General features: G+C 35.4%; 3 protein-coding genes across 18 annotated transcripts in view; 2 read left to right on the forward strand and 1 right to left on the reverse strand.

The window, feature by feature from the left end:
- The first annotated feature begins 11,555 nt into the window (after positions 1-11,555).
- On the forward strand, positions 11,556-14,542 carry LOC100536965 (uncharacterized). Its single transcript, XM_021479754.3, has 3 exons — positions 11,556-11,586; positions 14,086-14,316; positions 14,398-14,542. The coding sequence occupies exons 2-3, from the start codon at positions 14,088-14,090 to the stop codon at positions 14,469-14,471; spliced, it is 303 nt and encodes a 100-aa protein (XP_021335429.2). The 5' UTR covers positions 11,556-11,586; positions 14,086-14,087; the 3' UTR covers positions 14,472-14,542.
- Positions 14,543-20,885: 6,343 nt separating this feature from the next.
- hap1 (huntingtin associated protein 1) lies at positions 20,886-110,689 on the reverse strand. Of its 16 annotated transcripts, XR_012387041.1 has the most exons (19): positions 110,591-110,689; positions 96,370-96,535; positions 72,784-73,116; positions 65,750-65,944; positions 46,190-46,266; positions 45,964-46,080; positions 42,853-42,944; positions 42,651-42,759; positions 40,980-41,058; positions 40,741-40,871; positions 38,888-38,962; positions 38,573-38,784; positions 35,832-36,047; positions 32,212-32,531; positions 30,468-30,662; positions 28,948-29,050; positions 26,429-26,478; positions 26,231-26,322; positions 20,886-22,512 (listed from the first exon to the last, which is right to left on the reverse strand). XR_012387041.1 is itself a non-coding variant. In XM_073916470.1 (18 exons), exons 7-17 carry the CDS (start codon positions 42,915-42,917, stop codon positions 26,445-26,447), a joined length of 1,539 nt encoding a protein of 512 aa, XP_073772571.1. In that variant the 5' UTR covers positions 42,918-42,944; positions 45,964-46,080; positions 46,190-46,266; positions 65,750-65,944; positions 72,784-73,116; positions 96,370-96,535; positions 110,591-110,689; the 3' UTR covers positions 20,886-22,512; positions 26,429-26,444. The 16 variants fall into 16 exon arrangements, 11 of the variants coding, with proteins under 11 accessions (XP_073772571.1, XP_073772572.1, XP_073772568.1 ...); XR_012387042.1 differs by lacking the exon at positions 96,370-96,535; XR_012387043.1 differs by lacking the exons at positions 96,370-96,535; positions 110,591-110,689 and adding an exon at positions 84,452-84,638.
- Positions 110,690-124,312: 13,623 nt separating this feature from the next.
- Positions 124,313-144,179, forward strand: part of jupa (junction plakoglobin a) — a 61,041-nt gene continuing 41,174 nt past the window's right edge. Inside the window, 1 exon segment of the mRNA NM_131177.1 lies at positions 124,313-124,398. The gene's annotated coding sequence lies outside the window, so the exon portion shown is untranslated.

Here is a 144,179-nt window from a genome sequence, read left to right on the forward strand (position 1 = left end):
AGTGAATAGGGACATTCGGAGGAAATCAATCAGGCTGTCAGCCTATTCTGACTGTCAGCCTATATTCTGTCAGAACTTGCAAGGTCATACAGCCAGGCCTATTCTGGAGAAAATATTTCTCTTAGTGGCGTCTTACTTGTTAATGCATGAACATGTATTCATTTTTGATGGGTTTCCAAAAAAAAATCTGTTGAGTGATGACCTCTATTTGTCTATAGTGTTATTCTGATTGGAAAAAAGAAAAGAAAATATACTAATAATCTGAAATAACAAATAATAAGTGTTTTATCTGCCAAGGTTTATGTGTGAGTTACGTTTTCTGATGGGAAACACCAATACACTCTCATTCACACACACACACACCCACACTATGGACAATTGAGCATACCCAGTTCACTTTTTAGCACTTGTCTTTGGACTTTCAATTGACCCAGGCTCAAACCAGCAACCTTCTTGCTGTGAGGCGACAGCGCTACCCACTGCACCATCACGCCGCCCAAAAAACATTTATTTATTCATTCATTTTCTTTTTGGCTAAGTCTCCTTATCAATCTGTGGTTGCCACAGTGGAATGAACCACCAACTTATCCAGCATATGTTTTACACAGTGGATGCCCTTCCAGTTGCAACCCAGTACTGGGAAACACCCATACACTCTCATTCTCACACACACACACACACACACACACACACACACACACACACACACACACACACACACACACACACACTACGGACAATTGAGCTTACCCAATTCACTTATAGCCCATGTCTTTGTACTTTCAACTCACCCAGGCTCAAACCAGCAGCCTTCTTGCTGTGAGGCGACAGCGCTACCCACTGCTCCACCACGCCGCCCAAAAAACATTCAGTGGAATGTAAATGTGTCTAAATATAGTCATACAGCATTTTCCAAGACATTTATTGCATATCTATTGAATTCACACTTGAAATTATCATTTAAAAGTGAAATGTTATTTGTCATCTTGTTTAGACTCACATTAAATAAACAGTGTGTATTTTGAAAGCCATTCTAAATCAAAGACAAATGGCATGTTAGCTGTATTTTAATGACACTCAGGTTCTTTGTAAACCCCACTTTCGATTGATATATCGACACAATTATTAAGTCGAAGTAGTTTTGAAAATGCGTTAGGCTACCTGTGAATGAATCATTCAATTTAACTGGTTCTTTTTAGTGAACTGCTCCGATATGTGGAAGCAATACACATTATCCAATACACAAAACCACTGCTAATGCGGTTTTCACTCTTGTTACAAAAACTGGTTGCAGCGGCGGTTCTTGGAAAACTGGTTTCTTTGGGATGCGTTCAATTTGAGAACCAATTAGCCTAATTGATAATAGGCCTAAGCTACTCCACAATTCATCCTGCCATAAAGCTTCCAAACACAAACTGTATATGACTGTCCGCTATGCCTGCCAATGCTGCCATACACATCAGCAATCACCAACTCTGAACCGAACTTGTTCTTTTGATTGATTCAATGCTGGTAGGATTGAGGGGGGTAAAGTATGAGGACTTGAGTGAGGGGTTCTTGCAAAACTTGTCATTTGACTCATGACTCGTTCAACCGGCTCATTAAGAAGAACCGGTTAAATGATTCATTCATGAACAGGTGTCCTGACAATTTATCCTACTCATCAGATACCAACACTGTATTTGAATGGTTTTGAGGGATTAGGTAGGTTACAGCAACACTACAGCTTTATATCACACTAATCCACGTTACAATTTATCTAGCAAAATCTGATGGGTAGCATATTGTCATCAAAATGTGCTACCTACTATTTGAATGATAAGGTAGGACAAAACGACAGAACACTGGGCCGCGAGGATTTATTTTCAAAACCACTTCGATTCAACATTAGTTTAAAACCCGGAAAGACCCAACTATATATAGAGTCTCAAAAATATTGTTGATGTTGTGCATGTTCTAATTTATGTTAAGGGAAATGGAGCCTAATATTGCAATGTTGGACCTTTGGGGTTGCAGAAATTGTAATTTTACTCACAGCCTGAACAAAAGTAAACAACACATAAGGTTTTTTTAACATGTAAAGGCTACTTTATGTAGGCCCACAACAGTAGCCCTATCTGTATGCAAATGATCACACAATAACAGAAATCAAGTCAGTTTATTTAAGAAAGTAAAATAGTTGGCCTATATAAAATGTTTATACTGTATTCATTAAAGGTGGTGAAATAAATGTTTATCTCAGTAGCCAATTTGTTACATTTTCCATGTTTATATTTAAATTATGTGTGACATCATTATGGAGGTGCATTCCGACTGGTGCATTCCATATAAGAAACACTGATGGTTTGTCAAGCTGAATAATCTTAAAGAAAATCAGTCCCAGACATACTGACATGTTTTAAAGACTTCACACATTCCACAATTGGCACAATAATGTCTGAGTAGTTCATTGTGTCCTTTAATTATGCTAATAGCACTAATGGTCCAACATTCCTGACCGTTATCTACTGTCCCTCAAGGCAGCAGACAGATGTTTGGGCAAACAAGGACCAGTTTAATATACTTTATAAATGAAAATCAAATGTGACTTTGCATTTATACTTATTCATTTTTAATTATTAAATTATTAGGTTTACAAAAACCTAATGAAAATTGTAAGCTCTTTAAAACCTGTGATTGGTGTAACAGCATCTTTCTAATTATAATAATAACATAATTTTGGTAATAATGCTTTTCCACATTAATGAGATAGGAAAGTAGATGAGAATTGTATGCAATGTAATGGTAGTTCTTATGTATAGCGGTAGCCTTTTTATGGTGCTTCAATAGCCTGTTTAACATGCATATTTACAAAATGTACACTGTAAAAAGGTTTTTTTTTTGTTTTTACCTGAAAATGGAAATGTTCATGCTGCCTTAAAATGTTTAACTCAGGTTAAAGTTGACAGGACTTGACAATACAAGTGTAATGGACGTCGTCTAAGTTTAGTTAACAGATAAGATATAATTGTTGTAATTAAGAATGATGCTGATAGGACTTTAACCTCTTAAATTCCAGTGCTATTTTGGGATTTCCACCTGGATTTTGCCTACCATAATTTAAAAGCTTCCCAAATCCACATGCAGAGGTGTAAATGCAAATATTTGGTATCATTTTGAAGTAAATCCCTTGACTTTTTATAAAACACTATTGAAAGTGTTCAAAATAACTGTATATGTTGTCTGTGTTATAATAAACACCTAAAAAAAGAGGTGCTTTTTTTTACATATATATAAACTCAAATTTGAAAGTGTACCTTTTAGGTTCTGTGTGGTCTAGGTTGCTGTAATTAATTTTGGTGGTTCCTGCACATGTCTGTAACCATAGGAAAAAAATTAAAATGTCTCTACCATAATCTATACAAAAGTTATTGTATTCCAACTGATAAGAGGTGCTATACAAGCCACAGAGATCGATCATTGTTTTCATATTTCACTATTCTTTTGTTTGATCAAACATAATTTACTGTGTTTGGACCACGTCAGACATATAAAAGGATTACTTATGCACATCACCTCAAAAACAGAAGAGAAATGGCCCAGAAAGGCACAGCATAAGGTAAGAGATGACAGCTGTCTATGCTATCTGGGGCTGCTTATTGATCATAAATGTATTGTTTTCCCTTCTGCGCCATGGAAACACCGCGATTCATTCGACAACTGTTTGATATGTGAATATAATTCAGTAAAAAGAATGCTAGAACCGTTTGAGCACTGGCAAGAGCTTTCATTTGAGCTATAACTTGTACATGTGTCATAAATGAACCATATTCAATTCAATTCAATTCAATTCAGCTTTATTTGTATAGCGCTTTTACAATGTAGATTGTGTCAAAGCAGCTTTCATAAATGGTCATAGTAACTGGATCAGGGTAGTTCAGTTTTTAGTGTTTAAGTTCAGTTCAGTTTAGCTCCGTTCAGTGTGGTTTGAAGTCATTATAGAGAGTCCAAACACTAAAGTGCAAATTCATTGATGAGTAGCTTTTCAGATCCTGAACCATGCAAGCCAGTAGCGACAGCGTAGAGGGAAAAAAAACTTCACCAATAAGAGAGTGAAGAAAAAAAAAACTTGAGAGAACCAGACTCAGTTCGGCATGACCATTTTAATTTCTCCGCTGGCCGAAAGTCTTGTGCAGAGCTGCAGTCTCGGCAGTGGAGGCTGAAAGCTGGCCTCAGCGAAGACTCGTCTGTCCCTGGAGCGTCACTGGAATCAGTCTCATACTCTCCACTCCCCCATGACCAACAGCGCAGCAGCAGCTCAGGATACGGCCTGGTCCCGGATATGGAAACCTTGGGATCACCTTGGGATATGAAAAATATGAAAATGAACCAATGTTCAATACCCAGCTCGGGTATCCAAAATACAGTAGAATAAAAACCAAAGTGATGCATATGTGCATAAAATATAGATTCTACACTTTCAAACGAAAATACTTAAGGGGGTCTAGTGCAATGCCATAGCCCTTTAAATCTTAAATCGAAAGTCAATGTACCAGGTCCGCGGAGTTTAATGTGCAATTCACACTCCCATTCTTATTAACACCCACACTCATACACTATGGCCAATTTTGTTTATTCAATTCACTTATATCACATGTTTTTGGGGGAAATTGGAGCACCTGGAGAAAACGTCAGCAAGTACAAATTTTACCAAAGAGACAGGTATATGCGAAGAACCTTAGACAAACACACCACAGCATTACAACAAGAAAATGGGGATCAATGTTTCCAGATATATTTGAATGTTTCCAGCCCAAACTCTCCAAAAACCTCCCAAACGCACAAAAAAAATGCCTAAAAATGATTGTGTACACACTTAGTTTTTGTTAAATATTTAACATAAAATGCCCCTAAACATCCAAACTAATCCCAAAAAAAAAAAAAAAAAAAGAATATTAAACTAATAAAATAATGGTCAACCCGCTTAAGCCTTTTTTTATGAGCACAATCAAATTCTAAACCTGCAGAAAGATGTTCATCATCTGTTATCATCCAAAAGTAAACAAATATAAAACTACAAAATCTATGTGTCATGGTTTTGCAGTGGGTAGCATTATCAGCTCACAGCAAGAAGGTCACTGGTTTGAGCCTTGGCTGGGTCAGTTGGCATTTCTGTGTAGAGTTTGAATGTTCTCCCTGTGTTTGCGTGGGTTTCCTCTGGGTTCTCTGGTTTCCCCAATGCAATCTTACAGCAATTCAGATATTTTCGATTTAGTGGCTAATTTGTATGAATTCGTATCTAATTCGTACAATTTAGTACGATTTGCTCATCACCCAATGACAGTTGGGGTTAGAGATGGGGTTAGGTGCCACGCCTTCTTTTTAAAATCGTACATTTTCGTAGGACTGAACTCATATAAATTTGTACGAATTAGCCACTAAATTGACAAATTGTAAAATACTTACGTCCTAAGACTTACAGTCCTAAGATGTGGGTAGAGGTGAATTGGGTAAGCTATTTTGGCCGTAGTGTATGTGTGTGAAAGAGACTAAGCCAAAAAACAAATGAATGAATGTACTTCAAAATGCATACAAATACTATTTTAAAGTGTATTTATTTCATTAAATATGTATTTGTTTTCATTAGCACATATTTGTTTTATTTAAAGCTCAGATGTTTGAAAAAGTGGTTTTTTAAAGTCTAATAAGTTTAACCAAGTAAAACTTAAATTGACAACATTTTCAATCGAGATAAGTTAACATAACTCAAAATATTAAGTTGTCATAACTAATTGGCACAATCATTTTTACAGTGTACCATCTAATAGCATTGCACGATTGAACAACTGGATCTGTTAGTTGTGAAAAAGTGACTTTAAGTGTCAATGCATTAATAAAAAAAATCAATAAATAAATATTTAACTGTTAAGATTTTGCTATCTTTTTGCTATACATTTGACTCAAAATGCATTTTAAAAACACATATTTGCTACAGACTACATCCCATGGTGTAAATGAAAATGCAGTTATACTTTTTCTAGGCCTAAATGCAATTAGTGCATTGCTGCAGACAACAGCAGATGTAAATGATATAACTTCATTTTCATTTTGCACTAAACTTTGCACATATGTCAGGGACAATGCAAATTTAAATAAAGAAATACTTTTCCACTTTACATATTGCATTGTTGCTTTCCATATTGAGCTGATGAGACTTGGCATAAGACAGTATGTCTGAATAATAAAATAATTGAATCCCTTGACTATAAAATATTGTTGTTCAAATTTTTATTTCAATTCCTGCAAATACAGTTGAAGTCAGAATTATTAGCCCCCTTTAATTTTTTTTCTTTTTTAAATATTTCCCAAATTATGTTTAACAAAACATGAAATTTTCACAGTATGTCCGATAATATTTTTTTATCAAAAAAATTAGCCCAAAAAATTAGGTCAAAATCATTAGCCCTTTAATCTATATATTTTTTCAATAGTCTATAACAAACCATCATTATACAATAACTTGCCTAATTACCCTGATCTGCCTAGTTAACCTAATTAACCTAGTTAAGTTTTTAAATGTCACTTTAAGCTGTCGAAAAGTGTCTTGAAAAATATCTAGTAAAATATTAATTATTCTCATCATGGCAAAGATAAAATAAATCAGTTATTAGAAATGAGTTATTAAAACTATTACGTTTAGAAATGTGCTGAAAAAAATCTCTCCCTTAAACAGAAAATTTGGAAACAATAAACAGGGAGGCTTATAATACAGAGAGACTAATAACTTAATGGACTTGTTAGAAATATAGAAATAGTTCAGTTTTAGCTCGGCAACATCAACATACTTTCATAACTTTTAGATCATATTGTTTAATCTTACAAAAAAGTAAAGATTTAGTAAATATGCATGTTAAACTCACACTTGACATTATTTTTAATAAAAAAAATAAATAAAAAAAATCAAGATGCCCAAAGTATTTTTTTTCTAATCCAATCATCTAATCAATGTGTTCAATCAAAGTATTCACATTATTTAAACAGTGTTTTTGTTACAAAATGTCATAATTACAAATGTATAAGTATAATAAAACAAACTATTTCTTTGATAAGTTGAAAGTAAATCCTATTTGATTTTTATTGATAAAATATACTGAACCGTTCCTGTTTTTCTGGTTTGTTTGTTCACCTAAACATCTGTCTGCTGGCTTGAGGAACAGGTGATAACGGTCAGGAATGTTGGACCATTAGTGCTATTAGCATAATTAAAGGACATGATAAACTACCCAGACAGTATTGTGTGTATTGTGGAATGTGTAAAGTCTTTGAAACATTTCAGTTCAATTGGTATTGATTTTCTTTAAGATTATTCAGCTTGACGAACCATCAGGGTTTCTTCATATATAGAACGCACCAGGCAGAATGCACCTCTATTATGACGTCACACCACACACAATTTAAAAATGAACATGCAGTATGGAGACTACTATAGCTGAACATTGGTTAAAGGTTATTTCATTACATTTTCTAAATACAGTGAACATTTGATATGACACCACCGGTCAAAAGTTTGGGGTCAGATGGATTTTAAAATTTTTAAAATAAGCTTAACCTGCTCACCAAGGCTGCATTTATTTCATCAGCATACAGTGCGAACTGTAAAACTATGAAATGTTATTGCACTATAAAATACCTTTTCAAAAGTAGTTTTAATCATCATTAATCATTTAATTTAATCATTTATTCCAGTAATTTTAAAGATTCATTTTGAGCTTCATTACTCCAGTCTTCATAGTCACATGATTCTTCAAATTCACTATAATATTTATTATTATTATTATTATTATTATTATTATTATTATTATTATTATTATTATTATTATTGTTATTATTATTAATGGTGATAGTAATAAAAGCAATTATGAATGGAGAAATAATTTCTTTTGAAAATATGCTGTAAAAAAATTTGACCTTAAAGTTACAGTAAATTATTGGCCAATAATTGCATTACTTTCACAGTAAAATATTGTGTGTAAATTCACAACAAAATGCTGTGAGCTACATTTTGTTACATTTAATTTCTGTGAAATTACAGCCATATAGTGTAATTTAGACAGTAAAGTCCTCAGCTAGCCATTCTGACGTTTACCATGACTTTGAAATTACTTGGGATGTTTCACAGCGTTTGGTTCTATGAATCAATTACTTTTGTTCCAGTTTTTTGTTTTTGGCTAAGCACAAAGCTAAGTTCATTAAAAATAATTTTACATTTTCATGTTAACTTTATAGAATTAAATAAAGATGCAGTGCACCTAAAAATGAAAATGTACTATGACATTCATGTCATTTCAAAACAGGATGGGTTATTTTTTGAAGATGTCTGAAATAAACTGTTGAATGAAATAAAAAGAGTTGGAATTCTTATAAATAACATGCAAAAGATATAATGTAGTAATTTTTTTAAATAATCATTTTTTAATCAATTTTAAAAAATTACAGTAACGTTGTGAAAATCTGGGATTTTCTTACAGTGTACATGCAATACGAAAGCAGTTACTGAAATTGTTAATAAACATTTAACAATTTAACATTTTGTTTTACATTTATTAAATGCCACCTTGATGAACAGAATCATTTTCAAAAAATAAAAAATAAATAAAAAAACGGCCCCCAAACTTTTGACCGGTAGTGTATAGAGAGTTATAATGAGAATTTTTATCTTTCTCTGTGTTCAATTTAAAGACAACTGTTACTTGCCATAAATGTGAAATTTATGAACCTACACACACAGGGCTGAGGAAAATTCTTATTTTAAAAGAAAACTTCAGATAGCAAAGAGGCTTTTTAATCTAAGTTTTTCATATTTTTTTTTACCTTTTCATAAAAATATGATTTGGATAATTATTGTTATTGTGCGATGATTTGCATGTAAATATGCTGTTATGGGTCTACATAAGCATTACCACCTGTAAAAAAAAAGCCTTATATGCTTTTTGGTTTTTTTAGACTTTCAGTAAAATCACTGTATTTCTGCTCCCCTAAAATGTTACAAAATTGCAAAATTTCCCTAAAAACTTTTGAAAAAGTGCAAAAAAAAAAATCAAAACAAAAATAAATTATTTCTTTATTAGGGGTCTCTAATAATTTGAAAAGAAATCTAAAAGATTTGACTTTTTACTGTATTTCTGTATTTGTGCCTTTCAGGGCTAAGGAATAAAAAGTGCACTATTTACTCATCTTCAAGTTGTTTTAATCCTGTATAAAACTTAAAGAAACTTTTTAAATTTAAGGTTTTTTTTTATGAACAAAAGAATCTGCCCAAACTTACTGTAAAAAGATGTTTTTTTTTTCATTCATTTTCTTGTCGACTTAGTCCCTTTATTAATCCGGGGTCGCCACAGCGGAATGAACTGCCAACTTATCCAGCAAGTTTTTACGCAGCGGATGCCCTTCCAGCTGCAACCCATCTCTGGGACACCTCCACACATTCACACACACACACACACACTCATACACTAAGGCCAATTTAGCTTACCCAATTCACCTGTAACATATGTCTTTGGACTGTGGGGGAAACCGGAGCATCCGGAGGAAACCCACGCGAAGGCAGGGAGAACATGCAAACTCCACACAGAAACGCCAACTGAGCCGAGGTTCAAACCAGCAACCCAGCGACCTTCTTGCTGTGAGGCGACAGCACTACCTACTGCACCACTGCCTCGCCCAGATGTTTTTTTTTCACCAATTTATTTTATTTTAGTTTGATTACTGACATCTGTCAAAATATGATTTCCACAGAATAAAGACAGAATGCAAATTTTTGTGGATCACTGAAAATATGTGCCCAGGACTACATTTTTGAGAATCAACAAATATTTACCCTGGACTACATCTTTTCGCAGTTTCTGTTTTTACAAATCCACTAGAGGGCGCCACAAACATTTTTAACAATCTTACATTATTGTAAGATTGTCAAAAGTAATCTTAAAATATATAATAAAAAATATATAAAGTAATACATAAATAATATAAATATGTAATAATAGGAGGGCAGCACGGTGGCGCAGTGGATTGCGCTGTCGCCTCACAGCAAGAAGATCGCTGGTTCGAGCCTCAGCTGAGTCAGTTGGCATTTCTGTGTGGAGTTTGCATGTTCTCCCCATGGTAGCATGGGTATCCTCCCAGTGATGGGTTTCAGCTGGAAGGGCATGCGCTGCCTAAAACATATGCTGTATACATTGGCGGTTCATTCCATTGAGGCAACATTGGATTATTGAAGAAACTAAACCAAACACTAAAAAATGAATGAAAATAATAATAGGTTATAGGGCATGTTTTCTAATATGTGCCATTTCGCATAAATCGATATTGACTGACCACCCACCCCCTTCCTAGAACTCAACCGATAGTGTTTTCAAAAGCAAACTAGAAGAGAAAAGCCATCATGGATGTGTGCTTCTATTGCAACCTCTTGCTGCTTTTATTAGGTTTTCTTTTACCCTGTTTCTGGAACCACCCTTTACCAAACTCGAACCCCAGTCTGCTCTACCTACCAAGCAAATCAGTCAGGCCTAGGCCTAGCAAAAGCCAACAGAGGTAAGCAGTCAATGGTAATGCCCCATAATTTTCATTTTCCACATAAAATATAGCCACATGTACCCATGAAAACAAATTTCTTGGTTCTCAAAAATGTACATAAGGACACATTTTACCGGTGCGCCTGTGTTTCCTACATCCCTTAATTTTTTTGTTGGAAATTTCTTATTTGTTATTACTATTATTGTTATTACTATTGAGATTCATTATGACATCAAAACAGGTGTATCACCTCAACGTTTTTAAACGTGTACACCCTCGCTGTCAAATAACAGGACAAAAAGGGATTTTTATATCACTGACCAATTACTACACCATTATGTTAAATAAATAAAAATGTGAAAAATAAAAGAGTTTAAATAAAAGAGGCAAAATATCAGAACCTAGCATTGTATGCTGTCATACAGTATACCTCAATATGCATGCCAAGACGAATGGACCGGCGGTGGTTTGTTGACTGCAAACTCACGTAATAGCACAGGACTATGATCATGGCTAAAATCTTTAGGTACATAAATTTAATGGTCCTGGGAGGAAGCAAGAGACTTTTCAATGGCAATAAAATCAAAAGCACTGTGTCACAGCCTTTCTCCTTCTGTCATTTTAATCAATAAAACAGTTCCAAAAAGTGTCACTTATTGATGGCACATCGTATAATATTACATTAGGACAATTGATTAAAGGAGCACTCGGATACTGACATGAAAAAAAAGAATCAATTACTAAATCTTTGCTTTCAGATAGTTAAGTGCCATACCTTGTCTGATCACTGGGGTTTTGTTATGTTTGCTAAGTTAAATTTTCATTAAAAAAAACTATTGAATTTCCCATATGATGACTATCTTTTGCTTGACGTAGTCTGTTTAATCACGCTCCTCCTTCATAACAACATTTACCAACTCCATTGATTAACATCTTTTTTATCTGGAAAATGACATATAAAAGGACAGACTGGTCATTTGGATTTTATTGTGACACTCAAAACAAAAACATTTGTGACTCTGCACTATTCAGGTACTGTACATTTTTTGTTATTTCTTTCTTAAAGAAAAAGAACACTTTTTTATTTAAGTGTGTATTAGTAAATAAGTATAATTTTATTACAAATAAGACAAAACTAGTTTACCTAGAAAATACGTCAAAGTGTACTTTCGTTCAACCGGTAAATCATCTGTATACCAGGTATTGGATAACTTACTTGGAAAAAGTAATTAAGTTATTAATTAATACTTATATCATTACAACTGCATTTATTTATTTTTTGAAACTGATTACTCAATAAGTAATTTAATTACTTGACTAAACACTAAATAGCCACATAAATCTCAACACATAATAGAAATTAAACTCTTAAATCTTTACATTTGGGTCAAACATGCCTTTTTAGCTCTGTTTTTTTTTTTAAATAACATTTACAATTTAAATAATATTTGCATCAAAAGTTTTCAAGTGAATGGCACCATATTTCATATCATATACCAACATAAATTTCTACAATTGCTTCTTAAACACGTTCAGTTGTGAAAAATATAAAACCCAAAATTAAATATGCAAAACGCCTAAATAAACAAAAAATATATATTTACAAGTGCATGGCTTCCCAGAATGTATACCTTATATTGTCATGAACTGTAAAGTAATTCTTTTTTTCTTACATGCAGATATCTTGAAAAATGATCTTTAGTTGAAGAATACAATTATTTAAAAATCTCTGGATTGATTTATACATAACTGTTAAATTTATTTATTTTAGTATAGTATAGTATAGTATAGTATAGTATAGTATAGTATAGTATAGTATAGTATAGTATAGTATAGGTAACTGTAATCAAAAGTTGTAAAACTGTACAATTAACTTTAAATAAAAAGTAATCCCTCACTCTACGTTTCAGTGGAAATGTAATATAATTACAGTAATTAGTTATCTTATTACTAATTACACCTAACACCTAAGAGTTCACATGTAGTGACAAAAAAGTTGTACAATCTAAGCCGCACAATCTAAGTTTATTATTTACACTAAATATATCAGTTTTAAAACTAAAAACTGGGCCAATTTGGTACTTATATTAGTTTAGTACATTTACTACTGACAAAATAGCACACAGTTCATATAGTATAGTATACAGTTCTACCTTTATACAGTAGCTTACTAAATACTTGAGCTTTAGTACACTCCATGAAATGAACTCTTCTTAGAAATATAGTGATGATCTTGCAGGATACAAGTAATAATTTAGGTTGTTTTTTTGGAACATCGACTAGAAGATCAACAGCTAACCCAGCATAAACTATGAGAAAACTATAATGTCAAATGTGTTTAAAAAAAAAAAAAACATCTTACCAAAGATTTCCACCAGAACTAAAACTGTCAATTTATTTGGATTGTATACTTTTAACATAATCTAACTAATAAACCTCATGTGATGGCTATTTGTTAGTTAAACATGAATGAGAACAATATTTATGTAATAATATGAACAAATCCAATATTCTAAATTAATAGAAACAGTATAATGGAAAACTTAGTAATAAACTCTATTTAAATTACATTAAAATTAGATTATTAATAAACTGTAAAACCCAAAAAGTTAAGGTAACCCAAACCATTTGAGGAAACCGATTGCAACAAACCATTTGGTCCCACTTTATATTAAGTGTCCTTAACTACGATGTACTTACATCAAAAAATAAATACAATGTACTTACTGTGTTTATAATGTATTTGAGAACACTTGTGGTGCTTTTGAGTTGGGATAGAGGTTGGGTTATGGACAGGTTTGGTGGCATGGGTAGGTTTAAGGGTGGGTTAAGGTGTAAGGGATGGTCAACAGTGTATTTACAAATGTAATTACAAAAGTTAATTACAGATGTAACTACATACATGTATTTAATCAAGCATAAGTACAGAGTAAATGCATGTATTTACACAATAAGTACATTTTAACAAACTATTAATTCCTGTGTAAGTACATATTAGTTAAGGCCACTTAATATAAAGTGGGACCAACCATTTTGCTGCCTCTCAGATTATCGAACGAATAAGTTCAAAAACTAATCCTAATTAGTACTGTGAAAATTCATTTGAGTAAAGGAAAAATTGAGCACAGTAAAACCCAATAAATGAAGAGAACTCAAACTAAGTGAGTACTGTAAAACCCAATAAGTTAAGGTAACTCAAACCATTTGAGGAAACCGAATGCTACAAACCATTTGAGTAAAAAAATAATAAAAATCTATATGAGTACTGTAAACTTACTCCATTAAATTAATGACGTATTTAATGAACTCATTACCTTCAACACTGAGTTCAAAACTTTTTTCAAATGAGTAGAAATAACTTTCACTCAATATTGAGTTAACTACACTCATTTCATTTCATTTGATAAAGTTGACTGGTGGTTTTGCAGTGTATAATAAACCAATTGCATTTTCCAACCATGCATTCATTTGAATTTAGTTATTCATCTCCTGTATGATGATTGTATTGACATTCGTGATTGTTCCTCACAGAAATGATGGCCAAATTCATTGTACTGACCATTGTAGCAATGCTGGTGGCAGCGTGTGCGGCTTCTCCTCTGTCTAAAGTCAAAGCTGTGAACACAAAGAGGTCAGCAGTTTCTCCAGAGAGCTCACCCAAGGCTCATCATGAGACCCCGCTGGCTCGAGTAAGGCGTTCAGTGGGGTTATCGGAGGATCAGCGCGAGCTCATGTCCCGTCAGCTCCTGCAGGCACTATCAGGTGTGTGTCTCTGAAGATAGAAACGGTCAAAGAAACGAAGAAGTCTCTCTCACACTTGCTGTTCTTTTTCATTTTTGGCAGAAATCATCCAACGAGAGGACTGCCTTTCAGATTATCAAGGCTGGGTAGATTTTGGGCGCCGGAGCTCAAACTGATTTTCACTAAACTATGTAAAAACACTGTACTGTGATACTCTGTACTTTAACATTAAATATATTTGCAAGTATAGATGCTTGTGTCGTCAGATTGCTAATTCATTTTTAAACAATGTACGATTGTGACATAAATACAGGGTAACCAATTTGATGTAATGGCCCTAAATTTCTCCATTTTACAGCACATTAAAAACACCTTGTAAAAGAGACACCCCTCCATTCAGTTTAAGTTGTTCCAATCACTTTCATGACCACAGGTGTAAGAACCCTGCAAACAAGCCTGTACCTATCCTGTATAAGCCCACACAGTACAGAGTACTCATGTGCTCATTGGCCTCTCAGTGCTAGTCCTGCAAGGGCAGCCCTCACTTAGCCCTCAATAAGCCCTCACTAGGCCCTAACCAGTGTTGGGGAGTAACTAGTTACATGTAACGGCTTTCCGTAATTTAATTACAAAATAAAAGTAACAGTAATTTGTTACAGTTACTGAAAAAAGTGTAATTAAATTACAGTTACTTATGAAAATGTTAAAGAAATCAAATGGGGTTACATCTAAATATGTTGAATGATTTCAATCTGTTGCTTTTCCTGTTTTTTATTTCCATGATGACTTCTGCTAGGACAATTTATTAAAGTGGTGCTATTCTGATGCTTTTAATTGGTTTTCTGGTTTGATTGGGGCGCACTACGTCTACCAGTTATGTTAATCCTTTCTGCCGCTTAAAGCATTAGGCTACTACAACCAGTCCAGGGGCCTCATGTATCAACGCTGCGTACGCACAAAAACTTTGCGTTTCAGGCTCAGAATCGCTCACGTTTGGATTTACTAACGATGAACTGAACGTGGGAATGTGCGCAGCTCCATGCCAGCTTTATGCCTGGCGTACGCACATTTTTTGTGCGTGTCTGTTTTATTTCCACTGGCGACTCCTAGAGGCAGTTGTGTTAAATTCCTCTCTACAAAGTGTCTGAGCCTTGCAATGGCAGCTGTATGAGATGGGTTCATCTAGCAGGTATATAAGGTTTCCATACCCTACAGTTGACCAGCTAAACATTAAAGCGCAATTTGCAGCGGTCGCCTGTTTTCCCAATGTAATCTGAGCTATCTACTGCGCGCACATTGCTATAAAGACACTATCTGAAGATGAATTTGCATACGTGAAACATTTCCATTCAATAAATGTGCAAATAAATTATGATGCACAAACTTATTAATGATTCCTACTTGTCTTTCTCGTGATAAATAGTGGGCAAAATCTGATATGTAGCGGGGGGAAAAAAACGAAAGAGTTCATCAGACGCTGGATTCGAACCGAGTTCATGCTCGAGCGTGTCAAAACATGTTAATATGTGTCTGAGCTGCGCCACTAAGACTATTAAGGATACTGCAACATTTTACAGATATAAACCACACTATTTCTTTTTTAAATTCACTCAGTGCGATGTTCAGACCCAACTGTGCTAACCGCATCAGCTAAACTCTCCCACTCTATTTTTTTCTTTTGTTGTTAATTCCGGAGAACAAATTTGCAAATAACACTGATTTTCGCTGATCTACCTCCGAAAGCAGCACCTTCAATTCACATTCTGTTTAAAGTTTCTCTTTTTGCTTGATTTTGCCTTTGCTTTTTCATTGGGTTTTGCCAAAGTAGAGACATTAGCATATTCATACGGGGAGGAGGCAGGGAGGGGTTTTGCACTCGTGCATGTTGCGCTTAGTTTCACGTTCATTCGGATGTACAAAGAATATGCGAGGGATTCGGCGTACGCAGTGTTTCATACATCTGAATTTTTTTCTGCGTACGCACATTTACAGCTTTGTGCGTAAGCAATGTTTTAGTATGATTTCCACGCAAGTCTTCGTACATGAGACCCCAGGCCTGGATTTTCTAATCAGGAGGACCGGGAGAATTCCCGGTGGGCTGGTCCGTCCAGAATCTGTTGCTCTCAGCAGTCACACTTTTTAAATTAATTTATTTATTTACTTGACTACAGCCTCCTTATTCATTTTTTTACCGCAGCTCTACGCAGCCTCATGAGCAGGATGCAGCCTGCAGGTTAATGATGGTACAACTCAGATGAGTCACCATTCATTGTACACCTGTTGTGGTACAATGGATAGCACGTTAAACCGGGTTCGATTCTCGTCTGAGTAATTTTTTTTTTTCTTCATTTTTATTGTTAAGACATATAATACTGTTAGGGTTGTTGAACATTTGAAGTTCCAAAGCAGCTGTTTTCTCAAAAAAAGACATGATAGTGTAATTAGAAGCTGAATTGGAAATGACCTTATTTTAATATAGTCAGTTGTAAACTGAGGTAGGCCGGTCTGAGGCTTGAAACTCCAGGGCTGAAAAGGAGTCCCACTCTGGCCCTGAACCAGTCTGATAGCTGCAAGTATTGACTCTACAAGTAGTGATGCTACTAGCTTAACTACATTTCTCAGTAGCGGGTCGGTAGCATTGCTACTTTATAAATCAAAAAGCTTTTTAGTAGCGAAGCTATTTTATTAGTGAAGTTACACTGTAAAAATATCAGTAATAAGTGAACCCATGGCTAAGGGCCTTACCTGGGCTAGCTCTGTTTAGATTTGGTGTGGGCTGGCTGTAGTCCACTGTGCCCACAATAAGCCAGCATGGGCTCTGCAGCATGTTTGCTGGAAAATCAATCACATAAGCACACAGACACTTCTACAAACATTTATTAAACAACGAGCCGCTCTTATGAGCTCCGTGAATTTAAGCATAGTACTGTGATCAGCTTCCACCTGTGTAATACGTCCATTTTCCTCACTACTAAATATTCTAAGGTCATCAGTTAGTGGCATTATAATAAAGTGAAACCAAGTGGGAATAACAGTAACTCAACCCTATGCATGCTGCACAGCTAGTGTGCCAAAGTAGCCAACTTTCTGCATGCAATAGCTGCAAACCTCCAAACCTTGTGTGGCCTTTATGTTAGCTCAGGAACTAACATGGAGAGCTTCATAAATGGGTTTCAGAAGCTGATTAGCTGCATCCCGACCTTTTATCACCAAGTTCAATGTAAAGCATGGGATGCTGTGACTACCAAGACTCTAGAGCAGATGAGTTCTCTGTAGTGATGAATCACTCTTCTCTGACTGGCAGTCTTATTGAGGAGTCTGGGTTTGGCTGTTGTCAGGGGAACAGTACTTGCCTGACTGCATTGTGCCAAGTGTAAAGTTAGGTGGATCATGGTATGGGGTTGTTTTTCAGAATTTGGGCTTGGCCTCTTAGTTCCAGTGAAAGGAACTGTTAATGCTTTAGCATACCATTTTTGGCAGTTTTAATGCTCACAACTTGAAAGGACAATCAGGGAATGACCTTTTCATGTTCCAACATGCATCAGGGCATACACATCTATAAGGGCATGGTGTGGAGGAACTGGACTGGACTGCACCTTCTGACCTCAACCTGATAGCAGACCTTTAGAACAAATTAGTACAGAGGCTATAGCCAGGCCATCTCAACCAACATCCTGAGCTTCTAGAAGAATTATCAAGAATGGTTAATTCTTATAAACACACTCCTAAACCGTGTAGAAAGCCTTTCCAGGAAAGTTGAAGCTGTTATAGTTGCAATGGCGGGCAATGCCGTATTAAAAGTTGTTATGGTATTATAAAGAAGTTCATGTTCATGGAAAGGCAGCTGTCCCAAATGTTTATTATTTTAATGTATTACTACTATTCATTTTACCAATAGATGGTGATGCAAGCTGCACATCAGCTGTAGAAATAGACATGGATGAGATCAGAGCTCTCTTATAATAAACAAACAAACAAACAAACAAACAAACAAACAGTTACTGGTTACAAGGCACATAGTATTTATTCATGTTAAATATGTACCTTAGTGTCTGAAAAGTATTTCAGATTGCATATTCCAACACACCTCTTTAATACAAGGTTACCACATTCAAACTGCACTCATACACGAATACAAAACTAAATGAATAAGGGTAACACTTTACAATAAGGTTCATTAGTTAATGCATTTGCTAACATGAACTAATCATGAACAACACATGTACAGCATTTATTAATCATAATTGAACATTTACTAATGCATTATTAACATTCAAGTCCATGCTTGTTAACATTAGTTAATGCACCATGAGTTAACATGAACTAACAATGAACACCTGTATTTTCATTAACTAACGCTAACTAACATGAACAAATACAGTAGTAGATGTATTGTTCATGGTTTTTTCATGTTAGCAAATGCATTAATTAACATTAACTAATGAACCTTATTGTAAAGTGTGACCTGAATAAGATACTAAAAATTAAATATACCGAAAACAATATTTTTTTATTATCAGCCTAATTGGTAATAATAATCTATTATCAGTTCTGAAGTACAACATAAAATGTTCAGCTCAGTTCGGTTCAGTACAGCTTACTTTTGGGAGATTTTCCACTGCGTTTCATACCTAGCACCTCATACTTTAATTAGTGCAACCTCAGGTGAGGCTCCAAGCCAGGCACGCCACTATCAAAATGTGATGTATATACACTGCTGATCAAAGATTGTTCTGAGAGAATAGTCACAACTAGAGACTTTGGATTTGCAACAAGAAACCAAACCAAAATATCTAAAGTTGCCATAGTATGAAAATCTGGATATACCTAGGCATCGCTGAATAATACAACATAACATACAGTAGGAGGTTGTACATTGAGTTATTCAGTTTAATTAAAAAGCTTCATTTTTCATGGCCACCTTTATCATTTTATTTTATTTTTTATATCCCAGTTTTGTAAATACATTTTTTCCTTACATATTTCGGTTTTAGTGAAGTTGATTTATAAACTAATTTTGAGAGGATCACATGTTTATGAATGATCACGGCTAATCCCACATTAGCCAATTCATGATTCACCAATAAGACGATTTCTAAGTCACTATAAATGACCAAAGTTCCATACCACAGTCATCTTCATTTAGATTAATCCCCCTTCCAGCCCTACTTCCCCGTTCTTTCCTAGATTGGGCATCCCAGTGGTTAGCACTGTTGCCCCACAGCAAGAACGTCACTGGTTCTAGTCCTTACTAGGCCAGTCAACGTTTATGCGTGGAGTTTACATTTTATTTATTTATTTCCTTTATTTAGCCAGGAGATCACATTGAGACAGTACTGTCTCTTCTTCCAGTGAGACCTGGTACATGTTCTCCCCGTGCTCGCGTGCTTGCCACCATCGGAAAAAACATGCACTAAATTTGATTGACTAATCTAAATCGGCACCGTAGTTGTACTAGTAAGTAGTTATCGCTTCATAGCAATCCCTAATTGGTCATTAGCTATGTTACATATTGAGTAACATTATTTAAACAACGCTAGTGTGTATTTTTTCCTGTGTGTGTTGTATCGTTTATGATCTGTCTCTTTCTCTCTCTCCACATGAGCGGAAATTAGGTGCAGCTGTGAGAGGGGCCGCGCCAGTTATAAAAGCACGCTGTTAGCACTGCTCATCGAGTTCTCTTCCTGTTTCCCCTCACTGTTGCGCGTGTGAGCAGATTGCTCTGAGATCTCTGTGTGGCAGTGATATCTTTCTGTCTGAAACCTTTTTCCAATAATACGACGATAACTTGCATTAGCGGTGGCTGATCGTTTATTTACTGTCTACAACCCTGTTTCAAAGTCATCTGGTGAGATACTCTGTTAAATACGGTACTAGGACGGTATTGTGTGTTAGCTGTGGCTAGGGAAGGCCCTTTTTCTTTTGTCGCGGTTTCTCCTGTTTAATGCATAGTTATAAAGGGTAGAATTGTATGTTTCATTTACGGAACTTTATTTTCGGTTTAGGTAAGAAATTTTATATTAGGTAGCGTACCTTGTTTTGTTTGTTGTTTTGGCCTTTTTGTTCCCTGGTTTTGATACTGATATATTTGTTTAATAAATCTGTTACCTCTTTTGACAACTTGGCCTGTGTGTTTGTGCTTGGAGAGCAGGAACGGGGACTCCGGGTGACCTCTTTTAATAGCAGTCATCCTTAACCTTATGTGCGTAGCGAGGTGCATCCGCAATGTAACAAGCTACAAAAAGCCAAATCTACCTGAGCTCAAACTCCCCTTTAGCCCTGCAAACGGGAGGGAGCCCCAGGCTCGAGGATCTCATGAGCTCAGGTCTCCTCTCTCCCGGGACAGCATGCCAAACAACACACTTTATAACCAATCATCTGTAAACTGTGAACTGACTTTGTGACTGAAGTTGTAACCAAAACCAGGGCTCTTTTTTCATTGTCCACCATTTTTGTGTGTAGTTTAGACATTTTACCAAAAAAAAAAAAAACGTTATCAAGATTGTGCTTTTATACACTCGTTCTACTATGTTTACAGTTGTAAAATGTAGTCTAAAACTATAAATCATGCACACACACACATGAAAAAATACACTTCGGTTTTTTATTGCCATGTAACACAATATCAGTGCCCAAAAAGGTGTGATACAGTGAATTCTGAGGCTTCAATTTATTGTGAGCCTAAACAGTGTCTTAACTTTGTTCTAATGTAAAAATACAACTTTTTCTCGACCTCACCCTCATTTAAATTAACAATTCTTTACATAATTCTTTACATTACCTTTTTTTACACAACTCATACATATTCTACAAAAGTGGTGACCAGGCATTGTGTCTTGTACTGAGTGGAATATTTCATTTACAGTATATTACTTGGGAAAACATGAAAACTGAGACCATGAGAACTGTAGACCAGGAAATAGCACACTTCATCACGCCGCTCTGAAGATCTCCAACGCATACAAGGCTTTCTCCACATACAAAAAAAAATATGATCATATTTCTGTTCACTTGGTTGACAGACACAAACGAACACAAGATGGTGAAAAAGCATGTTGAGTTCAATGGAAAATGCAACAAATAGTTCCTGTATCCAATTGTGTACAGTTTAATAAAAGCAAAACCACAACATTAACTTCATTACGGCATCCCTGATTCTGCCAGAACACAATCACATGTTACGCTCTTTACAATTAGGTGAAATGGTGTCTGTGACATTGAAATTGCACAACATGCAGTACATATAGGTGTATGTGCACGGTGTACCATCAAATGAGTTCTTGAATTAAAGCACAGTGAAAATAAAGCACAGCATATCTTCTATTCGCTCAACAAGTCTGTATAATGTCCACCAGCAGTCACCATAAATACAGCTCATTTTTACAGTGTTTAAACTGCAGGTACAGTACATAACCTCACATAATGTACTCTGCATTTATTAGAAAAAGGGATTTTAATGCCCCGAAAAGTGCTATTATGAACAAAGTGTTTGTCACGAAGCGGTACGCACTACTAACATCGATGCTTGGTCGGCAGAAAGCAAAAACAGAGGCCACATAGTGCATTTTCCTGTGGTGTTGCAACAAAATAACTTCATTACAATAAAAAAAACAGTGATTTCAAGACTGATGGTGACAAAGTTTCAACAAAAGATGTTAAAAGTGAACAAATATACAGCTATTGTCTTCTGGGCAGTGTTTAGAACACCCTATGATGGAAAAAAAATGTGTGTTTGACTTTGTAATGAATTCCATGCTTTGAGTTCCCAGTGCCACATTCATTCGACAGGAATTCTCCACCTACTTGATAAGTCACCGAACTGATATGGCTTTCGGAAAGTTTAGCTGCACGCCAAAACGATGCACAAAATGGCTCCTTTAATTGTCTCACGGGGGACTGTTATGCGGGTCTGCTCTTTCTTTTCGGACAGAATCCACCAATCCTCTTGCGACTACTTTGTAAAGGCCCAAGCTTCTGAGCTTTTCCACTAGATTGACACTAAAAATGTTCCCCATATGTTCGCTCCCATTAAAGCCCTGTTGTTTTTCCCGATGGAGAGGAGAGGTGGAGCTGGGGTTTGTTGTGGCTGAAATGCCGTGTTCTGACACCAGTTGGAGCAGGCCGAGGGTGGGGGGTTGATAGAGGTGTGATGTGGATGCTGATGGTGTCCTTATGTACTCACAGCTCCCACAAGCGGACACACTGCGGGACCGAACGCTAAAGAGAAAGCATAACAGATCAATGTCAGACGCTGAATTGGACGTTTTAGTTAGCCACACCAAACCACACCAAAGATGGAGCAGAAAATGAGTGTTAGTAGAAGCTTTTTCAGGTAGAGCTCCATGAGGTACAATTTCCACAAGTTAAGTTTGACGTCACCTGAAGCAGCTTTGGGATCCAAGTGCTCTATCAAACTCTATACGGAGTCTCAACAAATGGTAATAATTAACGTTTACAAAGCACTGTAATGCTTTCGAAAATCATGACAGCAATATACAATTGAAGTCAGAATTATTAGCCCCCTTTTGATTTTTTTTTTTCTTTTTTTTAGTATTTCCCAAATGATGTTTAACAGAGCAAGGAAAATTTCACAGTACATCTGATTTATAATTTTTCCTCTGGAGAAAGTCTTATTTGTTTTATTAATTATTTATTACTTTATTAATTGTTTTTAATTTTTTAAAAACCATTTTTGGGACAAAATTATTAGCCCCTTTAAGCTATTTTTTTTTTTCGATCGTCTACAGAACAAACCATCGTTATACAATAACTTGCCTAATTACCCTAACCTGCCTAGTTCACTTTATTAACCTAGTTAAGCCTTTAAATGTCACTTTAAGCTGTACAGAAGTGTCTTGAAAAATATCAAGTAAAATATTATTTACTGTCATCATGGCAAAGATAAAATAAATCAGTTATTAGAAATAGGTTTCTAAAACTATTATGCTTAGAAATGTGCTGAAACAATCTTCCCTCCATTAAACAGAAATTGGGGGAAAAAATAAACAGGGGTGCTAATAAGTCAGGGAGGTTAATAATTCTGACATCAACTGTATACAGCCATGCCTAATATCATGGTCAGAAAGTAATTTATTTTTTATAAATTGTTTAAATACTGAAGTCCAGAGGCTGTTGTGTACACCATGATGTTATTTTAAAAATCACTTCAATGTGTTACAGGACTAAAAAGGGGTCCAAAACGAATATCTTCTCAATTCAACCGAGTAGCACCTTGGAACCGGAAACAGTATTCCAGACGTCAGGACTTAACAAGCAGATAGCTGCTTTTCCACTGGATGGAACGGCTTAGCTCGGCTCAGTTAGGTTTAGTACAGCTTACTTTTGGAGGCTTTTCCACTGTGTTTTGATCCTAACAACTTTTACTCAGGTGAGGCTCCAAACCAGGCATGCCACTACCAAAACATGATGTATATACACTGCTGATCACAGATTGGTCTGAGATAATAGTCAAAACCAGCATCTTCAGATTTGCAACAAGACACCAATTAAAAATATCTAAAAGTGCCATAGTATGAAAATCTGGATTTTACCTAGGCATCCCTGAATAATAAGAGTTCAATTCATGGAAATTACATACCATGTGCCTCAAACACCATTGCTTTCTTGTTCTCAAGTAAATCCTTTGAGTGCAAAATACCAGTTAAAATTTGTCCAATTGGAACAAAACTGTTGCATTGCACATAGAATCATTATTATGCACGCCCCAGGCTGTGTCTGATTGTTCACAATGTTTGCTAGTGAGATTGCAACAATCAGAATCTTTCCCTTATCTTTAAATTTATCTAAGCATACATCAGATTTACTATGTATGCGGGACTCTTATTTTGAAAAGAAAATAGGAGACTAAAGCCTGCTGCACTGTGCCACGTCTTAACATTGTTTTCTATAATTTACAAACACAGAGATAGCTGTTAAATGGCTGCGCCAGTACTCTTATAGATTATTATTTATTTTTTAAAGAAATGCGTTGAGAGTTCAGGTCCATTGATTTACATTACATTTACATCATTTGGCATTTGGCAGACGGTCTAAAACAACTTACAATTGAGGAGAAAAGAGACAGTACCCACAGGAAGGGCTGATAAGCTCAGATGTGGAATGGCCTTCAAGGTTTATACAGTTTCTTTATATCTAGACATACTTGAAAAGCGCTATCTATATAGTTTACTTAGCTAACTATCTGTTAACAGTACATCTGAATGCAAAATGCAGGATATACGGATTATACATTTATTCAGCACCACCCAGAAGCATAAAGTCTGATTCTTTTGTTAGGTAATGTGTATATTGAGAAATATGCTGTGCATGTTTGTGATGAAGCAACAGACACATATAAACTGCTGAATATAAATGTTTAATGCATCATGTCATATCTCTTAGCTCATACTGTGAAAGGCCAATGATCTTAAAAATATCATCTGTTTATGAGGAGGTTGATAATAATTCCTGCCTCATTTTTCATATAGTTTATCCACAACACAACTCTGGAACAAAACTGTGGTACTCTTTCTAGAGAGCAGGTATTGACATAAGCCACAGAGCAACAGGGCAGAGGTTATTAATATTCACTACTGTTCCAAATACGGTCAAACTAGAGCTTTCATTCTAGAGGTAAATCCTTTGGTTATAAACGAGTATATCAAATCTGGAAAAATGTTTTAACTTAAGCTGCATAACTACTATGTAAATATCAAAGAAAAGTTATTGAACCAATGCACTTTACAGCATCTTTAATTACTCAGCAGCAGCAGACATTGCTTTATTGTTGGTTAGCACAATTCAACTTTCTTTTTTTTTACCACAGCAACAATAAGACACGTGAAATGGCAGCTTTCAGGATATCACAGCAGTAGAGGCGGCGCAATAACCCCACCTACTTTAAGCAGCACTAAACTGCAGTGGAAATTCAAACTGAGCTGAGCAAAACCAAACCAAAGTGAACTGGGCAGTACTATACAGCACAGTGGAAAAGCAGCTTATGTGATCATGCTTATGAATAACTGAACGTGAAGAAGATGAGACTTGAAGCTGGTCAACAAGTTCAATTGTTTTTAAAGGAAAGCTTGAATGTAAACATTCACAATATAGTGTGTTAGTCATTTGATTCATTCTCAAAACAAAACATTTCAGTCACGATAAATGTTTAAATTTGTTTTAATTATATAAAATCGGAGGGGGGGGGGGGGGGTCATCCTATAACCTATAACACTTGATAATATAAAACTGTTATTTGTCATTTGACTTTTCTTCTTCATCTGGAAACTTAAATGAAATGTACAGTTGGCTAGCTATTTCATTAATATTTTGATGAATAGTTCACCATACTATAGATTTTTTCCCCCAGGTGACATAAACATCAATATCATAAAGTTAAAACATGTATTAAAAACTAAATATTTCATTATAAACATTTTTTAAATAATATTTCTCCCTTTATTTCACGTCACAGGTGTTGAAAATGTAAAAAAACTAGTAAAACAAACTAGTAAAGATATTGATTTAAAAAACAAAGTTTAATTTTTGTACTTTTCATTTTTAAATAATTACTAAACTTTTTTTATTTAGCTTAATTTTTTTAAGAGTAATGTTTTATGAGTATTATACTGTGTTATTTTCTTGTTTATATCATAAATAATAATATTATAAAATAGTTAACAATTGATTTTAGGATATAACTTTTACTTATAATATTATGTAAATAATTTGCATTCATTTAACGATAATTTGACACTTAAAATACAATCGATGTTTTATTTACAAAATGAAAAAAAAATATTTATCTTAAAATTTTTTCATGTTATTGTTTTAGAGAATGACTTCAGTGATGTTCCCCAATAGAAATATACATATATTCCAGCAAAAAGTCAGTTTGTTAAACAGCTGTGCAATACGTGAAACATATTATCATTCATACCTAAACCTAGATCTCTACAGGAAAGAAGATTGAATTAGTTACAAAGCATCTCGGTGTTATGCTATGATGGTTTGCTTTCTCGTGAATGAATCCTGAGGTTAGAAAAAAAGAAAGTTAGGAGATGGCATTCACATTCACAATTTCATGGATGTCCCTGGTAAAGATATATAAAAGAATCATGCCTTTATTATGTCTTACTTTACAGAGGATGGATTTATAACTGAACAAAGAGCCGGTTCCAGCGCTTCCTGTTACAGATTGGAGGAGGGAAAATAAGAAAACTGAACTACTATAAATAAATATTTGTTTGTACATTTTTATGCAGATCTTTATGACATTCTGACATTTGACAAAAACACTTTTTACATATAAGCAGGGCTTGACATTAACTTTTTTGATCACCAGCCACTGTGGCTAATAATTTTTCAGCGTTACTAGCCACTCCCCATTTTCACTAGCCACAATTCTTTTGTTGGGAAAATTTATTTTATTTGCATAAATTTCACTTTGGCATTCTAAAATTGCTTGATTTAGTTTTTGAGTTATTTCCACATGCCTCCTCATTTATTACACATTTTTTGTGTGTGTTGTATATGAGCTTGCTCAACGAGCACGAGCAAATGGGTTGTGGTTTCATAGCGTTTCACTACAATTACATGACTTTTCAGGGCTCAAAATTAAGGGTTTACCTATTTTCTCTCTGGCCACACCAAAAATAAATAAATAACTAATTACTTCTCAGCTAAAAATTTTAACAAATTAAATAATAAAAACAATCAAAATATAGCTGTATACACGCATTTATTAATTAAAACCTTTTTTTTTTTCAATGACATTTTAAAAATAATGATTGTAAAATATCTAAATAAATGTTATTGTAAAGGATGTTAATGAATCCTTAAAAAAATAACTAAGCAAAAGAAAGCAGGTGAAAAATACTATGTGTGACATTGTGGGTATAATCACTTGTACACAGTTAACTTTAGGCCATTTAATAATCTGTTCAAAGAAACATTAAAGCGAAAGCGGCAACCACTGCTGCTTAAGACATTTTTTAATAATAATAATAATTTTAATAATTCCTTACATTTATATAGTGCTTTTAGTGCTGGGCACTTAAAGCGCTTTACACATAGAAGAGAATCTCCTCATCTACCATGAGTGTGCAGCATCCACCTGCATGACGTGATGGCAGCCATTTTTGGGCCAGACTGCACACCACACTGATTGGTGGAGAGGAGACAGAGTAATGAAGCCAATTGTGATATGTGGAGGGTTAGAATGCCATGATGTGGCCTTCTGGCCAGTGGCCCGGTTTAACCTGGATGCCGGGGTTAAACCCCTACTCTTTTTCGAAGGACATCCTGAGATTTTTAATGACCACAGAGTCAGGACCTCGATTCATTCAAAAGACGGCGCTCACTGAACAGTATAGATTCCCCGTCACAGACAGCAGGTTGGGCGCCCCCTGCAGGCCTCACTAACACCACTTCCGGCAGCAAGCTTTTCCATGTGGTCTCCCATCCAGGTACTGACCGGGCGCAGCCCTGCTTATCTTCAGTGGGTGACCATGTGAGAGCTGCAGAGAGCTAGCTGCCGGCTTAAAGAAAATCTGGAGCTCTTGAATCTGGGTGCACATTCCTTGTGCACCCACAGCAGAACTGTGGATGTACGAGCATCACCCTTTGTCCAGTCTATTTTAAATAAAAGCGATCACACAAGTTGCATTTGCAGGCATGGTTGCTTTGTGCAAGGAAATGAGAGCGTGCAAGCTTAATAAACACTCGAAGCTCGTCACCGAGTGAAGAAAGCCTGGGTCTCACCATGCACGTGATCATCCTCTCGGTATTCACTTGCTTCCTTTTGCTTGCGCGATCAGTTATTTTGTCAGTTATGCTGCTTCTCGATAAACTACAACTTAAAAACGACTTTCAACCAGCCAAAGTGGCTAGTAGGAGCAGCTCTTTAACCAGCCACAGCTGAAAGCTACCTGCATTTGGTGAGTTGGCTGGTGTTAATGTCAATGTCAAGCCTCCCAATGTTGACAGGTATGATAACAGAATATTGTCATCCATGTAAACATACAGATTGAAATATTTTAACTCTTTATAGGCCACTTAAATATATTATATTGTAATTAATGTCAAGGAAGATAGTTCCTTTAATCAAACACTTTTTTTTTCATTTAAAAGTTGAATTTCTTGCCTGAAGACAACAAATACACTTTCAGAGCATCCAGAAAAAAAAAAAAGAAAAAAAAAAGAATCGGTCATAAGTGTGACTGATGGGATTAAATGGGTTAAAAAGCAAAAAAGTTTGAGGTCCCACTTTATATTAGGGCCTTAAGTAATATGTACTCTAACTGAAATTAATAATTCGTTACAATGTTCTTATTGTGTAAATACAAGTTTTAACATTATATTTATGCTTGATTAAATACCTGCATGTAACTACATCTTTAACTAATTTCTGTAATTACAATAATAATTACATTATTGACCATACCTTACACCTTAACCCCCCCTTAAAACCACCCAGACCACTAAATAAGTCCCTAACCTTACCCATACCCCATCTCAAGAGCACCAGAAGAGTTTTGCAGTAAATTTATGAACACATTAAGTACATTGTATTCATCTATTTAATATAAAGTAGGACCAAGTTAAAACAAATAAATAAAAGTGAAAAAGTATCAATTTATGGCAATCCTGTCTTACCTGGTGGAGAAGGAGGAGAGGAGGGCGGAGGGATGGAGGATCTGACAGCTAGTGCTCGGGTGTGTGGGGGGAGGTTGAGGGATGTTGGGTCCAGATGAAGTGACTGTGTTAATTTGAGGAAACAAACACAAGCTAAAGCTTAGCAAAGCATGACAGTCACGTACAGCACTACACTAAAGACAGGGGGGATAAAGAATACTTACACTACCAATAAAAAGTGGGAATAATCGACATTTGGTCACACTTTACAACAAGGTTTAATTAATATTAGTTAATGAGTTTACCAGCATGAAATAAAAATGAACAATACTGTAGCCAGTGTTGAGGAAAGTTCCATTAAAAATGTCCATTCAGATTCTTCCATGTGTTGAAAATAATGAGAATATTTCCATCGCAAAAATGTAAGGCCTGCCATCTTCCTTTCTGTCTGTTTCAGCATTTTCTCTTTGCGTGTGGGATTCAACATATATTCATATTAATTTAGCAATTAATTTTTTAAGGTAACTCACATTACAATTAGAAAGTGAGTCAAATATTATTACTTAATTTTTAAAAGTGTTTAAAACTTTACTCGTTACTTAGAAAAGTAACATTATTGCATTACTTGTAATGTGTTACCTTCAACACTGTTTGTAGCATTTATTAATAATAGTTCATCATTTACTAATACATTATTAAAAATTCCCAATTTGAGCTTTTTAACATTAGGTAATGTACGATGAGTTAACAGGAATAACAACTGAAACTTTTCATTGAGTAAAATTAACAAAGATTAATAAATACTTTTACAAATATATTTATTCTTGTTTATGTCAGTAAATGCATTAACTAATGGAACCTTATTGTAAAGTGTTACACTGTATTGTATTTAAGTAGCAGAAATAGGTCTATTATACTCAGTAAGGCTGCACTAAAATGCAAATGCAAAAAACTCTAACATTACAGTAATACATTTTTAAAGTTACAGAATTCCTGATACAATCATTTCCATAATCAAAAATATTAAGAAAAAAAAAAACATTGAACAATGTCAATAAAAACAATCAAATGGATAGGTCACCCAAAAATGACAATTTACTCACTATTTACTCTCCTTTAAGTGATTCCAAACCTGTATGACTTTTTTTTCTGTTCAACAATAAAGAAGATATTTGGAAAAAGCTTAAAACTAACCATTGACTTCAACAGGATTGGAACAAGCAAAGGGTGAGTAAATGATGACAGAGATTTTTTTGGAGGGGTGAATTATTCCTATAATAATAATGAAGTAGCAATATTAATTGGGCAAAGAAATTTTTAAAAGATCATGTGACATTACTTGAGTATTACCTGTACAGTATGTTACAGTATATTACGGTAAAAGAGCTCTTTAAAATTGTAATAATATTCAAAAATTTTACAATTTTAAACCAATAAATGGTACAATAAAATAAAAATAAAAAAGACTTTTGACCAGTAAAGAGCATATATACTGCAACGGAAAATACAAATAAAATCAACAGAGTTGATTGTATTCTCACCAACAGTGCCGTGCCTGAGGTTAGGGAATTGGGACAGATCAGGCTCGTCCTCTTCTAGGTCATTGAGGCTGTAGACCTGCTGTAAGTCCACATCCAGCTCTCTGAAGTCTTTGGTGAGGACCCCCGGTCGTGGGAGAAGGATTCCCCCCAGATTGGGCTTTGCAAGCTGCTGCCACTGGTGCAGAGTCGCTGAGCCTGAGGATAAAAAAGATGAAGGATGATCTACTGATTCATAATAATACTTATAATACTTGATAATATCTATAAAATTAATAATAACAATAATGCAAAATATCTTTTATGATAATCACGTTTTACATTTTTATAGCAAAATTATTTTTGTATTTTCAGGGAGTCAGTTTAATGGCAGGTTCCTGATTGTATATGTTTGTTGTAAGATATACAGTGTCAACAAACAAATATTATTTTCACTATTTACAAATGCTGCAATATTTAGAGAAAAGATAGCTAGTTCACATTTTTGAAAAAAATAACATTTCATTGATTTTATAAAATGAATTAATCTATATTATTTTACAAATAATTACATGGCTGATTTATGTCTATCGAGCTAAAAATGTATTCTATACACACATTCTATACACATTCATACATTTTATTTTCTTGACGGCTTAGTCCCTTTATTAACCTGGGGTCGCCACAGAAGAATAAACCGTCAACTTATCCAGCTAGTTATTACGCAGCGGATGCCCTTCTAGCCGCAACCCATCTCTGGGAAACATCCACACACACATTCAAACACACACTCATACACTATGGACAATTTAGCCTACCTAATTCACGCAAAACCCACGCAAATGGAGGGAGAATATGCAAACTTCACACAGAAACGCCAACTGAACCGAGGCTCGAAGCAGCGACCCAGCGACCTACTTACTGTAAGGCGACAGTACTAACTACTGCGCCACTGCTTCGCCCTACTTTATAGTTATTGTATACATACATTCTATACAATATATTTTTTAGTTGGTCAGTTTACAGATCACTAAAATAAAATACTATGTTAAAAAATTATATAAGGGTATAATAAATTAAAATACTTAAAATGCTAAAAAAAATATGTTATTGGTGTTAAAAATGAAATAAAAAAATTAATAAATAAATAAATAAATAAATAAATAAATAAATAAATAAATAAATAAATAAATAAATAAAATAAAATATTAAATATTAAATATTAAATGTTTGACTACCCAAACTTCTAAAATTCCAAACTTTTTGAGAAAGATGTTAGTCCAATATCTTCCTTAGATAAAATACTTTCCAAACAGAAATGATCAAAGCTGCATGCATTTTGTCAAAAAAGATCTTAATATAAGATGAAGATAATTTTTAGGTAATTTTTTGTCTGACTGCTTATAATTTGAATTTTTTTGCCACTGAGTGCACCATAATAACGCACTACTGCTCTTCGGTCATCATGTGTTTGTGCCCTGACATGCACACTTTTCTTTATCCCAATGAACTTTGCTTCTTGTCTAAATACTACCATATCCTAATAATGGCAAAAAAAAAATTTACTCACATGGCATGTACCAAAAAAAGGTTACAAAATATACCTTTATTATTATTATTATTATTATTATTATTATTATCGTTTACCTTCAGATTCTTGTTTTATGTATTCTATTACATTTTTACACTTGTATTTAGATTTTGGTTTGATCTAGATGTTCCTCTTTCATGACATGAGTTCTATCTGTATGCGTGTGTATTCACTGACCCTCCAGTGGTTTGACAATCTGGAGTCGTTCGGGCAGATGTGAGCGAGAGGATCCTGTGCCAGAGGAATGTGTGGAGGTGCCAGAGTAGTTTGTTCCAGTAGACGCCGTGCTGCTATTAGGTGTGAGGAAGCCGCTGGATCCACCATCGCTGCCGCTGCTTCCGCTGAGCAGAGCGCGGAGCTTTCGTTCCCTTTCCACCTCGAAGAACGGACGCTCAGATGTGTGGCTTTCCTGACGCTCCGAGAGAGACCGCAGCGCTTCTTCTAGATCCTGTCCACCAGGAGTACCAGGCTGACCCAAACGCTTGGACTCCAACAACCTATGCAGATTATGACTTCTTAATATAAAGTTCATGAATCTTTAAAAAAAAGTTATTTTTTTATTATTAAATGCATTTTTTATTTCACCAAAATAAGTCAAATCTATGGAGCCCCTAAAGTGACTTGGAAAAAAAACTTTTGAATGCACAGACAATACTATGTCATGTGCACAGGATACATAATAATTGTGCACAACATAGGCATACATATCATACGCACACAACATACATACCATGTACACTTGACATAGACACATACATATTGTGTCTGCATGACATAGGTATCGCGTGCACATGACATAGACATACATATTGTGACCGCATGAAATGAGTATCAAGTGCACATGACATAGACATAACATATCGGGCACACACAACATATCATATTGCATGCATATGATATAGACAGATATTATGTAAGCATAACATATGCGTGTACACGATAAAAGTCTTTTTTTTTTTTTGGACGTCACCTTAGGGGCTCCATAGGAATCATATAGAATTCAATATATTTTTTTAGCCCTGACCTGAATAAGATGTCACATAAACATACAAAAGAGAAAATAAGGGTTGAATTTTGAAAGTTTCCATGCAATTGAGTCTTTCTTCTGTTTGTTTTTAGGGGTTAGTGACAATTGTTCATGAGTTACTTTGTCTTGAACAGTTAAACAGTTGCTGTTCTTCAAAATAACCCTTAAGGGGCAACCAATATTGTGGTGTTTCAGCATGCTTGTGTATTTAAACGCTTTTAAAAAATGACTACATTTTTGAGTTTCAACTTTTAAAGTTCACACGCTCACCGAAGTTAAAGATTTTAGGGGTCACCAAACTTGTTCCTGGAGGGCCAGTGTCCTGCAAAGTATAGCTCCAACCCTAAACACTCCTGAACAAGCTAATCAAAGTCTTATTAGGTATACTTGAAAACTTCCAAGCGGCTGTGTTGCGGCAAGTTGAAGCTAAACTCTGCCGGGACACTGGCACTCCAGGACCAAGTTTGATGATCCCTGCTTCTGAGGGCTTCTAAAAATACATTAAGAGTCAGATAATGAATACAGAATCATATAATTTGAACAGAATGAAGATATTTTGTTATTTGTTATTAAGAAATGCCCTACAGAAGATGTAATTAAATCTACCCCAGTCTTCAAAAAATGTTTTTACTTCCCACCTTAATGCAGCATTTTAAAATAACTAAAACATTTTTGAAGATTCTGTAAGCTCTATGTAAATGTTTGACCTTAACTTTGACTTTCGGCAGCCATATGCTTACTTAGTGCTCAAGAATGAATCGTCATCATTTCATGGATGTACACTAAATGGCTAGGGAATACCAATAGTGCACTGTGAGGGCCCTATCATAAGCCCAGCACAATGCGGCGCAAGGCGTGAAGCAATTGTTGTTTGCTAGTTTCAGCTTGGCGCAAGAATTGTTTTGACGTTTTGCACCACGCGGTTTAAATAGCAAATGCATTTTCGCTTATATGTGCGCCCATAGGCGTTCTGGTCTAAAAAAGGAGGTGCGTTTATGCTCATTGTTGGCGCGTTGCTATTTTGAGGAACTAAAATAATCTGTTCAATAGGCCAGCTTAGAGGAGTTTTAAAGTCCAGCGCAGAGAGCGTTAGTTGTGCGCCTCGCTTGCACATTGCTTAATATACACAAGATGTACAGCAATACGCAAATATCTTGACAAATGTTTTACAAATGTTTACAAATGGTTCAAATCTTTTTTAGTTTATTCATGACAGTTTGCTTTTGTATAATGTCATTAGTAATAGTAGCAGTAGTATTTATTAAGTGCATATGTTTATTTGTTTTATTAAAAACAAGCTTTGTCCACCTGTCAGGTTTTAGACCATATGGGGCACAGCATGTCTATTTGGATATAACTTAGTTTTTTTAACACACTTCGTTATTATTGTTCATTTATTTGTTTGCTGGAAATTAGAACTGAATTTAGAAATAGTCTTTGCGCATAATAAACCAAATTAATTATGTTGGCTTATGGATGTCTGTGCGTACAACACGTTTCACTATCCACGAGAGTGAAAGTGAAAGTAAAGAATAAGGCGGCTCATCTCTCATTCTCGTGCTGTAGATAGTCTGTTTAACTGTTTTCCATTTCCAGTTTTTCCACTTACAAAGTCCACCATGTAAATAGCAAATGCGCTTATGGCGCGACGCAACTGACTCTTAAAGAGAATGGGAGATGAGACTCTGATTGGTTTATTCTCAAAACACACCTATAACTCATTAAAAGATAAGCTTAACCCTGTTAGACCATGCGCCGTGGTGCAGAGCGGATTTTCCCGTTCTTAAAATAGCAAAAGTGGATTCTGACAAGCCCTTAATGCTTTTGCACCTTGCGCTTTGCACTTTGCGCCTGGATTGTCAAAATAGAGCCCTGAGTGTTTGCACGCTGAATGAATTTCCATGTCTGACCACAAGATGGTATCCACAGCGGAATACTATCAGTCTAAGTCGTTAAATTAATGAAGTGGTTTTCAATTAGAATATATATATATATATATATATATATATATATATATATATATATATATATATATATATATATAACAAAAGTAAACATTAGCTGATCAGATTAAAGTTATAAGGTTGATAGTCAGGCACACTCGCTCCTGTTAGTGTTATCAATCTGGCAATTTGCTTTAAGTTGTCTTCGGATGGGCTGGGTGAAAATAATCCTCACTATTATTGTGAATTTGGACTGCAATACTTAATTGATTTAATCCTGATTTGTCAGCTGCAACATTGTAAGGTATGTTATTTCAAGACAACAACCGCTAAATATCACAGGCTCATCCGGTAACTTTAAATCACCTTGTATGTCAGTGAATAAGCATATGTTCACATCCATATACCTACATCTACGTTCATAAATATCAGCTTGTCTCTCATGCCACTGTTTTTGACTGTTTGCCACCATCTTGTGATGGAATAATGCGCAGGTTATTGTATGATAAATCAGCTCCATTCAGCTGTTTTCATTCCTGTCAGCTTTGCATTTAAAGTATAATGCGCAGGTTATTGTATGATAAATCAGCTCCATTCAGCTGTTTTCATTCCTGTCAGTTTTGCATTTAAAGTATTCATAAACTATCACGGCTCAGAACGATGTTCTGATGCAACATTTTTATATTTTGTAGCAAAAAGCCATGTATCTGATAAGTGGAAGCCGATAAGCTTGTCAGGCTTTATTCTGCGATAACAACCTCCTGGATGTACTTAATTGTCAACAAAATCTTAATGAATAGCTGAAAATGTTTTTAATGGAGACTGACCCATGATCCTGCGAGTGTGTAGGAGGGGAGTTTTTATCCTCCATGATGATGCTTATGTTGTCTGGTTCATTATAGCTGGTCCGTGGTGTGCTGATTCGACTGGAGCGTAATGATGTAGGGCTTGAACCTGGAAGCTGAGGAGAGGGATTCTGAGAGCGCAGTCGAGACACCTGATTGGCCACCTTCACAGTCTCAAACACCCGCAGAGGATGAGTCCTGTACAGAACATTCAGCAGATGATCACGCCAAGGGTTTATAGAAACAATTAAATAAATTAAAAAAAAAAAAATATATATATATATATATATATATATATATATATATATATATATATATATATATATATATATATATATATAAATTAATATTTTTACTCAGTATTTGCTGTCTACTATTGATATATCTAAGCTCTTTGAATATACGTTACCATTCAAAGCTCTGTGGTCATTATTTATTGATTTTTTAAATTAATTAAAATAAGAAAGTATATAGAAATGAACACTGTTATTCAACAGATTCAGTTAATCCAAACTGACAACAGAAACTTTTACTGTAGTCAGTCTTGCACAAGTTTTAGGATATTTTGTAAATGGTGTTGTGTTAAAAGAAGGCTTATTTTTAATTTGCCATTTAAGTTGGTAAGAGAATGAAAATGCAGCTAATGTAACAAAAAAAATAACCCTAAATATTATCATTTTGAACTTTCTTCTCATCCAAAAAAATCTACAGAAATTTTAAGATAATTTCAACATTGTATACAGGGCTTGACGTTAACTTTTTTGATCACCAGCCACTTTGGCTAGCAGATTACCAACATTACTAGCCACTCACCATTTTCACTAGCCACAATTTTGTTGTTGTGAAATTATTTTTTTATCCATAAATTTTACTTTTGTTGTAAATTTTGTGTCATGTCCACAAGCATTTAACTTTATTGTGTGTTGTGTTTCACCTTGCTCAATAAGTATGAGCAGATGGGTTGAGGTTTCGTATTGTTTCACTACAACTAATTATTATTTCCCATGACTTTTCAGGGCTCAAAACTAAAGATTTAACAAATTTATCTTTGACCACACCAAAAATAAACAATTACTTTTTAGCTATACATTATAAATAATTTCAAAACAAGCTAAATATATCTGTATATATGCAGTTTTTATTCAACAAAACTTATCTTTAAAAAAATTTACATTTTAAAAAAAATTATTGTCATGTATCTAAAACTACGCATAGTCATGTCCTGGCTAAAGATCTCAGATCACCATTTAACTAAATGGGCAGTTAATCTCCTATTAAATCAATTTATATATATATATATATATATATATATATATATATATATATATATATATATATATATATATTTATATATATATATATATATATATATATATATATATATATATATATATATATATATATATATATATATATATATATATATATATATATATATATATATAATTAAACCATATTAACAAAAATATCTATAAGCAAAAGAAAGCAGGTGAAAAAAATACTGTGCGTGATAACAAAAGAATGATCATATTAACATTAGCCCTGTTAATAATCTGTTCAAAGAATGGTTAAAGCGAAAGCAGCAACTGCTGCTGCTCACAAAAAGACTTTTTTTTTATCTCAAGCTTTTGAAAGCAGCAGGACTATGGGTGCACGAGCATCACCTGTAGTCCAGTAAATTTCCAATTGCACCAGTTGAGTTTCCAGGCATTGTTGCTTGGCGGAAGGAAATGCAAGCATGCATACTTTATAAACAGTCGCGCGCATCACATTACCTGTCTGCCTGAGTGATACTCTTCTCATTCTCACCTGCTTTCTTTTGCTCTCGCGAACACAGTTATGTTTGTCAGTTGTGCTGCTTCTCGATTATAAAATTACATTTGCATGAATATTGGGCCATTTTTATTGTTGTACCCTACTTTTTAAGAAAACTACAATTTAAAAATTATTTCCAACCAGTCAAAGTGGCTAGAGGGAGCAACTGTCTTACCCGCCACTGCTGAAATCTCCCTGCATTTGGCTGGTATTATTGTCAAGCCCTAATTTTATATAATAACAATAAGAAGAAGAAGAACAGTAATAATAATTAAACATAACACAAATAGGCAAAATAATATAATATGTAGCATAATAAATTAACCAAATCAGCGTTTTTTATTTTTTTTAGAAAATCATATTTCACAAGATTAATGTATTTTATTTTATTTTTTATTTTTTTTCAGTAAAACCTTTGGTAAACTAGAGGTGTGACGAGATCTTGTGCCATTTATTATTATTATTATTATTATTATTATTATTATTATTAATTTATAATATATAGAATATTTTATGCAACTGCCTGTCAGTTGAATTTGTGGGAAAGCATTTTGCATTGTTTATATGTTTTTTTTTTCTGTATACAATTTATTAAAATAAAACTATTATTTCATAAAGCAGAAGCTGATTTCAAAATGCACCTTTTTAGTAAAATAAAAGGCTATTTTTTCAATATATATTAGCACTAAAGATTTCTTTAAAGTCTAAAAATCTCGTCTTGTTTTCATGAACCCAGTCTCGTGTCTTAGCTCGTCTAATGGGATATGTGTCTCTAGTAAGCACCCTTAATTTAATAATTAAGTAGACAAATCTAGATAAATGAAACCTTAAAATTAAAAAAAAAAAAAAAAACATTTAAATGTTCATGAAGTAACTGAACAGTAGCTGTATGTACTCAGGTGACTAACTTGTACTCAGTAGGTGCTGGACTGTCTAGGCCTTTCCGGAAGGTTCCTTCAATCTCAGCAGCAAGTGAATCCATTGGAAAGACAGCTGCCAGTGTGCTGTACCTCTGCACTGTGCTGTTAGGCAGACTCTTATTGCGCAGGTTTTTAATGTCCTCTCTGGCCTCGTGAAGCATGTCTTCACACTCCGAGTATCTCTCCTGCAGTTCCTTCAGCTGCCGCCAGAGAGAGAAACAACATCAATAACCAACACTAAGCACAAAACTGTTCATTCTTAATGTGAAACGCTGTTGGGAGACAAATTGTGCTGGATTTTACCTCTGTTTTAAGCTGCGACTGAGACTCACGAGAGGCATTCAGATGTTGCGTTAACTCCTCGTTCTCTGTGCTGAGCTGAATATGGATGGAAATGGTATGTATTTATGCAAATGTATTCTCGAAATTGCCACCTTGAAATTATGAGGTTCTATTTGCATACTGGACAGTTCTGAGATAATGCGTTTTACAGTTGTGCATTCCAATTAGAAATATTATGTCAGAAACAAGCCTCTTTTCTGCATAAAAATGACAAAGACATGAAAGGTAGTTGGAATATAAAGCTTCAAAATCCTCAAATTTTAAAATGTTGGCTATTTGACCTTTAAAGCCTTTATATCGTAAAATTAAATTGTACAATTATTAAGACTTATAAAAGAAAAACAGACAATGCTTCACATATATACTGCATATTTAAATTTACTAATAACTTAAAATGTCTAATAATCTTAACTTAAAATCTCACAAAACAACAAAAGCACCTCTAAATCATTGTGTTGAAGAACTCATTTTTCAAATGGTTGAGATGTTATTAAATGCATTTAAATTTCGAAGTGCTGATTCACTGAAAAAAATGAAAAATCTGCAAAATTGTTGCAAACAATTTATATGTGTTGTTGGCACCAGTGGCGTAGTAGCTGGTGAGTCAACACTTGGCACTGCAGTGCTCTCGAAACCCCCGTGTTCGATTACTGTCTCGAGGTCCTATGCCAGGGCTGGGCAATCTCGGTCCTGGAGGGCCGGTGTCCTGCACAGTTTAGCTCTAACCCTATTCAAACAGAACTCCCTATAGAGTTCAAGTGATCATGAAGACACTGATTAGTTTGGTCAGGTTTGACTAGTGTTGGAACAAAACAGGGACACCGGCCCTCGAGGATCAAGTTTGCCCATCCCTGTCCTATGCTGATCCTTTCCCTCTCTCTGCTCTCCACGATTTCCTGTAAATACTCTATATATACTCTATATATTCCTGTCAATACTCTATTTATACACATTGTTTAAAGTCAGACCAAATTATTTTTTACAACTAACTAATAATAAAAAAAGAAATAAGTAAATCCAAATGGTCATTTTTAAATCATTTTTGTCAGTGTTGGCTCACAATTAGAACTTTATAAAGTTTAAGTTTGATGGGTTCATTTAGATGAAACCTTTTAGCTTTCTAAATAAAATGATCTCAAACATGACATAAAATGTAAATCAATAAAATAGATAACTAAATTACTCTATTTTTTATATACAAATATGTGATCAGGCTGGATCACAAAAATGTCGTCCTAATGGTACTTTTTTTTCGAAAATAAAAAAGTTTACATTGATGTATGGTTTTAGATGGATAGAACAGATACAATTTGTCCTAGATACAACTATTGGAATATTTAGAATGAGGGTTCATCTAAATTCTGAGGAAATCACCTTTGAAACTGTCTAATTGTCTAAGTGCTTAATCAATGTTAAGTTTTAATGAATTTATGCTACAAAACATCTTCATGAAACTTGATCTTTACTTGATATTCCAATGATTTTTGGCATACATTTAAAGAAAATCTGTCAATTTAAAACATACAATGTATATAATATAATATAATATAATATAATATAATATAATATAATATAATATAATATAATATAATATAATAAAATATAATAAAATATAATATAATATAATATAATATAATATAATATAATATAATATAATATAATATAATATAATATAATATAATATAATATAATATAATATAGGATTCGTTGTGTTCACAATAGTCAGATAGAACCTTCTAACTCCAAAATGTGAAGAAATGGTGTAATAAAGAAATAAGAGTCTCTCTGTTTGTGTTGGTGTTAGCATGTCTCACCACTTTGTAGCGCTGCTCCAGATCAACAATCTGTCCCAGTAGAGCACTAATCTCCTCTTGTTGTCTTAAGGAATCTTCCACCTTACGCGCCAATTCCTCTGACAGAGACACGACCTGCTTATTCGCTGACGCTGATCAGACAAAGAGGATAAGGAAAGTTTAGTTAGTTAGCTATTTTATAGAAATTCTTTTTGGAGATTCCGAATGACGCTCTTCAGCATTGTGGGTAATTTACTCACTGAGTTCATCCACGCACACCATCATCAGCCTTTGCTCTTGTTCTTCATAATTGCTGGTCTCGAATGTTAATTCATCTGCCTAAAAAAAAAGGATGGGTGTAAAAACACATAAGGGAGAGTGGGAAGGAAAGAACAATTTTTCATAAAAACCTACTTTTAAAAGATGTTTCAGACTGATATATATATATATTTGCTGTGGTCACTAACTCATAAGTGTGGTCTATCAATATTGGGTGGTTTTTTGAAGAAATGTAGAACTTCAAAATAATTTCACTTTAAACATAAATTGCACATTGTTACTTTTGACCCCATCAGTAGGGACAAAAGTAACACAACAATATTTATAAGAATGACTTGCACAATCTTGTTTATTTTAAATATACAATAATGCAATATACAAATATATATGTATATATGACCTTCTTATTGTTATCTGCATAAATATTAAACTGCATTTTTAAATTTCAGCTTCATCAGATGTTTCAAAAGCAATGCAACAATGCACAATGTTAAAATTGTCTACAATTTTCTTGAATATTATTAGCATTATGTATTATTTTTATAAAACATATTAAGCAATACACTGAAAACCTTTATTGTTGAAGCGAAAAATAAGGTATGCCTATTAGCAGTGGGACATAAAAAACAGTCTTTTGTCCGCAGAGGAACTTTTGCCATTTAAATCTGATTTACTTTTAAATTGAAAAACGTAGAGATTTCAAGAGGATTTGTTATTGTGCTAAATAACTCGTAGATAGATCATTAGAGTGACACATGAAAATAGAAACACAACTTGTAATGAGAAAAAACTGAAATTCAGAGCTAACTGCAGAACACGGTGCCGAAATCAAGTGATATTTGTCAGGTCCATCAAGGGTTGCATGCTGAATCTGCTGTTGAGGAAAATCTCTTTGTTACCTTCATCCCTGCTCTCCCCTACTTATTTTTTTTATATGCATATTTTTTAGATTATGTAGTGTTTGGTGTGTTAAGTTACAAAGTAATTAGTTAATGTATTCAAATCTGCTGAAAAACTAAAGTAAGGTATTACTTTTTATTTTGGGTAATTAATTACAGTTATTTGCTATAAATATTTTATATAAATCAAACCGTATTGTATAAATTTGTATTCGAGTTTTATTATACAAATATATTTTGCAGAATAATTCTGTATTTCAACTAGAGAAAGTTATATTCAATAAGACAACTGCACATGCTTAAGAAAAAATAATCGAGTGACAAATAAGCTCATGAATTTATACAATTGTTATTCAGATATTTTGCATGATAATTACCTTTTTCAACTAAAGGAGGTTACATTTATCTCACAATTGCACATGCTTAGTAGCAATGACTTGAGTAAGAAATTAATGATAATATGGCATGTAGTTTGTGTTATGATATATACATTATTTAATCTTAATTGCTTTTTTTAAATAAACTAAAGACCACGATTGACTCAAATTTCAGCAATCAAATCAGTTTTTAATTTCTATTTTCTATGCGTTGAGATATATAGTAATTTTAAGTACTGCGAAGTCAGCTAAGTAATTTTTGAAGTAATTAGAAAAGCAATTTCTAATTGCACACTTTTAATGATGTAATTACTAATTAATTACTTTTTTAAAGTAACTAACCCATCACTGACTGTATGTATGAATGCAAACACACCTCTGTGCGCAGCTTGAAGTTCTCCTCTTCCAGACCTTTCAGTTTCTGCTGCAGGAAGTCATAATTGATGTAGTTGCTGAGAGATGACGACGAATCGTTCCTTATAAGCCTGACAGTGGAGAAAACAGTTATCAGTATATGGCAGAACAATGTTGTCGATCACATAGACACATAGGTGTGTGTGTCTGTGTGTTAGACTTACAGTGTTTCTGTGGCGTGCTCTATATCTTCAGTGCTGGCATAAAAGTGCAGGAGATCATCTCTCATGGAGAGCTCATGGCGCAGCTGGGCAATCTGTGAGAACAGACTCACGATCAGCCTTAAAGTCTATTTTAATGCATCATATCAAATCTACTTATGAAACATGCCAGATATTTGAACTCAAATGCTGCTTTAAATGACACAACACTAACACAAGGGTTTGAACTAGGGAAGTTAATGATTGCAAAATGATAGATTAATTGTTGATAACCCCTTTAATTGATAAATATTTAGGCATAGACATCATTAAAGGATAAACAGATATAAAGTTATGCAATGCCCAGTGAGACAAACATCCTCACTAATGATATAGTCAAGTCATGAGTGTGCAGTTTATATTTGCTTATCGAGACTCTCTTGACGTTGAGTGTTTGGGATGGATAAAGCCCTGCTGTGTTGTTATGCAAAAATCTTCATTATATCCAGGGCTTGACATTAACTTTTTGATCACCAGCCACAGTGGCTAGTAGTTTTCAAATGTTATTAGCCACTCTGCATTTTTACTATGCACTCTTCATTTTCACAATTTTGGTGTTGGTGAAATATTTTTTATATGCATAAAAATGACTTCTTTCATTCATTCATTCATTTTCTTGTCGGCTTAGTCCCTTTATTAATCCGGGGTCACCACAGCGGAATAGACCGCTAACTTATTCAGCATTTTTTTTTACCTTAGGGTGCCCTTCCAGCTGCAACCCATCTCCATCCACACACACACACACACACACACACACTCATACAATACGGACAATTTAGCCTCCCCAATTCACCTGTACAATTCTCCGCGCGAACACAGGGAGAACATGCAAACTCCACACAGAAATGCAGAGGCTCGAACCAGCTATCTTCTTGCTTTGAGGTGACAGCACTACTTACTGCGCCACTGTGTCGCCCTAAATATGAATTTGACAAGCTAAAATGACTTGGTTTAGATTTAGTTTTGTCCCCTCATTCATTTCACGTTATGTGTGTCGTGTATGAGCAAATGGGTCATGGTTTCATAGTGTTATACAACAAACAGTTTTTATTTCACATGACTTTTCAGAACTCAAAATTATGGATTTACCAAATTTAGTTTAGACTACACCAAACAATAATTATTTCTTAGCCACATATTTTAAATGCATCAAAACAAGCTAAATATAGCTGTATACTAATAATTTTTATTTAACAAAACATTTCTTTAAAAAACAAAAACAAAGGAAAACAATTGACTTTTAAAACTAATTATTGTCATGTATCACTAAATACATGTGCTAAAGATCTCTCAGATCACCTTAATTGCCCATAAATGGAGAGCGAATCTCATGTTAAAGCAATTTTGTTGTAAAAAAGTGAAAATTAAACCATATAAACAAAAATAACTGCACGCAAAAGAAAGCAGGTGAAAAACATACTGCATGTGATGATGAAAGGATGACCACACGCACATGGTTAGGGCCAATTAATAATCTGTTCAAAGTGAAAGCAACCGGTGCTGCTTACAAAAAGACATATTTTGAGCTCTTGAAAGCAGCAAGACTGTGGGTGCCTGAGCATAACTTTTTGTCTGGTCTATATGATAGACAACCAATCACAGTTGCATTCAAGGCACGTCAGTTGCACATCATGTCATTTAGGCCGCATTTACACTGCACTGTTCAAGTGACTCACGTCCGATTTTTTTCTTCCATGTGGCACAGATCGGATATGGCCCATGTATGTGTAAGCAAGAACAAATCACATGAATTCCGATTTACTCAAATCAGATTCTGGCCTTGTTCATATGTGGAAATTTATCTGATATGAATCGGATCTGTGCCCTCGTGTCGGCAATGTAAGCAGGCAGATCAGATTTTCACCTGTCAATGAGAGTCGCGCATCATTAAAAACCATAGCGACATCAAGTCTGACACTTTCAGTTCAGAAGTTCAGCAGAAATATTTCTGGTTTGATGTTGAATGTCTATTTAATATACTGAGTTGTCATAGAATTATTATTAAGAAAAGAGATGCCATATTTTATACAGATAAAAAAAGATATAGATAAGAATCTCCTGTTTATGTTAAATCTGCTGATATTATTGGGCAAGTTTCATACACAAGTGTAAATGGTCCGAGAGGAAGCCTAACATCTTCCATTTTATGGCTGATTCAACCATTTATTTTGAAACTCTTAAAGGACTTAGAAGTCGTAAAGCAACCAGAACTGTGAATATACTTAAAAAGCTAAACTCCTTTTCTCTATGGTAAATGTTATGTTTACCAGCTCTTGTTCTTTATTTGTTTTATTTTTCTTTCTCTCCTTATTTTTTTTTTATATATATATATACTTTGTTTACACGGTATGCTAAAATGTGTAAGACTTGTTATGCATTTGACTGGAAATGTTCAGTCAATACAATAAAAAAAAAACTTCAGCAGAGTCCCAAACTCTAAATCTCATACACGAGGACTAAAACAGCTTCTATATAGTCATATAGCACAGGTATTTAAGCATGTTCATGCCATGGACATTACATTAAGATGCCAAAAGGTTTATAAAAAAAAAAAAAAAAAAAAAAAAAGCCTATATATTAAAAGAAGATGGACTGAGAACCTTTCTGTCATAAACTAGTAAACAGTCTGTCAAAAGCTGCAAACAGATTAGGAATATAGAAGAGCACTCTTTAATTATCAGCTGTTAGTCAGCGCCCACTCTTTTTTTTTTCTGGTCATTTGCCGTGTAAATGCAGACGATCGGATACGAGTCACTTTTAAAAGATGATGTAAGCAGGTCATCAAAAAAAATCAGATACAGTCACAAAATCGGAACTGACCATCAAGATCTGCAGTGTAAATGCAGCCTAAGTGTCAAACCCAAAACTAATGGAGCCGTTTGTGCCAGGCTAGGTAGAAAGGTTTTGTAATAATGTAAAATATGCACACACAAAAAAAGTGCTTCCCCTCCCACCCCATAATAAGCATAATAAGACCCCTTTAACATTTAATTAATTACAATAAATGGTTTTACTTTTATGGTTTTACTTGTATTTTTTAATTGTTAAATCTATCTACAGTATAACAATTCAGACCTCTTCCTTGGTACTCTCCAGCTGTTCATCCAGTAGTTTGTTGTGTTCAGTCAGGGTTTTATTCTTCTTTAGCAACGACTGGCCAATCCGGGCTGCCAATTCCAGATCTCGCTCTTTCTGTAGTGAAACACATGCAGTTGTGGGACTTTTATCATCTCATGAATGGAGCTTCTATGATCATTTGCACCAAAATCTGAGACTGTAAAAAAGATATGGGCTCTCTCACCTCTTCCAGCAGATGTGTAACCGCCTCAATGTCATGATATGCCTTTGTGATTTGACCAACTCTCTCTGAACACAGCACTGCAGAGAACAAAAAAAAACACATAAAAGAATGAGAAAAAGCAGAATAGGGCTGGCTCACGGGCTCATAATGAAAGACAAAAAACTAAATACAATAAAAGTATTGTGCTAGATAAAGTCACTGTAACCGTCAAAACACATCTGGTGTTCAAATACATCAAAAAGAGATGTAAAAGTCTCTGCATACAGCACTGCAGAGTCAATGTGACCCAGTCGAGACGAGACGTCTAGTCTGTGCAGACAAAAACAAGAGCCTCTCAATCTGATCCATATTAAGAGTTAATTCTCTCACATTCATCCCTAATGATCAAAACCTATTAGGCCTGCATCTTGTGATTTCCAGCTAGGGACGTTTCATTAGAGGTGCTATATGCAAGAGTTTGGCTCTTCTAAAGCATAAAAATACCATAATATGTTTGCAGATATTTAAGAAACATGCTAAGTGTACATTCTTGTTTATCAGAAAATCAATGCTAAAGTCAGAAATTCTGCTTTGAAAATGTGCATTACGTGTTGAAACTTCTGTGTTTGTTTTAATTCTTTTAACCTGCCCAATGCCAGTTTAGCCAATTATATTTTTAGCACCCCAGGTTGCCTTGGTGGAAAACTGTATTTGATTCATTCAGTCAGAAAGGCTCTCGAAGCATGTGCCCGTGACTGAAATGCGACCTCTGGTGGACGGTAGCAGACTCCGATATGAGACACAGATTCAGAGTTCCACATGAGGTGGTTATTATTTAGCAAATAATATAAATATTACAAACGTAAACATTAGGTGAGCAGGTTACATTATAACCCTGTGTCTTAGCTGTACGCTACTTGATGAGATTTGCAGTGATAAGCAATTTGGCTGTTTGCGCCAGACAGCCATTAAGAAGCACAGAATATGCACTCACTCACAAAATGGCATTGTAAAATGTAAAATGGCATTCAAACTCACATTATTAGCATTTAGCACTGAATAAAGCACATGAGGTGTACCTGAAGTGATCATGTGATGAAGTTTTATTTTTGTTCAGCTGCAAAAAAAATAGAGATCGTTTCTAAAATATAAATACCAGTACTGGTTAGGACAAAAACTCCCTTTCATATGAAAATATCCCTTCTATCATGTGTCATTGCTTTTATTTAGAACATGATTTAAAGTAGCCCTAAATCAGCATCCAGCATCCTGTTGGTCCTCAATCTGGCAACCTGCACTTGCAAGTGTTTTGATCCAGAAATACAATACCTAGTTCAACCACTAGGTGTCAAACTAACATACTGCACCTTTAAATATATATCATAATATAATTATAAGTATTACATTGTGCAACATGCATTAAAACTATATAAAATTATCATAAAATTACAGTTACTACTGTATTAAATATAAAAATGTAAATTCAAATATGAATTAAAAAATATTAAAATTCAGCAAATGTCTTGTTTTATAAATGTGTGGAAAAAAACAATAATACCTTATTTTTCAGATCAGATTACAGGGTGTATGTTTCATTTTCTTAAAAAAAAAGTTCATAAACTAATATAAAAATTACATTTTTAAAAATAAAAATTAAATAAAATACTAAATGACATTTGGTTTTATGTTGTAGTATGTCACTTATGAAATATATCCATAAATAATGTACATTAAGGAACACAACGACATTGATTGGACCACCAAGGCATGCAACAACAACACTTGGGTACCTATTTTAAATATAAAAACTGCAAACTTTTTATTTCATTTTATCTTTCCCCTTATAAATACAATATCTTTTTGCTGTCTTTTTTCAGGACAGGTATTTCCACTCGGTCGGTTCTTGTTTTTCCTTGAGGCATAATCAAATTTCAACTGGAATGAGGCGTGTTTGAGTTTGCTAAAATAAGAGCTTGGCAGCGTTTTCTTGCTCTGCGAATGGCAACTCAGCAGAAGCTACAGTAATAAAGCTTTAACCTTCAACACCAGAGGCACACAAATGCACTGCAAAAAACAGGCGATAGCAAGTCAAATTAAAAAGACCTGATAAAGTTGCTGACGACAGGAAAAAAAAAAAAACTTAATGCAAATTCCCAAATGAAACTGAGCATATCATTGCACGCTATTTAGATAACAAAATAAATAAGCCATTATTAACATTTCAAAGAACAAATCATAAACATCAGAAAGACAAAAAATATTAAATAAACAAGGGTATACCCAGACCTAATTTACTCAGAATCAGAATGCAGATGATGGGTTTTTGGCAGATATTTAGAAACTTAAACTGTCATTTTTCTCACACAAATCTTGAAGCAAAAGCAGATTGTATATAGAGTAATCATTAGTGTCAGTATGTGTCCTGGGTCAGTGATCTTGTCGCTGCTAAATCTGCTCACCTGGCCTAAAAGGAGTGTGATTTACGTCAATGACAGAATTAGGGACATTAAGACAGCAGTCCATACTACTAATACTGGACTGAGCTTCTGTGGGCAGGATAAACTGACTGGACAGATTAAAGTGAATTAGCCTTCAGGAACAGGCAATGAATGTTGTATCCTTTAATGTATACCTGACAGAAAAAAAACTATTAAAAGGTTTTTAAGTTCTGTTCTTAAAATTCTATGCAAATTTTTATAAATAAATTACCTTGACATTGAAAGAGTAGTTGTACTAAACAAATATTATCTTCAGAATGTTTTTACATTATTAATGTGCTTAAGTTGATATTATTTATACTTTATAATATAATTATGCTTGTCTTTTCCACTGTAATATTGCATTAAAATCTAAAAATATAGTTTAAAAAAAAACTAAATTTACATTATGCTAATTTTAAAAATTATAAAACTAATGCCAGTTAATTTAGCTCACTTTAATAAAAATGACTGTTCAGTATTTATCCAGCTACATTCTATATTTTAGAGATGCAAATCAACTGAAAACCTCACTCGGTCAGTCTAGAACCTCATATATTTCCATCATAATGAGAAACAAGGACAAAATCACACTACACAAAAACACTGTAATCACAATGAGAACCTCAGAAAAATTCAGTTACAGATGAAAGTCTGAATTTACTGCCATGCTCTGCATATTCAGCGCTCTCATGAATAAAGTCAAACAAACACTGTAAAAAATGTAGGGTCCCACACAATTAATTTATGATGTTCCAAAACAAATTAATTAGGCTAACTAACAAATTTAAGTGTAGAAAACTATCAAGTTGTCCCCAAAAAAATCTCAATAACTGTCTTGTTTGAGCTCATTTTATAAAAGTCCTTTCTTGAGTGTATCTGTATTTTTCCCTAATATATTCCGTATTTTAAAGATGCAATCAACAAGGTCAAAAACACCTCACTCTGGCAAAATCACACTGTACAAAAGCCACATGTTTAAGGTGAAATAACACTGAGAATCTCAAAAAAGCTCAAGTAAATTCCTTTATAATGTTTATAATGACAATTTACTGACATGCTATGCATATTTAATACACTCTACGACTAATAAAGTGTAAATATCTGCAGCTTATCCTATTATCCTCCTATATGTCAATTAGAAATGCAATCCACAGGGTCAAAAAAAAAACTCAGTCAGTCAGTCCAGAACCTTATGTGTTTCTATCATAATGAGAAAATCACAATGTACAAAAACATCATACAATATGCTTAAGGTGAAATAACATTTAGAAGTTCAGAAATGTCACATAAATTCTTCTGCAGCTGATAAGGACTATTGCCAACATGCTCTGCGTAATAGCGCTCTCATAAATAAAGTCAGCAGTTTATCCTAACATATTCTGTAGTCTAGAGATCCAGTCAAAACTACTTAACTCGATTCCTCAGACAATATCCCACTGTACAAAAACACCAAAGATGAAACAAGGCTGAAACCTCAGTAAAAGACAAGCACGTTCCTTTGCAGATGATAATGAGAATTTATTGAAATGCTGTGCTTATTCAATATCATCTAATAAATTAATAAAGTCAAAAATATGTGCAGCTTATCCTATTATATACTGCAAATGTATGTCTATTAGAGATGCAACCCACAAGGTCAAAAACACGTCAGATCGTCAGTCCAGAACCTCATGCGTTTCCATCACAATGAGAAAAATCACACTATACAAAAACACCAAGGACTTCAGAAAAGTCACATAAATTCCTTTGTAGCCGATAATGACTATTTTCCGACATGTTCTGCATAATTAACGCTCTCATAAATAAAGTCAGCAGTTTGTCCTAATATATTCTGTATTCTAGAGATGCAATCAGCAAGATTAAAAATACATGACTTGATCAGACAAAATCCCACTGTACAAAAATACCACGTTAAAGGTAAAACAAGACAGAAACCTTAGAAAAAGACAAGCACATTCCTTTGCAGATGATAATAAGAATTTATTGACACACTGAGCTTATTAGAAATCATCTAACAAATCAATAGTTAAAAGTATATGCAGCTTATCCTATTATACACCTAATGTACAGTATGTCTATTAGAGATGCATTCCACAAGGTCAAAACACTTCGCATGTTCAGAACCCCATGTGCTTTAAGCATTATAAAAACAAGGACAAAACAATGTCACAACATCTTTTAAGGTTTAACAACACTGACAACCTCAAAAAAATGCCAAATAAATTCCTTCACAGACATTAAATGCCCTTTTTAACCACTAAAGTGAGTCTCTCCTCACTGCCTCCCAGCATGTGATCTCTCCTATGAATAAGTCACGCTAGTCTCCTCTTCTTTAGGCATTACCTTGCACCAGTTCCCTGCACAGTCCCTCTGTGTCAGGTTGTTCTTCGTCCTCTGGTTCTTCATCGTCCTCATCATGACTGGTGCTGCTGTCTTTCTCACTCTCGTCCATCCCCAAACTGCTCCACTCCTCCATTTCCACACTCATGCTCTGCTATGATCTCTGTCTGCTCTGCAATGCGGTCCGTCTGGAGTCTCTCTTTTTCTCTCTCCCTCCCTCTCTACAGTCTGTGCCAGGCTGATTTATGCTACTGCTAGTCACTATAGCTGTCCACTAAGCGTTCTGCTCACTGATGTACTTCTGTTTCATGCTGAAGTTGTAGCTGATTGTGTGTCACTGCAGCTCAGACTTACCTGGCTGCACTGAGCCCCAGGAAGAGATCAACTCTTAAAGGAGGGGAGGACAGCTGAGGGCATTTGTAATGACGGATGAAGGGCCAGCTGATTTATGTGTGTTTGAAGATTTTTTTTATTGATTGATGTTGTGTGTTAAAATATTGAATGTTGTTATTTAATGAGAAATGCTACATGTTTTTTTTAAAAACAGCTTAATGTTTTGTGCAGATGGTGAACTCCCCCTGATTGAACTCTTCATGGTATCTTCCAGATTAATGTCATAATACTGCTGCAACACAACAGATGGATCCTCCCACACTCACAGGATCACATAAGTGATGTCAATGTTTACTAAAACCAGAACTATTCATAAAAACAGCATTCTATGAGGGAGGAAAAATAAAAATGGTTTGATTTTAGAAGAAAAATAAACATAAAATCTTAAGCAAAAAATTTAAATGTTGTCTTAAAGTGAATGGCTGAAATAAATGAAAACATTAAAATTATTAAAACTGAAATAAACAAAAAAATACTAGCATTAATTCATTTATTAATTATAGTCTTAAATAAAATGAAAAGTATCATTAAAATAAAAATGTGATTTTGCCGGACAGTTACCATTCAGAAATAAAAGTACAAAAGTTGTCACTGAGTCAAGACCCTTTCAAATGGTAACTTTACAAGGGTGTAAAGAGTGTGCAAAAGTTTTGACCATGTGCACTTGTCCAATTCAACTGTATTCAGAGGTAGTTGAAAACACATTTGACTGGATTGAGAGCTGCCTAAAAAGTGATGTAGAGAATGATAGAATGAGAGACTGAAACTTACAGTTGCAATCAGAATTATTAGCCCCCTGAATTATTATCCCGTTTACTTTTTCCCCCAATTTCTTTTTAACGAAGAGATTTTTTTCAACTGATTTCCAAACATAATAGTTTTAATAACTCATTTCGAATAACTGTTTTATTTTATCTTTGCCATGATGACAGTAAATAATAATTTGATATTTTTCAAGACACTTCTATACAGCTTAAAGTGACATTTAAAGGCTTAAGTAGGTTAATTAAGTTAACAAGGCAGGTAAGGGTAATCAGGCAAGTTATTGTATAACGATGGTTTGTTCTGTAGACAGTTCTGTTGTTTTTTTTTTTATTAAAAACTGCTTTTATTCTAGCTGAAATAAAACAAAAAAGACTTTCTCCAGAAGAAAAATATATTATCAGACGTTCTGTGAAAACTTCCCTGCTCTGTTAGACATCATTTGGTAAATATTTAAAAAAATAAGAAAAAAAATCATGGGGGTTTTAATAATTCTGATTGCAACTGTAAGTGGCCAAAAGAGATGAATCTGAATTCAAGTTTAGGAAACGTGATGCATTTTGGCAGACCATTTCTTACTCATTATCTTCAAACATGCTAAAAAAAACTGGGCCAACATTTCTGTCTAGCCAAATACTGAAAGGGGTCTATAAAATATTGAACTACAGCCATATCAATTTTTCATTTTTGGACAACGGATTGCAGGTGACGCAACCACATGCAGAACACCCGAAAATTTTACATACAAAACGCTGACTTTTTACCAGTGAGAGCTCAAAAAGACAAAAATTATAGAGAGGAATCAGTTTGTTATATCTACCACAAGTTCATTTGTATTCAATAAATCTGGTTCATACAGTACAAACGTATGTTCAAGTTTAAGCAATACAACCCAAACCATTTCCTTAATGACAGCAAAAAAAATCTTTAGCAGACATTTTCTAATTCATACATTCATTTTCTTTTTGTCTTAGTCCCTTTATTCATCAGGGGTCGCCAAAGTGGAAAAAACCGCCAACTTGTCCTGCATATATTATATGCAACGGAGGTCCTTCCAGCCACTACCCAGTACTGGGAAACACTTATACACTCTTACATTCACACACATGCACTACGACCAATTTAGCTTATTCAGTTGATATATAGCGCATGTCTTTGGACTTGTGGGAGAAACCGGAGCACCCGGAGGAAACACACACAGAATGGGGTGAACATGCAAACTCCACACAGAAATGCCAACTGACCTAGCTGGGGCTCAAACCAGCAATCTTTTTGCTGTAGGGTGACAGCGCTACTTCCTGCACCACTGTGTCACCTACATTTCCTAATTTTGCCAGAAAATTATGCTGGGTTTTACACCAAATGCAGAGCACTGCGTCACTCTCTCTTGTTTACTCACAGGATGTTTGCTCGCACAAATTTTTAGCTGGGGTTCAATTATTTGAACTTGTGTGTGGTAGACGTGATTGAGCCAAATTCCCAGGTCACAGCTGCGGGCTCACTGCAGACTCTGTGTGAATAGCCCACACTAATCCCTTGAAGTCCTGGTTTGGGCTAGCCCGTTCTGCCCGTTCTGCAGGCTGTGCCAGCGCATGGCCCTTGAGAGTTTAATTAATGGCTAAACATTAGCCCATTACTGTTGGCTCTGCATGGGCAGCCCTCAACTACCCCCGTGGAAGCCCTCACAGGCTCACATTTGCCCTGCAGGCAATACTTTGAAACCTGAAAATTGGAAATTGAAGATTAAAATGGTCCCTCTCCTTTTTGTGTGCATGAAAGACTTGTATATGAGTGACTCTGTCTCATTAGAGACAGTTTTACCATGATGTCAGTCCATTTTATTCCTGTGTTCAGTATGTTTAAGAACAGTATGGAGAAAGACCAATCACCTGAAAGGTAGCAGGGAACAGTATACAGAGATCAGCATGGCCGAAACAAGAGGCCTACTAACAGCTTACAAACAAAGTTTCCTATGTATATATTGTGGCAAGCTCACCGTTGCAACGTCACCATGGTCACGGATCCACACCAATTCTCACATCATCAGCACTAATCAAGCCCAGCTGAGATCCATCAAGAGACACAGATATAAGCAGCGCCCAACCCAGATACTGTGAGCTTCATTTCACTCAAATGACTAATGTCTAATATCTGTGGCTCTTTCCTCCCACAGTGGACTCAAGCAGCTGACAAACTTAGCTCTCGCTTCCACCTGCATGGCCTCACTCTTTCCCCCTGAACACCTATATTCTTCCCGGCCAGAAGACAGAGGCTGTTTCTCAATATGCGTTCTTCAGCGGTCGTGCGTCCTCGTGTTCTCGTGCAACGTCATCATCAGCTGCCCAAGTTCAGCTCCAATACTCAAGACCGCAAGTACGGAGGACGTGTGAATCTTCCCGGATGTGATCTTAATATCGAGGATGCACCGATGCAAACTTGAGCACCGAACTCGCTCTGGAAGTCCCAGAAGTCATTGCGACTGGAGGTGGGAAGCGCTGCATTTTATTTAGATTTATTATTAAAGTTCAGAGATTTAACTTATTTACCTCAGGAGTTTCCCTAAATGAAACGGTGAAAGTAAACATTACCATGAACATTTTAATAAAGGAATAAACACATTAGGGTGTTTGTTTGCTGAAATTCATATTAAAATTTGTTTTATTCATATTGTGCAACATAGATTTATAATGTTTTTATGCAAAGTATATATTTTGAAAAGGGGAAAAACAATAAATCGTTGTATGAAGGCTGTAATGTTTAAATAATTTACCATTTAAAACATGTGGAGGTCATGTGACCATCAGGAAGAACGCAACATCTCAATTCTCAAAGGACGCGTTCTCTGCCCTCGCGGTCTGCTGAGTTCGTTCTTCCGAGGACACCTGGCAAGACCGGTCTCCACAAGAACACAAGTCCGTTCTCTGTGTTCTTGGAATGGAGAAACAGCCAGAGCTATCTCTCCTCTACACCCACTGACCACAATTGTAAATAAATCAAGTTTATAAGTGTGTAAATACAACCACTGCTTGAGTGTTTTCTCTCTCTCGCCACAATACTTTGGGACTTTTACAGCATACCTTGATTTTTGGATAGTTTTTAAGATATGGCACATTGAACTGTATGCATTCAACTGACTTTTTTCTTGTTTTATTGTTGTTTATGGATACACATTTCTTAATACAGTCATTTTTGTGTCATTCTTTTAACGCTTCCAAACCTCTCACACAAGGAAAATCTGACTAACATTAAACTTTGTTACTGGTTGCTAAGGCTGAACTCTAGATAGAACAACGTCACTGAATTAACATCAAATCAGGCAAAAGGTTGAAACTTTTTGAAATTATGTTGAATTCAGCTTTGCACCCTCAAATGTTTTTTCAATAATATAACCAGATTCAAAAGCGTAGATACTTTAAGTTAATGAGTTGTTTACTGTAAATAACATAGAATCCCTGTGTGGGCCTAGTGAGGGCTTCCTAGGGGTTAGGTGAGGGCTGCCTATCTGGGGCCAGCTTTAAGGAGCCAACATTTTGCCACTGAGCAAACTCTTAATGTACCTGCACTGGCAATGCTTATGCTTGCCCTAAGTGGGCTCATTAAGGATCAACACAGGCTCGTTTGCAGGATGTCTATTCTATTTTACCTATCTATTAAAAGCGTTTGCTTTTACTTTCTAACTGCACCAAGGGCCACTGCAGCTTCCTCTATATAATGCAAATTATGCAGGTTATAAAGAAGTGTGGGCTTCCCAGTGAGGTGAGTGTCATTCATTATTGTCTTTTCATGTGCACTACATTATATTTTTGAATGTCAGTAAAATCTATATAGTTATAATCAGGGTTTGACATTAACTGTTTTGATCACCAGCCCATGTGGCTAGTAGTTTTCCACGGTTACTAACCACTCACCATTATCACTAGCCTCAATTTTGTTGTTGGGAAAATATATTTTGTATGAATAAATTTACTCTAACATTGCAGAAAACACATTATGTTTACCAATCACCTGAACAATAACCGTAACCTGCTTCTTTTAAAAGAATAAAAATGGAGTAAAAATTGTACTTAAATGAAGAGGCACCAGTTCCAGCTGCCACAAAAAGGCAATGGACACAGAATAAAATAGGTTGCTCAGGTCAAAAAGACAGAGAATAAAGGATAACAGCAACAAACATTTTAAAAGAAAGAGGAGGAGACTCTGTTGAACTCATAAAATGCACAGACATACGTTTAACATATATCTACCTCAAGGACAGGTCTTGCAGTTTTTTTTATTTATTTATTTATTTTTATTTTTTTTTGCATCTAACCAAACAGATTTTTAATAAATGAAAAAAAAGTATAGAAATGAAACGTAAAAGTGTACAGCTTGCTTGTTTGCATAAATGCATAATTTGAATGGTTTAGTGTAATGGTTGATTTTTATAATTGCCTATAATCTATTTGTATACTTTATGTATTTATTTTCTTATTTTTTGTTTGTTTGTTGTAATGTTTATCTGTTAGAACTCATATTGTATTGCTACCAAAAACAAGTGACACCATTTCTTTCATTCCAATTACAACAAATAATTCCTGCAAGTCCTGCAGGAATTATAAAATCCTGCAGGATTTGTCACTTGCTTGGATCCATTGTAAAAACCTGTAGGAAATTCCTGCACATATTGTCAATGTGTCTTACAGGATTTTTGAATTCCTGCAGGACAGCAGCTTTTCTGAAGGGAAAAAAAAAAGAATCCTTCAGGATTCCTGCAAAAAGTACTGCATGATTCTAAAACCTGTAGGAATTGCCTGCACATATTGTCAATTTGTCCTGCAGGATTTCATAATTCCTACAGGATACCAGCAGGTTCCTGCAGAAAAAAAATGAAAATCCTGCAGGATTCCTGTAGGCTATTTTTGTAAGGGTTTGGCATACTAAAATTACTTAATTTCGATTTTGTGTTCTTTCCACTTGCCTCCTCATTCATTTAACTGTTGTTTTGTTTATGAGTTTACTCAATGAGCATGAGCAAATGAGTTGTGCTTTCATAAAAAAAAGTGTCGCATTGCAATTAGTTTTCTTTCACAGGACTTTTCAGGGCTCAACACAATAAGGATTTGCTAATTTTGTTTTCTCTGGCAACACCAAACTAATTATTTCATTGCCACAGATTTTAAATAATGTGTCAAAACAAGCAAAATACTGCTGTATACATACACTTTATATTTAACAATACAGCTGACATTTAAAAAATAGATATTCTCACACATCTAAAACTATGCACAGTGGTCTGTTCTGGCTCAAGATCCCAGATCCCCAGTTAACTATGCATACAACAACATATTGAAGCAATATTATTGTAAAGGATGATTATTAAACTAAATTAACAAAAATAAAAGCAAGCAAAAGAAAGAGGGTAAAAAACTATCCATGCGCGTTAATGAAAGGTTGATGCCGTGCACACAGTTAATATTAGGCCAATTAATAATCTGTTCAAAGAATGGTTAAAGCGAAAGTGACAACTGCTGCTGCTTACAAAGAATCTTGAGCCCTTGAAACACTGTGGGTGCATGAGCATCGCACTAGTTTTGTTTCCAGGCACGGTTGCTTTGAGTGAGAAAATGGCACAGGAGCTTTTAAACACTCGCGTGCATCCAATCATTTGTGCACGCGAAACTAAAGCCCATGTTAGTGAGTAAGGAAGGCCTGTCTCACTATGCACGTGATCCTCTCATTCGGTCTTCACCTGTTTTCTTTTCTTTGCGCAAAAAGCTGTTTTTGTCAGTCATGCTGCTTCTTGATTCTAGGATCAGATTTGTACGCATATAGATAAACGGTCATAAACAGTCTAAATTGTAGTGACGACGAACCAGCACTGGCAATTTAAAAATGAGTTTCAGCCAGCCAGAGTGGCTAATGAGAGTGGCTGTCTAACCCGCCACAACTGAAATCAAGCTGCATTTGGTGGGTTGGTGGGTGTTAATGTAAAGCCCTGGTTATAATAATATTCTTGTCATTCAATGTGTTTTTGGTCATGATTAGGCCCAGACTGCGGACATTTTTTGCTATTACTGCAGAGAATTTTGTAAAAAAAATATCTGCAGATTTATGAGGAATTATTTTAGGAGTATCGTAACTAAAAACTTAATATATGATACCAAAAAAACAATACATTTTTAACTTTTATTTAATATTTACAATGGAAATCCATCTAGATCCAGTTATTTGGTAAACAAAGCAAGTCTCTTATACATTATATCTACAAAAAGACAGAAAATTTTACTTTACAAACTCCACTGAGAATAAATCAAATGAACACTTTCATATTAGTCAATATTATTACCGAAATTAATAAAAAAAATAAATAGACTCAATGATGGGCTAAAAATGTGCGGAAATCTGCAGATTTTAGCGCGTGCAGTTTCTGTGTGGGTCTAGTCATGATCAATGCATTGTCACTATGAATCTTTCCACAAAATTGGACCTGATGCAGAAACAGAACTGCTGCTTCAGCTCTGCTCTTGCTCTGTATATACTTCTGCATGCTGTATGAAAGCCGCCATTCTCACTGGCACATTGTGAGCGCAGTAAAGTGAACATTTCAGTTGGTTCATATTGACCTTATTCTAAAATGCGGAAGTGCGCCTGTTTTCGCGATTGTCTTAGAACTTCCGATTCAGTCGCCTATGGGAGAAATGACTAGGAATAATAAACAGCACAAAACGGTCAAACTACTTGCTCTACAAACAAATGTTTGCATGACTATACAGACCAAGTAGAATAATATAATAAGAAAATATCAAATTGCAACATCAAGCAGCGTAATGAGCAGTTGTTAACGTCAAAAAATAAATGGAAGTGAATGAGACCGGAAGTCTCAAGCCAAAAAGATTCAAATGGCAGCGCCCACTCGTCGGCGGAGAATAAGGTGAATAGAAGATTAGTCTCAAAGCTCATGCATTTTACTTTCATATGAATGAACTGAAAATGCTCCCTCTATAGTCCTCACAATGCACCAGTGGAAATGCATTGAAATCTGTTAACATGGACATTAAAAATAAAAGTGATCCGGATATGGAGTGAAAAAGAGTTAAGATTACTTTTTAACCTCAGAATGGAAGGCAGCTAAATAAGACTCATAAATGGCAAGTTCATATTTTACCCCAAATTTTAAAAATTTGTCTGGCAGAGTACAAAGATAACCATAGCAAAATGACTAATAAAAAAAACAGCTAACAAACTTAAACAGAATTAAGTTTGAAGTTCACATTATTAGCTATTTAAGCTAGAACTAACAGCTGTGTTTGGGCTACTGCCCACGTAAAGAGATCAGTGCAGGTATGAGAACACGTTTCCATACCAAGAGGATTAGAACTAAAGTAGCACCACCGTAAGCCCATCAGAGCAGCCTCAGAACAATCTATTTCCTTTGCCCCCATTTTAAAACAGTGAAATAAACATTGGCTGATCACACTGCAGTCTAAAAGGTTGGGGTCAGCAAGATTTAAAATGCTCTTCACATCAGGACTGCATATGTTTGATTTAAAAACTCTTGAACTGAATTAAAAGAGTACTACATTTAATAAGTATTTTGTTATGCGAGGCAGTGGCGCAGTAGGTAGTGCTTTCGCCTCACAGCAAGAAGGTTGCTGCGTCGCTGGTTCGAACCTTGGCTCAGTTGGCGTTTCTGTGTGGAGTTTGCATGTTCTCCCTGCCTTCATGTGGGTTTCCTCCGGTTTCTCCCACAGTCCAAAGACATGTGGTACAAGTGAATTGGGTAGGCTAAATTGTCTGTATAGTGTGTGTGTGGATGTTTCCCAGAGATGGGTTGCGGCTGTAAGGGCATCTGCTGTGTTCATTCTCCTGTGGTGACCCCGGATTAATAAAGGGACTAAGCCGAAAAGAAAATGAATGAATGAATGTTATGCATTAAAACTTTTAACTTTGTTATGGCAAGGCAGAATTTTTAGCCACTACAGCCTTTAGTTACACATAGTGCTTCAATAGTCATTATTATATGATTAATTAGCATTATAATCTTGAAAACAGATATGCTACTTAATACAGTATATTGAAATTCAGAAAATGTTGTTGCTTTAGTATTCTTTGATTACTATAAACATTAAAAACAGCATTTGCTTAACATATAACAACTGTTTAACTCAAAAGAGTCTCCACTGTCTTTTTTGTTGAATGTAATATCTCATCGACTTAATAAAGATATTCATTTAATCTAAATGTTGCTTATTTTTGTGGTCAGTAACTCCTCAAACTCAGAGTGTATCTGTGTCTCATACAGTTAGTCCCAAAACAAACTTAAAGACTAATCTTTTTCTTTTAAAATCTCAATAACATCTGTCAAAATCTAAAAAAAATGCAGTGAGCTAAGTTTAGAGGATGTCCTGGTGTAACGTCAGTGCTGTTGACTGTCTGCCAGGCTGCAGAAAGAAGCCACTGAGAACAGCAGAATGTCTCATTATCCTTAAGCAGTAAGGAGTTAATCCTCTTGATGGCATTTGCATCTGCGCTCCAAGAGGACTGGATTACAGTACTGCTCACTGGCACGGTCAGCAGTAGCAGCAGGAGCTCTAAAGCATGAATCTGGTACAGTGAAGTTTTCCCAAATTAAATAGCCAGGTTGTGTTTGTCATTGTACTAAAGGCAATAAATACTGGCTCAATTCTTTGTGAAATAGATTTACTGAAGTGTTATAATAACATTCGTCAGCAATGACAGCCTCAGTTTCCAGTTCTTAACAACATGAAAAGGCACCCAGTCTGCTTTTCTCCTGCTGTAGCCCACCTGTTTCAAGGTTTGTTCATAGATGTTCTTCTACATACAGTTACAAGTGTTTGTTTGTGTTATTCAAGCCTTTCAATCAGCTCAAAATATAGTCTGGCTATTCTTCTCTGTCATCATCATTGTATTTTTGCCCACATAACTTGATATTTAAAATTTTTCAGACCACTATCATTGTTGCATGTGAAAACACCTATACACCAGATTTAACTGCTCAGAGGTGCGTTTCCAAAAACCATTGTTAGCCAACTAAGGTCGCAGGTTGTGTCGTTACAAACACAGTCCGTTGATATTGCATTTCCCAAATTCGCCGTTCCAACAAACATTTGCAAACTGCGTGTTTTCAAATGTCAAATTGTAAAAGTAGACTTAAAAAATAAATAAACAATATCCTACTTAATAATATTAATAATCATCATCATCATCCTAATTATTAATATTATGATTAAAGAATGATTTTTTTCATTTCCTAATTAACAATTAATATTAAATAATTTTTTTTAATAAATCGCCTCATTATTTATTTATATGATTTATATTACATTAGAATATGTGGCAGCCCTTGTAAGTGATTTTATGTTAATTTAGAATAGACTATGTAATGTTCTCAATAATATTTGTAAAGGAAACATTGGTCCTATATGTGCCATTTACATATATTTCAATTAATATGGAAAGCGAGTGCATGTTTTTACCCAAACTAATATTGGAATTTTTTTTATGTGAGTGTGTGTAAAACAATATAATTTGCACAAAGAAATGATGAGGTTCTTTTCTAAAGAAGTTGTTACCACCCCGTTTAGAGCATCATTATGGGCATTACGATATAACTAACATGGTTCAAACGTGGAGAAACTACAGGTTTTGGTAAACATTCGTCACTACATCGCTCTTTTCCAAAACTATGCATTGTTCTATGATAGTTTGTACTATCACAAGATTTACGTCGTTGTTTGGGAAACGCACCCCAGGACACTTCACCTGTAACCAACAACCATACCATGTTCAAAGTCACTAAATAACCATTCTGGGTTGTTTGATTGATGCTTGGTCGACAGCAGCAGATTTTCTTGAATATGACTGCATTCTACTTTGCCTACTTATGACTCATTCTAGAATTGCAGGTACATTTCAAGTATTTTCTATTCATTTCTCTCAAAATGCAATGGCATTGAGTATAATGAAATTGGTATTGATAAATTAATAACTGGATTAATTTATATGTAAATTAATGCAAAATGCTTAATTTTGTCCGGATATTTGATCATGCTAACTGCTGTTTTAATTATTGTTAAACTATGTAAACCTCTAACAGTTGACAATAACAGAGTTGACATTTTTCACCATTTTGTGCTTTAGCTTTAGATACGCATGGAATGTCTAAAACATTTTCATTATATTACATACTGTATATCATGATTTATAAAGTAACAGAGTTAACAAAAATAAATTTACTATTGCTGCATCCTAAACATTTTGTTCAAATGAATCAAAGACATCACTTGAAGCAAGTACATTTTTATCAGTGCTTAACAGATAGTTATGTTTTATAATAATAGATGTAACAGAGCTGACCAGAACATGGGACAGACAGAAATGTCATTTTTATTACTGAAATTTGTGTGATGTTTCATGCAATTATTCATTTAACTTAGCAAAGTAAACTAATAAATGAAACAGAATTATTTTAAGATAATTGAGGATAAATATGATTCAAAAGGGAGTGACATTAAAAATTAGGTATATTGGGAGTCTATATAGAGTCTGTAGGCACCTATGATGGAAATCTACTTTTGTAAGCTGTTTGGACAGAACTGTCTGTATGTATAGTGTGTTTACTGTCATATTGGAGTGATGTAAACACAAGTCTATTTTTTAAAAAATTCCTGCTGTTAAAATAGGACCTAAATCCCAGTGATTATGAGGCCCACCACAACATGACGTAGGAGTGCAGTTTTCCTCGCCCACCGAATTTATTTATAGGCACCATGTTTCTATAATTATTTGTACACATGTCCACAGAACATGTTTTTTTTTTTTTTAATAGAAATTAAATTATCTGTTCCAACCCTCTGTAATATTTATAAGTAAGTAAAACGTTTTTAAAACCGAGCATGTTTCTAATGAAGACAGTAAAATCGCTATCTAACTCTTAACCGCTGTAATTACCATGGCCGCATAGTGTTAGTAAAGCGCATATATTGCAAACGGCATGTGTGTAAGACTCATCATTTCAGAAAGGCTTGAATAAAGTCCACCACAAAAACATGAAATGAACTTACTTGGTATTTTTTACTAATGTGTAATACTAAATGGTATTTCAGCTTTATCAGAGCCTGTCTCTGTGCTGTTTATCTGCTGTAACACATGATGAGAAGCAGACATGCACGTTGAAACGGTGGGCTACAAAAACAACTACACTGTATTCAGACACCAAAATGGACAAATTCTGTAGGCTATAATACATAATCTGATGGGTATTTTGAGCTGAAACTTTATAGACACATTCTGTGTTCGACAAAATGTTTCAGTCAATGTCATTCTCGCTCGAGCAAAAGTCAAAGCAAAGCTGTATTGGTCATTCACTATCATATGAGAAGCACTTCTCACAAAACTGATGTTTTATACACATAAATGCTTTTTTATAAATGTTTATTACTAAACTTTCTATGAACAAGATTTGATTATAGCTGCATTATAGATTTGATTATAGCTGCAGATCAGTGCGAAACGGCCTACCGTAACGTCTGCGATTATATGAAATAAATAAATAAAAGCAACATATATGAACACATACAGACCCTCATACTGTGTTCACACCAGATGTGGAAGAAGCGTCAAGAGTGAGTGATTTATATATTAAGTCAATGCAAACGGCGAATAGACATCCTGCGTCGCGATACGCGCGAATGACACAGCGCAATTTGCACGAATAGCGCAGAGTGAATGACGCAAAAGGCGCGGTGCAAATGGCGCAATAAAGCGCAAATGGCGCAGTGCGAACTGAACGTTTTGCGCGATTGACGCTCGAGTTCATGCGTTAACCAATCAGGAGCTTGCTCTTGTGGGGGCGGAATTGTGACGTAGCGCCTGTTGTTGGTGTCCCGGGGAAAATCCTCCAGCCGACACTGGCAACAGTTCATCAAACTGGGCTTGGCTCAGTCAGAAGCACCACTGAAAGCCTCCATCATACAGGTTAAGTTTCTGGAGGAGTTTATGAGCTTACAGAGCTGCATGCCCCTCTGAAAGGATCTAGTGGACTGAGACACGGCCCTAAACATATCGACACTGTTTTTCAGCCTCCATAAAGCACATAAACACAGTTGATTTCTCAATAAAATGCATGTTAGCCATTTAGCAACAAAGCTAGAGTCAACGGGCAGACAGAAGCCCTGCTCATCACACGAATCGCCGTCTGTTCTGAAGTGAATTTGACGGCGAATGAAGCAAACTCAATGTTCAAGTGGCTATTTATGTGCTAATACTTCAAATACCGTTCCGCGTCTGGTGTGAACACAGCATTAAAGTTTCTGATTTGTTACCAATTACAGAAAAAACTACACACAGCCTACATTTAATCCTTATTTGGGTTCAAAAACAACATGCAACATATAGCCTACAACCAGTGCAAACCTCTCATCTGTATCTTTAATCTTCTCCAGCACATGTAACCTCTGTTAGAAAGTAATTCCGTCATTTATTTTCTTTTCGGCTCGCAGAACGAACCGCCAACTTATCCAGCACGTTTTTACGCAGTGGATGCCATTCCAGCCACAACGCATCACTGGGAAACACCCATACACACTCATACACTATGGACAATTTAGCCTACCCAATTCACCTGTACCGCATGTCTTTGGACTTGTGGGGGAAACCGGAGCACTCGGAAGAAAACCCACGCAAACGCAAGGAGAACATGCCAACTCCACACAGAAATAATTACGTCATTCCCAGTTCATAATAGTCCAAAAGGCGATGATAATAGTTATACATGGCAGTTTGTTCATGTTTTAGGTTGGTGAAAGAATCATTCGCTCATTCGTTTTTTCAGGCTTCTCCTTTGTTTTTTCGCGCTTGACTCACGTTTGTTTCTGAAAGGATCGGATGTCAGAAGCACTTCAATAATCATCTTATTATCATCAGCTGAAGAAGTTCTTTATTTCAAATATAGACACATGCAAGAGCGATCGCAAGCTCCCTCGTCCAAAGTAAAGTCCCGCGTGTGTTTTATAACAGACATGTGCCCATACAGGAGGATCTAGCGAGACTTGGTGGTGTTTCAGTAGTGAACAGCTGTTCCTGTTAGTGAACTCCAATAATGTCAAGCTACAAACCAAACCGTCTGAGAGGGGTCTGGATGCAGACCTGGTGCAGTGCAATCTGAGCTGCATCCAATGCTTTTTAACGCGCTCATCTAACACCACCCCTAACCCTACCCATCACAGTGATGTAACTCACTCCATTTGAGTGCATTGTGTCTGACATTGCATCGCTAAGTGATGCAGTCTCAGCTTGCATCATAAAGGCTGCATCCAGATAGTATTGAACCGTCTTCAGATCAATGTGTTTCAACAGTTTTAATTGTTTTTATGGAGTTTTACATTTCCTTGTATTTATACTGTTTTATTTTTTTTAACAAAATTATCTAAAAAGGGGGCAATAAAGGGCAAAAGAAAGGTTTTGCAAATAAATAAAGCTTTAAAATGAGCATTTTCTCAAGACAATCAGTATGAGCCTGTAAAGATTTTTTAGGGAAGCAGGTGGGCTTCGAAGTGAAAAAAGTTGAGAACCCCTGGCATAAATAGTAAGGAAGGTGTAGACTCACAGAAGTACTTGAGTGTTTCGTCGGTCTGCTCGTGTGTGAGTCCCAGAGCGGCCTCTGGTGGCAGCAGAGGTGTGTGCAGCCAGTCATCATGCTCGTACCCAAACACATGGTCTGCCCGCAGAGTGTATTTGGGTAATTCTTCAGTCAGCAAACTGACAATCTCCACCTCTGGTAGATCCACACTGGAGCACAGGTCTGTGTGTGATAAACAAAAAGTGAAGAATTAACTTTCACTGCTCTAAATGTGCAATTAATAGTTCGATCTAAAAATGCAGAATGACTTATAATATATAAATAAACCTGTGATGAAGGTTTAACATAAATCGGGGAAGAAATAAACAAGCGGTCTAAAAATTCAGGGGGGCTAATAATTTTGACTTCAACTGTAATTGTGCTGTTACACAACTGTAAACAAGAAAACATAAAAGGCTGTACAAACAATTAATAATTATGTTGTGTAAACTACTGCTAGCTTTTAAAATATGTCTATGGGATTTAATCAAACGGCTGGTTGCAAACCTTTTCTGTCAAACACAAAATAAGCTAGTTTGAAAAATGTTGGAAACTGACAAACACTAGCACTCAAATAAGGAATTATATTGAAGCCTGCTGGTTTCCAACGGTGTTTAAAATATTTTATGTTTAACAGGCTTTAAAACATTTCAAATGAAAGACAGATTTAAAACTCATATTTAAGTAAGTGTTGAATGCTATAACTAAAGCTACAGCATGCATTATGAGCTTTCAAAATAGACCATGATTAGAAAACAGCACACAAGCTGGTCCTTCCTTTGGTTTGTTCCACCTTTCCTGCCTTTGTCTGCTTTGTGCTCTGATATGACGGTAACACAACAAACTCATATCAGTGAATTGCAGGTGGTGTAAACAATGTTGTACTAACCTCACTTAGCACATTTAAGCTGCTTATAATACAAAAATGGATTTCCTTTACAAACAATTGATGTTTGGGGAAGACTAGGCATTACAACTACATTTAAAATAGTCAGGATATGTTGAGATAAGCATTCAAGCATACGCTCTAAAAGTGCTGGGTTGTTTCACAATGTTGGGTCAGATATGGACAGGCCCAGCTGTTGGGTTAAAAATTTAATTTAGTTTTCACAAATTAAATTAAAATTAACGCAATTTTGGATTTGTCCATATTTGACCTAATGTTGGGTTATGACAAGAGTGTATTACTCTAACTAGTATAGTATATATACTACTGTATAATATACATGAGGGCTGTCACAGTGGCGCAGCGGGTAGCACGATCACCTCACAGCAAAAAGGGCGCTGGTTCGAGCCTCAGCTGGGTCAGTCCAATAATATCCAGCTGCAGGCCCGCAGAACTACACATGTTTTAGGCACACACAATCTGGCACACACAATCTAAGCAAACCATATGTGGTTACAACGGATGTAAATGTTCTTAACGTCTTCTTGGACATCGTCGTCGTTATTTTTTGATATATATGGTTAATAAATACAAATACTGTGATCGAGACGGGCGAATGGGGAGCGTTGTTTCCGATCGCCATTCAACATAATAGACTGAACAGTTTTCTATCAGTCATCATAGATGATCATTATTATCTGACAGAGTCAATATGGCAGATACTCGTTTGCTGGCCTTGCTAAAAGATCTAAACTGGACAGGTTTAATCGATATAATGGAATTATTTATAATAGGCAACAATAAATTGTACATGTAATCAAATCTTTTTACATGTAATAAATGTATAACACTATATTAATATTTTACTCAAGCGTTTTAATAGCGTGTTTTTGCTTAATTTTAACTTTTTAATTAATGATTTCCCACATTAAATACTGTAGTAGTTTATAGTAAGCAATATATTGTTTTTAAACCAAAATTTAGCAATGGAAACAAATTAACCATTAATAATTAATTAAAAACCAAGTATATATATATGTATATATAATAACTATATTATATATTGTTTAAATGATTGACCATAGTAATTAATTTTAATGTGACACATTATTGTTTGCTTTTTATATTTTACAACAAATTGATTTTAACCAAGTATGATTATATTAATATCCTGAATTAGTTTATTAATCCTACAATTAGACAGTCTATAATGTTTTCTTTATGAGGACAGGTGAATAAAGACATAAGTGTCTTTAACCAATTATTTTTACTTACATAATTTAAGTTCAGAGACTGCTGAAATGTTAATATGATTGTTACAATATAATAATAATGACTGAAATGGGAAACCATGTTTGTGAAATTCAATAGGTGGCGATAATGCTCCTAAGGAGTTAGTTAGTTATCATATATGTTTTGCCTAAATCGTGTGTGGTAGATTGTGTGTTCTGCGGTTCTGCAGCTGGATATATCTCGGGTCAGTTGGCATTTCGGTGTGGAGTTTGCATGTTCTCCCGGTATTTGTGTGTTTTTCCTCGGGGTGCTCAGGTTTCCCTCACAGTCCAGGCATGCCCTATAGGTGAATAGCGTAAACTAAAGTGCCAGTAGCGTATGTGTGTGTATGAGTGTGTATGGATGTTTCCCAGTGATGGGTTGCAGCTGGAAGGGCATCCGCTGCGTAAAACATTTGCTGGAACAGTTGGGGGTTCATTAACAAACTAAACGGAAAAAGAATGAATGAATGAATAATACACATGCATCTACTTTGTGCTACAGTTTAACCCCAATATGCAAATTTGCAATGTACATAGACAGTAAATGCAGAAGAGCTACTCAAAAGAGCGCACATACCGTACACAACATTGTATCATACAATAAATGTGATGAATGACCTAGAGAGGTTTATTACATATCATTCTGCAAGAGTTATGCTACTTTTTAACTTTATGACACTAAACTGAATAAAAAAAAAAACGATAACTAAATGTCACATGAAGTATATCAAGGTCATGTAACAATAACGTAGCATACCATTGTACATGTTACTATACTGTAACATGTAGAATTGCATAAAGCAAAGGTTTTCATTTTAGATCTATTGCTACAATGGTAGATTACTAAAATAGTTTAAATTTGCTATGTGATAATAGTAAAGAAGAAGAATATTCGGATTGTAGACATAAACTAAACTACACGAGAAAGACAAAAGAATACATTTAAAATGAACTGTTGCTTTTGGGGTGGGTAATATTTTTAAATATAAAACAAAATGCTGTAATTACAGTAATATTGGGCAAAATTACTTCTTAAATGAGCAAATAATTTATATTTTAATATATTTAAAAACATAATTTATTCCTGTGGTGGTAATTTAAATGAATTCTAAATGATCATGTAAAAGACATTCAGTTTAGATGTAACGACCGGGGGAGTGACAGAGACAACTGGAGGTAAGATCCACAATGCAGGTTTATTCAGCGTCAGGCAAGCAATGATCAAACAGGTGCAAACGGGTATATTCAGGCAGTCCATAATCGTAGTCAGTATAACAGGCAACAGGTCGTAAGGCAGGCGGCTAAACAGGATAACAGGGAATACAAGGCTAGGATCTAAACACGGATAAACAAGAGAGGGAGAAACGCGTTGTAATGTCACTTATAGTTAACAGCAAACAAGACTCGGCAAACTGGATGAGTAAATGAGTGGCTTATGAAGGGTTTCTAATGAGTCTCTGAAAGTCCTCAGGTGATGCGAATGTAATCAGTCTAGATGAGTGAGCAGGCGTGAGTGTCTGGAGAGCATTTATGAATATGTAGTCCAGGGGAAGGCGGAAGTGTTCGTGTGAGAACCAGCGATCTCTGGAGAGCGATCGCTGGTTAGGTGACACTAGAGCCCTGCATTTGAGCCTAAGCCCATCAGAGGGCCCGACTTTTTTATGCCCCTTGAGCTGGGCTTCAGGCCAGTTTTCACGTCATGGCTAGCAAGCATATCGAGCTTCAAGCCTGCTTTAGAAAAAAAAAATTTCAAAAGTTTAATGAGATCTAATGCGTGCAGTCCGGAAGTGCCTGTTATGCCTTGTGCAAAGAGGTTTCCAGCCACGTGCAATGGTAAAGAAATATTACCAATAGTGAACTTAAAACGCTAGAGAAAAGGCAAGTTTTCAAATAGTGACAACTTTAAATGATGAGCCTACTGGTTATATACAATGCACAAATTGTAAGTTGAGTAAACTCACTGTGAACCACATACTACCTATATATACAAATAACTTACACTTACATTTAAAAAACTAATAAAAAAACTCCAAACACTCCTCTAAATTATTCTGATAAAAAATAACATAAACTTTCTATCTAAAACAAATCTGGTCTATTTTAATGGCTGTAACAGTATAAGCTGTTTGGCGGAAAAAAGACGGCTTCGGGTCGGACTCGGGTTAAACATTTTTATAAGCTCTTGGACAAGGGCAGAGCTACAGGCTGTGTGTCTCAGGCCAGGGCCGGGCTAGAGCTTAGATTTAAGGCTCATGCGGGGCTCTAATTTAGTCTATAATTTAGAAACCTTTTGAATAATTTAATGAACAGACAACTCGATTTTAAAAACAAGTGTTTTGTAACATCAAGCATGAATTCAAAGGTATAGTTCGCCTGAATATAAAAGTTTTATCAATATTTTCTCACAATCAAATAGTTCTAAACCTTTTCTGTTAAACACAAAAGAAGACATTTTGAAAAATGTTGGAAACTAAAACATTGGCACCCAACGTAGGTAAAAAGAAGTATATGAAAGTCTGCTGGTTTCCAGCAATGTTTAAAATATACTTTTAAAATATCGCAATATCTTAAATGATAAATAAATATTAAATATTGTGAATAATTTTTTTGTGAAATATCCCTTTAAAATATATGTGACCTGGAAGTTGCTGAGACATTTATTCAAGTATTTTGATGTGCGTCCAACTAAAGATCTGCAAAGGACAAAATTTTGAATCCCGCTCCTGCGGTTTTTGTCCGAACTCGACCACCCCCGCTTATGTTCAGCATTCGTTGTTCCACTGCCTAACCAGCCCCGTTTTCTACCCGCCGCGCTCATTCCCGCAAAGAATCCAGACAGCCTTTAAAGGGTCACGAAACACCAAAACACATTTTTTGAGCTGTTGACAGTCGTATATGTGTCCCACACTGCTAAAAACACTATTAGGACACCTATATTTCACTAAAAAGTGTAAATTGGTTGTTTTTGCGTTATTTCAAGCAAATTCGTACTTCCGGTTTGAAACGAATTTTTGAAGCTGCGTCACGGTCATGACATAATAGCGTTGTATTCCAGCGTGCAGACTGGGCGTCTGTGCCAGAGTGAGTCTTATTACGTCTTACAGTGTGTTGCATTAATGCATGAGTAAGGCTTGGTTCAAACCAATCAGCGCGCTCTATTGTGCAACTTCATTAATATTCATTACTGTCAGAGTGTAGACGGCAGAGACGCCACGTTGTGTTGGCAAAACAAGCGTGAAGTGTTGCTTTTATTGTTTGCTGCCGTTAAGTTTTGTTTTCATTTTCTCTCTGTGAGAGCGCAGATTCACACGTCACACGTGGATTAACAGTGTACGCGACAACAATAACTTACGTGTCTAAGGAGGATTATTGTTTACCTGAGAGCTGTTCTCATCTGCAAACGCTGAGATCTGGATTCGCTTGTAGTCTCCTCTAAATAAAGACGCGACTCTAGTTGCTGTGGATTGTCCTGTCTTTACAGATTTGGTAAGTGAGCGACCAGTGCTCTTTGTTTATTCAGTTCGTATTTTATTTGTATCAAACAAACTATTGCACCAGTGTAAACAAGTTAGCACTAACAGTTACAACCAAACTATTACCTCGTGTTGGATTTTGTGACCGGAATAACACAAGCGGGTTTTTGACGCTACCTGCCGTGTGCATCTAAGTTTCCGGGAAATGCTGAGTTTTTTTTTTTCTCTCATTCGCCGTGCGGTATCAAACATTGCATAAAAAATACACGCTTAGAGCAGATCCTCGAATCAAATATCTCGTTTGTCGGGAGGGACATGAATGAATTCCCTGAATGAAAGAGCCAAACTGCAGTTAAAGTCCACCATTTAATAATTTGGCAAATAATTCGACAACAGATGTCCATGTAAACACAGTCACATTGTCCGCTGTGGTTGTGTGTTTTGACTCTGAAATTCAGCACGCCCAAATAGACACTCCCACACCAAGCCTCTTTTCTTCCTCCGACACTCCCCCCTAAACATAGCTGGACACACCCACTTTTCTGACTTTTTCCAAAGTAGAGATGTGAAAACACCCTGCTGAAACGAGGGGGTTTCATGGCCCTTTAACAAGCTGTCTGTATGAACACACACACTCACACACACAACACCAAGCAAGTGACACAGACCGCATCACGCTCTCTCTCATTCACACACATACACACACACACAGCATTAAGATCTCTCCCTCATTCACACACATACACACACAGAGACAGCAAAAACAAGCTAAACCCAGCATCAAGCTCTCTCATTCACACACATACATTCGAGTGCTCACTTGCTCGGGAGTTGGGAGTGATATTGTTAGACCGCCTGCTCCCGTTCAAAATACACCAGTTACCGACCGCTTCCGCGCTTTATTCGGAAATGTATTCCCGCGCAGCAAGAAATCTGGTCGTGTCGGGAATGCAGACCTCTACTTCCAACTGAAACAGAATATTGATTAGGAGGTGGGGCTTTCTTTTTGTGCATCATTCCCTCATAGTAAACTAACAGTAAGAGGGGCGTGGTTAAAAATGTTGTGGCTAAAGCATAAAAATGACATCAGCGAAGAAGGACCATCACTCCAAACACAGAAGCAAATGGTCAGATTTTAATTGTAGATTTCTAAAACAATGTTTTTTCAGTGCATAAACCTGAACAGATTAATTGTTCACCTGACGAATAACAATGTGCGTTAGAAAAAAAGAATTGTATATTGTAATTTTACACAGACTTTAATGTGTCCAAAAATTATGACCTTACAGGGCATAGTATAGTCTGCTAAAAATAAATCAGCATGGATGACCCAACAACTAACAGTCACCACTTTGCAAAAGTGAGCAGCAACAAAAGCTCTTACTGTACCTGTGAGAGTTGAGACATCATGAAAACCCAGTGCAGGCACGGGATCCTTCGTCACGTTCCCATTATTGAGGCAAATCTCCTGGGCGAGGGTCCCGCATCCCTCTCCCTGCTCTCCATGGAGGCCGAGTGGCCCTGGGGACTCCAGGAGGGCTGAAAGGGGCACGAGGGAGGAGAAGAGGCAGAATCGATGGAATAAGACAGTGTGATAGGCCTACTGGAGTTCAGGATGAAGACAGGTGCTTAAGGCCTTCAAAAGATGTGCTGCCACCAACTGGATCAAAGACCAGCTGACAAATATGCAGATAGAATCCACAGCACATGTCCTTATGTGACCTGGTGGAAACAGAAAGAGAGAGATGTACAAACTGACAGATTCTTATGTTATTGTTAGTATAGTGATGAAATACATCTATAAGCATTTTTTATATGAAATCTGTTAATTAGACTGTTTAAAATAAATACATAAAAAATGTTTGGCAAGTTTTAAATTACAGAAGAAGTTAGAATTAAACTTTTGAACAAATAATAATGACCTTTTAAATAGTTTAAACTCTAATAAGGCAAAGAATCCTGAAAAATACTCAAAAAATCCTAAATAAATTACATATTTAAAAGATTCCTTTGGATATATCCAAATGATAAAATTACATGAAAATAGTTTTTGCTATCATTTTCCACCCAGAGTTCACCCAAAACTAATATTTAACTCACTACACTGTAAAAAAATATTGTGGTGATTGTGTTATAACAACTTAATATTTTGAGTTATGCTAACTTTTCTGGATTGAATGTGTTGACATAAGTTAAATATCAAAGTTTTACTTGGCTGAACTTATTACACTTAAAAAAGAGTACTGAAGAGTACTAAATGTAATGAAAAAAAAAAAAATAATAATATATATATATATATATATATATATATATATATATATATATATATATATATATATATATATATATATATATATTATTATTATTTTTTTTTTTATGTAGTACCTTTACTTAAACCTATATCTGTTTACTTTTGGATAAAACTGCAGGTTTATAAAGTCTGCAGAAAGTTCTGCAAGTTTAGTATTTGATTATGCTGGTATAAAAGGCTTAAGCAGGTTAGAAAATCTGGGCAGGTTTGGAATCAGTTAGGATATTTTGAATGTGCATTTTATGTTTAATATTAACAAAAAACCAAGTGTGTGTAGCTAAAGTGTATTTCAGGTGTTTTTAGTGCTTTGGGAGGATTTTGAATAGTTTGAAAACATTAAAATTTATCTGACAACACTGACTACCGTTTTCTCATTGTAATGCTGTGGTGCGTGTTTGTCTGAGGTTCTTCTCAGATACCTGCACCTGTGGTGAAATTTGTATTTGCAGACTACAAAAACCTCCTTTTAGTATTAAATAAAACACAGTCCATAAAATGAACATGGTCCACGGTGGCTAAGTGATTAGCACTGTCACCTCAGCAAGAAGGTCACTGGTTTGAGTCCGGGCTAAGCCAAGAGGCATTTCTGTGTGGAATTTGCATGTTTATGTGGGTTTGCTCTGGTTTCCCTCAAAGACATGTGGTATAAGTGAACTGAATAAACAAAATTGGATGTAATGTGCATGAACGAGAGAGTCAACTTCAATATTTAAGTGAACTAAACTTAAACCACATCCATCCATGTATTGTCAAGTCCTGTCAACTTTAACTGGTTTAACACACTTAAACTGATTTATGACAGCTTCTTTTTTTAAATGAAATAAACGTAACATTTTAAGACAGCAAGGACACTTACTTTATTTAAGTTGAAACAACAAAAACATTTTTTATAGTGTATGTACAATAATCACCCTCAGTGGTTCCAAACTTTTTGAGTTTCTCATAAAGACATTGTTTTGAAAAATGTTAGAAACCTGTAACCACTGACTTTCATATGGTACAAAAGAACAAATACAACTACAGTCAATGGTTACAGGTTTTCAGTATTTTTCTAAATATTTTTTGTGTGTGTTCAAGAGAAGAGAGAATCTCAAACAGGTTTGTGACAAGTGAATAAGGATTAAATGAAGATAATTTTCAGTTTTTGCTGAACTATCCCTTCAAAAGGCTACCTTAACTATGAAGTTTAAGCGATAGTTCGCCTGAAACTAAAAAATCAGTCATCAATTACTCATCCTTTACTTTTTCCATACATGTTTGACTTTCTTTCCTCTGCTAAACACAAAAAGAGGTCATTTAAAATGTCATAGAATCCGTAACAATGACTTCCATCCCAGCAGACACGATGATGTCAAAACGACATATAGAATTGACTACCTTGAGGTCAAAATGACATCACATCGACATCTAACATTGGCATCAAAAACATGTAAAGTCCTGTAATGATTTTAAACTCATTTTTCGATGCCAATGTTCAATATCAACCTGATTCTGTTTTGACATCAATAACTTTTACATCCAATGTCTAGGGATATAAAACTCAAAACTCAAAAAATTATTGCTGAATGATAATTGTATTGTTGTAATAATATTCATTATTTTCTTAACTTCCAGCCGCAGAAGTGTCTCTTCTAGACTTGACCGTTTTGTTTTTGTTTGTTTTTTAAGCTGTTTTCAAAATATCTTCTTTAAGAAATTTAGAAACTTATAAAGGATTGGAACTCCTTGAGGGTAAGTAAATAGTAAGTAAATTGGCATTTTTTGGTGAACTATCCCTTTAAATTATGTGGGAAAAAACAAGAATCAAAAAAGAGCAAGAATCTTGGGGACACAGATCATGTTCACTGAAAGCAGGCCACTGACTGTATTGTGCCACTGATGTGAAACTGGATATGTCATCATGTAACTACAGCAGTGTTACTCTCAGCTTGATGTCTTTCAGTAAAAATGTCTATCAGATCAGATGTAGTATCAAATTACATGAAACACTGTTCAATAATTTAGACAGTGGTGCATCAAATCATTTGAGACTTTTGAGGCTTGATCTGATCTGAAGCAAAGACCCCAAAAGTGAGAATGTACCATGTTTAATCAGATCGTTTGATAAAATGTGTTTTTCTTTCTTTTTTTTGACAATATAAGGTAATCCTAAAATAAGCCTGGCTCACTCAATAACTGGCTCACTGACATTAATGTTTTATTCTACAAGATTAAATGAATTAGTGTTTGTTTGTTTGTTTGTTTGTTTGTTTGTTTGTTTGTTTGTTTGTTTGCTTGTTTGTTTGTTTGTTTGTTTGTTTGTTTGTTTGTTTGTTTTAATGGATATGCACCTGAAATAAAATCTGCATGCAGTTACATGCTCCAAATGTTTTTATATTTGAATTCACAATATTAAATGCATTAGTAACAATTTTTGTGAATAATTAATCTTTATTTTTTATTAACTGTAAATTAAATTAATGACAATTTTTATCTGCCACCTTTCTGAAAAAAACTGTATAAAAGGACAAGAACATGAATAATAAACACTCTTTGTTCTCCATTTATTTATTTATTTATTTATTTATTTATTTGTTTGTTTGTTTTCTGAATGTTTAAATGATTAAAACAAGGTCTGAAATTTGGTCTGAATTAAATACATAGGCTTAGTCCCTTTATTAATCCGGGGTCGCCACAGCGAAATGAACCACCAACTTATCAAGCAAGTTTTTACGCAGTGGATGCCCTTCCAGCCACAACCCATCTCTGGGAAACATCCACACACACATTCACACACAAACGCATACACCGCATGTCTTTGGACTGTGGGGGAAACCGGAGCACCCGGAGGAAACCCACGCGAGCGCAGGGAGAACATGCAAACTCCTCACAGAAAGAACACAGTTTAAATCAGCCCTAAATTAGTCAATAAGCTAGATGGTCAGGAACACTGCTGTTGGTGTCGTAAATCTGGCAACCTGCACTTGAGTGTGTTTTTAACCAGGTGTGCACAAGTTCAACCACTGGGTGTCAAACTTAGGCCGTACTCACACTAGGTACAGTTGCCTCGAACCGGGCCAAAGCACGCTTGTCCCCCCTCCCGTCTCCCCCGACGGCCCGCGCTCACATCATATTGGGCCTCGGCACGCTTACGTCATCGCTGCTGCTCTGTTCAGTGAGAAACGCTCTCTATGGCAAGCCTTTTTAGCATTTAAATCTTTGTTCTGACTCCATAAATATATTTAGAGATATCTCTAATTATATTTTGACTAGTCATAATTATAATTCCACTACTCAGAATGACAATTAGAGATATCTGCAATTACAATTGTACTAGTACGAAATCAGATTGGAGATATCTGCAAATATATTATGACTAGTCATATTCCTCCATTGACTTCCATTGAAAAATATTTGCAGATATCTCTAAATGAGTTTTGATTAGTCACAATTGTAATTAGAGATATCTCCAAATGAATTTTGACTAGTAACAAGATATCTTTAATTCATCATACTTAGAGATATTTACAAATATATTTGAAGATATCTCTAATTAATTTACTAATAGTCGAATTACAGTTGTAGATATCTCCAAATGAATTTTGACTAGTCAAAATTCATTTGGAGATATCTCTAATTACAATTGTGACTAGTCAAAACTTATTCAGAGATATCTGCAAATATTTTTCAATGGAAGTTAATGGAGGAATATGACTAGTCAGTCATAATTTATTTGCAGATATCTCCAATCTGAGTAGTCGAATTATAATTATGACAAGTCAAAATATAATTAGAGATATCTCTACATATATTTATGGATAGTCAGAACAAGGTTTAAATGCTAAAACGGCTTGCCATACGCTTTCAGTAGCACAGTGGAGATTTCTCTAGTTATATCCTTTCAGTCGTTTGTTATGCAGTGACATGCAGTCAAATATTTCGCCAAACAGTCCTTAGGGATGCGGTGACACGCAGTCAGATATTTTACCGGACAGATCCGCCACTTTTGGCACTCATAAACAATCATAAAGCCCTCGTGCTGCAGGAATGAGGAGGTCTGCTGAAGGCGCGCAGCTGACGTGTAGTGAGGGGTTTGCGTCTTTAATAAACTACGGCAGTTTGCGTTCACTGAACAGTAAGAATGATTAATAAATCCATATGAAACAGCCCCTTAAAAGTCACGTATCGTTTTCAGTTTCGGGCTTTGGCGCGTCTTGCACTCACACACAAGCGTACCGCGCCAAAGCCCAAGTGATCCGCGCTCAGGCACACCTCTTCCAACCGGGCCAGGGCCGGTCAAGTGAACTGTGCTTGAGCCTGATTCAGCGCACTTACACTTCTCAAACGATCCGGGAAACGGGCCTGGGCACGGTATGGATGGCATAGTGTGAGTAGGCCCTTACATGCTGCACCTTTAAACACAATCGTGCCAATCAGCTCAAGTCTTGTTAGATTGATTTATTTAATGCATTATACCTTAGTGATTGTTTCAAAGAACAGAATAATAAAACTAGTAAACTCATACCTTATAGTTTACTTTTTAAATCCTAGTAATCATGATGTAGCAAATATTATTATCTAAGATTCCCATAATTTATAGAGTTGTCAGAAGTTTAGTCACGGTGATGCCATTAGTTTATTGTTTTGTGATGTAATTAAATGATAGCCTACATTTTAATAGCTTTTAATTGTGTAGATTCTATTGAGTAGTTGAATAGGAACAAAACATGAAACTGATTTACTTTTGTTGCCCACAGAGCCAATTTACTTCTGAAATAGTCCAAACAACAATGTGTTTTTGCTTTGCTACTTCCATGGCTGTCCTAAATAAACGTCAGCATCACAGCAACACATTAGTCAAACTTTGCATTGCAAAACTAATTTGGCCACTATATTTGTGATTGCTTTTGAATACTGACCGAGTTCTAAAGTCACTGTCACTTTTAGCTAGAGATTGTAGACTCAAGGTGACTGTACACAACACTAAACTGCCAGCCAAACTCCTGCTGGAGGTGCCTACGTGTGTCCTTTCACATACCCTCTAGTGCTCTTCTAGAATCACAGAACAACAGAGGCCAATAGAGAGAGAGAGAGAGTGATAAAACAAGAGAAAGTGAGAGACGGGAGGACAAAGAAAGTCTTTTTTCAGCCTATCAGGACGGACATACTTGAATTACGGCTTAACTTTGGGGGAGGGGCAAGTTCAATGTTCAGAAAGCATGTGTGAACCGGCCGTTTCCTAGGAGAACTGAGGACTGTGAACGTGCGGCTTGGTCACATGATGCATCTGTCAGTGGGATTTTATGGGTTCATGCAAACACGTACACATGGACGTCTGTATGCATGGATACAGTGATCCTGCTTTGATGAACGCTACTTGTTTTTTGAAGTTTTGAGCATTGCCAGAGTTTGTTTGCATGCGTATGCAGTGGCTGAATCCAATCCTTATAAATCACAAAGTAACAACAGCACAAAGAGCACATTATCATGAATTTCCTAAGGCACAATGACTTAGTCCTAAGGTAAACAATTAAGTATAACCTATTTACTTTTCTTGGCTTTTACTTCTCACTCTGCAGACAACACATTAAGTATAAGCCCCAAACACATTTTATTATTTTATTAAAAATATAATAATACTGTTAGTCCTGTGTATTCCACAAAAGTTTGTCCTAATAAACACTGTCAAGGTTACTGAAGTTGCTAAACTCTTACTATTTGACGTCTTCTGACCTTTAGGAAATGTACGCATATGAGTTTTTTAACAGCCAATACTGATGTCAATATCTTGAGGTGACTCACTACATGTATTCAAGTACTGTACTGACATATATTTAAGTACTATATATTTATATATATATATATATATATATATATATATATATATATATATATATATATATATATATATATATATATATATATATATATATATTAGGGGTGTCAGCGGGAAAAAACAGGCTTGTTGAAGTGCTTGTTAAACTGCAGAAGCAGGAGACCCGTCGACAGAACTTAAATCCTCTCCTCTTTCAATAAAGTCGCCGGTGTGTAAGCATTTTGGATTTACAGTGAGTTATGTTGACAAAGTTTGTGTGGTCGACAAAAAAAAAACACAGTTTTGCAAGCTCTGCTATGTACGTATTACGCAAGGTTCGTCAGATAGACAACACCGCCATCGCGATCCTCCGCCCGCCCCCGTTGCAAATCCGCTCGCGAAAAGTACACACTCAGGCCCTGTTTACACTGTCTTTGTTTTTAAATGGCATTTTAGAACGACAACGATTTGACATCCACAGTGGTGTGTAGCATTTCTGAGCAGCCCTTCTTTCTCTCTACCTCCGACACACACAGACACAGACGCACACACACAGCCATGTGTTCGAGACAGCAGGTCCAGGCAGTCAGAGGATCAGTAGCCTGCTTCAATCTTTCACTCACTTGTACTTTGTCATTTTAGCGAACACCTCAGACACTGTTGGCTGGCTCCTGTTGGTTGTGCGTCTTTTTTTACAGACGCCATTATAACGACACAGATCACTGCCTATTCACAAGTCCCGCAGAAAAAGTGATTGACAGGTGGTAATTATGTGTGTAACTTGCCTTTATTCATTTACTGTATGATTTGTTTAATGGTAAAACAAAGACCATGCAGCTCAGGTAGTTTAAACGGTAGGCTACAAATAATTAATTGGTCATTAATTAATTAATTATTCATAATCGAAAATCGAATCGAATCATGCCTTTAGAATCGAAAATGTAATCGAATCGAGGATTTATATATACAGTTGAAGTCAGAATTATTAGCCCCCTTTTGATTTTTGATAATATTTTTTGATAATATTTTTTCTTTTTCTTCTTCTTCTTCTTCTTCTTCTTCTTCGTTTTATTTCAGCTAGAATAAAAGCAGTTTTGAATTTTTGGGACAAAATTATTAGCCCCTTTAAGCTAATTTTTTTTTTTCCCGATAGTCTACAGAACAAACCATCGTTATAGAATAACTTGCCTAATTACCATAACCTGACTAGTTCACCTTATTAACCTAGTTAAGCCTTAAAATGTCACTTTAAGCTGTATAGAAGTGTCTTGAAAAATATCAAGTAAAATATTATTTACTGTCAGCATGGAAAAGATAAAATAAATCAGTTATTAGAAATAGGTTTTTAAAACTATTATGCTTAGAAATGTGCTGAAACAATCTTCCCTCCATTAAACAGAAATTGGGGAAAAAAATAAACAGGGGCGCGAATAATTCGGGGGGGGGGGTTAATAATTCTGACTTCAAATGTGTGTGTATATATATATATATAATGAGTACACTCCTTTTTAAACCGATATATTTATTTTGTCACCAAACATCTTTTTTGAAAGACAATACAATTAAATTTATGCTATTTTTTTTCGTTTGCTTTCTTGATTTTTCCTTTTTTTCAATAACATATAAATGTGGGTGTGCTAGTTTTTGGACTGTTATTATTATTATTATTAATATAGATTTTTCTTCAGTACTAACTAATCTAATGTATTTGCACAAATATAATGTTGTATAGCTTCCTAATAAAAATATGAATGTATATGGAATATCAGAAATATGAAAAATATGGGTGTACTTATATATGATATATATACAGGAATCATAGAGTGAAATTAAATACCTTTTTGGACTTTTTTAAATACTCATTCCATAAAGTGCATCTGGAAAGTATTCATAGCACTTTTCTTTTTCCACATTCCTTTATGTTACAGACTTATTTCAAAATGGAATAAACTCATTTATTTACCCAACATTCTACACACAATTCTCCATAATGTCCATGTGAAAAAAAGTTTTTGAAATTGTTGCAAATTTATAAAAAAACTAAACCTGAAAAATCACATGTACAGAAGTATTGACAGCCTTTGCCGTGAAGATCTAAATTGAGCTCAGATTGATTCTGTTTCCACTAATCATTCTTGAGATGTTTCAGCAGCTTATTTGGAGTTCACCTGTGGTAAATTCAGTTGATTGGACATAATTTGAAAAGGCACACACCTGTCTATATAAGGTTTCAGGGTTGATAGTGCATGTCATAGACACACACCAAGCATGAAGACAAAGGAATCGTCTGTAGACCTCTGAGACAGGATTGTCTCGAGGCACGAGGCGGGGGAAGGTTACAGAAACACTTCTGCTGCTCTGAAAGTTCCAAGGAGCACAGCGACCTTCATTATCTGTAAGTGGAAGATGTTTGGAACCACCAGGACTCTTCCTAGAGCTGGCTGGCCTAAGCTAAGTGATTGGGGCAGATGGGCCTTAGTCAGGGAGCTGATCAATAACCTGATGGTCACTCTGTCTGAGCTTCAGCATTCTTCTATGGAGAGAGGAAAACCTTACAGAAGGACAACAATCTGTGCAGCAATCCACTATTCAGGGCTTTATGGTAGAGTGGCCAGACAAAAGCCACTGCCAGCCTGTAATTTGCCAAAAGGCATCTGAGGGACTCTCAGACATTAAGAAACAAAATTCTCTAGTCTGTTGAGACTAAAATTGAGCTCTTTGTAGTGAATACCAGGAGTTATGTTTGGAGAAAACCAGGCAGCGCTCATCACCAGGCTAATACCATCCCCACAGTGAAGAATGGTGGTGGCAGCATCATGCTGTGGGGATGTTATTCAGCAACAGGAACTGGAAGACTAGTCAGGATAGAGGGAAAGATGAATACAGTAATGTACATAGACATTCTAAATGAAAACCTACTCCAGAGTGATCTTGACCTCAGATTGGGGAGATGGTTTATCTTTCAGCAGGACAATGACCCAAAGCACACTGCCAAAATATCAATGGAGTGGCTTCACAACAACTCGATGAATGTCCTTGAGTGGCCCAGCCAGAGCCCAGACCTAAATCCCATTGAACATCTCTGGAGAGATCTGAAAATGGCTGTACACCGTCGCTTCTCGTCCAACCTAATAACCTACTTGAGAAGTACTGCAAAGAAGAAAGGGCAAAAATTCCCAAACACAGGTATGCTAAGCTTGTGGCATCATATTCAAAAAGATTTGGAGGCTGTAATTGCATCAACAAAGTATTGAGCAAAGGTTGTCAATTCTTCTGTACATTTGATTTTTCAGTTTTTTTATTTTCAATAAGTTTGCAACAATTTCAAAAAATCTTTTTTCAAATTGTCATTATTTGGTATTGTGCGTAGAATTTTAAGGGAAATAAATGAATTTAATCCATTTTGAAATAAGGCTGTAACTTAAAAAAAATGTGGAAAAAGTAAAGCGCTATGAATACTTTCCGGATGCACTGTACATTTTATATTCACAGATTTAATTGAGGCAAATCTTAGCATACAACCATACATTGCATAATCAAAAATTATATAAAATAAATGCCCTGCAAAGTAACACATTTTGTTTTATTTTTTGCAAGTAAAGTAAAGAATCACTCTTGCAGTGTGTGTGTGTGTGTGTGTGTGTGTGTGTGTGCGTGTGTGTGTGTGTGTGTGTGTGTGTGTGTGTGTGTGTGTGTGTGTGTGTGTCTTATTTTATTTTATATTATTTTATTACTTTTATATTTAAAAAATTCTTTTTAAAAAAATTTACAACTTTAAGCCTATATTAATTTAGAGAGAAACAAACGCAAAATAACATACTTTTACACTACATTGTTTAAAAAGTAACTTTTAAACTTTTAGTTCATAAACTTTAATAATAGTAATGCAGTAATTAGTAATGCAATTTAATCACAGCAAATAAGGCACAAACAACAAACAAATAAATACAAACAAAAATAAAACAACAAATGATGATAATAGAATGAAGGATGCTAAAATTAATCGAATATTTCACCAAAAAAATTAAATTACCTCATTATTTATTCTCCTCATGTGATTTTAAACCTTTATGAGTTTCTTTTTCTGATGAAAACAAAAGAAGATCTTTTAAAAAAAAATGCAGAAATATTACTATGGAAGTCAACGTGTGACAGGTACCAACATACTTCAAAATATCTTCTTTTGTGTTTAACAGAACAATGAAACTCATATTGGGTATACACTAGTCAAAGGTGAGTCAACGAGGACATGACATTTCCTTTTTGGGAGAGCTATCCCTTTAATAATAATACTAAAACAATTAAGATCACTCTAGGTGCCCTGCTATCAGTATAGTTGCATATTCTATTATAGATAACCTATTTAAATCTTCTAAAATCATCCAAATGTTGTAATATGACAAATGGAAGCCTCTGCTAAAGAGAGATTTTTAAAAAATCGACAATCGCATGTATATTTTGCATTAACAAGGTTATTAAAATAGATTTGGAATTTCAAATGGTGGAAAACTACCTAACAGCGAGAAATGAGAATCTCAAAATAGTCAAACGTCAACAAATTAACGAGCTGATATCTCAGTCTATCCATATCTAAGATAGTCAAAATAAAAAGATTAAACTCTCTAGAAAATCACACTCAATTGAGTCATCAATAGGGAGAAGGAAAAAGCACAACAAGGAACCATCAACTCAATTTCTGTACAATACTTTCAGATACAAGACTTATTTACTGTAATGTGCCTCAGTCAGAAGGGCTGATTGCAGGCAATAAACTATGACAGTTCAGACTAACAAAGGTGTGTCAGATATAAAAGAGCACGAAAAGTCAACTGCAATTAAAATCAGATTAAATAACAATTTTGGAGCAAATGTCCTTCAAGAACTACACTTTAGCCATCCTCCAACATGCAAACATGCAGAAAATGGAAAATCCAGGAGGAATTGAATATTACCTTCTACTTGATGATCCAAAACCTTTAAATGAAAACTGCTCATTTCATTTTTTAAAACTGTCTTATGATATGTCTTGTGATGTCAGCTCGCAGCAGCAAGATCTAAAAGAGATCTGAGAAGAACTCTGTCTCTGGCCCACAGGTGACAGATAAGTTTCTCCTATCACAGCTGTATCTGATCATGTGTGCCCGACAATACAAACAGTCCCCATTGCCTACGAGCTGTCCTGCACACGCTCTCTTTCGCATTAAAGGTCAGTCAAATCATAAATGTACAAGCAAACATGTGCTGATCTGAATTAGTAAGATTATGAACTCAACACACAGTATAAAGACAACTTTTACCGTGGAATATTCAGTTGAAATCAGCAATGTGGAAATGTGTGTTACACTTTTTTAGTATGATTATTAATATTTATAACTTCATTTATTCATTCGTTTTCCTTTGGCTTTGTCCCTTTATTTATGAGAGGTCGCCACAGCAGAGTAAACCGCCAATTCATCCAGCATATGTTTTACACAGCAGATGCCTTTCCAGCTGCAACCCAGTGCTGGGAAACACCCAAATACACTTATTCTCTCACACACACTGCAGCTCACTTAGCTTATTCAATTCACCTTTACCGTATGTCTTCGGACTGTGGGGAAAACTGGAGCACCAGGATTCAAACCAGCAACCTTATTGTTGTGAGTAATCAGTGCAACATAGGCTCATTCTAGAAACATAGCCCTATATACATTTCTGGAGATCGCAAGTTATGTAACCAGGGCTACGTATGGCTGCATTTCATCTTAAAAACGAATGCTATGGGGTGGTATGATGCCGTTCCTTTTCACGCTTACCAGCTGACAGATTATCTACGTATGGACGGCTTTACCGCTGTTACCAGTTTGTCGGGTAGCTTGACACGTTCGTTGGTGGACTTGAGATGCAGAGAGGAGTTGACCGCAACAACGAGCTTCGAGTCCAGTAAAGAACGGTTCCAGAAAGCAGACAAAAATAAAAAATAAAATAAAATAAACAAGTAAATAACAAGGTGAGAATGTGGTCAAATCTTAAAGCTTGGTAAAAATCAGGGAATCTTTCTTTTTCTGGATTGACGTCAGTCGTTGCTTTTTAAAATGCCATTGGTAGGGTTTAGGGAAGGATGGTTGGGGGAGCCTCTGGTGGATTTACGTGAGAACAGCAGGCGCGAATGTCACTCGCCAGAGAAATTGAGATCTCAAAAAGCGTACAGCGGCCTCTGATGTATTTGCGAAATCAAAAACTTCAAAAATGTCACTCCTGGGATGTATTTTGCTTTCTCCAAAAATGTATAAAGTGGTATGTAATCAGAATTAACCTGGGTTGCATCAGTGCCAGCCACTAAACCATCGTGTCAGCTGTTATTCAGAACTTAGTGGTGGCAAATCAACACAATTTAGCTTTAAAAAAAAAAAAAACATGACTTCACTGTAAAAAAAAATCCTTAATTTTACGATTTATTTCTGCCAAAATAAATTGTAAAATAACAGCCATTAAATTACAGAAATTTACTGTAAAATAACAGGTTGAATTACTGAAATTTAAATTTAAGTAAATTTCTATAATTTAATGTCTGTTATTTTAAAGTAAATTTCTGTAATTTAACAGCAGTTATTTTATGTTTTTTTTCCAGCATCCCATTTTCACAGTGTAGTCTAATCTGTTTTATTTTGTGGTACCACATATTAAGGAACATTATGTAATCTTTGTCTCTAGAGGGCGTATGTTCACAACAAACAAAGACATAGTTTGATGATGCTGTGTGTGACTGAGTGTGAAATCATGGGAGTCGTCATTTTCATAACATGCTAAGGGATTCCTTTAAAAAATCGTGTTCATGGATGAGCTAAAGTTTTCAAAATGTATTGTTATGGTATTGTAAAGGAGTAAGTAAGTAACGTCTAAGTAAAATGAGACTGTTAAAGAAATTATGGCACAAAAGCAGCAGAACTTTTATTATGCCACAGTCAACCGCTTCCTGTTCTTCATTTTGTGATCACATGTTGAAGAAGTAGCCCTATTAAATACTTTTTAATTTTTTTGTTATAATTAGGGGTGCAATGATTATTGATTTTGGTTGCACGATTATAGTCTGACAAATAATCATGCACGATTATTATGCATTTATTAATTTCAAAACACTACTAGTTTAGAAAATCATGTTGAAACTTCTTATATTTTAAAGTGTTTTTTGTTGCTGCTCAGTAACCAATTCATACAGCACAAAATATTATTAACCATTTATTTTGGATTTGAATATAAATAAATAAAACGTTTTTATCTTTTAAACAAGTAATAGTTCACTACTGTTAATAAATAAAAAAAAAACAATAAATAAATAAATAAATCTAATCTAAATCTAAGATACATACAGTATGATAGTATATTTCCCTTTTAAAGAAATGTAGTCAAAGGCTACTGCAGACCTCTTGTCTGCCACTTTTGATCTACTACTTACAAAATTCTTTATTAATTTTTGTATTTTTCTTCTCTTTGAAGTAGAAGTGTGTATATTTCCATACAAAGTATGAAGCAGATCGGTCAGTTCTGTCGCGTGACTCATGGTGCACTTGCACCATTCTTTTAACCAGGTGTTTTACACAGCGGATGCTCTTTCAACAGCAACCTATCACTGGGAAACACCCATACACTCTCATCCACATACATACTGTACACTACAGACTTTGGACTGTGGTGGAAACCGGAAATCTACACTAACAAGGGAAGAACATGCAAACTCCACACAGAAATGCCAACTGACCTAGCTGGGGCTTGAACCAGTGACCTTCTTGCTGTGAGGCATTTGTGCTACCTACTGCGCCACAGAGACAACCAACGATTAATTAACCGTGACAAATTAAAGAGCGGTTAATAGTAAAATCGGTTAATCGTTGCATCCCTAGTTGTACAGCTGCTCACTTTAACATATTAAAGTGTCTTTGATGTTTCCCTGTTTTCTATAAATCCAAACAGAAAATCAAGGGTGTTTTATGTCATTAGCATGGCAACAAAGGACACGGTCTGGGTCACTAATTAAAATTGCTTTTTTAATTAAAAATACAATTCTCTGATGTAATTTATTTTATTTTTTTTACATAACCAAATAAAAAAATGGGCCATTTATGCCTTTAGGCACCAGTGCAGAGGGAATTTACCCTGTAAATGGCTGTATTTATGCGCTGCTTATGTTTTAAATGTGTACAGTATGTTGGTGGGCACTGAATTAGTGGTTATTATAAATAAAAAAATAAAAATAAATAGTCAAATGCAGTGAATAAAAGAAGGCCATTTGTAGAGGTATAAGAAGCACAAAATACCATTAATGATGAATGTCTTATGGTGGGGAAATAAGTGATCCATTCTGGGTTGTCCAGGTATCTGATGGCTCATCTGACAGCAATCCAGAGCCTCCGAAAATCTGGATGCTTTAGCCTACTTGTGAATGTTCAAACTTTAATGGTATTGTTTTTTTATTTAATCCAGGCGTTACCAATCTCGGTCCTGGAGGGCCTGTGTCCCTGCAGGGTTTAGCTCCAACTTGCCTCAATACAACTGCCAAATAGTTTCAAGTATACCCAGTAAGATCTAATTAGCTTGTTCAGGTGTGTTTGATTAGGGTTGGAGCTAAAGTCTGCAAGACACCGGCCCTCCAGGAACAAGTTTGGTGACCCCTGATTTAAACTTTCAATTGTAAAACTAAACCAGTAATAATTAACAAGGTGACGCTGTGCTCTTGAATTGATTGTACATCATATGCAGTGTGGTAAATTATTGTTCATTATTGTCTATAGGCTATATAAGTGATTTATATTAGATGGGATATCTTAATATATTACTTATTTTATTGCATTATGATATTACAATTTACTTGCATCTAATATTTATTGTCAGTGCAGACTTATGTAATGTTTTAGTAGAGAAAGCTAAAATGCTGTGCAAACGCTGATTTCCACAGAGCTTCTACTGTTTCTGTATTAAAGCTTCCAAAAGACAGGACACAAAGAAAGAAGTGCTTACAATTTTCTTCTCTTATGTTCCAGAGAATTATAAAAAACATATAGCTAGCATTTGACATAGAACAGCTTCCAGAATCTCTTCCAGTTCAGTGCTGAATTTGGCTAAAAACTCCTCAAAGAAGGAACAGCTCCAATCATAATAGAAAAAGCTGTGGATTGTGAGTCACAACCTGTAAGTATTTTTATTTGTTAAAATTGATTTATTACATGCGTAGTTTCTAGTGTTAGCGGTATGTTGTAGCAAGGACGAAAACAACATCCACAATCTTCAGCAGTGCTGCAGTCTCTCTATGCTGACACTTTCCCTGCATTTTACATCTCAAAGAAACAAACTTGCAAAAGATTTGTGAACGTTTCAAATTACCTACACGTGCTTATTCCAAATATATGTCAAGACACTTGTCAGATTTTATTTTAGAAAGCAGGCGTGAGGTTCCGCTGTGTCCTGTGTGTCATTTTCTATCTGATTGAGGCTCAAACTGATATGGCTAACAGTTACTCTGACTGACTGTTTACACAGCGCAAAAGCGTGTGCTTGTAGGGGTGTGTCGCTTTTCCTGGTGAGGTGGAGCCAATCCGTGAATCACAGCACGTTATGTTAGCTGACAAATCAGAGCCTCTTGAGGGTGGGCCTTTCGAGGAAACTAAGAAATATGATTTTCATTTTCATGTTAGCTGAGTAGCTGTATATAATCAAAGTAAGATATATGGAAAAATAAGCATGACTACACATTGCTTTGCATCTTATAAACACAACCAAACCTAAAGAGTCATGACACACCAAAACACATTTTTGAGCTGTTGACAGTTGTATATGTGTCCCACGCTGCTAAAAACATTATGAGGACACAGATATTTCACAAAAAAGTGAAAATTGGTTGTTTTTGCATTATTTCAAGCAAATTCGTTCTTCCGGTTTGAAACTAATTTTTGAAGCTGCGTCATGCCAATTAGGTCCTTGTGCGTATTCCAGTGTGTAGACTGGCTGTCTGTACCTGGTAGTACATTTTGACGTCTCTGAGTGTGCTGCATTCATTCATGAGAAAGGCTTGGTTCAAACCAATCAGCGAGCTCTATTGTGTATGCTGTGCAACTTCATTAATATGCATGATAGCTTTCGAAGACGTGTTTTTACCTGTTACAGTGTTCAGATGGCAGAGAGACGCCACGTTATGTTGCCAAAACAAGTGTGAGAAGAAAAATTGTTTGAAGATACGGGTCGTCAGTATATAATTTAAAGTATATAAAAAATAAAGTTTATAATTTGCTGCAGTGAAGGTTTTGTTTTCATTTTCCCGCTATGAGAGCACAGCCGGATTCACGGGTGGATTACAGTGCACGAGACGCACAACAAAAATACGAGGAACATTTTTACCCGAGAGCTTTTGTCGTCTGGATATGGTGAAATCCGGATTTGCCGCTCGTCTCCTTTTAATGAAGACGCGGTTACAGCTGGTGTTGATTGTCCAGTCTCTACAGATTTGGGGAGCGTTCAGTGGTCTTTGTTTGTTTATTCAGATGGCAAAGTTAGTTTGTATCGTCAGCAGTACTCTTTCAGTGTTTAAAGACGGACCTTAGCCAAATGATTTCTAAGTTACTAAAGTTTAGAGTACGTTAACATAACTACAATATTATAGACTGAAAGATCCGCTGTAACTGCTGCTCTCCGAGTGTAAACATGTAAACACTGTTGTGTAGGATTTTCACCGCATTTTGTGACAGAATAGTCTATACACACATGGCTTTCTGACGCTACCTACCGAGTGCATCTAAGTTACCAAGAAATGTTGAGGTTTTTTTTCTCTTATTCGCCGTGCGGTATTAAACATTCCATTAAAAATACATGCTTCCAGCAATTTCTCGAATCAAAAATGTAATTTGTCACGAGGGGCATGAATGAAATGTTCTTGAATGAAAGAGCCAAACTGCAGTTAAAGTCCACCATTTAATAATTTAGCAAATAATTCGACAACTGATGTCCATGTGAACACAGTTACTGTCTTTCTGCCCTGCACTGCAAAAAATGCTTTTCTTGCTTAGATTTTTTGTCTTGTTTCTAGTCTAAATATCTAAAATTTCTTACATCAAGAAGCATTTTTTAGACAAGCAAAACATATTGCCTTGTTTTGAGAAATAATATGCCAATATTAAGTCAGTTTTTCCTTAAAACAAGCAAAATAAGCTGCCAATGGGGTAAGCAAATTAATCTTGTTTTTTCTTTTGACGTAAGATTATTTTGCTTACCCCATTGGCAGATTATTTTGCTTGTTTTAAGGAAAATTTAAGGACTTAATATTGGCATAATATTTCTCAAAACAAGACAATATGTTTTGCTTGTTTAGAAAATTCTTCTTGATTTAGGAATTTTTAGATATTGGACTAGAATGGACTAGAAACAAGACAAAAAAATCTAAGTAAGAAAAGCATTTTTTTGCAGTGTGCATATGTGTGTTTGTTTTGCCACTGTAAAAATCAGCGTGTGCCCAAACTGAAACTCCCATTTTTATGCAAATTTTTTTGCACCTTCCCTCTTTCCCTCCTCCAAACTAGAGGTGTGAAAACACCCTGCTAAAACAGGAGGGTTTCGTGGCCCTTTAAAAATACACTCTGGACCGCCCCTTAAAAATAAGCTGAAAGAACATAATTGTTGAGTGTTTTGAGGACAACTTAATTGTTTTATCTTCAATCAACTTAAATTTATAAAAATGATTAGGTTAACTTCAACTATTTGTGTTAGGACAACATGAAGGAACTGTGTGGAAACCAGCATCTTTTACAGTGTTGGAGCAGAATTCCCCTTAAATATTTATGTCACTTTTTCCATACATTAGCTGGTGATGATGTCTGCTAAACTGTGAAGCTTATTTAAATTTATTTGTTACCAGATTATAAAGAAGATACAGTTAAGATTTTTGATAAACTGATCGTTTTAAAGTTTGGGACAGTTAAACTGACTTAAATGTAAAAGAAAAACTAATACATTTTTCAAGAGACTTCAGCAATACAACAAGTGCATTAATTAAATGTAAATCCAAAACTGAAAGCTGACAGTCATTGTAAAGTTTATTGGCTTAAACCCGAAGAGTGACTTTCCACACAGTACAAGACTATGGCTTACGTAATGAATATGACATCAGCTCTATCTGTCAAGCCTCTCCCTTTCTCTCACAGGTGGTTTTTTCAGGTTTATACCACAGCGTAAATCATACTTCACAAAGGGTGAACTGGGTCCGTGTTATACATTAACCCAATAGCATGAATAATAAAAAACTTCCTAACTGCTGAACGGATGCACTTTGTCTGCACATGAAATGTTGTAAATAAAGAGATATTAGTTTATATTTTCCCCTTAAAAATAAGGAAGTGAAATGAGACACTGCAATGTGGAGATGACAACATCATACAGTGGCAAGAAAAAGCAAACATCGTTTAATCTGGGAGGGACTTGTGTTTAGAGGTCAAGGTTATCATGCTCATGTTTCAAGTCGTGACATCACTGCTTATAAAGACGATTTACTACAATGTCCCCACTTTTACAGCAGCCTACATAAATAGAATAAGTAAATGAAAAAATTGAAAAAGTTGAAGCCTATAGCTTTGTAATCCCATGTCGATAAAAAAGTAAAAGAAACAGAACAATCCATAAAATCCTCTATCCTCTTTAAATAATAAATGAACCCACTAAAATGAATATCAAATCATACACTATACCAAAAGTCAAAAGTAAAAGATTTAAAAGTAAGATTTTTTTTCTCACAATGACTGTATTTATGTGATTAATACATTATTTTAATATTTTTTAAAGTTTTTAATATCTGTTGTTACTTCAGTTTTCAGACTCACATGAATTTTTACTGTTATTTAAAAACTTTTACTACTATTAACCTTATTCTTCACGTACAACTGGGCGCAGCCATTTGAATCTTTTGGCTCGAGACTTCTGGTCCAATTCACTTCCATTAATTTTTAGTGGAAAAAACTGTTAATGTTGCAAATTGATGTTTTCTTATTATATTACTCTGCTTTATCTGTATAGTCATGAACACTTGTTTGTAGAGCAAGGAGTTTGACTGTTTTCTGTGTTTTTTTTACTCCTAGTCATTTCGCCCAAAGGCAACTAAATCGGAAATTCTAAAACGAATTCCAAAAACGAGTGCACTTCCGCATTGAATAGTAAGTTCAATCAATTAGAAATCTTTCTAATATACCATTTAGATTCTCAAGAAACATTTATGTATCATGTATTTATTTCCCTTCAGCCTAATCCCTTACTTATCAGGGTTTGCAACAGTGGAATGAACCGCCAACTATTCTGGCATATTTTCTATGTAGCGGGTGCCCTTCCGGCAAAAACCAAGTACAAGGAAACACCCAAACACTCTCTCAATCTCACACACAATCATACACTATGGCAAATTTAGTTCATTCAATTCACCCAGCAGAAACCCACACCAACACGGGGACAACATGCAAACTCCACACAGAAATGACAACTGGCCCAGCCGGAACTCAAACCCGCAATCTTTTTGCAGTGAGGTAACAGTGGTAACCACTGAGCCATCGTGCCGCACACATTTATGAAAGTATACAAGTATGTATATATTCATTCATTTGTTTTGTCTTTTTGGCTTAGTCCCTTTATTAATTAGAGGTCGCCACAGCGGAATGAACTGTTGACTTATCCAGCAAGTTTTACACAGCGGATACCCTTCCAACTGCAACCCATCACTGGGAAACATCTACACCCCATACACTATGGTCAGTTTTAGCATACCCATATCTCCCATACCTCATGTTTTTGGACTTGGCGAAACCGAAGCACCCGAAGGAAACCCATGCCAAGACGGGGACAACATGCAAACTCCACATAGAAAAGCCAACTGGCTCAGTCGGGACTCAAACCAGCAATCTTCTTGCTGTGAGGCAACAGTGCTAACCACTGAGCCACCATGCTGCACACATTTATGTACGTATATAAGTATATATATATATAGTATATGCAATTAATATTTATATTTTATATTTATGTATAACTTTATTTAGATAACAGGATTCAGGATTTTTTTTTTTCAGGATTCCTCAATAAAAGGAAAGTTCAAAAGAACATAATTGGTTTTAGATTTTAATCTTTTGTAACAAACAATGCCAAGGTTTTCACACCCAATGCTTCAGTTCATTTCAAAACTTACTCAACCCCCAGACTTTTAAAAGGTAGTGTATATATTTTCAGTAATCACAACAAACAGCTTGTCACACTACACAAATGCTTCATTCAACTACCAGAGATATGACACATTATATATGACACAAAATGGCCTACTGTATATTCATAGGAATTCACGCATACATAAGACACACAGCAGATCACCATTTGACTCCAAAGAAGTACATTCATCTAATCCTTTTACCAAACATCAGAGCTCACAGAAACTGTCAATGCCTCTTTACTCTTTTCATCTTCTTGATGAAATGTCTTCTTGAATGTCAAGATTATTCACTGGCACAAACTAATAATTCACAATACTTATTCTGACTTGAAAGAAAAAAAAGTCATTATTTACTCATGTTATACCAAAACTGTATGACAATTAATTTTCTATGTCACATACAATGAAAATAAAATGAATAGTTTACACAAAAATAAAAAATCTGTCATCACTTACTCAAGCCTATATGAATCTCGTTCTTTTTTTAGAAAAGAGATTTGAAAAAGCTTGAACCTATTGACTTCCATTTGTTTTTCCAACTACTGAAGTCAATGGTTAAAGATTTTCAGCTTTCTTCAGAAAATCTTCTTTTGTGTTCAACAGAAGAAAGAAACTAATTTTAGCAACCATTTAAACAAAAGTGAATAATACGTACATTTTTGGGTGAACTATCACTTTAAATTAAATTGGCACTAATACTATTTAGCTTTGTCTGAATATCTTATATTGTAAAAATAAAACTGTAAAAAAAAAAGACAAAACTTCTACACACAAAAGCCCATTCTAATAATTCCTTCAGAAAAAATACATCTGATATTTTCTGTTTTATTAGACATGTTGTTTTAACCACCTTCAGTACACAATAGGCAATACTGTATCATAAGTCCTAATATAACAACGAGCAAATCCCTAAAAAATACTGCTATATTACAGTATCTGGCATTCTCTGAAGTCCTTAAAGAGATAGTTCACCCAAAACTGAAAAATCTGTCATCATTTACTCACCCTTTACTTGTTTCAAATCAGTTTGATTTAAACACAAAAGAAGATACTTTGAAAATAGCTGGAAACAACAAATGACTTACATAGTATTTGTCTTTCCTACAATCGAAATGAGGATTTCAGCTTTCCCCAAAAATTTCTTCTTTTGTTCTCAACAGAAGCAAGAAACTAATCAACCCAGGCTCATTCTGAAAACGTACCACTATATACATTTCTAGAGAGCACCACATACGTCCCAGGAGCTACATTTTTTTGCAGTTTTTGTTTATGCGAATCCACCAGAGGCCAGTGTGTATGCTTTTTTAGGTCTCAAATTTCTCTTGCGAGTGCCATTCATGCCTGCTGTTCTGTCATATATCCACCAGAGGCCGCTGTTGTCCGACTGATGAATGACTGACTGATCGATCGACTGGCCCACCCCACCTCCTTCCCTAAACCCAACCAATAGTGTTTTAAAAAGCACAGATTGACCCGTCCACCCACTTCCCTAAACCCAACCACCAAATTTAAAAAGCAATTCAAAAAAAAGAAAAGCCCTCGTCTGATTTTTACCACATTTTACCACATTCTAACCCTGTTATTTACTTGTTTATTTTATTTTTGGCTTCTGTTTTTGTCTTACCCTCTTTCTGGAAGCACTCTTCACCAAACTCAAACCCCATCGTCATGGACATCTCCTCTCTGCATCTCTAGCCCACCAACATACAGTGTGAGCTAACTGGACAAACTGGTAACAGCAGGAAAGCCGTCCATACAGAGGTAAGCAGTCAGCTGGTAAGCGCGAAAAGGAAAGGCGTCATAATACCCCTAATCTTTAGTTTTAAAAATGAAATGCAACTATACATACTTCCGGCTACATAATTCACGATCTCCAGAAATATATATAGGGCTACGTTTTCAGAATGAGCCTATGTTGAAACTAATTTAGACTTGCAATGATTTGAATGTGAGTAAATCATGAATGTAAGTTCATTTTTACGTGAACTGTCTCTTTAAATGCTGCATTGAATAACATTGAATTATTAGGAACGATGGTTTTGTTTAATTAAAACACAAAAACTCAACAGTGCCTAAATGGCCTGTAAACAAACCGATAACCTATCAGATTACACTTCAAGACTGATATCAGTTAAACAGCAGATGACAACACACTCACTTCCTCACTCTTCTCTATTAAAGGCACAGTACATCCCCCAAAAAATAAATGTACTCTCTATTCACTCACCCTCAAGTGGTTCTACCTTTAAGAGTTTTATTCCTCTGTTGAACCCAAATAAAGATAATTTATAGAATGCTGAAACCCTGTAACCATTGATTTATTAATGAAAAACAAATACTATGGAAGTCAACGGTTACAATATTCCAGCTTTCTTCAAAATATCTTCTTTTGTGTATAGCAGAAATAACAAACTAATTAACAACCACAAAATGAGTAAATGATGACAGAGTTGTCGTTTCTAGATGAACGATCCCTTTAAAGCCTTACAATACAATAAAATAGCTGCACATCAAAACACACTGTGCCAAATACACCATGTCCATTTATCAGTCTCCATAAACATCTAACACAGCAGCAGCTTAAAACACAAATGAGGGTCCCGTAATAGGACATAAAACAGCTGAGAGCTACAACTGCGAGACACATAAAAGAGCTCTAGATCTACTCACAGCAACTGATAGACGATCTCTGCATTGACTGAAATCAGAGTAGCCAGTCGAGAGGTCACACAGAGGAGTCTCTGTCCTTCTTCAAACTGTCCTATACACCTGCTCAGATGGCCCTGTCTTGTGTTTGTTTCTCTCTATGAATTGTCCGGTGCACTGAGAAGACTTTCTGAAAGGAGAGATAGGGAGGGTGGAGTAACAGGAGTGGGTGGGAGCAGAGAGAGAGAGAGAGAGAGAGAGTCAGTCTGGCACTCTGCAGCTCATACAGCTAAAAGCAGTTTCACCGCTGTCAGCATCCATTTAATCAAATGGCTTTGATCAGTTTATGGAAACAGTGGGATTTACTGATTAATGGAACCTAACCATTGATTTCACACTCATGAATGGGCTTGCATTTAACTTTGGGATGCATATTAAGGTTATTCAATAAATTGCTAATAATTTGATAATAACTAAATGATGTATCTGTCACACTATTTTAGGGTACATTTCCTGCTATTAGCAAACCAAACTAAGCCTTTTAGCTCAATAAAGTACTGATTTAGTTATTAATAGTTAGAAAGCTAATTTGGCTTTGGTGTTGGATTAGGGATGTAGAATAAGGTCATACTTTATAAGTACTAATAAACAGCCAATATCTTAATAACAAGCAGGTAGTAAGCCAGAAGTTAACAGTGAGAATTGGTACTTAAACAGACTAAAGATTACACAAAACATGTCACTCATATAGATTTAAATAGGGGAAACGGTCAACATGGCGAATGAAGCCCCGCCTTCTACTACAGAAGCCAATCAGCGATCGCAAAAGACTGACGATTCTCCGGGTGAGGGGCTCAGGACAACCAGGGGTTTCTGCTAATTTTGTGTGCTTGGAACATTTAAAAATGAAACTCAGCTTTTGCTGGTGATTCCTAATATGAAATTAATCGTAAACTTGCCAAGCAATTATGGAGAATTTGATGTTTCCCTATTTAGACAGAATGCCTGTGCATACTGCCTGAGAGGCATTTCAAAGATCGCATAGTGAAATGCCTTTAAGCGACTTAGATTTAAACTAAAGTTTTTGCAAATTTCAATGCATACAGCTAAACACAATGTATTTTGTACTTACACTAAGGGACTCAAATCTGTCACAGATTTACCATAGGAAGCCGTGGATGAACTTTTTGCATGTGAGTGCAATTTAAAAAATGATTAGTTAGCTTATTTAAATTAAGTAAAGATGTTGTATTCAATTTTAAAAACAAATGAACCATAAGTCAGCGCCAGTGGTGTAGTGGTTAGGGTGTTGACATGCACTCTGGTGCTCACGGTGACCTGAGTTTGATTCCCGCCTTGTGGTCTTATTCCGATCCTCCCCTGCTTTCCTGTCAATTCTCTCTACTTTTCAATCCAATAAAGGCAACCCAGGCTTATTCTGGAAACGAAGTCCCACAGAGGTTTCTGGAGACTGCGAAATACGTCCTGGGAGGAACATATTTGTGCAGTTTTTGTTTTGTCAAACCCTTTTTCGCATCACGAACGCCTCTCGCGGGCACAAACTGTTCTCGCGTTAAGCCACTGAAAGTCGCTGTCGAACGACCGTCTGTCCGACTGACTGAATGATTGACTGGGCGACCGGCCAATCAGCCGACCCACCCTCCTCCTGCTTCTTCCCTAAACCAAACCGGTTTTACCGATTGTCCGCCTGCCCGCTCGCCCACTCGCTTCCCTAAACCCAAGCAACGATTTACTAAAGCCTTCCAGAAAAAGAAAAGCCCTCGTCTGATTTTGACTGCGTTTTCGGACTTCACCACATTCTCGCCCTGTTATGAACTCGTTCACTTTATTTTTTGGATCCCGTTTTTGTCTTACCTGATTTCTGGAACCGCTCTTTCCCAGACTCGTTACCGTCGCCTCCGGGTCTCTGCTCCGCCGATGGTCACAACGAGCTAGCCAGACAAACTACTTGCGGCGGGAAAGCCCTCCACACGGAGGTGAGCTGTCAGCCGGCGAGCGCGAAATGAAGCAACGTCACACCACAGAAATCGCGGTCTCCAAAAACGTCCGCAGGACTACGTTTTCAGATGTAGCTTGGGTTGAATAAAGGTGAAAACCCAGAGAAAATAATTATATAAAAAAACAACAACCATAATTATAAAAATGAACATAAATCAACTTCCAAGTTACAATGGGTTTACTCTGTGTTTACTTTGTGTGTGTTGAGTGTACTAGTTTTAGTGGTTTATGAGGACGTTTTTATATATAATAATAATAATAATAATAATAATGTTCAAACTACTTATTTAAAATGAGTTGAATCAGGACAATTATTGAGGGTTTTTTAGGACAACTTAATTGTTTTGTGTTCAATTCACTTGACATTTTAAAAACAACTAAGTTAACTTAATCGATTAGTGTTGGGTTCGATATTGATAAACTATAAATCAATACATATTTGTTGCACTTTGTATTTAGTATGATTAAGCAAGCAAATTTTGAATAGTATGTTAGCTAAATCTAGATGATCCTTTTTGTTAGTTTTTGTTTCTCTTTTATATATCTTTCTGTTATATATCTTTTTAAATTGTATATCTAGTAAACACAGCAATTTTGTGGTTGTGTATATTTTAGAAAAATTGAGTATGATTGTAAAAGGCTGCATTTCGGTGTGCAAAAAATGAAAACAACTGTATTTAAATATAGAAATTGTTGTAAAAATGTTTCAAATTAAATTTGGATATAGTATGGCTACACATTTGAAGTCAACAGTTTACATATACCTTGCAGAATCTGTAGAATGTTGATTATTTTACCAAAATAAGAGGAATCATACAAATTGCATGTTATTTTTTGTTTAAAACTGATCTGATTAAGATATTTCACACAATATTTCAAAGGTTTCACTAAGGTATGTAAACGGATGACGCGGTAGCGCCGTACATAATGCTTTCACCTCACAGCAAGAAGGTTGCTGGTTCAAGCCTCTGGGGTCAGTTTGTATTTCTGTGTAGAGTTTGCATGTTCTCCCCACGTTCGTGTGGGTTTTCTCCGGGTGCTCCGGTTTCCCCCACAAGTACACAGACATGCGGTGCAGGTTAATTGGGTAAGCTAAATTGTCCATAGTGTATGTGTCTGAATGAGTGTTTGGGTGTTTCCCAGAGATGAGTTGCAGCTGGAAAGGCATCCTCTGCGTAAAACATATGCTGGATAAGTTGGCGGTTCATTCCGCTGTGGCGACCCCAAATTAACAACGGGGACTAAGCCGAAAAGAAAATAAATGATTGAATGAAAGTTATAAAAATATAATATTATTTGATAAGTAATTTTATTTGTTATAACAAAAATTTGTTTAAAATAAACTTTTCTCTTTTTTCTGTTTCCAAAAAAATTGTACAGCCATAAGCCATGCATTTAGAGTGTATGCATATACTGTAACACAGAAGAATCCTTACAATCTATATGATAACATACTTACACAACAGAGATAGTGAAGTTCTTAACTGAACACATGGACCACGGTCACAATCAATGTTTTTTTTTTTTGAAGCATGAACGTGCCACAAGTGAATGAACCCCCAGCTGTCATAAAACAGCATGTTACTACACCTAACATCAAAAGCAACAATAAAACTGTGCAAATATAACTGGACAGTGAAAAATGGTAAATGTCACAAAAGCCTGATCAACAGCAAAAAATATCTGAAAGTTGAGTATTTTTGCTTAATTTTATTACGTTAAAATTTCCTTCTATTAAATTGTAAGCATGACAAACAATTTCCAAGAAAAGTATACTTGTAAGCTTAAGCCTTAATTTCTACAATCTTGAACTGAAAGAATTGACTTTTTAATTTTTATTCTTGTTTCAAATTCCAGTCTTAAATTATGAAAATCTGGCAAAAATTAAAAAAAAGGATAATGTATACTATTTACCAAACAGAAACCAACAGTTACAGAAACATAAAGAACTGGTGTGTGTGTGTGTATATATATATATATATATATATATATATATATATATATATATATATATATATATATATATATATATRTGTRTATATATATATATATATATATATATATATATATATATATATATATATATATATATATATATATATATATATATATATATATATATATATATATATATATATATATATATATATATATACACACACACACACACACACACACCGGGTAAAATAAGCATTGTACTCTCCATGTCACCATTTTTCTCAGAAAACATATTTCTAAAGATGCTGATGACTTGAAATTGTATTAGTAAGGAAATGAAGTTATGTGTAATAAATAAAAATATTTTCTTAAAATAATGACTTAACATCTCATAATAATTATAATATGATATATAACATGAATATTGGGCAATGCAGTGGTGCAGTGGGTAGCACATTTGCCTCACAGCAAGAAAGTCCCTGGTTTGAGCCTCGGCTGGGTAAGTTGGCATTTCTGTGTGGAGTTTGCATGTTCTCCCTGTGTGTGTGCGGGTCAGTGGGATTGCGAGGAGGGGGGCTTTGGGGGCTTAAGCCCCTGATGTATTGTCAAAAGCTCCTGATCTTTTGGAATATGTTGCACCTAAATAAAAATAGGTTGTATAACATTTATTTTGTTATCGAAGACCTTAAAAAGAGCACATACATCACGTGCATTCCACTTAAAGCAGCGTTTGTGTCGGTTTGTGTTGGTTGTGGCAGGTGGGAGTGGCTCTGTTGACACATGGTTTGAAAAAAATTTCGCCACTGCACTTCATTCATTATTTTAAGGAGCTGATGCTGATGAGGTAATAATACAACTGTTTCGCGAAACTTAATATTTGTTTTCACAGTATAAAATGAGTGTAGTTTTGGTGAAATAAAATAACTGTTGGTAATCAATAAAATGTGCATCATATTAATGTAAAAACATGCGAATTAGTCAAAAAAAACTAAATTGTAATTGCTTTCTAGATATGATATAGATATCTAGACATCTTTATCTAGATGTGATATGGCCATCTGTTTCTGTTATAGTTAAATCAGTGAGTTCATGTATCTAGCATATTATTTTATAGCTATATTCTACTGTAACTTGCTATATCAGTTAGCAGCGGATTATAAATCAACTTTCTTATGAAAACACCCAAGATGAAGAACACATACTGTTGAAGCCAGAATTATTAGCCACCCTGTTTGTTTTTTTTATAACATTTCTAAGCATAATAGTTTTAATAACTCATCTCTAAACACTGATTTATTTTATCTTTACCATGATGACAGTAAGTAATACTTAACTTGACATTTTTAAAGACACTTCTATACAGCTTAAAGTGACATTTAAAGGCTTTAAAGGCAGGGTTATTGCCTTAGGCAAGTAATTGTATAACAATGATTTGTTCTGTAGACTACACTGTAAAAAGTCATTTTGTGGCCTTGTAGATTTCATTAATATTAATATGTACACTTTATTTAATAAAATACATTTTCCTGATTGATTTCAGGCCATTTTTTTGCTTTGAAATTAATTAAAAATGTCTGTAATAAAATCTAATCAATTTTATTATAAGAATTTAACTATTATTTTTAATCATTTCAAAAAGAGAAAATATTAATTAAATCCAACGTGATTAAAATGAGCATTTTCAAATTAGCCAGGGGCACACAAGTAAATTTTTTTGCTTTGAAATTAATTAAAAATGTGTGTAATAAAATCTAATAAATTTTATTATAAGAATTTAGCTATTATTTTTAATAATTTCAAAAAGAGAAAATATTAATTAAATCCAACGTGATTAAAATGAGCATTTTCAAAATAGCCAGGGGCACACAAGACAATATGATTAGCTGAGGACCAGCTGCCCTCGCCGGGTACACAAGTGATGAGCGCCCGTCATGACCTGGGGTCTGTTCTTCTTACGTGGATTACTCAGTTAGCTGGATTTGGTTATTGACGAAAAGAAAAGAAAGAAAAACTTAAAAAACTTATAAAGCAGCATTATCCCTATAAGCTTAACCTAAAATATTACTGATTTAGCTTATTCTTCTTCTTTTGGCCTTAGTCCCGTATGATTGCAGGGTCGGCTCTTTGGAACAAGTCCTCCATTTAGACTTGTCCATATGATAACGACTTTTTTACACCTTCCGGCCAGCCTGTCGTCTGGGCCTGTCACCCTCATACACTCACACGCTACGGACAATTTAGCCTACCCAATTCACCTGCAGCATGTCTTTGGACTGTGAGGAAACACATGATAACAGTGACATGATAACAGTTCTGCTAGCTCAAACCTGGTTGGGAGCAGGTTCAATTTATATAGGACTATATAAATTATACAGTATTAGATTGGCTCAGTTCAAGAAAGATAATACAAAAAGTATGTACCGAATTCTGATATTTTCTTACAGTAGTAGTTATATACACTTGGGAAAATACTAAATTTTTTAAAACTATATAAATTTATAGTTATTAATAAAATAAATAAAGTTATATATTAATAAAACTTATGCAATCTGCACCCCCCATGTGCAAGTACAAAGACTGCCACCTGGTGGTGCAAAGAGAAAACTTATTAATATGAACTTTTTAGATCGCTTTAGTACATTTTGTGTATTATAATAGAAATGCACAGTATGTGACTTTTTAAAAGCAATAATGCATTTATGCAGCCATAAACATGTTATGACCGTTAATATGACGGTGATTTGATGCTTCATAAAAGTTGCAGACACCTTTACCAATATCAAAATGCTTTTGTAAACATCCAGTTATTCTTTACACCAATTAAAAAAACGGCTACTATAATACTACTATGGGTACTATAATAAGGAAAATCCGCTCTAACCATAAAACTAAATAAACTGCTCTTGACACATGAAAGGGCCAAGCATGCAGCCCACAACAAGGTGTAAAGTTATTTGTTTTATATTTAATATTTAATTATTTTATATTTAATATTTTGGATATTTAACAAACCGATTCCAATGAATTTTAAGTAATTTTGCTCACATGGATAATTGAATATTAATCAGATGATGTCATTACGCTACTGTGCCGTCAGCCAATCGTTGCATTGCTGATTATGATTTCAAGGATCGATAGATCTGTCCTTCACAACACACGCAGCGATCTCAGATCTGTTCATCCAGACATTTTAATCCGATTCACGAACTTGTTTGAAAAAACATATTAGCCAGAGATCAGCTATCAAGATTAAAAGATCCAGGGTCTGCCAAAAAATCTTAGATCATTTAAGCGAGCTACAAAGAACGGACCCCTGGTCTGAATTCAATTAAACATTTAAAAAAAGGTCCGATTGATAGATGAGACCCACAGAACTGTTAAGATTTAAAAACAAGAATCATGTCTCAGCAATTCACGTGACTCCATTCTCCATACAAGAGATGTCTTAAAGCTATCATTACCAAAAAAGCCTTTTATACAAAGTATTACATACGTTTCAGTAGTTCCAGCCAATTTCATGAGGAAATGTAACTATTGTACATTTTGTTAGTTCAGTAGCTAATCATACAAATTCATACAGTACAGACTTATGAAAAAATTGTATTTTTAAAAAGAGGAGTGGCACTACTAAATCCATCTATTACTTAAATGTACGAAAATGTATGAATGTGTCGCAATTACCAATGATTCAGCCTGTGCAGATCGCTGGTAAACATGCAGATCACTAGAGAACTACAAATTTGCCAGCAAAAGAACTACATATTCAGTCATGCACCACTCACACACCTGGCCGAGATCCCCATGATTGCAAACAGACACAGCTGAAGCTGTTCAGGACTAATTACACAGACTATATATACACCTCTCAAACACACACATGTTGCTGAGTCTTGTTTACTGTTTAGTGACATTACAGCGCAATTCCTTTGTATTGCTTTGCTGTGGTTTGATCCTTGCTTTGTTTTATCTGTTTACGTTATATGCTGCCTACCTTTTTGACCATCTACCTGTTATTTTGAATACAACTTTGGATTGCCCTTATACATTTGTTTGCTCCTGTGCTGATCATTGCTTGTAGTGATGGTGAAATAAAGCTTTCTGAACCAGTCAAGCGCTTGACTCAATTTTATTGGAAATAAAGTTCGTTACTCGAAGCTTTCTAAATCAAAGCTCAATGAGAACCTCTTTTGGTTAAAAAGAGGGAAAGCACTGTGTTGCGATAATGTCAAAAGTTCACAACTGACCAGTTCATTCATGTAGTAATACAACAGTAATATAAACAAATTACTCAATTACTGTAGTTTTAGACATAAGGTATGTTACATTACACCACCGATGACTGTAGCAATATCCAAGGCATTCAAAAGTATTAACATATATCATATTCTAACTAATCCTTTATTCACCCACTCACTCCAAGCGGGAATCGAACCAGCGATTCCTGCATCGGAAGCGTTTCCTCTAGGAGAAGGCTATGTGAGTGATGCTTCAGGCTGCACTCGCCAGCTGGCCTCTTTTAAACACTATACTACGATATGCAGTGGTTTTCTATAAAGTTAGTTGTAAAAAAATACACTTATACACTTTAGTATGGTTCAAAACTTTTTTACTAGAAATTACTATTATATTTTAGTTTAATTACTGGTGTGTGGGACCGGCGCAGTGCTTTGAAACAGTAGAAATGTATGTAATCGACGCCTAACCTCTCGCTATACACTTTACTAACCCATGAGGGTGTTTAAACCTTTGAATCAAAATTTGAAGCAGTCACGTGGGTATAGGCAAAAATCAAGCTTCGGACGTCACTGATCACTGCTTCACTGCGAGATGTATTGTTTTTGATACAAGCTTTGAAGCCTCGGCACACAACGTCACATAACTAATTGCTTGCCTGACCAACTCTGTCTCAATAAACCTGCATTTGGATCAACACTTCCGTTGTCATCGTCACTCCCTTGTAACAGAATGAGACGGTACAAATTCATACAAATTAGCCACTAAATCAAAAAGTTATGAATTGATGTCAAGTAGTGTTAATAGCTCAGTACTTCTTCTTTTGTCATTTCATTGTTATTACACCTAACAAATCTTACAGAAATAGTTTTGCATTGATTTATTTTGTATGTTTGAATTGTTTGGGATTTTACAAAAATCTGGGTCAATTTCAAGTCAACAGCTCCTTTGGAAATATATTTATCAGGAGAACTTATCCAGCAAGTTTTTTACACAGAAAGGGCATCCATCCATCCAGCCGCAACCCATCTCTGGGAAACATCCACACACACACTCATAAACTACAGACAATTTAGCCTACCCAATTCACCTGTACCGCATGTCTTTGGACTGTGGGGGAAACCGGAGCAACCGGAGAAAACCCACGCGAAGGCAGGGAGAACACAGAAACACCAACTGAGCCGAGGTTCGAACCAGCGACCCAGCGACCTTCTTGCTGTGAGGCAAGATCTTATCTAATATTATATTAATAAATAATATTCTCCTGCTTTATAATAACTAGTATTAGTCAAACAAGAAGACAGTGTGTATTTTCTTCATTGCAATGTTTTCCTCATGAGTCCAGGATCAGACTCTACCCTCTGACTAGCAAACCTATTTTAACAACATCCTGGAAACACTGTCTTTGTCCCTATTTCTTCTCATACACAATAATAGAAGGATGCACAAACCACACGAGTTCTCTGTTTTGCATTTTAAGGCAAGGTTTGCATTGAGGAGAGCAGGAACTGACTGCCCACACACAGCAAATCACAGAACAAGTGCAAACAGCTGAATCTCATGCTGTGCTTAAACAAATCCAATGACCAAGCATGTTTTTAAACTGAAGTCCATACTCTAGTTAAGCCTTTAAATAATTGGTATGTCCTGAAATTTGCGGTGCATGATTATTAAAACTGCATAATTGGTTTAAGGCAATGAGGTGTTTTACGTGAATGAAACATAACTATAATGTAACCAGTTTCTGATTATGATCAGTGTGCTTTTGTAATTCGAATCAATGAATGTGTTTGGGTGTGCCTACACCTATTGGTCTCTGTGTGTCACTTCAGTGGGAAAGTTTGCACGTGCCCGTCCTCGCTTTGGGTAAAGTCCATTGCAAACAAAGCACACTGTGTAAATGGATTAACAAATCATTAGCCTACAAATAAATGTCAGGTGAACAACTACACCCTCATTCATGCTAATCATTTCCACTTATTATTTTATTCCTGATGATGAGTAAGTCTTCCCAGCTAACAGTGAATGTTCTGATGATTTTGATTAATTTTCAATGTCAATAAAAACATTGAGCTGTGATTTTTATTAGAATGTTATTTTGTAGATATCCTGGGCTGCACATAATCTTTACGATAGCTGTGCTGCTCCACACTTTGTGAATTTATATACAAGCTGTCCAGTGATCATAGCTTTCAGACTAACATTATCTAAGCCATTTTTTCTATGAACAAAATATTTAATAAATAAATCAGTAATAATAAATGAATAAGCTAATTAAAAATATTAATAATAAGCTAAATCAGTGAGCGAAGCAGTGGTGCAGTAGGTAGGGCTGTCGCCTCACAGCAAGAAAGTTGCTGGGTCGCTGGTTTGAACCTCGGCTCAGTTGGCATTTCTTTGAGGAGTTTGCATGTTCTCCCTGCATTTGTGTGGGTTTCCTCCGGGTGCTCCAGTTTCCCCCACAGTCCAGAGACATGCTGCAGGTGAATTGGGTAGGCTGAATTGTCCGTAGTGTGTGAGTGTATGAGGGTGACAGGCTGGCCGGAAGGTGTAAAAAAGTCGTTATCATATGGACAAGTCTAAATGGAGGACTTGTTCCAAAGAGCCGACCCTGCAACCATACGGGACTAAGGCCAAAAGAAGAAGAATAATAAGCTAAATCAGTAATATTTTAGGTTAAGCTTATAGGGGAATATGTTGCTTTATTAGTTTTTAAAGTTTTTCTTTCTTTTCTAACTCAACTGTTACTGTATTAAATAGTTGCTCATAAGCTTATAAGCTTTGTATTTTTTATTTTCAAAACACAAAATGATGCTTACCTTTAAATTAATTAATTTGATTAATTAATATTATTCATCAGGGGTCGCCACAGTGGAATGAACTGCCAAATAATCCAGCATATGTTTTATGCAACAGATGCCCTTCCTGCCACAACCCAGTAAACACCCATACACACATGTACTCATACACTACGGCCTATTTTACCCAATTAACTTACAGTATAGCACATGTCTTTGGACCTGTGGGGGAAATCAAAGCATCCAGGGGAAACCCACAGCAACAAGGGGAGAGAATGCAAATTCCACACAGAAGTGCCAACTCACCCAGCTGGGACTCGAACCAGCGACCTTCTTGTTGTGAGGCGACAGTGCTAACCACTGAGCTGCCTCTACCTAATTTACTTTTAATTCATATTTTGTATTTTATTTTGAAGCACTCTGGTGGAGGATGTTTTGTGCCTACATCTGTTGTTCAGAGAATTTTGAGAGAACATTCAAATTTCATGTTCATATTATGCTTGCCACATAAAAAAACGCTTCTAGTTTTATACATTTGGTCCTTTATGTAACTTATAACTTTGTAACTTTGTTTGTTTTGTAGTTGTGGTAAAATCAATATTGATAGAGGACAAAATAATGGGAAATTAACTCATAATGTTCAAGCTAAATATTCTTAGATTGTATTTTTGTTTGCTGAGTTTTAATTTAAAATACATTCACTCTAGGTTGTAAGGTGGCTCGGTGGTTAGCACTGTTGCCTGCCTTGAAGCCAGAAGGTTGCTGGTTAGAGTCCCGGCTTGTCCAGTTGGCATTTCTGTGTGGGGCTTGCATGTTGTCCCTGTAGTCCTCTGGGTGCTCTGGTTTCCCCCACAGTCCAAAGACATGCGCTATAAGTGAATTGAATAAAATAAATTGGCTGTTGGTGACACAGTGGCGCAGTAGGTAGTGCTGTCGCCTCACAGCAAGAAGGTTATTTGGCCGCTGGATCAAATCTCGGCTCAGTTGGTGTTTCTGTGTGGAGCTTGCATGTTCTCCCTGCATTCGTGTGGGTTTTCTCCGGGTGCTCCGGTTTCCCCCACAGTCCAAAGACATGCGGTAAAAGTGAATTGGGTAGGTTAAATTGTCCGTAGTGTATGAGTGTGTGTGCAACCCCAGATTAATAAAGGGACTAAGCCGACAAGAAAATGAATGAAATTGGCTGTTGTGTGTGTGCATGTGAGTGTATGGATGTTTCCCAGTACTGGATTGCAGCAGAAAGGGCATCTGCTGTGTAAAACAAATGCATACGTTGGTGGTTCATTCCGCTGGTTTGGAACAGTCAAGGTTTTAAAACAGTCGAAATTTTCTGCTATATCATTCCTAAGGTGTGAGTAAGATTTTTTTATTTACATTTTTTTTAGGACAACAGTATCTCCAGCAAAAAAGATATCCAAACTCAGTGTTTTTGAAACTAATGAAGACAGCAGAAGTCAATGATTCATTTGAATTATTTAGCCTGATATGTTTACTGCTCTAAAATACTTTAAATGTTTCCCAAATTAAAATATATTATGTACAAAGTGGAAAAAGTTTTACCCAGACATTTAAAAAAATATTTTAGAGCAGAAATTCTCAATACTGTGATACCATAAAACCGTGATTTTTATATCCAAGATTATCACACCATCAAAATCTTATAGCGGCACATGCCAACCCCTGATTAATAAAGGGACTAAGCTGAAGGAAAATAAATGACTGAATGAATGAAGATTCTCTGTGTAACTGCTGTTTATGATTGCATTACTGTGTTTATATGCCAGAAAGAACATTTACAAAGAAGACACAATATGACAAAGAGGATTACATAGCAAATAAATCACAACAAATTATACAAGTTTAAAAGATTTTCATGAGAAAGAGTTGCAATATAATTACTAGAGTGTTTTAAAGAGTTCACATATATATCAAATTTTTTCTGAAAATAAAAAAGTTAGAAGCTTCTTTGAGAAATTATACATATGGATCTGCAATTTTGCCAGAGTTATTAACAGTAAATTTACAGCGAGGGGGCTGTAGAATCAAAGAGTCATCAAATTTTGGGGATAAACAAAAGTAAATATGAATGTTTTTATAAAATTGGAAAATTCACCCTAAAACACTTTACAGTAAGTACACCCTCAATATAAACGATTTGATGTTTCTTCAGATACAAAACGGCATTTATAGCTATTTTAGCAAGTTTTATATTACGAGTGCATTACTGCATTTTTTAAATTAATTTAAATAAACTGAATGATACAACTTAGAATCCATTAAAAGAGAACAGTTATTTTACACAATATTCACAGTAGACACAAAAGATAAAGAGTAAAACAAAAAAGAACATTAAAAATTAAAAGAAATAATAATGCAATAAAATAGAAAGATTCAAGTAGCATGAAAGATCTCAATATATTCACTCAAGAAAGAAGCACATTTCTCAAATATCAAGTAATCTACTTGATTTAATTAAATGTTCTATTTTACATAGGAAGTCTATAAAGATTAGATTTTTTAAGAAACCTCTTTGAAAGTAAAATTTCTCAGCAAGTATAAGAAAGTTTACAGTATCTTCTAATGACTTATTTTGGTTTTCAAAATAACAAATAACATCCTTAAGCTGCAAATTACCACTCATATTGACCTTGGAAAAGCAGTATGAACTTAAATGATCCCAGAACGGTGAGTGCATTACTGCATCTTTACAGTGACGTCACTGTATGTGAAACTAACATTTTTACTCCGGTTAAATTGTACAGTTGGTCTAAAATGTTTTATGTTTGTAATTACAAAGCACCGGACTGTAGTAGAACGTGGATACTGGCACATGCACTGCAAGATGACAATGCGGATGGCACCAGACAACATACCCTGTGCGTGCCTTTTGTACAAGTTTACTCAATTAAAAACGCCACAGCGGTAACAGAAAATATTTTCTATGCCGAAACTGTCAATGAGTTTTCTAAACCCTATTTGGTAGTAAGACCAACAGACAGCAAAAAAGGAACAGAAAGCAGTTGAAACAAATTCGCATAATAATAAGTAAAGAGCAATGTCTTGTTTGATCATTCTAACCGTTGTAAACAATCAAGTGAACTGTGCAGATATTTGTAATCAAATGCATGAGTAGAGATGAAAAGTCCCACCCTGACAAACAACAAGAACAGTCGCCTCTCTGTCTAATCCATTCGCTTCACAAATCAGCAGCCAAGCTGTTAATTCTGTTAAGAGTTTATTTATAAATGCTTACAACTTACTTTTATGCTGTTTTGTCTTCTTTGTCCATGGTTCGCTCTCTTTTTGTCCCGGGGTGAAGTTTGACGGTCGGCGGCGCCTCGGGCTGTCAGAGCCGCTTTGACCAAAGAGCTGAAGCTCCATCAGAGGTCGCTGCAACACTTAGGAATGCTCAGCTGTTCCGCTAAATACAGCATCTCAGATGTGCTGATACAGTAGAAGAAAGTGAACTCTTTACCATAAATTCCACGTTAAAAGGAAAAGAAAAAAATCTGTGATAGCCTATTCCTTATTTTTTCACTCTTAATGCTTTATTATGTGTAACGCTTTGGACCACAAATCTGTCATAAGGGCTTTTGATTGAGATTTATAAATCATAAATGGATTAAATAAGCTTTTCATTGATGTGGTCTGTTAGGATTGGACAATAATTATTTAGGATACAACTTTCTGGAAATCTGAAATCTGAGTGTTTAAAAAAAACTAAATCTAAAAATCATTATAATATTGAACAGGTTAAGTTTTTTAAATGACTATTTATTGGCCTATACTTAGATAAAAAATGTTAAAAATATATTAATCAAACAATCATGAGGCTACTTCATGTTCTACAGATTTTAGCATAAAAAATATCTTCCATTTTGACACGCAATGAATTGCTAGTTTTCCCCCCAAAAAAATATACCCATGCTACAAAAGACTGGTTTTGTGGTGCAGAGTCACTTTGCTTTACCAATTAAAAGTTTAGTGCTAGTCTAGAATGTTTGCTTTACTCTGTTAATAGAAAATTAAGACTATATTAAAGGTATTAAATGTATATTCATATGATTAAAGTAACAGTAAATGCATTATTAAAAAAAAACATTTTTACTGATAATAATAATAATAATAATAATAATAATAATAATAATAATAATACATGTTTGCACACTAAGATAATGAAACATTTTACTTTTCTGTTGGATCATGTGACTCTGAAGACACAGGTTAGTCATGCCAAGATTTACTTTTTAAACATTTTTAAATACAAATCATTCATTCATTAATTTTATTTTCGGCTTAGTCCTTTTTTAATCTGGGGTCACTACAGTGGAATGAACCGCCAACTAATCCAGCATATGTTTTACGCAGCAAATGCTCTTTCAGCTGCAACCCATCTCTGGGAAACATCCATACACTCAAACACTATGGACAATTTAGCCTACCCAATTCACCTGTACGTGAACTCAGGGAGAACATGCAAACTCCACACAGAAACACCAACTGACCCAGGCGAGGCTCGAACCAGCAACCTTCTTGCTGTGAGGTGACAGCACTACCTACTGCGCCACTGCATCGCCTAAATACAAATCATTTATTTAAAACTTTGAAAAATTACTGTGTTTTCTTTAAATAAACAACCTTTATGAGCAAAGACTTCTTTCAAAACCATTCAAAATTCTTATTGACTATACAAATATTTCAACAGTATTGAGTTACACATAAACCTATCATTTCCGTGTACAAATCAACAAATCATGTCACCAAATAAATGATCATTTAGATGTATTAATAATAAGAATTAATAATAATAATTCCTTACATTTATATAGCGCTTTTCTGGGCACTCAAAGCGCTTTACACATAGGGGGAATCTCCTCATCCACCGCCAGTGTGCAGCATCCATCTGGATGACGCGATGGCAGCCATATTGCACCACACTGCACACCACTCACCAGCTGATTGGTGGAGAGGAGACGAAGTCAATTATGATATAGGTAGGGTTAGGAGGCCATGATGCTGTCCATGCTGGCCAGTGGGCGAGTTTTGGCCAGGATGCCAGGGTGAAACCCCAACTTTTTTTCAAAGGACATCCTGGGATTTTTAACAACCACAGAAAGTCTGTCACTATACTGAGGCATTAGGACCCACACAGGTTGGGCTCCCACTGCAGGCCTCACTAACAACACTTCCAGCAGCAACCTAGCTTTCCTATGTGGGGAATAATAATAATGCAGTACAATAATGAAATTAATAATGCATACTTACAAAAATATATAATTATAAATGACAGAAAAGGAATCATAGCATCAATAATACATTTATGTAAGTCACAGAAATGTATCGTGAACCAAACTGACTTCTTAAATTATTCATTTTCAGGGATCTGGAAATAACTCATTAAATTGATTGACAGTATTGGATGGCCAACATTTTTATTTAAAAGGCTCAGCTACAATTGATGCCAATAGCTAAGTGTGCTGACATATAGCGCTGAGGTGCTCATGGTGAACGAAGTCCCAGCTCGAGGTCCTTTGCTCATCCTTCCACACTCTCCTGTCTATACTTTCCACTGTCTTGTCTAGTAAAAGGTGAAAACAAGGCTCAGGCATTTAAAACTTAATTTAAAAAAAAGTCTTGGCTATTTGCTCATACTCCAGTGGCTTTAAACTTTTAAACTTTTGAACACAATACACTACATTTTGAAGAATGTTGAAAACCAGTAGCCATTGACTTCCATAAAAGAAACAAAAGATACTATGGAGTCAATGACCAGTTTTCATTCTGCAAGATATTTTCATTTGTGTTCAACAGAAGAAAGAACTCAAACTGGTCTGGAACAAGTAGAGGGTCAGTAAATGACAGCAGAATTTTCATTTTTAGTTGATCTCTTTATGCATTTCTTCTCATGTCAAATCCTTAAGCTAAGAAAAGGAAGTCAAGTATTCAACTGCATTTCTGGGCTTGTTGAGGACAATTATTCCTCCCAACATATAGTTCACATTTGAATCAAAAAGTGGTGAGGATATTTATAAAATTGTTTGCATTTGAAAAGTGCAGAAGAGTCCTCCCATTTAAATCCCTTGTTCTCTGCATTTGCCATCATCAGTCTCCTCCAAGGAACACTTAGCTGTTTTATTTATCCAAAACCTTTCAATTGTATTACAGTACTGCCTGCTGTCATTCAAAACTTCCTCAAAGCAGTCTTTTCATATGTCTTTTTCTTTCTAAAACAATGAGTCTGTTCATTACACCATGACTCTCTTACTGAGGCATGTCTGATGAGTGAAGCTGAATTGATTGGATGCAGAAACACATGTCAGCGGCTGCTGCACACGTTGAGCTATTTTGACTTCCTGAGCTAAGCATGAAAGGCAGCTTGGGAATGTTGACCTCTGACCTCCAGTCAGACTACAGGCTTTTTTGAAATATTGAACATAAACCAGAGATTTTATATTGTACTGCACTGTAACAAATTATGTATCAATAAGTAATGACAACGTATGCTTTTAATGTTAGTATTACTTAAAATTAGTTCATTGCATTTAAATAATTATGGTTATACAAAATTTAGCTTGTGTTTTTTTGTAAATTTAATTTAAGGTTAGCTGAAATTACCAAGCTATTCTAAAGCAACCGTAAAAATAAGATGGCAACTATTTTTACAAAATGTATTAAGCATTTAATTTTATTTTGAAATGTTTTGCACTTTTTAGTCAAAGTGGTTTCTCCCGTTTATTTAGTAATATTTTTATTTCTTATTTTTTGGCTGCTTGCCACATCTTTAGCTTGTTTAGTTAAAAGAAACTTCATATTTAGTATGCACGTACGTATTTGACTCCATTAACACTACTAGATGAGAACATAAAATTGAACTGAATTAAAAGAGAGGGCGACGTGGTGGTGCAGTAGGTAGTGCTGTCGCCTCACAGCAAGAAGGTTGCTGGTTCGAGCCTCAGCTGGGTCAGTTGGTATTTCTGTGTGGTGTTTGCATGTTCTCCCCGCGTTCGCATGGGTTTCCTCCGGGTGCTCCGGTTTCCTCCACAAGTCCTATGACATGCAGTACAGGTGAATTGGGGACGGCTAAATTGTCTGTAGTGTATGAGTGTGAATGAGTGTGCATGGATGTTTCCCAGTGATGGGTTGCGGCCGGAAGGGCATCCGCTGCATAAAAACGTGCTGGATAGGTTGTCAGTTCATTCTGCTTCGGCAACCCCAGATTAATAAAAGGACTAAGCTGAAAATGAATGAATGAATGAATGAATGAATGAATGAATGAATGAATGAATGAATGAATGAGATAGACAGAAGAACTGCTTCACATCTGAACTGACTTTGTTTCATGATCGATGCATTTTGCAACATCGAGTCATTATTTAAATTGAGTTGAGCTGAATAACAATAACAGCATGGTGGCTCAGTGTTTATTACTGTCGCCTCACAGCAAGAAGGTTGCTGGTTCAAGTCCTGGTTCGATTCCTATTTTGCATGTTCTCTTCGTGTTCTCATTAGTTTCCTTCAGGTGCTCTGGATACCACAGTCCAAAGCAGTGCGTTATAAGTGAATTCATTCGTTCATTTTTCTTTGGCTTAGTCCCTTTGATTATCAGGGGTCACCACAGCAGAATGAACCACCAACTTATTCAGCATAAGTTTTATATAGTGGATGCCCTACCAGCTACAACCCAGAGTTGGGAAAGGCATAGGTAAATTGAATAAACTAAATTGGCCATTTTGTATTGCCATTGAGTGCATGTGTGAATCCGAGAGTGTATGGGTGTTTCCCCAGTACTGGGTTGCAGCTGAAACATATGCTGAAATAGTTAGTGGTTCATTCCGCTGTGGCAACCCCTGATAAATAAGGGGCTAAGCTGAAGGAAAATTAATAACTGAAGGAATGAATGGCAACATGTAACCCTGTTGCCTTCTGTTGAGTTGACTGTTGACTTCTCTTGTGTTAATCTTGGCATGTTTGATGAGGTATGCATAACTAATTGTTATTGTCTTAATTAAACATGTAAAGCTGCTTTGAAACATTCTGTTGGGTAAGGTAAGGTAACATACCCCCTGGGTTTTTTCTCATGATACAAAATATCTTCTCAGCAGTTCTGGTTAATGTCTAAGCTATTTTACATTTTTGTCTGTCCGAATATTAACATTCTTCAGTCATGTTGCACATTAACGTTGTTTGAGTCTATTGGTCATTGATGGATTTGTGGACATTATTTTTAGATTAGTAGGGTAACGAATATAGTTTTAATTTTTAAGTAAAAAGATCAAACTTGGCTCTACTTTCTACTTTGGGTGAAAGTATTTGACAATGTTTGTCGAAGAGGGAATCAAGCAGCATTTTGTTTCTATTTTTAATATTTTTTATGTTAATAGTTAAAAACTCATGCAAGAGGAAGCTGTCTGAAAGGGATGTCCGGGTGCTAACCCTATTGTATTCAAAAAACATTCAACCACAGCTGCTGAACTCACTGCAGAATTAAATGTGGAGTTCAACCCTCTTGTTTCCACTAAAACTGTTCGCTGGGAGCTTCATAGGGTCAATATACATGGCCAGGCTGCTATAGCCAAACCTTTGGTCACTCATGTCAATGTCACACGTCAGTTTCAGTGGTGCCAGAATTCATTCATTCATTCATTTTCTTGTCGGCTTAGTCCCTTTATTAATCCAGGGTCGCCACAGCGGAATGAACCGCCAACTTATCCAGCAAGTTTTTTTTGCAGCGTATGCCCTACCGGCCGCAACCCATCTCTGGGAAACATTCACACACACATTCACACACACACTCATACACTACAGACAATTTAGCCTACCCAATTCACCTGTACCACATGTCTTTGGACTGTAGGGAAAACCGGAGCACCCGGAGGAAACCCACGCGAAGGCAGGGAGAACATGCAAACTCCACACAGAAACGCCAACTGAGCCGAGGCTCACACCAGCGACCCAGCGACCTTCTTGCTGTTAGGCGAAAGCACTAGTTACTGCTCCACTGCTACGCCTGGTGCCAGAATGGTTAGATGAATATGAAAGTGAAGTTGAATATCTACCATGGCCTGCACAGTAACCGGATCTAAAAATGATTAAGCCACTCTGGAGTGTTTTGGAGGAGCGAGTCAGGAAAGTTTCAGTTTTGGGTGAACTATCCATTTAAGTGTGGAAAAAAATAATAGTTCAATTTAAATAAAGTGTAGCTGATCTGTTATTTGACATATTTTCATTGTTTTACTTGAGTACAAATTTAATTATCTGTACTTTGTCTGTATTTTTATATTAGGTTACTTTTTATTTCATTACATTACAATATAAAATATTGACCGTTTACTCCATGACTTTTCATAAATGTTCAGGAGTAATCTACAAGTTCTTTTAAACCACTCACAGATGCAATAGTGGTGTTTATAAAGAATCTTATCAGTTAAAACAGTTCATGAATCACACTTAAAGATTAACTCACTGATTCAAATGATACAATCAAATCAACGTCCCGGTTAATGACTCACTGATTCAAATGATCCTGTTTGAGTGAGTCTTAATGAAACTATAGTAAATTGATTCAAGTTTAGTCGAACCTTCTTTTGAGGATGTGACTGTCAGTTATCTGCTGCAAAAGTTCAAACTGTTTAACTTCACTGCATTAAAAAAACACTTATAACTGGTTTTATAAACTGAATATTATGCTCCAATAAAACAAATTTATAATCATACCATTTGTCTTCTGTTATAGCCCACAGTAACATTATAGCATGCTACAAAAAATGTTAACACATATTGCTGTATTTTTTGTGCTTTTTTTATTATTGTCAGCAGCCATTTACACACATTTATTGTTTGTTCACTTTTTTGATAAAAATTGTTCTATAAAAGGGTGATGCAGAGGCGCAGTAGGAAGTGCTGTCGCCTCACAGTAAGAAGGTTGCTGGTTCGAGCCTCGGCTGGGTCAGTTGGTGTTTCTGTGTGAAGTCTGCATGTTCTCCCTGCCTTCGCGTGGGTTTCCTCCGGGTGCTCCGGTTTCCCCCACAGTCCTAAGACATGCAGTACAAGTGAATTGGGTAGGCTAAATTGTCCGTTGTGTATAAGTGTGAATGAGTGTGCGTGTGAATGTTTCCCAGAGACGGCTTGCAGCTGGAAGGGCATCCACTGCGTAAAAACATGCTGGATAAGTTGGTTGTTCATTCCGCTGTGGCGACCCTGGATTAATAAAGGGACTTAGCCGACAAGAAAATGAATGAATTATTCTATAAAATGAATATATACTTTTTACTTTTAATACTTAATCCTTATGTCATGTTAGGGACATTTCAATCCTCTATGGGGTGCTGTTGAGTCTTAATTTGGCCACAACCTTCTCTGTGTTTCAGCAAATGGAATGATTTTGGTGCCAAATCTTATTTTGACACGTATTTTGGGAAAATGATTACGATGGACAAGAGAGCTTATGTGCTGCAATTTCAAGAAATAAACAACACCAGAAAATTAGGAAAAGATCGTCATCTGTTTGACAGCATACATGCTGCCAATCCTCACAACATACATATTATGCATTTTCACACAACACAAACAATTTACTAAAATGCGCTATATTTTCTCACAACACTTGCAAAAAACCGAACGCAATGGAAATGTTTCAAGGAGACCCAAAAACGTGACAGACACCAAATATTGCTCAGTGAATTTGTATGTAATCTTTGAAAGGTGAGTTTTTTGTTTGTTTATTTTAATATCCAGACTCCCTTGTTTTTTTTTTAGATTTTATTAGCCTAAATAGCCTACCCATAGTCACTTTTTTAGCTCCCCTTGAAACATTTGTGTTCCTTGCTATTTGAAAGTATTGTGAGAACATGCAGCATGTTTTATTAATTTGTTTGCGTTGTGTAAAAATTAAGTGCGTTTTATTCATTTGTTTGCATTGTGTTTATTAATTTGTTTGCGTTGTGTGAAATTAAAGTGCGTTTTATTATTTTGTCTGTGTTGTGTTTATTAATTTATTTTACATTGTGTGAAATCGTCATGTGTTTTATTAGTTTGTTTGTGTTGTGAGAAAATGCAGCGCGTTTTATTCATTAGTTTGCGTTGTGTTTATAAATGTGTTTGCGTAGTGTGAAGATATTGTGCGTTTTATTATTTTGTTTGTGTTATGTGAAAATGTAGCGCGTTTTATTCATTAGTTTGCATTGTGTGAAAATTCAGCACATTTTATTATTTTGTTTGTGTTGTGTTTATTAATTTGTTTACGTTGTGTGAAATTGTCATGCGTTTTATTAGTTTGTTTGTGTTGTGAGAAAATGCAGCACGTTTTATTCATTAGATTGCATTGTGTTTATAAATGTGTTTGCGTTGTGTGAAGATATAGTGCGTTTTATTATTTTGTTTGTGTTATGTGAAAATGTAGCGCGTTTTATTCATTAGTTTGCATTGTGTGAAAATTCAGCGTGTTTTATTATTTTGTTGGTGTTGTGTTTATTAATTTGTTTCCATTGTGTAAAGATGCAGTGCGTTTTATTCCTTTGTTAGTGCTGTGAAAAAATGCAGCACGTTTTTTAAAAAATGTGTTTGCGTTGTGAGTATTTGCAGCACGTGTGCTGTAAAACGGATGAAAATCTTTTCTCAATTTGCAGGCATTTTTGTAATTGCAAATGTTTTCCTAAATTACAGCACATTAAACTCTCTCAGCCACCGTACTACTTTAGTTGCCAGTACTACTGTAAAATTTACAAGTGCATTGTAAATGAATAATTACATTACAATATGTATATATATACAATATGTATATATGTGTATATAATATACAGCTGTAAAACTACAGTTCAGTTAGAATTGCTCATTAACTGTGCACTTATAAACTTCACAGTATTACTGGCAACCAAAATTGCAACAATTTACAATTTTTTTTTTAGTACCTACCCCTTTTTTATTTTACTTTTTTGCACAATAAATACATTAAGAAACATTTAAATCCTTTTTACATTTTTTATAACATTGCTTTTTTCCTCTATTGTAAAATGCTTTTTCATTAAAATGAGCCAACATTTATTTAAACATTCATTTATTTTATTTTCGGCTTCGTCTCTTTATTCATCAGGGGTTGCCACAGCAAAGTGAACCGGCAACTTATCTAGCATGTTTTACGCAGCGGATGCCCTTTCAGCCACAACCCAAGACTGGAAAGCACCCATACACACTCTTTCACACACATACACAGCAAATTTTGCTTATTTAATTCACCTTGTGCATGTCTTTGTACAGTGAGGGAAAACGAAGCACCTGGAGGAAACCCATGCGAACACGGGGAGAACATGCAAACTCCACACAGAAATACAAACTGATCCAGCTGGGATTGAAACCAGCGACTTTACTGTGAAGCGATCATGCTACACACTGCTTCACCGTGACGCCATTTACAACATTCTAAGTTAAAACGTACTTCAGTTCTTTTAATAAACCATATAAAACAAACATCTAATTGATTTTAAGCATCCATTGTGGTATCTTTGAGCTGAGAAACACCATGAACTGATCTCAAGCATCAATTGATTGCTGGAGTGAAAGAGCTCCTTGTTAGCAGGTCTTTGTTCCTGGTTAAGAGTCACAAAGCAGAAGCACTTTTTCAAACCAAAGTGACTGACAATAATTCAACATGAATGTTTATTCTTCTCATTTCTTGACTTCCTGAATTTGAGTCCATTGGTTTTGACTTCTGTTATTGTTACGGCTGTTAGCTCAAAGGAGTGGCTCAACCACACCTCTCTCCCTCCTCCACCTCTTTCTCGCTTATTACTCTTCCTCCTTTTCCTCTGAACTATGTTGTGCGCATCAGTAACCCGTAATCTGAATCACTCACTTCATAGCAATTAGGTCATTGAAAAATGCATCACGCTTCAAAGCCAAAACCAGCATTTTTTGAGAACCTTCTTAAAATGGGACAGATTTTTTTTATTTTGAACGAGTGAATCAGTGGGTTTTAATCTTATGGTAATAATATATAAATGCCATTGGTTCACTGTAAAAAAAAAAAAAAAGTTGAGACTCAACTTAAACCGAGTCAAGTGCAGTACTTGGGCTAAAGGTTGAGTTAACTCAACAATAACAACAACAAAAAGCTGCACAGCAAGTTGTTTTACAATTTTAAGTTGAATTTACAGTGTAAATCAGAATCAGTTAAACGTGTAAAAGAACTTTAAGATGATGAAATTAAAAATTTACTCATCATTTATTCATCCTTTATCTGTTCCAAGCTTTTTATGAGGTTTTTATTCTGGTTCAACAAAATAGAAGATATTTATGGAAACTAGTAGCCATTGATATTCATATGGGGAATAAAATGATACAGAATTGATACAGACTTTATTCCAAAATCCCTTTTATATTCAAGAGAAGAAAGAAACTTAAGCAGATTTGGAACAAATGCAGGTTGAGTAAAAAACAAAACCTTAATTTTTGGAGTGAGCTATCCCTTTGTTGTTTTTTTATGATAATATTTTTATGATATTTTTTTCTGTGTTTTTACACCTTCAACTGATAGGATTGTAGTGAGTCTAGACAAGATAGCATGGGAAGCCGAGTGAAGGAAAGAATCTGCACAGGACCTCAAGGTGGGAATCAAACTCAGGTCATCGCGAACACTGGAGTGCCATGTGTCGGCACACCAACAACTACACAACTACACAATTGTTCTCCACACAGGGGGTGGAGTGGAGAGACCCTCTTCAGATAATTTTAATGCACTTTGGGGGGATTTAAATTATAGTTATTCACTGCTTAAAGACACTTACTGTTAAACAGGTTACGGATTTTTACTGTAGCATTTTTAACATTTTTCTTACCATTGAAATGATTGACATATTTAAGAGTGTAAACAATGATTGCGATATAAAAGGGCACATTACTTACTACTTAATTATTATTTATAGTACACGTTTCTTTGTATTTATCTTTTATCTATCTTGTACTTATTTTTGGTAAAGTTAATGAAAATACAGTAAGTCACTTATTGGTAGGCCCACACGGAATCTGCGTGCGCAGATTTTCAGCCCATCATCATAGAGTCTATTTATTTAGTTTTGTGTAAATTTATATTTATTCAGTTTTTAAATTAATGTCAGTAGTATAACTCACTAATTTGAAAATGTTCTTATGATTTACTTACAATACAGTCTGTAAAGTGATAATTTCTGTCTTTTAGTAGATTTATGGTGTGAGAGACTTGCTTTGTTTACTAAATAAATGGATCTAATAGGATTTGCATTGTCACCATTAAATATGTTTACAAAAATAAGTAAAAAGTGTATTATTTTTTATTTAACATGGTAAGTTTTTAGTGTACAATACGGTAATTTCGCATAAATTCACAGATTTTTCACAATATTCTGCACAGAAAAAGCAAAAAAAATATGTCTGCAGATGTCTGGCCCTACTTATTGGTAACTCACAGTGCATTTACAGTTAACAAGCACAAAGTTGAATTTTAATAATGCATTAATAAATGTTGAAATTAACGGTATTCTTCATCCTTGTATTAAATAAAAAATTTAGCCATCTATGTTGAGTGAAATAAGTTTAAAATCAACTAGTCACTGCAATATAGTGAAGTATGGTATTACTTTTCATTTGTAAGGTTTCTTACAACATTCTTGCCTTTCTGTAAATACATTCAACAATTCAGTTCATCAAGCAAATAAATTCAAAGAAGTAGATTTTTTCCTTTTTTTTTTGTAAATATATATTTCATCTAAAGAAAGTTACATTTGTCAAGTTGATGAACTGAAACCAAATTGAATACAAAACTGATTGCAATATATGGTATGTGGTGTCATTATATGGAAACATTTCATGTTTAATAATGTTTAACTTTTTAATAAAGCAACAAGCCTGCTTTTGGCTCAAATTTAAAGAATTGTGAGTATAATTTTATTCTACTGAGATTTAAAGAGATTTTAACGAGTACTGAGTCAAGTAATTAAATTACAGACAAAGCTATTATAAAAGTAATTTAAAAATATTTTAATTATGTAATTAAGTAATTAAATACTTTTTAAAAGTAACTTACCCAACACTGATAGCCACAAACATTGGTATTGAGAAGTCATTACATTGCCATCAAAATTGTTGTTAAAAAACTGATTTAAATATGCTAATGAAACTGACATCACACTCTTGACAATGTTCTGATTTAATGTAAATTACAAGCCAAAGATTAACTTTCTATTTTCACTCATTACTAATAACATTACTGCCTAAACTGAATTTAAAATTATATTAAAGTTAATTAATTCCTGACTACAACTTATGTCCTGAGACACTTTACTGTCAAAACATTTTGTTTTTTATTTTGGAAGCTATTAATTGTGATTATTCTTTACCCGCACTAGAATAAATACAATAGGATTCTGACACCTTCAGCTTGGTGTTGGGTAAACCAATTTTATTTTTTTAATTGATTTATATACTATGGAACATATACACAAAATGTAACCGATTTCACTTAGACTGTGTGTAGTAGCCTATGAAGGTATTTGATCCCTGACAAGTGCATCTTTAGAATAAAACCCCTTTCCAAATAGATTGGATAAGTTTACAGTTTAAGAGTTGATAAGAAGATCATCATGATTGTCTGAGAACTGAATGAGTCATGACGCACAGCCTTGTATGGCGTAATGCAAAGGTGTGTCTGCTGATGTAGGAATATGCCCTACAGGTAGAAGATCTCACTGCTTACAAAAACCACTTATTTATGGCAATTCTACCCTGTTAAAATTGTTGTGTTAAAAATACCCTAACAAATAACCCAACTATATAGGTTATTATAGCACCTTCCCAACTATGGGTTATTTTAACTTAATACATTGGGTTATATAATTTAACCCAATGCATTGGGTTATTTTGATGAAATGTTATTTTTGCCATTTTGGTATTATTGCTACAATTACTATTGATTTAATAGTTATGGCTGGGTAAATAAACAAACGTGTTGATGGAGCAGAATATGGAGTTCTGTGTGCTGTATAGAGGCTGTCCAGCAGCTGCAGCATGCTCCACTCAGTGTCCACAATATATTTTAACCACTTCCAAACGCTTTTAAATGATCTCTTCTAGTCTTGAATGGTGAAATGGATATAAAAACCACGACACAAAGAGGTGATTTATAAATAACAACAATATTATTGCGTTACAGCGTAAATAAACTTTATAATGCAAAAACAACATTACGCACGCATTAATACAGCTGTTTCGTGTCAGTTAAATCAATTGACTGCTGGAATTCAAATTTTTAACCCAACAGGTTGAGTTATAAAATAAATAACCAAATAAAGGTTAATAACCCAACAAAGCACCAAATATTTAACTCAACCATTGGGTTAAATAAATAACTCAACTTTTTTTTTTTTTTTTTTTGAGTGGGACAAGCATAAATCTTTACATAAAAAACGACAGTGAAATCTTTATCAGTCATTACTGATTAGACAAGAAAGAAAGAAAGAAAGAAAGAAAGAAAGAAAGAAAGAAAGAAAGAAAGAAAGAAAGAAAGAAAGAAAGAATCAGAAAATAAGCAACTGTTTCAACCCCTGTTCTATAAATGCTATATTTTATATGACTACAATAATTTATTACAGTTATAATATATATTATGTGATTATATTTTTACTGTATACATTTATTGCTTGTGTTGTTTTGACTTATTGTATGCAAACAGATCAAAGAAAATGAAAAAAAAGCTTTTGTGCTAATTTATGCTATGCCTAAATACGAGGGTTTTTAGCCTACTTTTTAAATTACGCACAACCAATGTGACCGATGAGATTTTCAGCGTAATCCCGAGTGTTTATCCGGGAGTGTGGGTGAGAGAGTGGGGAGGTGTGGGTTTTGGGTTTTGGGTGTGGTGCGGGACTCGTATAGTATCGGGGGGCGGAGCTTTGGAGACTTTGCCCTCTCCTTCTAACACACATTGTTCAGCCTCATCTGAATGCAGGAGAAAGTGTCGCACTCCCTGGAACTCTGCTGTGGGGAAAACTAAAAGAGTCTTGGATCGCTGTCAGCAGCAGTGTTTGGAGACGAGTGTTTAAAGGTAAACTAAAATCTAACTGTATATATGTATAGAGTTATTTATTAATGACTACGCTTGCTTTCTTTTATGTTCGCGTGTGGACGATGTTCAGTTAAGCTTTATAATGTTAAGCTAGTTTATAACATTGATTGAAAGGGCAGCCATTAATTCGCACGGAGATCTCTTGGGAAAGTGGTGTATTGTGGAGATCTGGGTTGTTGGTGTTGGTTTACCTACCTGTACGACGTTCGACCAACTTCCGTGTGTCGGGTTACAGCTGATCAAAACTTAAAAGCGTTTATTCAGCTTTAAAACCACTGTAAAGCTAGTACTTGTTGTTTTCGTACACAGCACAGTGTATAAACATTTCGCTGTATGTTAGGGTAGTGTATACCCAACAAAGAAACATAACCCCCCACACTTTCAAATGTCAACAGTTGACATTTTAACATGATTAATAATAGCTGCGTCCCAAATCGCATACTTATGCACTATTCTACGCCATTTTGTAGTATAAATAGTGTAAGTAGTGTGTTCACACTGAAAACTCTTAAAATAATAAGTGCACTTTAATTACCCGGATGATGCACTCATTCAGCCGCTAAAATGAAGTGTGTATTGATGGACACTTCACGCACTCAACGACCGCAGGTTTGCTTACGTAGCGAAAGGGGCGGAGCTATCGGACGCACATGTTGGATAACTTTATTTATTTTGGATGGAGAAAGCAAAATTCTCCTACGAGAGTGATTATATCGCCTCCCGATGGTGAATGCGGCAATACTCACGATAGGTATTATTTGATAATTCGGTCGTTTATTTCACTAATTTGGCAACTGTCAAACGTCATCAGGGAAACGGTTTGAATTTCCGTTTAGTAAAAAAACATTAGTGTGCCATTTGGGACAAGACTACATACATGTACTATCCTGTTGAGTGTGTAAGTGCATAAGTACATAGTGCATGAGTGCATAGTGTATAGTGTGCCATTTGGGACGCAGCTATTATCTCGATGACAGACCAACTTATATTTTATAAACTAATACACATTTAAAGTTTAGGTAGGCTTCATAAGAAATGGGCTTCTTTCTGAGGTAAAAACGCTGTCATTATTTACTCACCCTCCTCATCGAAACTTGTAGGACGTTCTTTCCTCCGTGGAATACAATGGGAGATGACAATCTCTGTTATTTTTACTTTGCTTGAGAGAAAAAAAAACATTGAAAACCGTTTAAAGTTTAAGTCATTCTGAAACGTCAACTTTAAAACTAACTTCTAGCTCTGTTTCACAACACAATTAATCTTTTGCTGCATCAATTAAAATCCAAAACAGATTAAAAAAAAAAAAAAATTTAGATCAAAAATCTATGATAACATGATAAACAATGACTTTTTTTGCTGTTTTTAAAGCAGTGAATATATGTTTTTGTTTCCTCAGTAAGGACGTTTGGAGTCAATCTCAAAACTTTGAGTTGATCTCAAAACTTAGCTATTTGATTGTTACGTATGTGTTCGACGTTTATACATTTTCTTCATCCTTTCAAAGCATATAATATGACAGTTTTTAAGAGAACTTTCCATTTAATCCATAAATAATGACTACTTTCTAATAAGATTTTGTATGTAATTGCTATTATTAACTGTTATTATTGTGTAATGTTAAACTGGAGTATAGAAAGCAAACACATTATTAATATTTACAGTTAAAGTCAACCCTCCTGAATTATGAGCCCCCCTGTTTATGTTTTCTCCATTTTCTGAGAGATGATTTCAACACATTTCTAAACAATAGTTTTAATTAATGGTAATTATGTTAACTAGGCAGGTTAGAGTAATTAGGCAAGTTATTGTATAACAATTGTTTGTTCTGTAGACTATTAAAAAAATAGAGCTCAGAGGGGCTCATTTTAACCTCAGAATGGCTTTTAAAAATTTTAAAACTGCTTTTATTCTAGCCGAAATAAAACAAATAAGACTTTCTCTAGAAGAAAAAAATATATATTTTCAGACAAACTGTGAAAATTGCCTTGCTCTAGTAAACATCATTTGGAAATTATAAAAAAAATAATTCAAAGGGGGGGCTAATAATTCTGACTTCAACTGTATGTGTAGGTGAACTGTTGATAACTATTGGTTCTGCCTCACCTGCAACCCCTTGTGAGACCTTCTGTGACTTATAAATTTAAACAAACTGTGGTATAGACCCTGGTGAGATGTTCAGAAAAGTATAAACTAAGTTTACATTTATAATAAAAAAAAAATATGTAGCTCCTTTGGTTGATTGAGGAAAGGTGTTTTTATATCCGCACATTTGTTTATTTTAACGGTCCCTATATTGTTTACCACGCTACTTTAAATATTCGGTCTGAAATCACATTTAAGTATGACTTCAAAACAATGTTAGAACTATTTAATTTACTGTAAACAGTGTTGCACTTTGACATTCGTTGGCTTTTAATATGATTCACTATCTAAAAAGTTGCAAATAATACTTTTCTTAAACGATATCATGAAGCACAAAGACAGAATGTGCGAATATAAAACCAATCTCTGGGTGTTATGTTAGTGCATGTGTCAGGGTGGGGCTGTACCATGTTTTATTTACTTCCCAACATTAAGACCAGCCTAAAAGCTAACATATCCTTAATGCTTTCATTCTGAAGAGATACAATCGTTTCTTTTTTTCTTGTGGTTTCTACTTGAGTAGTTTGAGAGTTTAGTGTCAAAGAAATTATGTTCTTAATAAGGAAATAACGTTCTCCGAGATACACCCTTTCCTGTTTGTCTGGTTAGCAGGGAAGCAGAAAGTCATGTCCCCCTTCAGTGACTTATCTCTTAAGGAAGCAGCTAAATTCAGCTAAATTAAATGACATGGATTTAACCAGCATTACAGTGTCCAGTTTTGGGCCAATTGAATTCCAGTTGGATTTTGGAGAACCTAAACATGCCCAACTGGCACAGAGAAAGAGGATGATTGGGATGCAACGAAACATCTATTTAATCTCACTTACAAAATGTGAAGTAAATCTGGACAGATGAAGGAGCATATGATGATCTATTTATATATTTTTATGGGTCAGTTGTGGTTGATAGTAACACAGACAGGATGTGGCATTTGCTCTTTGTGGGAGTTCCTGAGTTGTGCACATTAGTAGTGGAGTCAGGAGCCAGCTGGTTGCTTTACTGACTGACTGGCGCTGGTTTTAGGATGAGATTTACAGCATTTGGGCTCACACATAGCCGTTAATCCCCCTACAGGCACAAATCCCTGATATTGTCCTACATTAGGACAGCAAGGGGCAGCGTGATCCCCTCTTTATAAATACACTTTCAGAGGGCACAGAGAAGATTACCCATAAGCACCATTCCCTGGATGTCCGTTTGCTTTAATTTGACAGATTTGTTAGATCAGTTAGCATCTTTATCTTTTTCCATTTCTGTCTCTTTACCTTTCTCTATAATTTATGTCTGTTGCATTTGATGGTTGTGATCTCAGCATATGCGTCACAGGCCGTTCCTTCACACACTCACGCCATATCTGTAGTCCCTAATGTGTCATGTATCTTTAATGAAGATCCGAAGCTATATGAAATCTGTGGTGAATGACCAGCTGGCTCAGATGGATAAGATGGTCTGATGGCTCTGCACAGAGCCAAGCCATTTGCTATTTAAGTCTTTTAGACGTTAATTGATTTATAAACCTGAAACTAGATGTAAAGTCCATTTTACATCATGGGGTCATAACTATGAGGTTAATATAATATACATTTGAAATTTATGATAATAGAATAGTCCGTATTAACAGTGAATACAATTATGGCTCCTTTCAACTGACTGTTACAGTACGGTACGGTTTGGGTCAGTATGGGTCACCTTTATCAGGCTTGCGTTTCCTCTACCAAGGGTACCCTTTTGGTAGGCGTGGTGTATGACAGAAAGTTTCAGTCACGTCATTCTCGCTCGAGCAAATGTCTACAACAAAGCTGTACGGGTCGCTCGCATATTATATGAAAAGCACTTCTCACAAATCAGATGCTTTACACACATAAATACTTGTTTATAAATGTTTATTACTAACCTTTCTATGAACAGGATTTGATTATTATAACTGCAGATCAATGACAAAGCGAAATGGCCTACTGTTACGACTGTAATTATATGAAATAAATAAATAAATAAATGAACATATACGAACACATACAGCCCTTTACAGTCTCCGATATGTTACCAACTACATAAAAACTACACACAGCATCGTCCTTATTTTAGTTCAAAACAACACAAAATATAGCCTACAGTCAGTGAAAACCTCTCATCTGTAATCTTCTGGAGCACATGTAGACCTGTTAAAGAGTGAATTGGTCATTCCCAATTTATATTAGTCCAAAAGATGATGATAAAAAGTAAAAAAGGCAGTTTGTTCACGTTTGCTGAAGAAATAATGTACTCATTTTTTCCTGCTTCTCCATTTTTTCCTGCTTCACTCTGGCGTTTGTCAGTGTCTGACAGGATCGGGTTTCAAAAGCATGTCAATAATCAAGCACACTTTATTATCATCAGCTCAAGAAGTTCGTTATTTCAGATATAGACGCGCGGCGAGCGCAAGCAAGAAAGCGAAAACGCTCGCGCTTCAGACTGGCTTGTAAAAAAAACTAAGGGGCACAGAGTAAATCAACTCTTCTTTTTGGCGTTGTGGCTGTTCATCAAGACGACGACAAGGTTTGTTTGAGCCTGGATCGACCGTGCCTTGTTATTATATGTATATATAATTCCGCTGTAATCTCTGGGCTGTGTGTGTATTTTAAACATGGCAGGTTTTTTGTTTTCATTCTGGCTTGTTGCGTAAGCGAATGACATATCTCTGTAAATCTAGCTCCCCCTTTTGGGACCCTTTCTCGTGTTTGGTACCCTCTCGAAAGGGTGCAGAAAAAGTGGTATGGTTCGGTATGCCTTTTGATAGTGGAAACGGCCACAAAAGCGTACCAAACCGAAGCGTACCGTACTGTTCCACTTAGTGGAAACAGGCCATTATAATGCTAATCGGTCATAATATAACAGTTGGAATCATTTTCAGATTTTTTTTGGCTAATGAACCAAAAAATTATTAAAGTTATGGCCCCTTTCCACTAAGTGGTACAGTATGATATGGTTTGGAACACTTTTTTATCGACGTTTCTGCTGTCAAAAGGTACCAAAAAGCGAACCGTTACATAGCACTTTTTAGGTTTTAGGTACCCTTTCCAAGGAGAATACCATTAGTGCCCTTTTGGTAGTGGAAAAGCAAGCCTGATAACCCATACCCAAACCAACCCCTACTGTATTATATCACTCATTGGAAAGAGCCATTAGTAAGAACTCACCCAATTTATAGCTAAACTGCATCTTAGACTTCTGAGAAACCTGTGACTTTTTAGATCTGTAAGTGTATTTGGTGTGAGCATGTAAGATATGCTGCTGCTGTATAAACAGATAGACAGGTGGTGCTTTCTTGTATGGTATCCCTTTCTTGTATAAAGACTTTAAAAAAAATACTGGTAAATTGCTATATAGAGGCCATACATGAACAGGCCCTTTAAAAAAAGAAGTTGTTGAGTGTTTAACCAGTTAATGGTCAGAAGTCTGCTGTGTGTGAATGCAGGGGGAAGGAATATTGCCGATATGATCATACAAGTTCAGAACGTGCTGATGTGAGATGCCTGCTCATTCTGATACAGATGACACTTTTGCTCAGTGCTGTTTATGAAAATAAAAGCCATTGAATTCTTTGTCCAGAGACATTTAGCTGTTGCTTCCTAATCAGAAAATGCGTGTATGTTTATAGTGGAAAAATGCTCATGATAAACCACTTTGGATGCTAGCTATATTTGACCATTATAGGATTTATGTGTTGTCTTTGTTACAAAAGCTTAAAGTTTAAAATACAAATGAAACAACGACAAGGATGTACCCCTTCGTGTTTACAAATGCAAACGCAGCAGTTCAAAGATAATTTTTGGTTAATTCAGTCAATCTTCCAATATGGAATTGGTGTCTGAATTGTGCGTTTTTGGAAAAAATACAGAACATTCTTGCCTGTGTGAACAGTGCTTTTTTTTATATTTACTAGTAAAGTAGTTTCAGTAATTTTATGGATATTTACTGGTTTCACAGTGTGAATGGGGCAACCCAGGCTCATTCTGAAAACGTAGTCTCGCGGACGTTTCTGGAGACCGCGGAATACGTCCCGGCAGGTACGTACGGCTGCAGTTTTTGTTTTTGCGAATCCGCGAGAGGCCGCTGTGTGCGCTTTTTCGCATCTCAAACGCCTCTCGCGAGTGCAGTTCGCGCCCGCGCTGTTCTCGCGTGAACCCACCAGAGGCCACTGTCCGACTGACCGGATGATTGACTGCGTGACCAGCCAATCGGCTGACCCGCCCTCTTCCTTCCCTAAACCCAACCAATTTTACCGATTGACCCGCCTGCCCGCTCGCTTCCCTAAACCCGAGCAACAATTTACAAAAGCCGTCCAAAAAAAGAAAAGCCCTGATTTTTTTTTTTTTTTTACCGCGTTTTCGGATTTCACCACGTTCTCACCCTGTTATGAAACTCGTTCACTTAATTTTTGGGATTCTGTTTTTGTCTTACCTGATTTCTGGAACCGCTCTTCCCCGGATTCGAAACCGATCGCCGTGGTCAACTCCTCTCTGGATCTCAACCCTGCCGACTTACACGATGAGCTGAGTGGACAAACGGGTTGCAGCGAGAAAGCCCTCCACAAGGAGGCAAGCGGTCGGCCGGCCGGCAAGCGCGAAAGGGAACAGCGTCACACCGCCCTGTAGCGTTCGCTTGAAAAAAATAAATGCAGCCGTACGTACCTCCCGGGACGTATTCTGCTGTCTCCAGAAACGTCCGCGGGAATACCTTTTCAGAATGAGCTTGGGTTGGAATGGGGCCAATGACGGTAGAATCAGCTTTTCTTGTATAGTGGATGATTTGATTCCAAGCTGTTTATGACCTATCACTATTATTTTAAGCCTCATTTACACTACAAGCGACTCATAGCGGCAAATCGACAGGCGACCGTTAATTCCAACGAAGAGAGAGCGACTCTGTCTACTCGAGCGACAGTGATCGTTAGCGACTAGGTGGGCATATCAAGCAACGCGGAAAAAAATCCTTCAACTTCATTTTTTTTTTTTAAATTTGCGTGTTTATTTTACAGGGACAATACACTTGACATTGTTATACAAAGATAACCGATGTTGTGTACATAGGGCATATAGCATAAAGCTAATTTGCAGCCCTTGTCCCTGGTTAGGCTTTACATAAAAAAATAATAATAAAATAAAAATAAAATAAAAAAATAATAATAAAGAAAACCGGCAAGAACAAAACACAATACAGCAAACATGTACAATATTTACAGAGCCATAAACATAAGATGCAAGTCCATATGGATAAAGAGAAATGTAAATGGGACCAACCTGAAAGAATAACGCTTAATGTTCACATTGCTGTAAAGATTTCAACCATTCTTTCAGTTTTACAGAAAAAACTGGAAGTTCTGATTGTAAATACAAATGAATGACTTTCTTGAGCGACAGCCATTAGGAGCACCAGTAGACCTCACATGATCCTCTCTCAGCTCGCTCGTAGGCCGGTTGTATTCTTAGTGCTGTTGACTGACACAAACCTGCGTTTGCAGCAGATTTCATCCCAGAGCGACAGGCAGCTACAAAATCGTTGCTAGTGGGAATGAGGCATTATTTCAGGTGTTCAGTTCAATCTGCATCAGCGACGTCAAAGCCCTGTACTTCTAGTACTGTACAAAGTGCAATAAGAGAAGAGATGTAAGTCTTTCTGCTTTCCTAGCAATAAGAACAAACATTAGTTGTACCATAAATTTTTCCAGATATAAGGGAAACTGACAGACCAACATGTTCTTCCTCAAATAAGCTGGAATTTTCTCCCTCAGTGCATGGCAATAAGATCATGACAAGTGTCAGCATGTTTGTTTACATCCTTCCAAGAGGTGTGGATTTACTTCAGTATCTAACATTATTTTTTATTGCTCGGTGACTGAAAATTGAAACCAAAAGCTGCACAGTTTTGCATTTAAATCACCATTTTAATTTCTGAGTTGTGGATTCTGACTCGTGTTGCGATTAAAAATGTCAACAGGCAGCAACAGTAGCTCATCAAGTGCAACATTGGATGTCTTCACTACAAAATGCCCTACTCATCAGTGAAATAGTTTGAATATTTTAATTAACGTAAATCTTTCATGGATTTTTTCTACATATTTGAGTAATATACATAATTTGCATTATATAATACAAGTTCTTTTAAGTATGATTTACAGTTAATTACCTCTCTCTAGGATCTTTTGCAGTTATCTGAACTCCATGTGGTCAGTTCAGCTCTCATAAAATATTAACAAAGGCCTCCTCAGATGACAGTAAACACTGAGACACCAGCGCAGACCTACTGAATTAACACTGAGCAGTCACAAAGGAGCATAGTAGGCTCTCTGTCTCCTCCTCCTTCTCCTTTTTTATATTGAATGGAATCTAGGGAGTCGAATTGCACTCAATATAAAACTAACCTCAGACCCCCATATCCTGTCAGACAGAGTGAGAAAAGCCAGTTTAACATTGAATCACATGAATAATTGAATATTTCTATGCTGGAAGAGGGAAGTTGTAAACCTCAAAGTTCCAAACGTGTAAATTAAGTGTGATTTCATCCGTGTAACTACAGCATCTGGGTGTGAAATAATAAAATTAATGATATGTGTCGTACGTTTGTGCATCAAGACCACTGTTCCAGCTTTTGCTCAGCGTGAGTCAAAAATTGTGGGAGGTTCTGGGCATGTATCATCAAGACAGAACATCTCCACTCCTTAATCCAGAACTAGGGAGGTGTAGAGTAACCAGGGAGAGGTGGAGAAAGGGGCTGTTCAGGGAATTTTCGCACACCAGAGACACAATCTCAGGGTGATAAATAATCGTTCTGAAGAGGCCTCTATTCAGTTCTGCTTGGCCGTGAAGCACAATCCCAAAGTTCTTTGTAGTAGTTTATTTGTTCTCGGTTGACCCCTATGAGCTGCATCAGCATTTTCAGCAGCACTTTCAAGGCCAAAACCACTTGTTTGTTTTCGCTGGAACTTACAGTGCTTGCAAGTCACAACAAGAATATGATGAAATCAACATTCATATGTGTTTTCAAAACTCATGTTCTTAATCTTTTTTTATGATCAATCTAAAATGAATGTGTTTTATTTTTCAAATCATGCAAGCATTCAGATCTGCCTTCATTTAGTCAACAATCTATTAAATTAACTAAATAGATATAGTTCTGCCAAAACTAATTGCCATCATTCACTTACTATTCATTTGTTCAAAAATTATTTGTTTCTTCTGTTAAACACAAAAAAAGACTTATTTAAAATAATGCTGGAAAGCATGTCAATATATGGTGTCCAGGCCCGTAGCCAGCCTGCTGAAAGGGGTAGTTCTTTTTTTCTCAAAAAGTGGACTTTTTTTGCAGGTATTCGTCTCAATTTCTTTTTAATTACTCGATTTAATTTAGATTTAAATGCTGTATTTTAGTGTCTTTTTAAGCACTTTTTGATTAGCTGAATTAGCTTGTCAGATGGTCATCATAACCACACTTTGATGTACCAAAAATATTTCCTAAAGATTTATATTTTTAAAATACTAATTTATTTTGATCATATTATGATATTCATCATGGAAAAAAGGTTTAAATTAAAAACTGTAGCCTATTGTCATTTATTAGGCAAATTACAAACTTGCCTGCATATTCAACTTCCCTCAGTCAAAATTTGGCCATTGAATAATAAAAATTGTAAAAGCAATAATGATAACTTAGATTGTCTAAAATTTTCTAGCCTCTCTTGTAAATATGGCTCATGAAAATATTTGCTGGCAATTAGCATTGGCCAAAACTGATTAGCTGAAGTCACACCGAAGCAACAGAGTAATCGGCTTGGTCTTAAATACTTTTTAAATGAGATTTTTTTTTACTATTTATGATGGCATAGCAGTCAAAATAGGACAAATGAGCTCATATATAAGACAATTTCTGGACCGTTATCAGCGAGGGCTGGGTCTTCCCAAATACCCGAACCCCCCTGACTACGGGCCTGGTGGCATAAAACATTCTTCAGAATGTCTACTTTTGCGTTTGACTGTATTAAGGAACTAATTAAAAGTCAATAAATGATGACAGAGTTTTCATTTTTGGGTGAATTTTTGCTATATTCCTTTATTATTCCTAAAGTTTTTATCTATAAATTACGATAATCTGTCTCACTCCGAGTCTGGGTTGTACAGTACAATACAAAAGAAAAGTCTGTTATGTTGTTGGGAATGAACTTGTATTAAAATTAAGCTAAAAGCTAATTTTAAAAAAATATTATTTAGAATTTTATTTATGATTATGCTACTTCTGAAACTGTTTAAATTATTTTCATATTATGGCTGATAATAAATACCTAATATATAAAGTCTGTTTTACTGTATAGTCAGTTGTTTTTTAAAATGCCCTAGAGGAATAGTTTGCCCTATAGTTTGAGTTTCTGTCTTCTGTTGAACACATTTATTTATTTATTTATTTACTTTTTGCCCTCATAGTTCACTGACAAGTTGTGCACAGTAAATCAGCTCACATATTAAGTAAAAGATGTTTGAATAAAGGGTGCATTACTTGATTTTAAAAAAAATGCTGGAATCAAACACTATCTACTATCAATGATTACTTATTGAACATCAACGTTGAGCAACTGAAATTAAAACGCACAGTGTCTAAAACGAACTTCACTTTCTTATAAAATAGTAAAAATAACTCACACTTTTGTAAACAAAATAAATTGTATGTTTTAATTCAAAATTAAAATTTGTAAAATAAAATTCAATATTTTTCATATTTATGGTAGAAAATAAGCAGGATCTCTTCTAAATAAAATAACTTTTCTATATCCTGTAAATCAGTTTTTCTCAACCACGTCCTGGAGGCCCACCAGCACTGCACATTTTCCATGTCTCCTTAACCAAACACACCTGATTCAGATCATCAGCTTATTAACAGAGACTGATAGACCTGTAATGGCGTTACAGACAAATAAGACATCCAAAACATGCAGTGTTGGTGGTCCTCCAGAAACGTGGTTGAGAAACACGGCTGTAAATAATATTTTAAACAGTGTATTTCTTGCATCTTCTGTAAACAAATATTTTAATTTAAATAATAATTTTGATGTAAGAAAATATGCTGTCTCAAGGCATCTCTGGCGCAGCTTCCAACCGTCAATGTAGTGCAAAGTAACACAATTGTATAAAACAAAGCCTGCTAACATGACTCCACATGCTGTAGGGAAAGTAATTGAAAAAAATGTACCTAGAAAAATTAGATCAATTATTGGTTCTGAATGTCGATTTTGATTAATCGCCCAGCCCTAACATTACATATTACAGTGAAGATTTTTTCAACCCATTTCTAAACAAAATAGTTTTAATAACCAATTTCTAATAACTGATTTATTTTATCTTTGCCATGATGACAGTAAATAATATTAGACTTGATATTTTTCAAGACATTTCTTTACAGCTTAAAATGACATTTAAAGGCTTCTCTCGGTTAATTATGTTAACTAGGCAGGATAGGGTAATTAGGCAAGTTATTGTATAACGATGGTTTGTTCTGTAGACAGTCGAAAAAATATATATAGCTCAAAGGGGCAAATAATTTTGACCTTAAAATGGTTTAAAAATAAAAAATAAAAACTGCTTTTATTATAGATGAAATAAAACAAAAAGACTTTCTCTTGAAGAAAAAAATATTATCAGACAAACTAAAATTTTTCTTGCTCTGTTAAACGTCATTTGAGAAATATTTATAAATATAAAAAAGGGGCTGATAATTCTGACTTCAACTGTATATTGTACATCCCTGCATTTCCAGTTCTTCATTCTTACTGCTCTAAGTCCAGTTATTCTTAACTCTCCATAAAGCAGTAGCCTAATTCCGTCTAGTCTCTCATCAAACATTAACCAGGTCCTGAGGTAAACTTGCTCAAGAATGGTGTAGTATTCTTCCAAATCTTTTCAGGTTTATCCAGTTCCAGCAAGGTTTCCCTCAGGACATCTCAGATCCATAAAATATTTAAGAACTGTCACTTTGGCTCAGTTGTGCACTAGAAACCCATGCATCTACCTACGATCAAGGCACCTTCTTTCCTTTCTGAGGATGTAATGGCACAATGGGCTAAAATCATTACATTCATTGGAACCACAGATGCTGTAATGAACTTGATTCATTCTATTTGCAGTGACTCATTTTAAAAACTATGACGAAACTTACTCTTCAGAATGCTGGTGAAGTGTTGTAAACTCTGCCTGTGTCTCAGATAACGCCCCACTTACAGTTAAGTGCCTTTGCTAATGACGAGAAACGTCTTACAATAACACGAATTGTTACTGATAGTCCATCAAGCCACAGGCAGTCAAACAGCTGCCCACATTCAGTCAAGTGCTCTATTCAGTAGGAATGACCCCTTTCATCTCAACTGGCCTAAAACAGAAGAGGGATTATATTATCTTGGATGTTTGAATATTTACATGATACTGGAAACTGGACTTTCCCACTGTTCAGAGTCTCTCTTATAATATCAGAGTCTCTCACATATCTCTCAATCTATCACATCGAACTGAAAGGAGACACAAGGATGCAGCGAGCAGACAGACAGTGTTCGCTAATGCCTTGTCTCTTCCGGTTTGTGTTAATCTAAGCATTTATTGCGAATGACACCCGCGACTAAATACCTATCATTTGGCTTTTAAAGCATGATAGTGGAATAGTCAGGATTATATGCAGCACTATGTTGGTAACACAGATTTGTAGATTATCCACTCTAAAACAGAATTGTTTTAAATGCTTAACCCATGCTTGGTTTTTACCGATTTCACGAGTTCACACTTGCAGTTGTTTAAGTATAAGGCATATTTGGTGTGCTGTCCGGGGAGAGGGCTCTGAGCTCGGGGAGACACTCCAACTCGAGTTATTCCCCTTATCAGGAAGCAAAGAGGAGTTGGGATTCGAGCAAAGTATCTAGCCCGGCCCCAGAACGCTACCCCCGGGAATGTAATGCTTAAGAGGTGAGATGCCGGGGTGGTGGAGGGATACTAAAGTCGTGAGATGCTGCAGGTAGGACAGCTTTGGTATATATGTAGGGGTTTGTACAAGAACTGATTTGATAATGGAATAATTGTCAATGACGTATTCGATACTGAAACTTCTGCCTGCTACTCCCAAAATTTGTTTACAAAACATCACTAATGCCGAGTTCAGACTGCATGATTTTCAAACTAGTCGTGTCACTGATGTTTTCACACTGCATGACTATCTGGGCTGGCGTTTCGTCGCTGCTTTGTTTACACTGCAAGATGGTTCGGCGACATGGACATTCACATTGCATGACTTTACTATAGGGAGAATCGCCGACAACTTCGTCCAAACTACGTCTCACAGCCAAAAACACGTAGTATGTCTTTTGTTATTAACTACATAATGAGAAAGAAGCCTTTAATGGGGTAGAACATGTACATGTTTGCTCACCTGGGTTTAAAGAATTAGCCATTTCTCCTCAACGTTGATAATAAACTAATTTCTTTCTGTATGAAACGTCAAACAGACACGGTTGGTCCTGAGTCCTGTCAAACCTCCACTAGTTTTTCCTCCATTTCGTGGGTCCAAATAAACCGAAAATGAGTGCTTTTAACTTCTCCCCCAGCCTCCCGCTGGCCTGCAGCAGTTATACACACACGCACACACAAGTGAAAGCTGCTCTCTCATTGGCTATAGGCGATCGCTGATGTTATTTTCAGTCAAAACTCAATTCACACGGCATGATTTGAATCGCCGACAGCTCCAGATATTTAGCACGCCAAATATCTCACAGGCATCGGCGACTCATCCGCGATTCTCTCAGATCGAGTCTTTGATCGTTAATACTGTGTGATTGTCACTCACGTGCACGAGCAGCAATTTGCCTGTGATTTCAGGCATTTGTCGGCGATTTCTCAAAACCTGTCGGCGACCCAAAATTGGGGCTAAAATCACGCAGTCTGAATTAGGCATAAGTGTGGTTTACCTCTAGCATTTAAGGTATACTTAAAATAAAATTGAAGAACAAATTGATATGATGTATTTTTGAACAGAATCTGACCAAAACGAAGTTCATTTAGAGTTCGGTTCAGCAGTTTGAAACAGCTCACCAAAGATTGTCAAATTTCGTTTTGGCTCATGAACTAAAATTGGTCTGTGGTGATTGTGTGTGCTGGGACTTCGCCTTCTTTGACATTCTTATCTTATATCTACGGATGTCAGACAGGGCAACAGCATCCAACACAACAACACTAAATTAGCAACATGAACACACTGGATGAGCAAAACTGCTACAGATGTATCCGCACCTGCATAATCTCTAATAGAGAGATTTTAAAGACGCTAAGGGTGTCACATAACAGACAAGAAGAGCGTTTTACAAATTTCTAAACACTGTTCCATTAGGTGTATGTCCGTAGCAAATAGAAAACAATGTAAAGGTATCTTTTTTTTTTATTACTTATATTATTTATGAAAGCCCTAAATATGTTATTGACTGCTTTAGGCCAGCAAATTTAACTTTTACATTTTGTTTTGATCAAATTGTGTCAGTGAGTACATTTACACGGACACCAATACTCCAATTTTAATACGATTAAGACAATACTCAGATTTTTGATTACCTTAATTCGACTAAAGTCATAAATGAACTAAACAGAAATCAAATTAAGACATTTGGAGTGTGCCGATTTTAGTCGTTTTATTGTAGTGCAGTACAGACATGTAAACACCTTAATTTAAACTATTATTGTCGTGTAGGATTTTCACCTCATATTTTTCGACAGGATATTCTATACATACATGTCTGTTTGACACTATTCCCTGCACCTAATGAGTCATTGAAGGACCACAGACACTTGCATTGCGAAATGCGAATGTTTCTTTCCCATGCCGTATCAAATCGCATTAAAACTACACTCTTCCAGCAGTTTATACTCTCATCCAATATCTCGTTTTCATAGGAGGGCATAAATGAAATGTTCCTGAATGAAAGTAAAAGTGCCAAACTGCAGTTAAAGTTGAAAAATTAAGAATGAAACACCGGAGGAAGCGAGGATAGCGCAGTGACACAATACACTATAACATATACAACAGGATCATAAAAAGAACATTCAAGCCAACAATATTCAAAGCAACTCATGTAAACAACTTAATCATAATATTTTCTTATTCAGATTAAGGCAAATAATTAGATTACTGATGTCCATGAAAACGTAGTCAGTGTCACATGACCAGTTTAGTTTACATACTTGCACAAATAGAAGATATGAGAGGTGGACATTTGTTAACAGTCACAATAATGATAAGTGGTATAGCACTTTTCATTTTTATAACAGTTGGAGCTATGCAATTATGACTATGCTGAATTTAACCAGTCAGTTTAATTCAGACTAAGTATAAAACCTAAATGAACCACACATAATCTCAAAGAACACATCAAGTTTGTTTATTCTCAAGTTGGAAGAAAAATAAAGTGTCAAGTTGTTTCTAGCTTATACAATAAAAACATTGACAGCCAATCAGAATTCTAGCATAACATGCTGCAGTGTCTGTTTTTGATATAACATCTCAAGATTTTGATTGCTTCAGTGCTTTGTTAATGATTAGTTAAGTAGCTGTTTCCATTTCTTTACTTTGTAAAGTGCATATGTTGTTTTCATTAATGGATAGTCATTGCCTTTTCTTGACATGAATGTCATATAATGGCGCTGATGAATTTGGCTTGAGGCTGAAATAATACAGCCTGTTCAAACATGCCTTAAACCCCAAGTGTGGTGTTACACATCTTCTGTTTGCAGAGGAGTTTACCTACTGCTGCTTACTAATCACATTCGGGCACTTATCTCATAATTACCTTTCAAAATGGGTGTTCTTCTGTTAAAGAATTTAATAGTAACCGTATATGTGTGCAGTATGCAGAATATACAATTATATGCTGATTGGCCTCAGGAAAAAAGTGATCGGACTGTTCAAGTCCACATGGATTCTGTAACGTTTTAGATAAAAGATTGCAATTTTAATTCATATGGGTTTATTTGGAGATACGATCATGTTATCCAAACTTTAATGGCAAAGGCAGCTCCTTATAATTGGGAGCGGCCACAATTAAGGTGTTTCTGGGAGGTTGTAATACATGATTTCACGGAGGAACTGTTGATTCACAATTTCTGAATGAATAGATTGAGATTTTGCCAGTTGTACAATGCAAGGGCTCTTGTAGCGCCTGTTGCTTCATGTCCAAGTGAGTCAGTTTCTACAAATAAACGTGTATCTTTAAAGAACGATCATTTCACTTGCATATGTCAGTTGGCAAGAACATGCACAAAAACTATTTTCCATGCAGTTTTGCAGATATTTATTTATTGAATCGCCTGAAATAAAACACGTAATGTGAGTGTAAAATGCTATGTGTTACATGCAAGCTTTTGCAAAATTGACATTTCCGTTTTTCATGTATTTTCAGTTCATAATTTAAGTTTGTGCAAACTGAATATTGTATGTGAAAATTTGATGGCGCTACATATTTGTCTTTAAGAAATACACAAGCAGTTAGCCTTGTGCTAAGCTAGCAAGCTTACTCTGTGTTTCAGATATAGTCTGAGGTGAAATGTTAGCAGTGAAATGTTTAAGTTGCGCATCACAGTTTTATTTTCACCAGGTGAGATGTGAATGTTCAGCCTGATCTCACGAGGAAACGTAAGTATTTTACGTTTTGCCAGTTTAGTGGCTAATTCGTACGAGTTCAGTCATACGAAATTTTATGATTTTAAAAAATAGGCGTGGCACCTAATCCCACCCCTAAACCCAACCGTCATTGGGAGATGAGCAAGTCGTACTAAACTGTACGAATTAGATTGTACGAATTCATACGAATTAGCCACTAAATCAAAACGTTACGAATTGCCGCGAGATTATGTTGGAATATTGCATTCATGATATTCTGCCAATTATGGCTAAAACAAAGAAAATAGAAAATCAGGACTTCTGCAGGTATTTATCAAGTCAAATGTAAGATTTTGAAGATCTATTTAAGACTGTTATGAACGAAATTTCAGACTTATACAGGGCGAAAAGATTTTTTTCTAATAGCCTGGTTGTTTGATCTTCACTTGCATCGTCAAAAAATTACACAGAAAACTATAGTTTTATGCACGCAGGGCTTTTTTTCCCCCAATATAATGTTTCTTTTAAAAAATAATGACTTGTTTTAAAAACTATAATATGCTAAAAGTATGCAAAACAGTCTGTCGAGGTCAGCGTCCTCGCCAGGTAGCTAAAAATACATAGAGAACATTTAAACAAATGTTACTGTAATGAAGAAATGTTGCTAGATACAGTTAATAAATGCACTTTTATTTAAAGGATTGTTGGTGCAAGTGGTAGTTACCCCAATTTATCAGGACGTAGGACAATTAAGATCTGTTTAAAATGATTTAAGACCTGCAACGCAATATTACAGTAAATTTCTAAGATCTTTTCTAAGATCTAAAAGACTTTCTAAGATCTAAATTTTTGTTTTTGTAATTTCAGACATTTTAGGATTTCTTAATACCCCGCGGACACTTTGAAAATGTTAGCAGTCCTTTAAATACAGGATTTATTTGAATTATTTATTGCGGTATAAAGATAACATCTTCTCAGAAATAGCCTTAATTAATAAGATTTCCACTCATTGTGTGCTGTAAACATACTTGAATGTTTATGCTTAACACAACAAGATAGCTCCATGCTAATCTTGCTAAAGAAAAACTAGCCGCTATCTGTGAAGTGATGTCAAATGACTCGTCTTGCTGAGGTCGGGATTCTTTAATCTGCCTTGAGTTCTGAAGTCAAAACTTCTAGCAGTATTCTACATGTTCTTTCTAAGTCAGAAAGTTGTAACTTGTAAAGTAATAAGATGCATGTTGGTCAGTCGGGTTGTTTGTCTGTTCTGATTTATTTCAAAGGAAATTAATGTCTCTGTGGAGGGGTTTACATGCTTTTTCTGACCTTTCAGTCTAATATTGTGAAACAAGCAACCCAAGCTCATTCTGAAAGCTTGCGTAATATGAATGTGAAAGGAGATGATCAATTAAATGCATACAAAGTGCTTTTATTTCTAGCTGAAAACTACAATGAATGTTGTTGTTTTTTTTTTGTGTCAGGGGTGATAACCGAACTTTACATTTTTCACCTTCAAACAATCAATTTTAATTTAAGAGTTTAAAACCTCTCTGGCTAGCATGCTTCAACTACCCATGCGTCATAATATATGTCATAATGTTTAAGGATTAGGTCAGTAGATGTGGAGGTGGTCAATCTGAGCCAATGTGTTTTTGACTGCACTCAAATTAATGCTGGGTTGTCATAACAGAACTTTGGGAGAAATATAGACAAACCCAACTCTTAGTCATTAACTTTTAATTATAAAATTATCCCAGTGTTGGGTTAGTCCATATTTGACTCAACATCCCAGCATATTTTAGAGTAAAAGATACAAACTGACCATTTTTGAAATATTAAGGTATATTTTTCACAGCTTTTTACTTCTAATTGTATCGTGGAAAAATTATAACAACTTACTTAACTATGGAAAATTGAAAAAGTATTTATGTTCTATGTTAATGTTCAGCTATTTCACTTCAAAGACCATAAAAGAAAACCATTCTTTCTATTTTCTAAACAAGAGCTTGAGGAAAAAAGCTCAGTTTAGAAGAACATTTTACATGGTTTACAACACTTTGTCAACTTAAAACAAAAACAAAAAATGCTAAAAAAAACAAACAAACTTCAATAGCTTGCAACAGTGTGCCTGTTTGAAACTGGGAAACAGTAACTTTTTTGTTGTTGTCCTCTTGTGATCAAATAACAAAAAAAGAAAAACATGAATCCCCTAATCTGGTTTAAACATAAGATGTTAGGTTGCTAATGCTAACAATGAATAAAAAATGTTAGTGCATCAGAAATAAAACGTGATATGTCATTTTCAGACATTTATTTATATACACTGAAAAAAATTATTCAAAGGTGATACCTTGGATTGTTAAGTGGTTGTAAACAATTTATTTGGGCTGAATTGAAACAAATAATTTTTTTGAAACATTACTAAATTTAATTTGTTTGTTTAAATTTAACACAAATTGTTTGCAACAATTTTGCAGACATATTTTTTACGTTACGTTACGTTATGTTATGTTATAGGGCTGCACAATTAATCGACATTTCGACCCTACACACGATATTAATTCCGCTTTTCTACGGTTCAGCCAATTATTTTTTCAAGGTCAGGAGAGGAGTGTAAAGGCCATTTAATAAGTCTTCACATTGTTTTAAATACATTTATATACATTTTATATACATGCATCTCCGTATGTGGAAAATTGGGGTCAGATTTGAGCTGTGGATACTTTTTAATACTTGAACTCTTGCAATTAGACCGTATGCGACCGGCCAACCGGATGTGCTGTATTCCAGTGCTGTCCAAGCAGGTCCGTGCGCGCGAGATGAAAAATAGTAATTTTATTTATTTATTTTTTTTAATCAGAAAAAAGACTATATTAAAAAAAAAAAACGTTTCTGTTCATAAATGAGTAATAAAAAATGTTATCTTTTCATGTTGTCTTCACATTCCATCCAAATTTTGTTTTTTGGTGCGC

This window comes from Danio rerio, chromosome 11 (genome assembly GCF_049306965.1).
Source record: "Danio rerio strain Tuebingen ecotype United States chromosome 11, GRCz12tu, whole genome shotgun sequence".
In the NCBI taxonomy this organism is placed as follows: Eukaryota; Metazoa; Chordata; class Actinopteri; order Cypriniformes; family Danionidae; genus Danio; species Danio rerio.

Bases quoted from the DNA above. Each gene is read 5' to 3' on its own strand.
- LOC100536965 (XM_021479754.3), top strand. From the start codon at position 14,088: ATGATGGCCAAATTCATTGTACTGACCATTGTAGCAATGCTGGTGGCA. The intron at 14,317-14,397 runs GTGTGTGTCTCT...CATTTTTGGCAG, and splicing joins GCTCCTGCAGGCACTATCAG to AAATCATCCAACGAGAGGAC.
- hap1 (XM_068224292.2), bottom strand. From the start codon at position 51,136: ATGAGTGTGGAAATGGAGGAGTGGAGCAGTTTGGGGATGGACGAGAGT. The intron at 29,051-30,467 runs GTGAGAATACAA...AAATTAACACAG, and splicing joins CCTCAGGCACGGCACTGTTG to TCACTTCATCTGGACCCAAC. The intron at 22,513-28,947 runs GTAAGACAGGAT...CTTTCTCTTTAG, and splicing joins CTCTCCTCCTTCTCCACCAG to CGTTCGGTCCCGCAGTGTGT.